General features: G+C 43.2%; 5 protein-coding genes and 1 long non-coding RNA gene across 11 annotated transcripts in view; 3 read left to right on the top strand and 3 right to left on the bottom strand.

Annotated features, from left to right (window-relative positions):
* Positions 1-1,521, top strand: part of LOC139543735 (A disintegrin and metalloproteinase with thrombospondin motifs 6-like) — an 89,527-nt gene extending 88,006 nt beyond the window's left edge. For all 3 annotated transcript variants that reach the window (XM_071350101.1, XM_071350100.1, XM_071350099.1), the window contains exon 25: positions 1-1,521. This exon is cut by the window's left edge and continues 1,573 nt beyond it. The gene's annotated coding sequence lies outside the window, so the exon portion shown is untranslated.
* Positions 1,522-23,553: 22,032 nt separating this feature from the next.
* LOC139543690 (spliceosome-associated protein CWC27 homolog) lies at positions 23,554-72,552 on the bottom strand. The gene is made up of 14 exons (XM_071350007.1): positions 72,279-72,552; positions 72,034-72,130; positions 71,696-71,808; positions 71,356-71,499; positions 71,160-71,258; positions 70,926-71,029; positions 70,740-70,809; positions 70,547-70,626; positions 70,394-70,430; positions 70,066-70,241; positions 54,674-54,780; positions 36,637-36,746; positions 36,160-36,272; positions 23,554-24,282 (listed from the first exon to the last, which is right to left on the bottom strand). The coding sequence occupies exons 1-14, from the start codon at positions 72,318-72,320 to the stop codon at positions 24,120-24,122; spliced, it is 1,455 nt and encodes a 484-aa protein (XP_071206108.1). The 5' UTR covers positions 72,321-72,552; the 3' UTR covers positions 23,554-24,119.
* A 199-nt stretch (positions 72,553-72,751) lies between these two features.
* On the top strand, positions 72,752-81,129 carry srek1ip1 (SREK1-interacting protein 1). The gene is made up of 5 exons (XM_071350008.1): positions 72,752-73,112; positions 74,609-74,656; positions 74,850-75,008; positions 80,219-80,291; positions 80,383-81,129. The coding sequence occupies exons 1-5, from the start codon at positions 73,100-73,102 to the stop codon at positions 80,555-80,557; spliced, it is 468 nt and encodes a 155-aa protein (XP_071206109.1). The 5' UTR covers positions 72,752-73,099; the 3' UTR covers positions 80,558-81,129.
* A 5,781-nt stretch (positions 81,130-86,910) lies between these two features.
* LOC139543688 (E3 ubiquitin-protein ligase TRIM23-like) lies at positions 86,911-104,154 on the bottom strand. 4 transcript variants are annotated; one of them, XM_071350003.1, is made up of 12 exons: positions 104,015-104,154; positions 102,558-102,622; positions 98,619-98,781; positions 94,637-94,758; positions 94,166-94,444; positions 92,032-92,214; positions 91,543-91,779; positions 90,854-90,988; positions 90,620-90,749; positions 90,400-90,510; positions 89,122-89,246; positions 86,911-89,025 (listed from the first exon to the last, which is right to left on the bottom strand). In XM_071350003.1, exons 1-12 carry the CDS (start codon positions 104,106-104,108, stop codon positions 88,846-88,848), a joined length of 1,824 nt encoding a protein of 607 aa, XP_071206104.1. In that variant the 5' UTR covers positions 104,109-104,154; the 3' UTR covers positions 86,911-88,845. The 4 variants fall into 4 exon arrangements, with proteins under 4 accessions (XP_071206104.1, XP_071206105.1, XP_071206106.1 ...); XM_071350004.1 differs by having other exon boundaries at positions 91,543-91,758; positions 104,015-104,150; XM_071350005.1 differs by having other exon boundaries at positions 102,558-102,617; positions 104,015-104,144.
* On the top strand, positions 103,719-107,930 carry LOC139543689 (uncharacterized). Its single transcript, XR_011668748.1, has 2 exons — positions 103,719-103,997; positions 106,787-107,930. It is a non-coding gene; the product is annotated as an uncharacterized lncRNA (long non-coding RNA).
* Positions 107,931-121,091: 13,161 nt separating this feature from the next.
* On the bottom strand, positions 121,092-137,264 carry LOC139543687 (LIM/homeobox protein Lhx5). The gene is made up of 5 exons (XM_071350002.1): positions 136,151-137,264; positions 133,627-133,850; positions 131,657-131,934; positions 123,260-123,425; positions 121,092-121,486 (listed from the first exon to the last, which is right to left on the bottom strand). Exons 1-5 carry the CDS (start codon positions 136,321-136,323, stop codon positions 121,140-121,142), a joined length of 1,188 nt encoding a protein of 395 aa, XP_071206103.1. The 5' UTR covers positions 136,324-137,264; the 3' UTR covers positions 121,092-121,139.
* Positions 137,265-140,719: the final 3,455 nt, after the last annotated feature.

Genomic DNA, 140,719 nt, shown 5'->3' with positions numbered 1-140,719 from the left:
CTTCAAAGAGAGTACAAAAAGCAAATAACAGAATATTATGCAACACAGTGGTGCTTTTTATTATTCTTTTTTTTTTATTCCGGTGGAATACTGTTTGTTTCCGTTGCCGCCTCCTCGTTTCCTCTTCCTCTTCAAGTGGGAGGCCTTTCCTGGCTTCACCCTGTCCTCCCCCAGGCTCTTCTCCCTGGCTCTTCTCCCTGGCTCTTCTCCCTGGCTCTTCTCCCTGGCTCTTCTCCCAGGCTCTTCCCCCAGGCTCTTCTCCCTGGCTCTTCTCCCAGGCTCTTCTCCCAGGCTCTTCTCCCAGGCTCTTCCCCCAGGCTCTTCTCCCAGGCTCTTCTCCCTGGCTCTTCTCCCTGGCCTCTACCTGGCCTCTACCCGGCCCGTGGTGCTATAGAAACGGGTGCATTCACTCTATAGGCTGGATCTGTTCTGAGCAATATGAACACTAAGACAGTATCTATGTTTGTTAATGCTGGCAATGTTGTTGTTTGTTTCAAATGATCTCTTCTTACCTCACACTGGGAACTTTCATTGATGGTGTAGTATCGTGTAGTAACCTCGCACACCCAAACACAACACCGCCACCCCTCACCCCTGATCCCTGACCCCTATACATGGAATTCCAGCCAGTTGTATCCTATATTATTCCTAGTGGTGTCAAACATTCTTCCAATATAAACCTTACCCAAGTGACATTGCTGCTGGCGTTGGTTCGGGGTTTGTGAAAAGGGACCACCACCTGTGTGTGGAACTGACCCACAGTTCCAGACAGCCTCAGACCCATATGGAGCCATGCTGCGGAGGATAAACCAGTAGGACTTAACGGAACCCCCATACCATTGGGGAAGACAATTTAGGAGTCATAAACGGACCACGTGGGGACTGCTACAATCATGCTGCTGCTACTTTCTGGTAGCCACCTCCAGTGTCACTAAGGACGTTAGGACCGTGATCTTTGGCGATGAAACGTTGAACCAGGACGTTTGGACATTAGTGGACGATGAAAACGAAAGCATTGGACCTGTATTGAACTCAACATGCTGGGGCTTCTTCCAGAGCTGTTTCTATGTCAAATCCTGAGGCTTGAAGTAGCAGTTTATTGGCATTGAGACACGGAGCCTACAGACAGACAGAGAGACAGACTGACTGACAGAGGCACTCTAGAAGATGCTCAATCCAACTGGTACTCGTAGCTGTGAACTTGGACGTTATGAATGTCACATTGCTTTACCACGTACCTTCAAGGGCAAGAGAGACATGAAAAAGAACAAGCATTATTTGATTAGTTGCGTATATTTTATATTCAGTATTAATGTTGGTACACTGTTACTAATATTTTTTTTTACATTGTAAATGAAATGCTAATTTATTGCCATGTGTCACTTGTCATACATTTGCTTCACTGCATGCGAACATAACATTAGTCTTGTGAGAAATAAATGCAGTGAAATAGGGCCCCTTTCACCAAACTGATTTAACGTAGATTCATTACGACAATAAAAAGAGCAGCTTCTGAAGAGACTCTGCGTTAGATGGCTTCTGTTTTTCCCTGAAGTGTGTGAACAAACCGCTTGTGTCTGTGTTTCAAGATCTGAGATCTTCTAAGGACGCTCCACGACTCTTCCGACGCTCTAAAAGATCGTGTGGACAGATTTTCATTCTGAAGGTGCTTAAGTGGACTGAGTTTGACATTTTTTGTTCTGGCCCAGTAGTAACACCCCTGATTCAAGCAGTATGTTATTTCATCTCCGGCTGTTAAAAGCTTTGGCCACCATATGCAATTTGATACTGGTCAGTCCATTCACCAAGTACTGGGAACCTGAGGCTCTAACACCTGATAGCAGGACACCAGAATACTGAATCCCCGGTTAATAGCGACTAACAAGTGCATCTATTCACTGCAGTATAGGCTACAGCATGCAGAGCTAAGCTACCCAATCCTAGACACCCTTACTTCATAGTGATACATGTGTGATTTCCATACAGGTCACCTTTGGTTACTATGGAACTGTCGGGGTGGAACTCCAGTCTGTATGATCTGGCTACTAGTACCTTCATCCCCACTGGGACCTGCTGAGGCTTTCTCTAGGACTCCTTGGTAATGAAGTCTAAATAAACCCCATCTACCCCGCTTGGCTCATTAACACCTGTTTCTCATGATAATCCACAGCCTCCTGCTACACAGACAGAAAGAAAGACGGGCTGTTATGTCTAGCGTGCGTGTCCCAGTTTAAAATACCTATGTGCGTGTCTGGCTAGGCTTCTGTCCTGCTGGCCAACTGCAGGGGTCTGTGATTACATTACCCTTGAGGAGGAGAGAAAGAGGAAAGAAAGGGAAACGAGGAAGAGGAACAGAGGAGAGAGAGAGGGATGAGGAGGACGAGAGACGATTCTCAGAAAGAGGAAAAAGGTGAGACGGTTCAGGCTGAGGGATTCAACAGCTGCTCTCCCAACTGACACGTGATGCACGCCAGCGACCCCGGTTCGGCTGTTTACATGCCTGGGTTGTCAGCAGCCACAACAGAGAGGAGAGCCGAGGTCCACAGACAGAAACAATGACATTCCTCATATCACCATATCACTACAAACACCATATACGGCTTCTACGAAGCTGAAATACGATTGTATGTACAGTACAGTCCTGGTGGTGCAATATGTTAGAGGGTTAGGGCCAAGCCCAGCTCCATATTGGGTTTGTTTACTAAAGGACTGTGCTTGTATGAAAGGGATCCACTGTTGAATTTTTTTTGTGATTTTCCAGAAGCAGTAAACTGCATAGAATGCGTCATCAGGGGAACAGACATTCTCTACATAGATCCATGACAAGATTGACTTGTTGGTGATCCTTAAAACGTTATGTCCCATTGGGCACTCACTGGTTGAGTCGACGTCGTTTCCACGTCATTTCAATTAAATTACGTTGAACCAATGTGGAATAGAAGTTGAATTGACGTCTGTGTCCGGTGGGGGTGCTGCCCCAGCATAGTATCGTTTAACTGATTATCCAGCGGCACGTGGGTGATGTAACATAAATCAACAATGACCGTTTTCATTCGTCTGCAGGACAAGATAGCACCTGGTTCGTCTCTCACACACACCTCACCAATTGCCTATCTCACTCCTGCCTAGTTCCTCTCCTGGACTCAGTAGCCTGTGCACAGCGGTAGTCTTACCTGATACAACAGAAACACTTGAAACAAAAGCATATTTTATGACTCTCAAAGACTCCTTCACAAACCCTGTATAATGCCTACGTAAATGCTTCAGAACGCTCTCTCTCTCTCTCTCTCTCTCTCTCTCTCTCTCTCTCTCTCTCTCTCTCTCTCTCTCTCTCTCTCTCTCTCTCTCTCTCTCTCTCTCTCTCTCTCTCTCTCTCTCTCTCTCTCTCTCTCTCTCTCTCTCTCTCTCTCTCTCTCTCTCTCTCTCTCTCTCTCTCTCTCTCTCTCTCTCTCTCTCTCTCTCTCTCTCTCTCTCTCTCTCTCTCTCTCTCTCTCTACGCCTGTTGTCAAGGCTATACTATTAGTCCCTGTGACATATTCCATGTGTGTGAGAATGAACGTGCTGAAGTGGGTTCCCAGTACGTTAGCTGTCTGAGGTGACAGGGGTCTGTGGGAGATCTGTAGCGGCTGCTGACGAAGAGGTGCTCCGTAGACTCCATCCTCATCCACGCTCTACTCTGTACATGGACACACAGTTACAGACAGTGAGAAAAGCCATTCCCCTCATTAGCAAAAACACTCTCGGGGCATTTAGACACACACACGCACTCACACACCCGTCCTCACACACATTGCTAGCACGCCTACAAGTGCATCTCCATCAAAGCCTCCAAGAAGGTATTTGTGACTTTTAAGCTGCCTCTCCTGGCAGTGTTTGGATCAAGACCAGTGGCTGGTTCTAATCCTCCTCACCTCTGGACCTGGGAAACACAAATCCTAGTGCCAGACCCTTCCCTGACAGAAACACAGATCCTAGCCTGGCAGGGAGCCAAAGCCCCTGTGACATGTCGTGGAGATGCCGTGGCGATGCCCCGGGACAGATAACAGGTTAGCGACAGGCAGCCTTCCGCCAGCCAAAAGGCCAGGGCTGCTGTCTGCCTGAGGACAAGGTGATTACGGCAAAGAACAGGGGCCTGGATTCCGAAGCCGGATCTAGACAGCCGTCGTCGTCGCTGCTGGGCGTTAGTGGTTTTCTTCTCTACTAGAGATGGTGTGAGGATTAACAAGACGACCAACGGCAGCTCTTCTCAGAGAAGAGAGAATAGCAAGAACCCCACCGCCTTCCCCCTGTCTGGCTGCAATCAAAGCCACAGTTGAAGTCAGACGTTTGCATACACCTTAGCCAAATACATTTAAACTCAGTTTTTCACAATTCCTGACATTTAATCCTTGTAGAAATTCCCAGTTTTAGGTCATTAGGATCACCACTTTATTTTAAGAATGTGAAATGTCAGAATGATATTAGAGAGAATTATTTATTTCAGGACATTCCCAGTGGGTCAGAGGGTTTACATACACTCAATTAGTATTTGGTAGCATTGCCTTTCAATTGTTTAACTTGGGTCAAACGTTTCGGGTAGCCTTCCACAAGCTTCCCACAATAAGTTGGGTGAATTTTGGCCCATTCCTTCTGACAGTGCTGGTGTAACTGAGTCAGGTTTGTAGGCCTCCTTGCTCGCACAAGCTTTTTCAGTTCTGCCCACAAATTTTCTATAGGATTGAAGTCAGGGCTTTGTGATGGCCACTCCAATACCTTGTCTTCATTGTCCTTAAGCCATTTTGCCACAACTTTGGAAGTATGCTTGGGGTCATTGTCCATTTGGAAGACCCATTTGTGACACCAAAGTACGTTCATCTCTTGGAGACAGAACACGTCTCCTTCCTGAGCGGTATGATGGCTGCGTGGTCCCATGGTGTTTAAACTTGCGTACTATTGTTTGTACAGATGAACGTGGTACCTTCAGGCTTTTGGAAATTGCTTCCAAGGATGAACTAGACTTGTGGAGGTCTACAATATTTTTTTCTGAGGTCTTGGCTGATTCCTTTTGATTTTCCCATGATGTCAAGCAAAGAGGCACTGAGTTTGAAGGTAGGCCTTGAAATACATCCACAGGTACACCTCCAATTGAGTCAAATTATGTCAATTAGCCTATCAGAAGCTTCTAAAGCCATGACATAATTTTCTGGAATTTTCCAAGCTGTTTAAAGGCACAGTCAACTTAGTGTATGTAAACTTCTGACCCACTGGAATTGTGATACAGTGAATTATAAGTGAAATAATCTGTCTGTAAACAATTGTTGGAAAAATGACTTGTGTCATGCACAAAGTAGATGTCCTAACCGACTTGCCAAAACTATAGTTTGTTAACAAGAAATTTGTGGAGTGGTTGAAAAACGAGTTTTAATGACTCCAACCTAAGTGTATGTAAACTTCCGACTTTAACTGTAGCTGTGATACTCCTGGTGTCGCCGATGAGAGTCTGAAGTGCTTTGGACATGATTCTATTTAAGCTAAACAGCTCCAAAAGGTGTTGGAGACCGGAGACAGTTTGTGCGTGTGTCTGAGTGTGTCTGAGTGAGTTTATTAAGTCCGGCAGGAATGTATCTGGTTCGGGTAGGTAATCTGCTGTTGCCCAAGCCTGGCCTGGTCTCTCCTGGGGTTAGCTAGACTGAGTTATTGTACAGAACAGCAAAGGATGGGATGTGGGGCTGTTGGGGGGAACATCTGTCCACCTCGTCCCTCTCACCCCACACGCAAGGACAGTCCTGTAAGTTATATTCTATATTCTCAGCCATGAAGTGTATTGCAGGCAATGTCAAGTTTCAAGTTTTAATGTCAGATGCACAAGTACCCCAACAACACAGCAGTCAATAACAATCTAATACTAAAAATAACAGATGGTAGAACAAAACAATAAAAAAATAAGAAGAACACGAGAAAGTAAGTAAGCATACTACACTGAGTGGACAAAACATTAGGAACATCTGCTCTTTCCATCACAGACTGACTGACCAGGTGAATCCAGGTGAAAGTTATGATCCCTTATTGATGTCACCTGTTAAATCCACTTCAATCAGTGTAGATGAAGGGGAGAAGAAGGATTTTTCAGCCTTGAGACAATTGAGACATGGATTGTCTCAATTGTCTTATGTTCCTATTGTTTTGTACACTCAGTGTATACCTGTTAGGGTCAACACCTGTGGGTGAATCTAAAAGCACAGCAATAACAAAGGATGGAAAACATCTGATAAGTGCTTTCTCACTCTATTATATAATGATACTACAGTGATGCGGAATACTGCTGAACAGAAACATCTTTGTGTGTCTCCGCTGTAGAACAGAAAGTGAATCCGCACACTGGTATAATGTTCCCAAAGTGTTTAATAGGACAACGTTTCGACCCCAAACTGAGTTTTCGTCTCTCAGTGATTGCCCTATTTCCTCTGCCCTAGCTGTCCGTACAGCAGTTCACCTTCAGAGGCTTCCAGATCCATCGTGTCCCCCTGTCCTGTCGCCATGCAGAGGCAGCCAGGTAAGTAGATTAGGCCCACAGCGATTCGATAGCCAATCACTTAGCCCCATGGAGTTGTGCCAAGAGAGAGTGTTTGAGCAGCCCCGGGGGAAGATGAGGTGTGTGTGTGTGTGTGTGTGTGTGTGTGTGTGTGTGTGTGTGTGTGTGTGTGTGTGTGTGTGTGTGTGTGTGTGTGTGTGTGTGTGTGTGTGTGTGTGTGTGTGTGTGTGTGTGTGTGTGTGTGTGTGTGTGTGTGTGTGTGTGTGTGTGTGTGTGTGTGTGTGTGTGTGTGTGTGTGTGTGTGTGTGTGTGTGTGTGTGTGTGTGTGTGTGTGTGTGTGTGTGTGTGTATATATATATATGCGTGCGTGTGTGCTAAAGCCAGCAGTAAGGACTCCGAGTTCCCACAGTAGTAAAGGGACGTTTTTTTCCTGGCCAAGTGGCCATCACATCTTTATCCCCATCAGAGATGAGTTATACAGGCAGTCCTCCTCCTCTACACAGCTAATGACAGACAGCACCCTAATGGGGATGAATGATGATGATGGGGCTTCGTGTACTGTACGGTAGGGTGTACGGCTCTCCCTGCGTTAGTGCTCTTGATTGCAGTTCTGCTTCACTGTTATGCTGCACTTGATCTGTGTCTAGTCCAAGCTGCAGCTTAGTGAAGAATGTAGTATTTTCTTCCATCCTGGGAGTCTCAAATGGTTTTGATGAGACTGCATAGATAAAACAAAATGACATCATAGAATAAGCACTGCAGTGACACCATACATAGGCAGTGAGTCCTATGCAAGTTTTCGTACTTTGGAGGCTCCTTTTAGTACTTCCATCTCCTTTATCGGTGTCCTTTGAATGAGGCTGATGCTATTGGCTAATAAAAGAGCCAAATATAGCCTCCATATATGACTCTGGCTAATACTGTCACTTAGACAAAGTGAATGAGGCCATATAATTGTAATCAACTGATTAAGTGATTCAAACATAGCACTGGAGGAGTAACACTACATTTTATGGGGTACATGTGGACTGTTACCCTCGGTACTGTGTGTTAGTGATAACACCTGTCCTCCAGGTCTCTGGTTAATTCTGTTTCATTGTAATTATGATATATACATTCTGTTTGGGAGTGTGGATTTATTAGTGTCACGGATCCCTCCGGAACTTTCATTACGCACACCTGTCCCCTATTCCCACTGATTAGAATTGTATATTTGCCCTTTGGTTTCCATGGTCTTGTCGATTATTGTTACTATGTCCGTTGGTTCGTGTGAGTACCTGTGCTTTGTGTTTTGGATTTCGTGCCATTGTGGATTGCGCAGATGATTATGGGTCTCGTCCCGTGTGTTCATCATTGTGCGCATGTGTTATTTATTCAAGGTACTCCTCGCTCTTTTGTTTGGGTTTCAACCCTGTGTTTTGTTAAGTGTTTGATTGGTCTTCGTCCCTGTGCCTTTACATGGCACGCCATAATTTGGCCTTAATAAAAACCAATTTAACGCATTCCTGCGCCTGTCTCCTGATTCTTCATACCGACGTGACAGAATAATCGACCATTAAGGGAGACAGCGGGAATGGCCCGTCCGACGACGCTGCGACTGGTCCGTCCGGCGCAACTTCGGCAGCTGCAACTGGGACGTTCGACGTTGCCACAACAGGTCCGTCCGACGACGCAACTTCAGCAGCTACAGCTGGCCCGTCAGACGCCACCACAACCGGTCCACAAACTTCGGCAGCGGCAACTGGCCCGTCCGACGACGACGCAACTTCGGCAGCTGCATCGGGTCCTGATCGACCCGCACTACGTTCCTGTGATCATCCTCAAGGCCGGTGTGGTTGCGCTTTCATTACGCACACCTGTCCCCTATTCCCACTGATTAGTACTTGTATCAGTGTGCCCTTTGGATTCCATTGGGCTGTCCATTATTGTTACTATGTCTGTTCGTGCGTGTGAGTACATGTGCTGTGTGTTTTGGCTTCCGTGCCATTGTGGATTGCACAGATGATTACAGGTCTCGTCCCGTGTGTTAATCATTGTGCGCGTGTTATTTATTCGAGGTACTCCTCTCTCTTTTGTTTTGGGTTTTTACCCTGTGTGTTGTTACGTGTTTGTTTGGTCTTCGTCCCCGTGCCTTTACACGTTACGCCGTAATTTGGGCATAATTTAAAAAAATATTACGCATTCCTGCACCTGTCTCCCGAATCATTTATGCCGACATGACATTTTCATGTATTTTAGAGTGGTCAAATCCATGAAGTAATTTGCATGAAGTGTTGCTGGGAAAACCAGTTCTATGGAAGAATATTAGGCCAAGTGAAGATGAAAAAAATGGCAAAGGGTTATGGTACTTGGATTGTTTAATTTTTTGCATGATAGTACTTTAAAAAAAGTGGGAACATTTTGAGAACAAACTCAAAATGTAATTTTGAGAATAAAGTCAAGTGGCAGTTATATTTCAAGATTAAAGTAGGAGATTTGGTTAACTGCATGTCTCCCTGGCTCCCTGTTGCTGTGCCACCACCGATGAAAAATGCCTGCAGTCAGATGACCTGGTGAAACGATACTTTAGAATTGTCTAACAAGGAAATCCTTTCTATTTTAGCACATAATAACCATATTAGTATAAGTAGGCCTATTAGGACCTGGAAGAGGTTGTGCCACATATTCTTTTCAGGAGGGACCATACTAGTCTTGGATGAGGTATTTCATCCAAGTTCATGTGGTTACATACACACTGTAGGTAGACAGCTGGGTTGTGTGTGTGTGGGGGGGGGGGGGGGGTCTAATACACTTGTTCAAACAGGCGTCACACAAACACACAAACACGGTATCCCCAAAGCGATAACCATTCTAACGGCCATGGTGCGTTGCCAGACTGTGAAGAGACATGGAGTTGCTACAATGTTATCCTCAATCTCCTGTGTATGTCAACACCATGCGTAGTATATTTTAGATAGTTACAGCTAGACCAGCAGCCTATATGTCGAAACGAAAGGTTAACTTAGACAGTTATGCATCATGGCATGGTGTTTTATGTAGACTACGCTTCCGATGAAGTAGCCTCATAGGAGACAATGACCCTGTTTTGGGTAAATCTATGCATCCTCACTATGCATCCTCACTTTTACGCTGTTGGCTTTGCACTGCTGCTTTGACTGTCGAGGCTGTCGGGTTGCCAATAGAGGGACGGAGTCTGTGTAGGGGCAGCTCTCGTTCACGTGCAGCTTGACAGGAGAGACTCCAGTGGTGGAGTGGTGAGCAGCTCTGTAGTGCAGCAGAGTTTGCGACAAGGACTCAGTGTAGGAGCCACCTTGAGGTGAGCTCCAGGTCCATTTTTCAGGGTTTGATTGAACCTCTCTACCCCCACTGCTTGATCCCCTTGCATTGGATGTAAGAGCTGAAGTCGGCTGAGACCAGCTGAGAGCCATTGTTCGTGGTCAGAGTTGCAGGCAGTCCCCAGCGAGAAAAAAGCATATCCAGGGAGTTTATGATGGCCCCTGATATGACAGAACCAATGGGTGTGACCTCTGGCCATTTTGAATGTAGGTCATACGCAACCACCAAGAAGCGTTTGTGATGTGGCACATTGTAGAGTTCACTGCAGATGTCCAGTTGGATATGTTCCCATGGACGGGAGGGCCAGGCCAGTGGCTGCAGTGGTGGCGGAGGTCTTTCCACTGACAAGGCATGGAGCACAGTCACGTACTAGCCTCTCTGCTTCTGCTTCCCAATGCCAAGGTTGCCCTCATGAGCCATGGCCAACACTCGTCCGCTGAGGCTGCTTGGTATGACAGTGCAGTTTCCGCGAGCCTGACATGTTTCATTCCAGCATGACAGCTCATGTTCCAAACCTGACATACGGTTGGAGTTCCGACGGGAGCTGTGCCGGTCAGCGATTGGCGATGTATTCCCGCAAGGTCGTGAAGATGGGGTCGTTGGCTGATTCTTGGGTCAGATCTTGAGCGACACTGTGTCTGGGAGAGGTGAGTGTGGGAGCTGGATGAGGTCCTCCTCAGAGTCAACCTGAGTACAGGTGGAGTCTGGGGGAACTGAGCGCGAAAGGAGGTTGGCTACCACATTGTCCCTGCCCAGCGTCAACTGCACTCTTAAAGTTATACTGCTGGAGGCCGTCTGACCAGCGGTACAGGCGGAGGGGCTTGTGACCCGACTCGGAGGTAGATATCAAGGCTGTGAGGGCCTGGTGGTCGGTGCGTAGAGGTAAATGTGCCACCGCTCGCAGGCCCAGACGCATGTTAGTGCCTCCCTCTCTCCAACTGAGTACTTCTGTTCAGTGGGGTTCAAAGCGCAAGATGCAACACCGTCCTGAAGCTGAGAGAGGACCGCTCCCACTGCTGTGGCTGACGTGTCATAGGTGACCAGGTGAGTTTAAAGTGGGCCAGGACAGGTGAAGTGGTCAGCAGTTATTTGAGAGAGTGGACAGCCTGTGCACAGTCGGGTGTCCAGACCCAGTACACCTCCTTCAACAGCTGAAGCTTAGGGGAAGTGATGCCCAAGTACTGGGGCAGGAAGCGCATGTAATAACCCGTCATTCGCAGAAATGAGGCAAGTTGTGTAGCAGATGTCGGTTCTGGGACATGATGGATGGCTTCCACGCTTGACTGCAGCGGTGAGAGCCCTAGGGCTGACACGCGGAACCTGACAAAGTCAATCTCTGGCACTGAGAACAGGCACTTCTCAGTGTTGAGTGGAAGGTTGTATTGGCTGAGCGCTGCGAAGGCTGCTTGCAGATGTTCATCATGGACGGCAGTGTTGGGGCCATGGATGACGATGTCGTCCAAGTAGACAGCCACTCCAGAGACCCCGGCAAGGATGGTGGACATTATCTTCTGGAAACAGCTGGGGGCCGAACTGAGGTGTAGGGGGAACTCCCACTCTGGGCGTAGGAGAACTTGCGAAAGTCCAGCGTTGTGAAGACCGTCGACCCGTAGAAGTGAGTGGTCAGTTCCTCCATGGTCGGCAGCGGGTACCGATCAGGTATGATGGCCTTGTTGGCCGCTCTCAGATCCAGACCCGCAGCTCTCCAGACTTCTTTTTAGTGATGACCAAGTTGGACACCCATGAAAAGGCATCCACCGGCTCTATGAATCCATCCTCCAGCTGCTTCTGTAGATCCTTAGTGACCTCACGTAAAGTCAGTGGAATACGGCATAGAGGTTGAACGACTGGAGTCACCGTAAGGTCGAGGAGGGGATTATGTGTGAATGCTGTCAGGGCACCTACAACGTTGAAGAGGGTGGGCCATTGCTCTTGCCATGGGGAGGCGACGTGCAGGATTGTTGAGCCACTATTGTCCAACAGAGAGAACCCCAGGCTGGTGAACAGGTCTAGACCTAAGATATTAGTGCCCTGCCGTGTGATGTGGAAGGGGAACTGAGTGCGTGCCTTGTCGCCATACTGCACTGGTGAGTGTATAAAGCCAACGTCATCAATCACTGAGCACCCACATCCATACAGGCTAAGGCTGGGTGGCTGGAGGGGACGCTATAGGCTGTTGTAGCCCATTCTAAAATTTGGAGAGCAGCTTGACATGGGACACACACATAGCCCCCGGGCTCCAGGATCCCAAGATAATTTGTTCATGTAGCCTACTAGGCTATAGTCTTTAGGAGGATAGTTGTCATAAGGGGGAAACACTACTGTTAGTAAAGCACCATGGATAAGATTGTTATTAGTTGCCATTATACACACATTTTTTTGCAAGGTGTTTGCCTGGGCTACGCAGCATACCGTTGTAGCGAATTTGGCGGGCAGACTGACCAGCCTACGAAATGCTCTGAGACCAGGTTGCAGCGAAAGGGGACCCTAGTTTTCTTCACATTCAGTGACAGTGCCAAGAAGGTTTTCTGTTTGTGCTCATAACACACCATGGCAATTAGAAGAGTATATGCCTGTAGTCTGACATTGCCAAGGGGAAACTTGGTGTGTGTGTGTGCGCGTGCGAGTTATTAGATCATTAGATTGATAAGTGTGAGTGCGCAGTGACGCCTGTTTGAACGAATGTATTAGATCATTAGATTGATAAGTGTGAGTGCGCAGTGATGCCTGTTTGAACGAATGTATTAGATCATTAGATTGATAAGTGTGAGTGCGCAGTGATGCCTGTTTGAACGAATGTATTAGATCATTAGATTGATAAGTGTGAGTGCGCAGTGACGCCTGTTTGAAGGAACGTATTAGATCATTAGATTGATAAGCGTGAGTGTGCAGTGACGCCTGTTTGAAGGAACGTATTAGATCATTAGATTGATGTCCATTTGTTTTTTTCCCCCTACTTTTTACCGCCCACACACACACACCTGCAAACACACCTAACCAGCCCGTCTCGACCTATGCATGCAACCACGGTTCCTCTTTCTGAAAATAATCTGCGGCACAACCTATTCCAGGTCCCAATACTTATAATAACATGGTTATTATGTGTTAAAAGAGCAAGGATTTCCTTCTTACTAAAGCCAATTCTAAAGTTTAGTTTCATCAGGTCATTTAACTCAGGCATTTCAACGGTGGCGTGCGCCAGCAACGGGGAGCCAGGAAGACATGCACTTAACCAAATCCTCTACATTAATCTTGAGATATAACTAAGACTTTATTTTCAACAGTTTGACACTTATTCTCGAAATTAAATTGAGAATTTATTTCCGAAATATTGCCACTTTATTCTCGTAATATTTCCCGTTTTTTTAAAGTACTATCATGCAAAAAATGATAACCAAGTACCTGTTGCTGTTTATTTTATGTTTTCTCTTCACTAAGCCCTAATAGTCTTATGTACATTTCAGTCATGCTGTACAAAAAGGTAAATTCCTAAAATAATTCCTCAAAGATGTGTCTTCTGAGATGAAGTATCAGTGTCTCTCACCATCTCTGAGGTTGTATGACACTATCTCCTAACTATTCCAGGGGTGGATATGGGAATGGACCTGCTGCTATCATGTGGGTGTAAATAAGGAAATGAAATACACAGGAGCTGGAAGGCATTGTGCATTGGCAGGTACTTTCTCTACCTGGCAAACTCATCTTTGTTGATATTGTCTGCTCTTGTTGGACTCCTACTGATTGTTGCTTCCGTTAGATGTGGAGACAAAGACTGTGGCAGGATGTTTGGTGGTGTCTTGAAAGGACATTAGGTCTCGAGGTTCACAAATGTATTCATATCACAGCAGGACTACAGACATTGACACCATTTGGTACTATGCAAAATACCAATAAATATGCATAAGATTAAAAAAAAGAGAGAGATGGAGAGAGATGGAAAAAGAAAGAGGGAGAAGACAGAGAGCCTTTCTTTTGAAGTACCTACCTGAATGAACATGACCAAAATACCACTGCCACACACTTATGAAGGTGTGCGTTCAGTCACAGCCAATAGCACGTAGGCATCCACTCGCTTCCTGAACATCAATATCTTTTATAACCTGACTTGGTCCACCGCACAGGACAGCCCAGGTCTGCGAGGGTTACGTACCTTAGATTCTAATCTGGACGGGGACCAGTCACTGGGAGACTGTGAGAGAGATAGCGAGACCCTGGCCGGTGTGCATAGAAAGAACATAAATATCCTTTAGCAATGTTTGGACTGGACCATTTCAGCTGGCTCTTGTGAGAGTGAAAGGACTTCAGAGTGATAGGCCCATGACACAACACTAACATGGAATGAACATCTCCATTCCAGACCCCTGCTTTTCCTACTAAAAACAAAACGATTTGCATTTTAGAGAGAAAAATAAATAACAGCACACTGCTGTAGCAATGTTTGGACCTGAAAGGTCAAAGACACCTGGCTGGCTAAGTGGAGAGTGATAGGCCCTCATAGCGATGCGCCGATGACACAACACTAACGTATGGACATCTCCATTTCAGACATTTCCTGCATTCATGGAAATCCCAAACGATTAGCATTTTAGAGAGAAGAGCCATCTTGTTGGGTCACAAGGTGGTGATGTCCTGCTAAGGGAAAGGTGAAGATGGGAGTGTAGCCTACAGTACCAGCATCTATATTTGTTCCAATGAAAGGGTCTGTTCCAGCATCAATAAACAGGACAGTCACTGATACAGTAGAGGAGAAAGTTGAGAAACACAATACTGTATTTAGAGATGCTTGATTATTAGCGTGGTTGGTGGTCTGAAAGGTTAAAGAGAAGGCCAATGTCATAAAAAAATAAAAATCATGACGGGGACAGACGGTTTTACAGGTGAACGGTTTTCTCTGAGTCCTGAGGCAGTAGTCATGGGTGGAGAGAGATCTTCATTCAGACCGTCAGTCAGTAAGGCATTACAGGTCTACTGGCACCACCACCCACACAGTACAAACACACCAAGTCCACAATCTCATTCAATCAAATGTTCAATGCAGTATTTAGGCCTATGTTACACAATGTCCTCAACAGGGATTGTTGTTGTTAAAGGTCACAATAGTGTGAACCGATGCAATGATACAATTAATTTATCAACTGTTCAGCCGTTGTAAGGAGCCCAGAACAAGAAGGAGTCATCCTTTTCAATGAGCAGGATTCCTTTGTGGGTTCCCGACTTGGCCTTTTCCATTGGGGACCAGAGTCATACTCAGATTCCAACAGCCAGGTCTCATTTCTACAGACTTCCTTCAGAGTTCAACACCATCCTCACAATACAGCACCAATATAGTCATTTCAAATATAAATTCCCCTTTCCAAGAATCGTCTCCTGGATTTATGGAATAAATTCATGCAGTACCTTAAATGGAAATATTTTTAACGTCTCCAATGGGTGGGTTAGATAACAACCGTTCAGTGTGTAATTTAATGCAAAATGCTCATTCAGTCTGAGGTAGAATATTTCTGAGGTTTCCTTTTTAGAGTTTAACCTTGGTCTTGGTTGTAGTCTTGGGCTTAATTTATTGTTTTGACTGGTTCCTTTCTATGCTTTAAGATTTCAGGGAAATAGTCTTCATTCCTGATCAGTCTCGTCCAATACCTCTGGTTGTGGGGGTTTTCGTGTGCAGGCAGCCTGGCCTCTCTTGGATCCAGTGTCTGGAAAGGCCTTGCAGGGGGAATGAAGCTCTGTGTTTTTTGTTAATGCTCCAGTACCCCCCTTTCGAATGAGGAACGTATGCTATATCACATTCCCCAGGTTGGCATCTCTCCTGACATATGCCCCTCCAGTGGCACTTCTTTAACAAGGTGTCTGAGTCTCGGGTCAAATGACACCCTCTGAGCCCTATCCCCCTCATAGTGCATGTAGTCAAATAAGCCTTATAGGGGCAATCTGAAGTTGATACAATACATTCTTGGACTTAACAAATTAATTATACAGTATTTACCCATTGATTCTTGACGAATATAGCATACAAATGCCTCATGCGCTTAGTTCAACTGTCGTACCCCATCAGAACCCCAAATAGAAGATTGTTTTACTCCCAATGTTTGTAAACATTGTACATGTAAACAAACACTATAGCTTCAAAACATGCTTAAAAATGATGTTGATATCTTGGATGGTCAGTCCTTGGATGGTCAGTGGTTATATTTCTCCAGGCTCATCCCTCAGGTTTTAACCAGAAAAGAGGCAGTGGGACTGCTTTGTTATTGTTTCAACTACGGATTGCCCCTTTAAGGGCTCTGCTCAAAAGTAGTGCATTTACAATAGGGGATGTGGTCCAAATGATGTGCACGACAAGAAATAGTGGGCTCTGGTCAATAGTAGTGCCCTATAAAAATAATAGGCGGTCGTTTTTGCCCTATAAGATGAGGAAGGACAAGCAGCACAGGAGCAACAAACCCCAGGTCTCAGTAGCCCAGTCAGGCGTGTGGAAGAAGCCAGTGACTGCTTTCTAATACTTCATCATCCAGAGAGTTTTACCAGCGGCACACGCTCCCTTGGCTCCACTGTAATGCAAGAACTCAACTCTGCTATATAGAGACTTTGATTGTGTTTGTCTTTAGTAAAGAAAGTTCATACTATTTTCACATACGACCGCCAAGCACTTCTGGACATCAGATCGACAGTTACTAATCTCGATTTCGACTTCAAATACGACTTCAACTCCGACTTAGCTGTTCCACTGTTCATACCGGACCCTATTCCTTGTTCCGTGGGCTACCAAAACGCTGCAAGCGTAGACATGGGAGATGAGGTGGAGTCCTGGTGAAATTGAGGCGAAGAGAAAAACGAACGGCACTCCCCTCCGTTCTATTGGCAAATGTCCAGTCACTTGAGAACAAGACGGATGAGATTCGTTCAACATTCTCCTATCAGAGAGACTTGAAAAGCTGCCATATTATATGTCTTACTGAAACGTGGTTGGACGATGGCGCTGTGCACGTAGTACTCTGGTGGATTCTCCATGCAGCGGCAGGATCGGACGGTGGCTTCGGGGAAGTCGAAAGGAGGTGGAGTGTGTTTTTAAATAAATAACAACTGGTGTGCTGCTTCAAGTGAAGGACATCTCGAGCTTTTGCTCACCTGATATAGAGTAAGCTGCAGACCCTTTAATCTACCAAGAGAGTTCTCATCCGTAAATATCACCACTGTCTACATCCCTCCACAAGCCGACACCACTCTGGCACTCAACAAAGTTTATGGACCCATAAACAAACAAGAAACCGCTCACCCAGAGGCAGCGTTTCTGGTAGGCGGAGATCTTAACGCGGGGAGACTTAAAACCGTTCCACCTCACTTCTACCAACACGCCTCTGCGCCACTAGGGGCGCTAAAACTCTACACCACTTTAATTCTACCCACAGAAATCCATACATGGCCCTCCCTTCGTCCTCCCTTCGGCAAATCTGACCATGACTTCATTGCCTTGCTTCCTGTTTACAAACAAAAGCTCAAAAAGGAAGTACAAATGATGCACTCAATACAGAAGTGGTCGGATGACGCAGACACGAAGCTACAAGACTGTTTTGCTAGTACAGCCTGGGATCTTTTTTTTTCTGGGATTCCTCCGATAGCATTGAGGGGTTTACAGTCACGGGTTTCATCAAAAAACGTGCATACACGATGTAGTCCCCACAGTGACTATAAGAACGTATCCAAACCAAAAACCATGGATTACAGGCAATGTCGCACTGGGCTAAAGGCTAGAGCAACCACTTACAAGGAATGGGACATGGACGCATACAAGAAAGCCCGCTACGACCTCTGACAAGAAATCAAACATGAAAAAGGACAATATAGGACCAAAGGTGGAATCCTATTACACCGGCGATCGTCGTATGTGGCAGGGTTTGCAGACGATAACCCATTACAATGGGAAACCCAGCCATGAGTCTCAATTGCATTTCACACTGCCCACTCCCACCTGGACAAGAGGGGAAGTAACTATGTGAGAATGTTCTTCATAGACTACAGCTCAGCGTTCAACACCATAGTCCCCTCCAAGCTCATCACCAAGCTAGGGACACTGGGACTGAACCCCTCCCCTCTGCAACTGGATCCTGGACTTCCTGACAGGACGGCCCCAAGTGGTGAGGGTAGGCAACTACACCTCCTTCACGCTAACATTCAACATGGGGGACCCTCAGGGGTGTGTGCTTAGTCCTCTCCTGTACTCCCTGTTCACCCACGACTGTGTGGCCACGCACGACTCCAACACCATTATCAAGTTTGCTGACTACACAACGGTGGTAAGCCAGATCACCGATGACGATGAATTAGTCTACAGAGACTTAGCAGTGTTGTGCCAGGACAACAACCTCTCCCTCAACATCAGTAAGACCAAGGAGCTGATCGTGGACTACAGGAGAAAGAGGGGAGAGAACGCCATCCACATCAACGGGGCTGTTGTGGAGCGGGTCGAGAGCTTCAAGTTCCTTGGCGCCCACATCTCTAAGGACTTAACATGGTCCACACACACCCGCACAGTTGTGAAGATGGCACATCACAGCCTCTTCCCCCTGAGGAGGCTGAAAAGATTTGGCACGGGCCCTCGGATCCTCAAAAAGTTCTACAGCTGCACCATCGAGAGCATCTTGACTGGCTGCATCACCGCTTAGTATGGTAAATGCACCACCAAAATGCCCCGCCGACACTATATATACAAAAGTATGTGGACACACCTTGAAATGAGTGGATTCAGCTAATTCAGCTACACCCGTTGCGACTGCAAACCTGGCCTAATCGCGCAACATCATTGCCCGACCTCACTAATGCTCTTGTGGCTGAATGGAAGCAAGTCCCCGCAGCAATGTTCTAACATCTAGTGGAAAGACTTTCCAGAAACGTGTAGGCTGTTATAGTAGCAAAGGGGGGACCAACTCCATATTAATGCCCATGATTTTGGAATGAGATGTTCGACGAGCATACTCCACATACTTTTGGCCATGTAGTGTATCTACCTCAAATACCTCGTACCTCTGCACATTGATCTGGTACTGGTACTCCCTCTATATACTGTAGCTCCATTCTTGTGTATTTTATTTTATTTTATTTCTTGTGTTACTATTTTATTTTTAAACTCTGCATTGTCGGGAAGGGCTGGTAAGCAAGCATTTCACGGTAAAGTCTACACCCGTTGCATTCAGCGGATGTGACAAATCAAAGGTGATTTGAAGAATCACATCTGCATTACAGAGAGGAGAAGACGAAGGAGGGGAAGAGAGGAAAAACCTGCTGCTGAAAAATAAATCTCAGAAAGTGGCAGTGAAATATCATATGTGACACGAGGACATTTATACAGGTTAACCCTATTAACGAACAGGGGCCCTGTCTACCTCTGTTTGACTTTAACTACCCCCTCATTTTTTTTCACCATGAGGCCATTAGAATACGAAGACTCAGATGAGTAGATAGACTGTCAGCAACACAGCTCAGGTAGTAAGGAACAGGGCACTGTGACAGAGAGGGTCACAGAGACCTAGAAAGACAGACAGAGGTAGTAAAAGCACAGTACACATGGCTCAGATTCAGCTAATGCACTCACAGTTTAATTCAGGCTATTGAAATAATAGTGCTGGATGTTGCACCAAGGTCATACTGCTTTATAATAGGCTACAGAGACCTACAGTGGCATTTCCCCTCAGATCTCGCTCTCTCCTCTTTGAGCTCACTCTCTCCAACTCATGAATAACCCTAATATCAACACAAACGGGCTCCCTTCTTATGGACATGCTCTGGTGACCCTGTTCCGATGCCCTATAGCAGGGTTTCCCAAACTCCGTACTGCCCCCCCCCGGGTGCACCTCTTGGTTTTTGCCCTAGCACTACACAGCTGATTCAAAGAGCCAACTAATCATCAAGGTTTGATGATTTGAATCAGCTGTGTAGTGCTAGGGCAAAAAACTAAACGTGCACACAGGGGGAGCCCCAGGACCGAGTTTTGGAAACCCTGCTATAGGGCAGAAGAGAAGGACACAGTCGCAAAGGGGCGATTAGGTTAGGTGCACTATCCATCCCTTCTAATTCCGCAGTGACACAGGCACACACACAGCTCCTGCCCCATACAGCCACGTTGCTCCCTCTCACACAGGGGACTTGACCAGGCTGTGAGGACTCATGGCTAGGGGTTAGAGGTCAGACACGTGGCCCACTCCACATCCTGGTCCTCCCATGTTGCTCCACACCTTCCCGGCCATACAGGGGTAAGAGCACACGAGGAGGAAGGCTGTATTTCATATCATGTCAAATGGGTGGGGGTGAGGGTAGATCAGAAGCAAGGTCAAACTAAAATACCTTTACAAAGTCACTGGAAAGGGTGTGTGTGTATTGGGAGGAGGAGGGGGTCACAGGTCACTGGAATGCTAAATGTGCAGTAAAACCCATGGAGCAGGAGTGTGTGTGTTACAAGTTATTTACATTATATGCAGTAGGAAATGGGCAGGAAAACTCATCTGAAGGGTTGAGGGAAGCAGCATCAAAGCCCTGTAGAGCCCAAGGTAAACTGTAATGTTATCCGACCCCCCCCCCCAAAAAAAGGATATAGTAAAAGTAGCCATCCTCCCCAGCCAACCTGATGTAGCTCAGACACACACAAACACACACATACTGTGTTTTTAGGTGAGCAGAAGGATTCGTCTGCTATTTGTAACCTCCGTCAGGCCGTCCACAAGGGCAGAGAAGATAGTGGTGGCGGTGGTGGAGCATGATAACGTTATTACCTCAAATCTCATCCCCAGCAGTCACGTGACAGATGGATGGACGTTCAGACAGACAGCAGCAACCATGAGCGCTATTTCCTGCCCAGAGCTAGCCACGGCAAGGTCATGACAGGGAATGTCAAGTATTTTGCTGGTGTTGCTGGACTGGAGAGAGGAGTGGCATTGTCTTGTCCTTTGTACCCTCTCCAACCGCCACTAGGATGTCTCCATGCTAAGGCTAAAGGGTTTAATCATAGTCCAAAACCGGTACACGTATGCACAGCAATGTTCTAGAATATAGGACGGTTGGATTTCATACTTTCGAATACTCAGTGCAACTCAAGCAATCTCTTCAACTGTCGACCCATTCAAATGAATAGAGGACGCGTACCGGAGCCGCGTTGGTTGGGAATTGTGGTGAGGTGTGCGTTCGGGCTTTGCGTACCCTGCGGATGGCGGTCTCAGAGCCAGTATCTATTGTGTGTCACAATGGGACGGCAGACAATCGCGTCTCATCGTCTGGGGACTAAGATTTACGCTTAAGCTGTTTTTGTATTCTCAGCTGATAATTCGGTCAAGCTAATACAGTAGCTAGCTCCTTATATTTAACTTCTTGACTGTATCATGTCTATTTGTTTTTTTGTTCTGCACAATATTGCGAGAGCTTTTGTAAACAGAAATTATTTCTAGCCAAGAGACAATATTGATATCAGCCACGCACAAGCCAAAGTTGACTGGCAAAACTACCCATTTATGTTGTAAGGAATCGGTTGTGACAAGTGGTGAAAAAGTACCCAATTGTCATACTTAAGTAAATGTAAAGATACCTTCATAGAAAATGACTCATGTAAAAGTGAGTCACCCAGTAAAATACAACTTCAGTGAAAGTCTAAAAGTATTTGGTTTTTAATATACTGAAGTATCAAAAGTAAATGCAATTGCTAAAATATACTTAAGTCTCAAAAGTAAAAGTATAAATCAGTTCAAATTCTTTATATTAGGCAAACCAGATGTCACAATTATATATATATGTTTTAATTTACAGATAGCCAGGGGCATGCTACAACACTCAGACATAATTTACAAACTAAGCATTTGTGTTTTCGTGAGTCCACCAGATAAGAGGCAGTAGGGATGACCATGACCAGGGATGTTCTCTTGATTAGTGTGTGAATTGGACAATTTTCCTGTCCCGCTAAGCATTCAAAACGTAACGAGTACTTTTAGGTGTCAAGGAAAACGTATGGAGTAAAAAGTACATAATTTTCTTTAGGAATGTAGTGAAGTAAAGGTAGTCAAAAATATAAATAGTAAAGTACAGAAACCCCCAAAAACTACTTATGTAGTTTTAAAGTATTTTTACTTAAGTACTTTACACCACTGGTTGTGACCCACCATTGGCCAGCCACTGGCATGGCTCCAGTAGGTAGTCTAACTGAAGCATGGTGCCTCTCACCTGTTTTACATTAGCAGCAGCTCAGACTCGGGCCAGGCCGTGGCTCGGCGACCAGGCTCATAGTGGAACATTAACTCTCCTTCCTGTTCCATATGAGAAGTTAAGCATGAACCCAGAAGAGCAGTAAAAGGCGGCTTGCCGGCCAAACTCTGCTCCTGGTCACACACATGGCAAATCTACATCATTTACCCTAACAAAACCACTACATTAAAGCAGATAGGCTAGTCTAGTCTCAAATGCCACCCTAATCGTTGTGTAGTGCACTACTTTTGACCAGAACCACCCTATTGCAGTCCCCATATAGTACGCTATGACATATGACCAGAACCACCCTATTTTACCAGAGCCTATGACTCTCAGTTGATGGAGTATGAAAGGAACGATACATAAAAAGAGAGGCAAGGAGGTTCGATTGTCACTAGTTCGATTTCACCACAGCTATGTGTTCCTTGCGTCAATCTGGTGAAATGACTGTGAAATGGCTGGGTGAAGGCAGATCATATCCTGCCTGACTGTTTTAACTGACAGGGCTGGAACAGAGAGGAGAGGAAGCCCTACAGACTGACTCAATGTGCATCCCAAATTTCACCCTATACAGTGCACTACTTTTTACCAGAACCATATTGGCCCTGGTCACAAGTAATGCACTATATGAGGAAAAGGATGCCATTTGGAATACAACTATGGTGCTTAAATAAAGACAGAGTCAGGGACTTAATCGAGCTTTAATACCAGTTTTCACAACTTCTGCTGGAGAGCTGTTTTTATGATTCCAGTCATGTGAAGTCACACTGGCTGGCTCTGTCTACTCAGCTGCTGTTATATCAGATATGAGGAAAAGTTGGCTTTGGGCACAGATACAGGATCAGCTTACCCTCTCCAGATACTGATGTTAACTATAGGGGAACAACGCTAAACTGACCGTAGATCAATGTAAAGGGGAAACTACTGCAGCAGCTACTGTGTTCCATTGTCTCTCCTCCCTTTCTGCTTACTGCTCATTCCTCACCATAGTCAAGGTTTTCACAACACATTCTGGGTGGATCTCTCTCAGTAGTTTAAAGTAACTTCCTCTCATAATCTTCTTTCCTTAATCTCAAAAGCATACGGTGGCGTGCTGGTTTCCTCTCCATCTCAGTAGTTGCCCTTCTTGCATGAACAGTCACACTTGTCTTTGCTTACCAGTGCTGACTTTGCTGATAGCTGCTTTACTAAAGGACCTTTCTGTTGCTTACTATAACTTTGATGTGTGGTTGACTCACCTAGCTACCTTAAGATGAATGCGCTAACTGTAAATCGCTCTGGATTAGAACATCTGCTAAATGAGTCAAATGTCAAATGTAAATAGTCGAAGTTGGGTTCCTCTCCCCGTCTCCACGGACAGTAAACAATTGGACATCCCAGTGTGTATCCTCCATGTTGCGCTCACCTGCCCAAGCCAATGGTTGACGAGTTCTTAATAGGGCAAACGCAGAGAGGAATACAAACACAGCTGCACACATCAAAAGGAATTTATGTCTTATGACAAAGGTAATTTATTATCAGTACATGTTCACAACATTGGTCATCAGACATGTTGACATCAATGACTTGGACCATCATCCATCACCCTACTTTACCTGGATACCTGGGCATTTCTCAACATTTCACAACCCTTTTTCACCTTTACTTTCCAATACTCCCGCAATCACAACATACAGTACTGTATGACAGAAAATTAAGCTATTCTTGGGATATGTGGGTTCACGGTGCAGTTCAAAATGATACTATGTCTTGATGACGGATAGTTTTAGATTAGCTATAGCTGTCAGGTCATGTGCGTTTCCCTTTTATGAGGGATAACCCTGATGGGCTGAAGTCACATTAGCCCTGTGTTAGCCGTTCCCTTAGTTCAGATGTGAATGGATTCCAACAGCTTCTCAGAAATAGCTTTGTTTTGGTTGTTCGTGGCATTCCAAGGTTCAAAGTTCACTCAGGAGAGGCAGTTGTTTTTGAAGTGGTAGGTTAGAGAGGAAGAGAGGAGAGGCCTGGTCAGTCACATGGCTGGGGTTAATCTCCATGCCTAATCCCTGACCCCTCACCTCTTGGACTTCTTCTCCTTCATGATCTTCTTGCTCTCCTCTCTCCGCCGTTTGTTGACGGGGTTTCGTGGATCGGAGATCTCAAACGTGTCTTCGTCCTGCATGTTGGCATCCTTGACTTTCCTGGTTTGCTCGTCAAACTGGAGAACATGGGCCATCCTAAAATCAGAGAAAGCGGAGGTTCAAAGAACAGCAAATACAGCACTGTGATGTCAACTCAGTAAATCACATCTAGTGATATGGAACTCTCCATCTGTTCCTCTCCATCAATTCAAATGAAATCACATTCCCTTTGAAGCCGGTGTTCTGTCAGAACAGGCATTTATGGTATCAAGATGCCATGGTGGTGAGTGATGGCATTGTATTGATGGTAAAGGAACAGGCTACAACACAGCAACACGTGCCCTTATCACATTAGTGTAAGAATAAAAACATGGTACAAAATACAGGGTTGAAATGTTCCGTTCTCTTAGGGAGGAGCAGGAAGAGGATGGAGCGGAAGATGAGGAGGAGGTACGTGATGAGGAGGAATAGGAATAAGAGAAAGAAGATGACTGATATGCATGTGGAAGCATCCTTGGCTGTTCTTTTGTCCTTTGTGGACTTGCAGCAAGCAGCACCTCCGCAAAACAGAGAAAAAGGGAGAACGGCAGAATCTGAAGAGATTGTTCGGTTTGAAAAGGCAACTGTCTTCATGATTCAGCCTCTATCAACACTTTGACGAAAAACCCCTGACATGTTACCTAATAGGCCAAGCGTGTCAGTGTAACAGTTATCGATCAAACTCCCAGTATATAGATACAGTGAGAGCAGGAATTCCCGGGGAGACAGCAGAGTGGAGAGAGAGGACAAGAGGGGTGAGGCAGGTCACCGGTGTCCATCACGCAGACACATCTGCCCGGCGCAGAGGGATTTGCGCGACATGCATAACGCTCTGACAGTGTCTTGACACACCACACCTGTTTGGAGGGTTCTGATAAAGGCCATGCGTTACCAGGGGTCACGGAGCTGCAACCCCCGGGGAATTAAAAACAAGATAAAAGGGAAGATGCTATCACCAATTCACAGAAGCCGAGAGACGGAGACAAAGCCAAACCAGACGAAGAGCTTCAGGCCCAAATCTCTTTGACTGTTTGCGCTATTACAGTGATGTACTACTATTACAGGTAGTTAGTTAAAGCCCTATCTTGTCCGAATCTGCCATATCTATCATTTTTACTTGGCGGGAAGGTTATTATTCCAGCCTCAAAAACCTACCGTTTTTTTTTTTTTATTATTATTTTTTTTTTTACAAACTCCCAGGTCCTTTGATAATATTTATCTAGTGTAAATCGTCATCCCTGTGTTTTGAGGGATATTACAGAGTTTTACAGTGCTGCACCCAGTTTGGGCAAGAACATGAGAACAAATTGATGCAAAGAGCTATGTACAAAGTGCTACAAAGTGTTATGCAAACAAAGTCCTATGCACATAGCCTACAGATGAGTTCTGTTTTGTCATATATCAACGTTCCCAGTGACTATTTGCTATTTGTCTTTTTTAAAAGATTAAGTAAATGATAGTGCGCCAATGAATTGATAAATTGCATACAGTTCATGGTTCTTATTGATACTATTTATACTTTCTCCTAACTGAAAGCCAATATTAGGCTATTCCTAGACAAGTTTAAATTAAATTATTAGTCACTAGAAGCACAAGCATTTCGCTACACTCGCATTAACATCTGCTAACCATGTGTATGTGACTAATAAAATTTGATTTGATTTGATTTGATACACTACATGGTCAAAAGTATGTGGACAACTGCTTGTCAAACATCTCATTCCAAAATCAAGGGCATTAATATGGAGTTGGTCCCCCCTTTGCTGCTATAACAGCCTCCACTCTTCTGGGAAGGCTGTTCACTAGATGTTGGAACATTGCTGCAGGGACTTGCTTCCATTCAGCCACAAGAGCATTAGTGAGGTAGGGCACTGATGTTCGGCGATTAGGCCCCCTGTTCAATGGGGTTGAGGTCAGGGCTCTGTGCAGGCCAGTCAAGTTCTTCCACACCGATCTCAACAAAATATTTCTGTATGGACCTTGCTTTGTGCACAGGGGTATTGTCATGCTGAAACAGGAAAGGGCCTTCCCTAAACAGTTGCCACAAAGTTGGAAGCACAGAATCGTCTAGAATGCCATTGTATGCTGTAGCGTTATGATTTCCATTCACTGGAACTAAGGGGCTTAGCCTGAACCATGAAAAACAGCCCCAGACCATTACTCCTCCTCCTCCAAACTTTACAGTTGGAACTATGCATTGGGGCAGGTAGCGTTCTCCTGGCATCCGCCAAACCCAGATTTGTTTGTCGGACTGCCAGATGGTGAAGCGTGATTCATCACTCCAGAGAACACGTTTCCACTGCTCCAGAGTCCAATGGCGGCAAGCTTTACACCACTCCAGCCGACACTTGGTATTGCACATGATCTTAGGCTTGTGTGCGGCTGGTCGGCCATGGAAACCCATTTCATGAAGCTCCCGATGAACACTTCTTGTGCTGACAATGCTTCCAGTGGCAGTTTGGAACTCGGTAGTGAGTTTTGCAACCGAGGACAGATGAATTTTACGCGCTATGCGCTTCAGCACTCGGCGATCCCATTCTGTGAGCTTGTCTGGCCTACCACTTCACGGCTGAGCTGTTGTTGCTCCTAGACGTTGCCACCTCAAAATAACAGCACTTACAGTTGACTGGGGCAGCTCTAGCAGGGAAGAAATTTGACAAACTGACTTGTTGGAAAGGTGGCATCCTATGACGGTGCCAGGTTAAAAGTCACTGAGCTCTTCAGCAAGGCCATTCTACTGTCCATGTTTGTCTATGGCGATTGCATGGCTGTGTGCTCAATTTTATACACCTGTCAGCAACGGGTGTGGCTGAAATAGCCAAATCCACTAATTTGAAGGGGTGTCGACATACTTTTGTATATATAGTGTATTTCATAGCGGTTTAGATGGTACAATAAATCTCTACACGTTGCTTGTTTTGTCATATAAACTGACATTAGGCAAACTATTAGAAATTTAGCAACCAGGAAATGGCGGAGCGATTACTGCATATTTCAACCAGTTTAGCTGGCAGCCGTTTTGCACCGTTCATGCCTAGAACAGCCTCCAGTCTTCCATCATAACAGTATATAAAAAGAAGAAAAAAAAGATTTACGGGGGGCAATTTCATAAAAACGAATCCCGTCCGAATCAGACAATGGAAAAACAGACAAGCTGGAGTATTACTTACATAATGAACGTTCTATAGTAATAGAATATAAGCCAACCTATTGCCATACGAGTTCTGCTGTATGGTCCTAGGGACAGATCCCCTTTAATCAGCCACTAAGATCACATTGAAATGTGTGTCCTCCTTGTATGTGTGTGTTGGATGGCGTGTGTCTGAGTGTGCACTTGAGTCTGTATGCGAAGCTAAGTGTACAGTATGAGTGTCTTTTTGTCAGATGGCTTGTCTGTGTGTGTCTATGTGTGTGTGTCTGCCCATGTGTTTCGGTGAAGCATGTGTATATAGCGGTCCTTGGTAGCTCAGTTGGTAGAGCATAAAAACATCTGCTAAATGGCATATTATATATACACTGAGTGTACAAAACATTAAGAACACCTTCCTAATATTGAGTTGCAACCCCCCCTCCCTTTTGCCCTCAAGACAGCCTCAATTCCTCGGGGTATGAACTGTACAAGGTGTCGAAAGCGTTCCACAGGGATGTTGGCCCATGTTGACTCCAATGCTTTCCACAGTTGTGTCAAGTAGGCTGGATGTCCTTTGGGTGGCGGAGCATTCCTAATACACACGGGGAACCGTTGAGCGTTAAAAACCCAGCAGCGTTGCAGTGCTTGATGCAAACCGGTGTGCCGGGTACCTACTACCATACCCATTCAAAGGCACTTGATTATTTTGTCTTTCCCATTCACCCTCTGAATGGCACACCCACACAATCAACGTCTCAATTGTCTCAAGGCTTAAAAATCCTTCTTTGGCCTGTCTCCTCCCTTTCATCTACACAGATTGAAGTGGATTTAACAAGTGACATCATAGCGTTCACCTGGTCAGTCTATGTCATGGAAAGAGCAGGTGTTCATAATGTTTTATACACTCAGTGTATGTGTTTGTATGTGTAGGGCTGCACAATACGGGCAACATATCTAATTGCAATTTTTGTACCAAATACTGCAATTTTACTTGCGTATATAGATCAAAACACTTGGGAAAACTGTTGGAATCATAGAAATGGAATGATCATTCTAATTTCATGGTTGGAATACTGTGGACACTTGGAATGCAGTTTAGGTTGGCATGAAAACGAATGAAGAAAAATATGGGAGGAGATGGTTGTGACAGAGTAGGAACCAAAGTGTTGGTCAGTGTTTCCCAGGCGACCCTAATTAGATTTAAATATATATGTACGTTCAGACAAAGATGTTAGAACATTCTTCGCCTTGTCCTCTCTGATTAAGAAACAAGCTGTTGCACCACGGGTTCCGGCCTGTATTAGAGTAAAAGTTTGCTAGCAAGATTTGCCGTATCTCACTGGACTTAGCTGGCAAAAATGTGTTTCAGCTCCTAATGCTAATTGTTAGCTAGCTAGCTGGCTAGCTAAATCCAGTGAGATACGGACACATTTGTAGCTTGCTAAGACCAACTAAGTAGCGTGTTGCAGAGAGCAAGTTACACAAGCGAATAGTCAAATATAGAAATGTTGATTTATGTTAAGAAGCAAAGTGGAACGCTGCCTACTGCAGTTCTTGTTTGGAAAAATCTGTAGACTGCACGCTGTGGTTTGGTCAATGGAGGCAGAGTGAATTCCCGAGCACAAGGAGAGTGACATGGGGGCGAGGCTTGAAGTGCGTGGGATTGGGAAGCAGCCTTAAGAAAGAGGAAGGGAGAATCGTGCAGCCTTATGTGTTTGTCTGCCTTTTAGTCTGCCTGGGTACATAGGTAAAGCATGTGTGTGTGCTCTGCAGTCCCCCCTCCTGTGTTCATGTGAACTGGGCAGCAGTAGTGACAGCTCATCCAGGATGTCATGGTGGCTCTACTCTGGCAGACTGAGGAGTCCTGCAGTGCGAGGCGGACCGCTACCATAATTTGTCTAGCAGCCTCAGTGATGACAGGAACACAGCCTCATTGCCCAGACTACAGAACAGTGTGTGTGTATATGTATACACACAGTGCCTTCAGAAAGTATTCACACCCCTTGACTTTTTCCACATTTTGTTGTGTTACAGCCTGAATTTAAAACGGATTAAATTGAGATTGTGTCAATCTACACACAACACCCCATAGTGTCAAAGTGGAATGATGTTTTTCTAAATGTTTGCAAAATAATAAAAAATGAAAAGCTCAAATGTCTTGAGTCAATAAGTATTCAACACCTTTGTTATGGCAAGCCTAAATAAGTTCAGGAGTAAAAATGTGCTTAAGAAGTCACATAATAAATTGCATAGACACACTCTGTGTGCAAAAATAGTAACAAGATTTTTGAAAGACTACCCTATCTCTGTACCCCACACATACAAGTATCTGTAAGGTCCTTCAGTTGAGCAGTGAGTTTCAAACACAGATGCAACGCCAAAGACCATGGAGGTTTTCCAATGCCTCAAAAAAAAAAGCAGACATTAAATATCCCTTTGAGCATGGTGAAGTTATTAATTACACTTTGAATGGTGAATCAATACACCCAGTCACTACAAAGATACAGGTGTTTTTCCTAACTCAGTTGCCGGAGAGGAAGGAAACCACTCAGGGATTTCACCATGAAGCCAACGGTGACTTAAAAACAGTTACAGTTTAATGGCTGTTATAGGAAAAAACTGAGGATGGATCAACAACACTGTAGTTACTCCACAGTACTAACCTAAATGACAGAGTGAATAGAAGTGACAATAAAATACATATTTATTCCACTTTGTAACAACAAAATGTGGAAAAAGTCAAGTGGTGTGAATACTTTCTGAAGGCACTGTATATGTGTATGTGTGCCAGGCTCTGGGCTCCCACCATTCAGCGCTCCAGTCTGCTTATCAAACCCACTCTCTACCCAGAAGCCTCAGAACTCAGAAGCCTTTCCTCTATTTGTTTTTCTTTCGCTTTCTGAAAAGAGGGAGGAAAGAGGGAGGGGTGGGGGTGGGGCGACAGAGGCTCTATGGCTGGCTTCTTGGAGTGAGAGAGAGTGTGTGTGTGTGTGTGTGTGTGTGTGTGTGTGTGTGTGTGTGTGTGTGTGTGTGTGTGTGTGTGTGTGTGTTAGCAGAGCGATCTAGAAAGTATAACGTTTGTAGACCCAGACGGAATAGTTTACAGTCCCCTGGCCCAGACTTGACTTGGGGAGTCTGACCTGTAGTAACCCAATAGTTCCTGTACCAGAGCTCGCAGAGTGGCACAGACATCCTACGCTAGTGCGTGGCTGGCGGGTGTTGTTCTAGATTAGGTCTGCAGCCCAAATGACACCCTATTCCCTATATAGTGCACTACTTCTTACCAGAGCCCTGGGCACCATTTGGGACCCGGGGTGCCTTTTGGGACACAGCCTGGGACTGCTAGGCTACTGTGCCCCTGTCTTCCCTCCGCCTCCTCCTGTCTCATACCTAGCTGGCTGGCGGGGGCCAAACAGTGAGACTGAGCTGGGGGCCTGGCTGGCTGAGACTAATAGCAACTACAGGTTTTGTTATTCTAAATCTCTCACACAGACACTTTCCTCGAAGTTCAAACACATGGGATTCATTTCAGCCCTCTGACTCTCTCTCGCTCTCTATATATTGAGGTCTGAGAGAGAGACTCAGAGGTCTGTTGGTGAAAATCAGAATGGGAGAGGAAAACACGATGTAAAAGCTGATTTCCTGACTGTGGCTCTGTCTGCCACTGAGGGAAACGGCAGAGAGACCAGGCTCTGCAAACACACACACACTGCTGTCTTCATTGCCTTCAATAAACTGGTATATCTGAAGTATTGGCACGGCGTCAGGTGCCAATACACAGACACACGGCCGTGTTTTAACTCCCAGCAGGAGCCGCTCCACAGGGCAATGTGTTAGCTAGCTTGTTTCCTGTAGGCTGGAGCCCTCCCTCCCTCTCCCTCCGTGTCTCTGCGTCTCGCTCTCAGTGAGTCGTCAGTACTGCGGTGAGGCTCTCTGTTCTGGTCAGGACACAGCAGGACGTTGAAAACACATCAGCAGCAGAGAGGAGAAACGTCAAAACACAATCCATCTTGAGGAGGTAATCAAATTGAAAAATAGAACCGAAATAGACCATAAATGTGACCGGCCGGGGGAGAAAAAAATGGAATTCCATATGCATCTGATTTGTCTGACAGAAGGAGCGGTGCGAGCCAACAGACTACAGTACTGAACAGTGTCCTCCTAACTGTAGTGTACATCACATTCTATAGCTTCAGCCTGCACACACTAAAACCTTAGAGAAACATCCCTATACTTCCTAATGTGCTAGTTTCTTACACAGTGGCAACTCAATGTTGTCTTGTGTAAAACACAGATTAGGGACACAGACAAACCCTTCATTCCTGGTATAAGGCCTAGATGGTAGAGAAAGTGGCATCCACTATTACTGTAGAGCTGTGGGGTCGGGAACGGCCTTTACAACACACACATCTGTACTCATGAAGACACACACAGGTAGTCGCACGCGCACGCGCGCACACACACACACACACACACACACACACACACACACACACACACACACACACACACACACACACACACACACACACACACACACACACACACACACACACACACACACACACACACACACACACACACACACACACACAAACAATGAGCCAAGCCTACTAAGACAAAACAAAGTATGTCAAAGTAGAGAGAAATCAACATGCCCATGTTAGAGCAATCTTTTCACCTGGCTGGCAGTCTGTGTTTCTCTGAGAGTACAGAAACTAAAACCTAAGGCTGGCACCCAGGCCATAGCTACATCTACAGTGCGTTCGGGAAGTATTCAGACCCCTTGACTTTGTTCAATTGATTATACACATTTTTTCCCTCATCAATCTACACACAATACCCCATAATGACAAAGCGAAAATAGGTTCAGAAATGTTTGCAAATGTAGAAACAAAATAAAAAACAGAAATGCCTTATTTGCATAAGTATTCAGAGTCTTTGCTATGAGACTCAAAATTGAGATCAGGTGCATCCTGTTTCCATTGATCATCCTTGAGATGTTTCTACAACTCGATTGTAGTTCACCTGTGGTAAATTCCATTGATTGGACATGATTTGGAAAGGCACACACCTGTCTATCAAAGGAATTGTCAAAGAGCTCCGAGACAGGATTGTGACAAGGCACAGATATGGGGAAGGGTACCAAAACATTTCTGCAGCTCTGAAGGTCCCCAAGAACACAGTGGCCTCCATCATTCTAAATGAAAGAAGTTTGGAACCACCAAGACTGTTCCTAGAGCTGGTCGCCGGGCCAAACTGAACAATCGGGGGAGAAGGGCCTTGGTCTGGGGGGTGACCAAGAAACCGATGGTCAGTCTGACAGAGCTCTAGAGTTCCTCTGTGGAGATGGGAGAACCTTCCAGAAGGACAACCATTTCTGCAGCACTGCACCAATCAGGCCTTTATGGTAGAGTGGCCAGACAGAAGCCACTCCTGAGTAAAAGGCACATGACAGCCCGCTTGGAGTTCGCCAAAAGGCACCTAAAGTCTCTCAGACCAAGAGAAACAAGATTCTCTGGTTTAATGAAACCAAGATTGAACTCTTTGGCCTGAATGTCACGTCTGGAGGAAACCTGGCACCATCTCTATCTACAGTGAAGCATGGTTGTGGCAGCGGGACAAGTCTCTGAATCCTTGAGTGGCCCAGCCAGAGCCTGACATTGAACCCAATCGAACATCTTTGGAGAGACCTGAAAATAGCTGTACAGCAACGCTCCCCATCCAACCTGACAGAGCTTGAGAGGATCTGCAGAGAAGAATGGGAGAAACTCACCAAATACAGGTGAGCCAACCTTGTAGCGTCATACCCAAGAAGACTCAAGGTTGTAATCGCTGCCAAAGGTGCTTCAACATAGTACTGAGTAAAGGGTCTGAATACTTATGTAAATGTGATAGTTTTTATTTTATAGTGTGTACGTAGTGCGTACGTAGTGCGTAGAGCCCAGTACATCACTGGGGCTAAGCTTCCTGCCATCCAGGACCTCTACACCAGGCGGTGTCAGAGGAAGGCCCTAAAAATTGTCAAAGACCCCAGCCAAAAAGTCAAGGGGTCTGAATACTTTTCCGAATGCACTGTATATAATCTAGAGCCGTCAGAGTGTGTTGATCCACTGTATAAAGTTCAACAGTGTGTCAAGTCGTTAAGGAGCAGCTCCTCAGGCCTGTGTTATGACTGGCCATTAACAGACATAACATATCTGTTACAGGATAGGGGGGGGGGGGGGAGGCTGGCCCACTAGAACTGGTAACAACAGTAGGGCTCGTCCTGAATGGCACCCTATTCCATCAATGTCATGATGTTGAATCAACGTGGAAAACTGGTTGGATCTGCAAAAAGTCCTCGACGTAAGGGCATTTCCGTCTTTTCATCCCCAACTTTTAACCTAAATCCAATGACACGGTGACATTTTTTGTTGATTTCAAGTTGAATTCACGTTAGTTGACAACTCATCCAAATGTAAATCAAAACTAGATGTTGAACTGACTTCTGTGCCCAGTGGGACACTTTGCTTAGGACTTATTGCAAGTAAGGCTGTTCCCGACTTAAAAGAAATCTTGGTTGACCGAGAGTCATCCTGACAGACCATGTGTGTTTGAATAAAATCAACTACATATGCACTGAGCTTGTTTGATGCTTTAAGCACACAGTTTGATTAAATAATGGAGACACAAAAATGACTCAAGAAAGAGCCCGATGGTCACACTGTGTTAAAAATAGTAGCGAGACCTGCGTGCATATTATGTGTGACAAACAGGTGCTGTTAGATTACAGTATTATTTTTCTGCCTGTTGGGAACAGTGTAAACACGAATTAAATTGTAAGTAATACCAGTCTGTTCTAACGAAAAACCTTTGTAAAGCCTTTATTGCAGCATAACAGAATCAAAAAATAGCCGAATCTGTAAAATTGCTTTATCCAACATATTGCTGTTGTATATTAAACAAACAAAACAGGCAAAAGAAGGAAGATCTGTCATATTTATGTAGATATTTGTGACTAGTTTCAGGAAACTAGGCGTATGTCGCGGGTCACTACTTCACAGGAACACATTTGAACTAAAACTTTTTTCTTCTTCAAAATGTGTTTTTTTGGGCAGAAATGCCTTCTGGAACATGTGAACTTTCATGTGCCTTAATAACAAACTTGTATGCCATATGTAAATACGAATACAATTGTTAAATTATGAGCCTAGTTGGTTTAGCCACAGAAAAAGTAAGCAACCTTCCCGCTAGCTATGATTGGCTGAGATACTGAATGGCTGGACATGCCGAGACATGAGTTCGGATTGGTCTGCCATATAGCACTCTTCTGTCTATTTGAGCTGGTCAGTATATGTAGGTAATCCTGCTTTAAAAAAATATATATATATTGTGTAGTAGAACTGCATAAGTGTTGCTCTCCATTATCATGATTTGGGATTATGGTTCATTGTTTAGCTAGCTACATGTCTTAATCAAAAGACTCCACTATGCAAGTATTAATTTCAATAGAATGTCACTGCTAGCTACATTTTCAGATATTACACGTTTCTAATTTGGCAGAAAGTAATTTTCATTTCAAGTTAAAGTGTAAAGTGTACTGTTAGCTAGCCAGCTAACATTAGCTGGCTGGCTCGCTAGCTAACGTTACGTGTATGATCTTATTATTCGTATCTCAGAGCCATTTGCTTTGCTAGTTATAGCCTAATGTTAACTAGCTAACATTGAACCTGGTTGGTTAGCTACCTGCAGATTAATGCAGGGTAGTAACGTCATGAGTTAGAATTATGGTTCATTGTTTACCTAGCTAGCTATTATGGTTCATTGTTTACCTAGCTAGCTGTTTGCAAGTAACCATTTCAATAGAATGTCACTGCGACAACTGTTGATAGACGTAGCTAGTAAATTCGCTCTGGCTATCTACTCCGATTTCAGAGCACTCTCGTCTGAGAGCGCAGAATAACTGACGAAATTTACGAACTCTCAACACCTGTTAAATATGGCCGGTGTCAGTAAACATTGACAAAAAAAAACGTCAATTGTTGCAAGCTCTGGATAATATGAAAACAGCCTATCCAGCTCTGCTAGGGCGAGTAAAATCGTCAGTGAGTTGTTCTCTCATTTGTGTCTGGAAGTACACTAACGTTAGCCAGTTAGCTTGGGTGCTTGACTGATGTTGTTAGGACCGAACGCTCAGATGAACCCTTAAAGAGAGTTTGTATCGCAACTAAAGTTGCATAAATAACTCTAAATTATGCATATAGGAGGAACTGTTTCTTTGTTAAACGCTCAACAGAGAATAGTCGCTTGTGCGAACTTCCTCGTAAATCATTTGGGAAAAATATCATTTATTTATTCAGCTATGTTCAATTGTATTCTTCTTACCATAAAATAATATAAAAGAATGCCACAGGAATTATAAGCAAATATTGCCTGCTAAATTAACTAGTGTAGCCCACAGCCATATGGCATAGCCAGAGCAGGGTCTAACATAAGGACGACTCAGAATATGCTATTCTGTTCTTCTGAAATAGGGTACATTTTCTTCAAATCATGTTTCTTTAGACCTGCCTAAAATAAATAATGGTTTTATTGTGATGGTGTTGGCTATATTAAATGGATTTATTGAACTTTTTCAAATGTAAATGTTCCAAAGGTTCACATCATTGGCTTGTAGGCTGTGTGTGGAAGCCCGGAGATGCTAAATGTCTGGGATATTTTATGTTAATTAACGGTCAATTACCTTGAGACCGGCAGTCATTTGCATGACAATCACCGTCTGACAAAATATCATGACCGCCAGAACGCTAACCATAACGTACCATCCTTTGTCGTCGTCCTCTGCCAGCTCCTCTGGGGCCTCCTCAGGGGCCTCGGAGGTCTCAGTGATGGCTGAAGACAGCTTGGACTTGAATCGGTCCAGCAGCGCCATTGTCTACAAGACAATCAGCTTAACGGTCACTGGGAGATCTGGGTCACTAACAAAACAAAATCTTAAGATCTAACGCTCATCTAAGTCTTAGACTTTCACCTCAACCCCGTTGTATCAAGAAAAAAATGCACTGCTGGTCATTTATATGCGTTTGACTGAAAGACGTCATCATTAATGTCATCAACACTTATACTTACACTTATAATCCCAGAGCTCCAACTGACCTCAATGAGGACCAGTATGAAAATGTACGCACTAACTACTGAAAGTCGCTCTGGATAAGAGCGTCTGCTAAATAACTAAAATGTAATATGTGTAGAGAGTAAATGACAGCTGACACAGTTTGGAATAATGACTCCTCTGTTACCTGTGCTTCTCTGCTGGATCCCTTCTTCAGTTTCTGTTTCCTCATGTCTTCATATTTCTGCTTGCCCTCCAGGTACTCCGCCACCGCTTCGCTGCCTGGCTTCTTCTCTTCTATAGGGACACAGTAAGGTACTAGTTAGTTAACAGTCAGTTAATTGTTAGTTAATAGTCGGTTAGCAAACTTGGATATACTAAGGCATTGCCCCGCTGTCTGTCTGTCTTTTTGTCTTCTACAGGAAGTTAATACAGTTAGTTATTTAGCAGTTCATTTACAGTTGGCCTAGTTAATGTATCACATTAAGCAGTGACAATAGCAAAAAACACTATCAGACACAATGCAGAGGAAAAAACATCCAACATGTAAAAACCATCTGAAGCTCTGCGTCGTCATTAGTAAGAGATAGCTCAGAGAGAGGGACCCGTCATCGGGTCACAGTGACAAACACAAACTCAATTGATCTGATTTGAGGGAAAGATCCACTACTGCATGGCTAACAGATCCAGCAGGATGACTGATGGGCTCCGAGTTTAACAAGGAAACCCCTTTCTTCTGCCATGAGACCCCTCTCTTTCTGCTCTGCGTCAGAGCCAGCCACATCCAACATAGTGTAAATGTTCCCAATGAAAAAAAAAACGGGGAAAAAACGGCTGAATTCTTCAACTTCAGCCTTGAGACTGGATGGAGACTGCTCAGGGAAAGTATACCTCTGGGCAAGGAGGGTTTAAATGAGAAAACCAAGTGGCTCTACATTTTTGCCTCAAATAAGTGGATATACCTTGTATTATTCAAGCACAACAATACTTACAAAGGCACAGTAGTAGGTCTACTTAATACTTTAATTCGTTATCTGTACACTGAAATGAACCTTAGTAATTTGCCAAGTGAGGATACAGAATACAACATCAAAATACTGTAGAATGTAGTGCCCTTAATCCACCACCATATTTTACATTTACATCCTTATTTTGACACCAAACCCACCACTAGTGTGGTGACCAAAGAGCACTAATTTCATGTCATATGACCATATCACCGTTTCCAGTCCAAGTGCCAATGCCTTTTAGCAAACTCCAGGCATTTACATTTGCTGGATGACAGGAAAAGTGAGTTCTTTGGCCACGCACACCAGTGGTGGGTTTGGGGTTGAAATAAGCATGCATAAGCAGAAATGAACCCCATACATACTGTACAATATGGTGGTAGATCTTTAATGTCCTGAGGCCCTTGTTAAGGTCAACGGCATCATGAGCTTTAACCAGTAACAGCACATTTTAGCCCAAAACACGGTTGCCTTTGCCTGGAGGCTGAAACTTGGCCGCAAGTGGATCTTCTAGCAATAACCCCAAGCACATATCACAATTCCTAAAGAAATGGTTAATTGATCCCAAAATCACACCCTGATCTGTTTCACCTGTCTTTGTGCTTGGTCTCCACCCCCCTACAGGTGTCGCCCATCTTCCCCATTATCCCCTGTGTTTTTATACCTGTGTTCTCTGTTTGTCTGTTGCCAGTTCGCCTTATCTTGTCAGGTCTTACCAGCGTTCTTTCCCGCCTTCCTGTTTCTCTAGTTATTTCCTAGTTTTTCCCGGTTCTGACCTTTCTACCTGCCCTGACCCTGCCTGCCATCCTGTACCTGCCTGACTCTGACCTGATCACGAACCTCTGCCTGCCCTGTGTTTCTAATAAATCATCTGAGGACTGTACTATCCGCCTCCCATGTCTACATATGGGTCATCTCCTGAGTCGCGATAATCTCAGTCTGCGGACTTGAACACTATTGAAAACTTGTGGTTGGAATTGAAGAGGGCAGTCCATAAGCGTAGACAAAGGATATCAAGGATATGGAAAGATTATGAATGGAGGAATGGTCTAAGATCCCTCCCAATGTGTTCTCCAATCTCATGAAACATTTTTAAAAGGCTCAGTGCCGTTATCGTCGCAAGGTTAGGTATTGAAAATAGGGGTGTCAATAACCCCCCCTATTAAAAATACATCTATTTCTCTGAGCAATTGTATTAGTATAAAATATTATAATTTTCAATTTTTTTGAAGCATACAATATAGCTTAGTATTATTTATTTTATACAATCTTTTTTGCTCATCTTTATCAAGGGTGCCAATAATTTTGGACCTGACTGTAGATCATGGATCAAAGCGTTCCAACACTGTTTCCATACTAGGTCAAAATCCACATGCAGCCCTTGGGAGTGAAGGAGAATCTCCAAGCAATTCTATAAGCTAAAGTGGGCAATCTGCAGTTGAAACAATAAGCTGAGGGATGGGACTGAAGAAATGTAACCACTCTCAAATTCATATACAAAGCTATGGATGCAAGGACTGATCATCCATGATATCAAAATGATATTTTTAACAATGTTTTAAGGCTATATAGTATGCTTACATTTACTTTATTGACAACCATTGGAATAAAACAAAAACATGTGGGGTTCTGATGGGGTACGACAGTTAAACTAAGCTCATGAGGAATTTATTAGCAGTGATGTAAAGTACTTAAGTACTATCTTTAGCAGTGGTGTACTACTTAAGTCATTTTTGGGGGTATCTGTACTTTACTATTTATATATTTGACAACTTTTACTTTTATTTCACTACATTCCTAAAGAAAATGATCTACTTTTTCTCCATACATTTTCCCTGACACCCAATTCAAGCACTACTTCTCAATAGCACATCCCTGGTCATCACTCCTGCATCTGATCTGGCAGACTCACTAAACACAAATGCTTCATTGTAAATCAAATAAAAAAGACAATTGTGCCGGCTGGTTTGCGGAATATAAGGAATTTGAAATGATTTATACTTTTACCTTTGATACTTCAGTACATTTTAGCGATTACATTTTCCTTTTGATACTTAAGTATATTTAAAACCAAATACTTTTAGACTTTTACTCAAGTAGTATTTTACTGGGTCACTTTCCCTTTTCTGAGTCATTTTTTTTATATTGGTGTCATTAAATAAATATGACAATTGGGTACTATAAGTTAAATTCTTCAATATTCAAATGGTTACATATCATTAATTTGTTCTTCCAATGGTTCATGTCTTTGCTTTGACATATTTGACATATTTGTGGAAATGAACCGTTCCCGACATGAAATAATTTGAAAGCTTTGCTGACTTACGTGACTGACTGGGGAGGTGAAGTGCAAGGCAAGCATAAGCAGGGCTCTGCCAAAGGTGCTTCCACAAAGTATTGACTCAGGGGTGTGAATAATGAGATATTTCCGTTTCATTTCATTTTCAAGAAATTTGCAAAAATGTCTAAAAACAGGTTTTCACCTTGTCATGATTGGGTATTGTGTGTAGATGGGTGAGCAAATAAAAGCATCCCTACCTAGTTCATCTGCACACTTACTTCCACAACAGCCCTCTGATGTCACAGACTGAGATGGCAGGCAGGCAGCCTCAGTCACCTGGCTTCTGGAGTTATGGTAACTCTGACTCGTGGGTAATGTCCCCAGGCCCCGACAAGACGGGACACACAGAGGGGACAAAACAAACAACGTAACGCGTCACGGACATACCTCCTGCGTCTGGGCCTGTCATCTATTAAGAGCTGCCATAGTACTGTACGAACGCTGCTGGCTGGAACACTGGGCCATTGTCTGAGAGAGGCTGGTATGTTTGCGACTTGATCATCCAGAGGGGAGAAATGGTATTCAGCACGTATTACACAAGTATGAGGCCTATTTAGCGCATCTTGAAATCATGATACTGTAACTGTACTTCACCTTTCACTACTTGGTGTGTATTAGAGGTCGACCGATTAATCGGAATGGGCGATTAATTAGGGCCGATTTCAAGTTTTCATAACAATCGGAAATCGGTAATTTTGGACGCCGATTTTTTTACACCTTTATTTAACTAGGCAAGTCAGTTAAGAACACATTCTTATTTTCAATGACGGCCTAGGAACGGTGGGTTAACTGCCTTGTTCAGGGGCAGAACGACATATTTTTACCTTGTCAGCTCAGGGATTCAATCTTGCAACCTTACGGTTAACAAGTCCAACGCTCTAACCACCTGCCTCACGAGGAGCCCGCCTGTTACGCGAATGCAGTAAGAAGCCAAGGTAAGTTGCTAGCTAGCATTAAACTTATCTTATAAAAAAAATCAATCAATCAATCATAATCACTAGTTATAACTACACATGGTTGATGATATTACTAGTTTATCTAGCGTGTCCTGCGTTGCATATAATCGATGCGGTGCGCATTCGCGAAAAAGGACTGTCGTTGCTTCAATGTGTACCTAACCATAAACATCAATGCCTTTCTTAAAATCAATACACAGAAGTATATATTTTTAAACTTGCATATTTAGCTAAAAGAAATCCAGGTTAGCAGGCAATATTAACCAGGTGAAATTGTGTCACTTCTCTTGCGTTCATTGCACGCAGAGTCAGGGTATATGCAACAGTTTGAGCCGCCTGGCTCATTGCAAACTAATTTGCCAGAATTTTACGTAATTATGACATAACATTGAAGGTTGTGCAATGTAACAGCAATATTTAGACTTAGGGATGCCATCCGTTTTATAAAATACGTAACGGTTCCGTATTTCACTGAAAGAATAAACATTTGTTTTCGAAATGATAGTTTCCGGATTCGACCATATTAATGACCTAAGGCTCCTATTTCTGTGTTTTATTATGTTATAATTAAGTCTATGATTTGATAGAGCAGTCTGACTGAGCGATGGTAGGCACCAGCAGGCTCGTAAGCATTCATTCAAACATCACTTCCGTGCGTTTTGCCAGCAGCTCTTCGCAATGCTTCAAGCATTGCGCTGTTCAACTCCCGAGATTAGGCTGGTGTAACCGATGTGAAATGGCTAGCTAGTTAGCGGGGTGCGCGCTAATAGCATTTCAAACGTCACTCGCTCTGAGACTTGGAGTAGTTGTTCCCCTAGCTCTGCATGGGTAACGCTGCTTTGAGGGTGGCTGTTGTCAATGTGTTCCTGGTTCGAGCCCAGGTAGTGGCGAGGAGAGGGATGGAAGCTATACTGTTACACTGGCAATACTAAAGTCCCTATAAGAACATCCAATAGTCAAAGGTATATGAAATACCAATCGTATAGAGATAAATAGTCCTTTAATTCCTATAATAACTACAACCTAAAACTTCTTACCTGGGAATATCGAAAACTCATGTTAAAAGGAACCACCAGCTTTCATATGTTCTCATGTTCAGAGCAAGGAACTTAAACGTTAGCTTTCTTACATGGCACATATTGCACTTTCTTCTCCAACACTTTGTTTTTGCATTATTTAAACCAAATTGAACATGTTTCATTATTTATTTGAGGCTAAATTGATTTTATTGATGTATTATATTAAGTTCAAATAAGTGTTCATTCAGTATTGTTGTAATTGTCATTATTACAAATAAATAAAAACGTTTTTTTTTTTAAGTTTAAAAAATAATAATAAATCGGCCGATTAATCGGTATCAACTTTTTTGGTCCTCCAATAATCGGTATCGGCGTTGAAAAATCCTAATCGGTCGACCTCTAGTGTGTATGGCCAGTGGGATTTTAGCATGTAAATCTTGGTGGGGCAAAACAAACAACATGTGGGATGCATGCCAGCAAAGCCACAACACAACACTAAACAATAAATTAATTGCGCTATATAACGGTGACAAACAGTGGCCACAAACTGTTAGGGCCTACATAAAGCTGTCCCAACAGCAGTTCCAACACCTTACCACTGCTACACCTGCCCATCAGCGCAGTCTTGTCTGGCAGCGAAACGGTTAATTCAGCTTCATTTACTGCCTTTAAAAAGAACATAGCTGATATGGCTGATTTGCTTAAACAAATGTACATCTCAATTGTCAGTAGAAACCACAAACTATGGCATAAGAGGACGACAAGCGGATAAGAAGGCAATCCGTAATTTCGAATAAGACATTAATGAGAGAGCTAGGACGGACATAGTCCTAGGCCGAATAAGAGCTTTTGGAGTGACAGGTCCAAAATATTGCATATTATTAGTAGATTTGGATAGAAAACACTCTGAAGTTTCTAAAACTGTTTGAATCATGTCTGTGAGCATAACAGAACTTATGTAGCAGGCAAAACCCCGAGGACAAACCATTCAGAATTGTAATTTTTTTGAGGTCACTGTCTTTTCAATGAGTTTTCATTGGGACACCAGATTTCTAAGGGACTTGTTTGCAGTTCCTACCGCTTCCACTGGATGTCACCAGTCTTTGGAAATTGGTTGAGGTTATTCCTTTGTGTAATGAAGAAGTACAGCCATCGTAAAGGAGGGTCACTTGAAGTAAATTGTTTGAGAGAGGTACATTACCAAAAAAGTTGCGTCAGTTTGTTTTCTTTTTGTATTGAACACAGATCATCCCGTCTTCAAATTGATCGATTATTAACGTTTAAAAATACCTAACGTTGTATTACAAAGGTAGTTTGAAATGTTTTGGTAAAGTTTGCATGTAACCTTTGCTATATTTTTTTGTGACGTTGCGCAAGTTGGAAGCTGTGTTTTTCTGGATGAAACGCGCCAAATAAATTGACATTTTGATATATATCGACGGAATTAATCGAACAAAAGGACCATTTGTGATGTTTATGGGACATATTGGAGTGCCAACAAAAGAATTTCGTCAAAGTTAAGGCATGAATTATATTTTTATTTCTGCGTTTTGTGTCGTGCCTGCAGTGTTGAAATATGCTACTCTCTTTGTTTACTGTTGTGCTATCATCAGATAATAGCATCTTATGCTTTCGCCGAAAAGCCTTTTTGAAATCTGACATGTTGGCTGGATTCACAACGAGTGTAGCTTTAATTTGGTATCTTACATGTGTGATTTAATGAAAGTTAGATTTTTATATCATTTTATTTGAATATGGCGCTCTGTATTTTCCCTGGCTATTGGCCAGGTGGGACGATTGCGTCCCACCTACCCCAGAGAGGTTAAATTACCAACGGGACATTCAAAACTGTAATATCTTAAGCTTCATGGAGTCGTGGCTGAATGACGACACTATCAACATACAGCTGGCTGGTTATCCTTTCTGGCGCAGGTGTTCCACTAGCGACCCACCTCGACAACATCCTGTGAAATTGCAGAGCGCGAAATTCAAATTACAGAAATATAAATATTTAACGTTCATGAAATTACATGTCATACATCAAAATAAAGCTTAACTTCTTGTAAATCCAGCCTCTGTGTCAGATTTCAAAAAGGCTTTACAACGAAAGCACACCATGCGATTATCTGAGGACAGCGCCCCGCATACAAAAGCATGATTTCCCCCCCCCCCAACCAGGCAGGTGCGCCACAAAAGTCAGAAATAGCGATTTAATAAATGCCTTACCTTTGAAGATCTTCTTCTGTTGGCACTCCAAAAGGTCCCAGCTACATCACAAATGGTTATTTTGTTCGATAAAGTCCTTCTTTATATCCCCAAAAACTCAGTTTAGCTGGCGCAATTCATTCAATAATCCACCGGTTTCCCTCTTTCAAAATGCATACAAAATGAATCCCAAACGTTACCAATAAACTTCTCCAAACAAGTGAAACAGCGTTTATAATCAAATCTCAGGTACCCTAACACGTAAATAAACGATAAAATGTAAGACTGAGAATCGTTATTGTCTTTACCGAAGATAAACAACAAAGAACGCACTCTCATCAACGCGCATAAAAACACTACAGCCAAAATGAGAGCCACTTAGAAAAACTACAAATTCTAGCAAATTTTTCCAAAAACAAGCCTGAAACCCTTTCTAAAGACTGTTGACATCTAGTGGAAGCCCTAGGAACTGCAATCTGGGAGGATTTTGCCTCATAGTAAACATGACAGCCATTGGAAACAGTGGTAGGCTGAACATTTTATGGGGGGGATGGTTTGTCCTCGAGGTTTCGCTGGCCATATCAGTTCTGTTATACTGACAGACATTATTTTAACAGTTTTAGAAACTTTAGAGTGTTTTCTATCCAAATCTACCAATTATATGCATATCCTAGCTTCTGGTCCTGAGTAACAGGCAGTTTACTTTGGGCACGCTTTTCATCCGGACGTCAAAATACTGCCCCCTAGCCCAAAGAGGTTATACGCTGTATCGGCAGGATAGAATAGCGGCGTCTGGTAAGACAAGGGGCGGCTGACTATGTATTTTTGTAAATAACAGCTGGTGCACGATATCAAAGGAAGTCTCGAGCTATCGCTCGCCTGAGGTAGTGCAGCTCATGATAAGCTGTTTACATACCACCACAGTCAGAGGCTGGCACTAAGACAGCATTGAATGAGCTGTATTTCGCCATAAGAAAACAAGAAAACTCACCCAGAGGCGGCGCCCCTAGTAGCCGGGGACTTTAATGCAGGGAAACTTAAATCCGTTTTACCAAATTTCTATCAGCATGTTAAATGTGCAACCAAAGGAGAAGATGTAAAAATAATAATAAACTCCGGAGCACCTTTACTCTCCACACACACAGACGCATACAAAGCTCTCCCTCGCCCTCCATTTGGCAAATCTGACCATAATTCTATCCTCCTGATTCCTGCTTACAAGCTAAAAAATTAAAGCAGGAAGCACCAGTGACTAGATCAATACAAAAGTGGTCAGAGGAAGCAGATGCTAAGTTACAGGACTGTTTTGCTAAAACAGACTGGAATACGTTCCGGGATTCCGCCGATGGCATTGAGGAGTACACCACATCAGTCATTGGCTTCATCAATAAGTGCATTGATGACGTCGTCCCCACAGTGACCGTACGCACGTATCCCAACCAGAAGCCATGGATTACAGGCAATATCCGCACTGAGCTAAAAGGCTAGAGCTGCCGCTTTCAAGGAGCGGGACTCTAACTCGGAAGATTATAAGAAATCCCGCTATGCCCTCTGACGAACCATCAAACAGGCAAACCGTCAATACAGGACTAAGATCGAATCGTACAACACCGGCTCTGATGTTCGCCGGATGTGGCAGGGCTTGCAAACCATTACAGACTACAAAGGGAAGCACAGCAGAGATCTGCCCAGTGACACGAGCCTACCAGTCGAGCTAAACTACTTCTATGCTCGCTTCGAGGCAAATAACACTGAAACATCAGAAGAAGACTCAAAAAATTGTCAAAGACTCCAGCCACCCTAGTCATAGACTGCTCTCTCTTCTACCGCACGGCAAGTGTTACCGGAGTGCCAAGTCTAGGTCCAAGAGGATTCTAAACAGCTTCTACCCCTAAGCCATAAGACTCCTGAACACCTAATCAAATGGCTACCCAGACTATTTGCATTGCTCCCCCTCTTTTACACTGCTGCTACTCTCTGTTGTTATCATCTATGCATAGTCACTTTAATAACTCTACCCACATGTACATATTACCTCAACTAACCGGTGCCCCTGCACATTGACCTGTACTGGTACCCCCTGTATATAGTCTCGCTTTTTTAACTCTTTACTTCTTATTCTTATCCGTATAACATTTCACTGTAAGGTCCACACCTGTTGTATTCGGCGCATGTGACGAATAAAATTTTATTTTATTTGACATGTCATTGCATACTTAGTTGGGTGTTGCTAAGGCAGTTCAGATATTTACCATGCTTGTAACGAGTCATACATTTTAATGTGAGTCATGCTACTGCTAGTCAGTTCAGCCAAGATGTTAGTTAGTAATGCTAGTCTGGTGTAGCTCACACATATTATTCTGTTCATATTGTCTGTATTAGTAGAGGCTGGTGGGAGGAGCTATAGGAGGATGGGCTCATTGTAATGGCTGGAATGGAATCAATGGAATGGTACCAAACCCATCAAACACATTTGACTACGTTCCATTGATTACACTGAGCCCTTCCTCCTATAGCTCCTCCCACCAGCCTCCTCTGGTCTGTATATGCTCATAGTCATGTTTATGGACATGTAGCCCTTTTTAGCCTGTAGCTTTCCTTGTGGCCAGTTACTATTCCATCTAGGTCGTGGTCTTGTGCACATGCGCAGATCCCAGTTAAAATTGCAATCACATTTCAGTTGCTAGTCCAGCTACTTTCTTTCTCATTACATTGTTGCTTATCAGCAGTCATTCTCTGTTGTGTACATTCATTCGACCTGTATGCTGAATTGTGTCTAGTCCTATAATTGTGGTATTACTTTCTGGTCATTCTAGTGTTTATAGCAATGCACAGGCATTAAGTTATCACTGTATCCTACCTGGTATAAGCTATTCCCTAGCACTCATACAACATTATGCAGTATGTGCATTATGTCTAGCTGACTAAACTCAACTCCACGGTGAAGGAAGTTTGATGAACTCCACCAAAGGAGTTGAGCAGAGGACAGGCTTTGTGGAATTCATCTCCGACTACATTGATTCGCCCAAGGTCACCTCCATTATATCTTGCCTATACTGCTATTCCGGAGATGCCCTGTATCTGTCATTTCTTTCGATTCCTGCGTAGAACCACTTTTATACACTCTCACTACTCTGTAAGAAGTCAGTACTCAACCTGGTGTGGTAAACCAATATCTGCAATAAACCTGTTCTGAAGACTTCTGACTTGTTCTTGCCGGACAGCCCTGTGGCGGCTGAATCCTGTCCACTGGTACCTATAGTTCTCTACTAGCCTTTAGTATTATTCTGTAATAATGTTGTCTGTTTAGAGTGAAAAGGCTTTTTTTATGCTGTCAGTTCACTTTATAAACCTAATTGAGTAACAAAAAGCTTAAGCCCCACAGGGTATTTGGGGTTGGATGGCTATCATTATAAGTCCAGAAAACCATGCAATTACTCATTTCACAAGGTATTTAGGCCACAAATACTCCAAATTTGTAGCAATCATCGGAATCCCCTAGCAAAGACTGGGGCCACACTCTCTCACTCTCCACAGTCCAGGCCTCTTCCCCAGAGTCAACATGGAAGTCTGCTCTGCTGCTCGAGGTGCAAATCTTTCCCTTTGATTTACGATAGCAAGAAGTGATCCCTTTCCATCTTTCCCGTTCACCCCTTGCGCTCTGCCCCCTCGCAGCAGCCCGGGACTTGCAGGATGCTGAATAATGATTCCCTTGGGCACTAACACAAGGAACACACGTCGCCCTCTCCAGCTGTTGCCACTAACTACTATCTTTGAGTTTGATGGCCATTCTAACTACATTCTTCCCCCTAGCTATCACCTCGGCCAGAGAGAGCTACAAATCACAGGCCTGATGTGTTAACGGGGGGGGGGGTTGTTGTGAATGACAGACTCCTCTTCTTTAGGGGCGGAAGCTCCTCCATTTCTCTTTTCCTCTTTAACCAATCAACGCTTGTTCAAGACGAATCGCTTTCAAAGGCCTGGAGCAGTCAAAGCCATGTCAAAAGAAACCCTGTTTCTCATCGATCAGCACACTCATCAGAATTAGTTCAGAAAATGTGTGTTGTGAGGCCGCCTACTCCTCCCGCTTTCTATCCATCATAGTCATTGCCGTCACAACAATAAAATAATGCAGATTCCAGCTGTGAACTGAGTGATGTGGATCTGAGTTTCCTACATATTGCCGCCCAAAGAGGTCACAACTGGGAAACCCAACACCACCACTATATCGTCGTTGAACCTTAAATTTCCTTCCAAACAGAAATTTGGAAATGAAGGTTTCTCTCAGTTTCTTTTTGCTCAACGATTAGCTATGTCCTCTGACATAATTTGGCTTAATAACGTTGACAAATAAATGTGTAAATCTCCATTTGAATGTATTCTTCAAAAGGCCAAAAGAAATTACAACACAATCCTTGACTCAACAGCCAAATTGAATCCCATTCCTAAATATTAAAAATTCTCGAATGAAGCCACACGATTCATAAAATGTCGAACTGAACTGCCTTTGTCAGAAACGTGAACTGATATTTTGGAGAAAAAAAATAAACCTAACTGCAACATATAATCATAAGTCAATTGACGTTTCAAAGATCAGTCTTTGTTTCTTCCACATCAACAATTTGACTGACAAGGCGCCATTGAAATAAAACACGCTGTGCACACAGGCATAACCTGTATAAATAACTTGGAGTGGTAGAAAGAATGTTGCCACATCATTGAGGGTGGGTATAAAATGGACAGTGTTTTCAGCCTGTCTTTCTTATTTTTGGCTCTCAGAACCAACACTTATGCCAAGAAAGAGAAAACCAGACTAGAAGAACATGCTATAATTTATGTCTTGAAAATGGAAGCGATGTCTGTCGAAAATAATAACTCAAAAGGTAACTCAAATGTCTCTTTTAGCGCTCTACTGAGTGAGTTGAGGTGACAATTGGCTTTTTCCCCTGATTAAGTTGCCGCATGCCTAGTTAGTGGGTAGTGGATGCTGCTGTTGTTAGTGCATGGAGGAGGAATATGTTTGCTTCTGGGACTGAGCACAAAGATGTGTATAGCCTGTGTGGACATAGGAAGTCCAGGGGGATCAGATTCAAGGCCTGCTGCAAGAAACCAAATTATGAAATCAGTTCCCAGCAAACAGGGGACGTCCTGAGGACATCCGGCGACGTTCCCATTAGGTCCCTTAAGGGTTTCGGTGCGACGTTATCCCACTGACGTTCTGAGAACATTGCATGATGGTCCCATGGGGAACGTTCTCTTGTGGACCTTTGTCTAGTTCCCTGTAAGTAACCAGGACATCACTGAGGACCATGTCAGGAACTTTTTAGGACGTTCTCAAGACTTTCCTTTTACTAGTCCTTAGGGAACATTTTCTGGGGAACCTTTTCATAATTCCCGGTTTGTCCTTGGGACGTTTTTAGGACGTTGTGTCATGGTCCCCTGAAGGTCCCGCGAACGTTCTTGGGAATTTGTGTCATGGTCCCCTGATGGTTTTGTCTACTTCCCTGTTTGTCCCGGGGACGTGCCCAAGGATGCTTTTAGGACATTCTTGGTACGTTGTGTCATTGTCCCTGGAGGTTTTTGTCACATGATGATCCCAGGTGTCCCAAACCATTATAAGTAAAGTAATGAAATGGTATGGTGTTTTTAAGGTAAGTGATATGCTGTTCAGCTAAAACGATATTTAAAGATATTTAATCAATGACAATATGATTACATTTGACATAAACACTTAGTACGGTCTTTTCAATATGACCCCAACTTGGATTTGCTTCTTGATTTGGGGTATGCTGATCTTTCTGTTGTGCCACAAAGTCGGTATAATTTCCCAGTCTCCCGAGTGGCGCAGTGGTCTAAGGCACTGCATCGCAGTGCTAGCTGTGTCACTAGAGATCCTGGTTTGGGTCCAGGCTGTCGCAGCCGGCCGCGACCGGGAGAACCATGGGGCGGCGCACAATTGGCCCAGCGTCGTCCGGGTTAGAGGAGGGTTTGGCCGGCAGGGATGTTCCTGTCCCATCGCGCACATGGACTCCTGTGGCGGGCCGGGCGCAATGCAAGCTGACACGGTCGCCAAGTGTACAGTGTTTCCTCCAACACATTGGTGCGGCTGGCTTCCGGGTTAAGCGGGCGTTGTGTCAAGAAGCAGTGTGGCTTGGCTGGGTTGTGTTTGGGAGGACGCACGGCTCTCGACATTTGCCTTTCCCGAGTCCGTACGGGAGTCGCAGTGATGGGACAGGACTGCAACTACCAATTGGATACCACAAAATTGGGGAGAAAAATGGGTTAAAAATAAATAAAATATATAGATTCAAAAAAATTACAATAATTCAGCAGTCCCCTACACATTCATTAATTATAATCCATCACAGCACTTAATTACAATAGCAGTGCAGATGGCACTCTTGTTATCAGTTATTTACGACTATTCTCTCATTGATTTAATTTACTTATTTCAGCAATTTGAGGGTTTTCTGTATAGTTGTCTAATGTTGGTGGGGGGAAATATTATTCAGTTTTAATGTTTCTCCTGAATCACTATGATAAATATAATCGTTTTTCTTCAGTGCATTTTTAACAGAGCTGAGATTTACTTTGAAGTACAAAGTGTAGGAAAAGCCCTACAGGTGAAATCAGTCATTGATACAGACGTGGTGGCATAGCAGGAAGATCAGAATCCCGTGAACCAAGACGTGAGTTTAAATCCCATGTGAGAAAATGTTAAATAATAATTACTGTATGAATAAACATATACAATGTAATCATGAATGTCAAAGAGAGTCAAATATGTAAGTTGAAAACAGTATGTTAAAAGCACCTTTGGAGTGTTAGTTCCCGGGACCAACCGGGAACTAGACAAAACCTCCAGGGAACCATGACACAACGTCCCGACAACTTTTGTTGACAATTTCTTGATGTCCTAACGACTCATTATTGTTTGCAGGATTAGTGCCTGGGATCAGATCAGTAGCCTGTCAAAATAGCTTCCACTCATACTTAGAACAATACCTAATTTAGGACAATGCCATACATGGCAATAGGTTTTTAGATAATTTCAAATACTTTGTGTAAACATTAATTTAATATACAATATTTTCCATTATAAATGACAGCGATAAGTTAAAACCGATTAAAATGGGAATCTTACAGCTAGAAATAGGCAAGGCATTTCAGATCAGAAAAATTTACATTTTTATTATATTCTGACAATTACAAACTCAGTGATTAAACTTCAGGCTCTCGTCTGCTACTAACATTACCCTAACCGTCCCAGATAGATATGATGGAGCTCCCCTTTCTTGTTTTTTCCTGGTATTTCGTTGGAGATTGCCGAGTACATGGTGAACATGCCTCCTCCAAACGGTCCATGACCTGTCTTGGCCAAGTAGCAGAGGGTGTGCGTCCCAATGGCACCCTATTCCCTACATAGTGCACTACTTTTGGCCAGAGCCCTGTGGGCTCTGGCAAAAGTAGTGCACTGTATAGGATGCCATTTGGGACACAGATGGGGAGCACTCCGTCCAAGCACAACATGTGCACAAGCAGGATCAGAATTCCATCCTCTGCAATTTCATTCTCATAAAAAATAGGACAAAGAGGAATCTAGAGCACTTCAGTCTTCTTGTGTGTATTTATCAATAGTGTGTTTAGCAAGCTAAGAAAACAATCTAGATTTTACATTTTTTTTCTTTCGCAAACCGTTCGGTCACACTTTAATTAATCAAAAGTGCTTAGAAAACATTTTGGAGGGCAAACGGCTTTGCAAACACCAGTCTTCTGCTAACAGAAATTCAAAACGTCTATGGGTCTAATGGTCCTGTCCAAATGTCCTCTCTCTATTGAAAGCGTAAAAGAACAATACCCATTTTATTTGCCACATGAATGTGAGGAATGTTGAGTGTATTGAAGTGCACGTCCATGTACGTATGTTTTGGAAGTGATGTCTCTTTGTCTTAATAGCAGACCGGTGAGGTAATGATGATACAGAACCACAAAGTCAGCAAGTTTACCCACTAAATTCCCTTTCCCTAGAGACTACAGTCAAACCTACCACAGCTGCATCTGAGCTTCTTTGGAATAGACCGCTGCTCAGAGGTCAGGCTGTGGGGGGTCAGATTTTTGGCCCCATCGAGGCATTCAATGTGAGGACAGTGACGTACAACAGCCTCCCTATTCAAAGCTGTTTGAAGGTCAAAAGGTTTTCCTGAGCCCACACTAATCCTTAGAGAAAGTAGGGCAGAAACCTGCCTGACCAGGCAGCTTTAGAGAGAGTAGAATTTATTAATAAAACAAGACTTACTGACCTTTACTGGGTCACAGTGATTTAGTTTTTTTAGTAACAGCAAAGTTAAAGTGAAAACAAAATCTGTATCCGAAATGGCAACCTACGCCCTATATATAGTGCACTAGTTTTGATCAGACCAAATAGGGCTCTGGTGTTCAAAAGAGGTCAGTAAACCATATAGGGCCAGGGGTCGGAACCGGTTAAAAAAAAACGGAAAATAATAACTTTTCAAGGAACAGAACCAGAACAGGGAACGAAAGTGATCTATACCGTTCTAGAAAATAACCGTTATTTTTGAAAGCATGGGATCCGGTTAATGACATTATTTTATGCTCCGGGTATTTTTTCCAGTTCCACAACAACAAAAAAATGCAACAAAGCACCTATGCAAAGTCCTGCCTCTGTCAATCAGAAACTTCATCCAGTATCTGCCTGCCAGCTGAACATCTTTGCCTGTGTGTGTGCGTGTGTGTGTTTGTGTGTGTGTGTGTGTGTGTGTGTAGGCTACCTGCCCCTCCCCCTCTGAAGCGCAGCTGTAGCCTACTAATGTTACAAGTTTGATTCAGAATATAGGGAGAGATTTTTAAATTAGAGAAGAAAGGGTTAACTTTTTCAATGCTAGTTAGGGATACTATAGCTATCACATTTCACGTGTTATTGATTCTGGTGCCGCTGTGCACACACAAGCTTGTTAGCTAGCTTGCTCTGGTCCAACGTTAGCCGACTCTCAAGTTCAAAGACATTCAAAGTTCCATAGAAGCCGCTCCTCCGTAGGTATAGCTCTGTGGGCCTAATTCAGATAATGCATGGCATAACAAGATTCCCAGCACTTCAAGCCAAGCCTCCTCCTCCACCCTCTCAACACCTGCAAAATGTAAGTTGTATATCACGTCCTACACTTGTCTTTCCATCACGTATGTAAACAACTCACTGAGCTATAGCTTGCCTGCTCCATAGCAAGCCTCTATGGGGTGGGGTGGGGGGGTTCGAACCGGTTCAGAACCTTATTTTGCTGGTCGGAACAGTATATATATGGTTCGGTTCAGAACTAAACTATTGGAAATTCATTTAGGTTTCAACCTCTGTAGGGTGCAGCCAAAATGTGAAGCAGTAGCTGTTTCACCGCTTTAAACCCAAAGTCACCATCGATCCAGAATGATGAGAAGGAGATAAAAACCACCTCCTTTAGTATCTAACCCACCACACCACGCAACAGTGCATTCCTCTCCCTCAGCTGAGTCACAGGATTCAGTGTTTAAGCAGACATCTGGCCCCCTGCAGAGTCCACTGGCCCGTGACTTCTCTTCTACACATTCCATCCTACTGAATGAAGCCTCACGTCCAACACATTTATGTAATGAGAGGAATGTTCAAAGAGGCTGCTGCCCAGCCAGAGACACACATAAATGCCTCCTGGTTAACCCCGGTTACAGCATCCGGCTGGATAACCACATCTACACTGACCTACCTGTTGTGACTTACCTGAACTGAAGCTTTTGTGTCTCCCTGTGACCTGCCAAGTAGGCCTACATAGAAACGTTTCTAGCTGGGATCCAGTCTCAGTTGAGACCTAATAGTGGGTTCTGAGTTTAGTATCCACCATGTGGTAAGCACTGAGTAAGAGGCAGTGTTGGGAAAAAAAGACAAACAGTGTCTAGGAGATGATGAGAGCATCTCAACATCTCATGAACTTAAAAGCGCCTTGCGGTGACCCCCCTGTTCATTTGGCATTTATGCCACCACAAGACCACATGGACCATTGGTTTTGTTGCAAAACAACGTTTTGAGCTTCTCAGTCGTACTTAAATCTGAGCCAACGTGGTTTTCATGATTGTCCAAAAATATATGTTTCTTTATCGGCGGGTGTACCGACAAACACTCGGGAGACCGGCGGTATTATGGGAGGCTGCAGGACTGTGTGGTAACGAAGGAAAAAAAAAAACACTTAGTTGCCTTGTCACTTTAAGCAAAGCTGAAGACCAACCTACGGCAAGGGCTTTGGTTTTCAACCAACGGGGTAGGCAACTCAGTAATTTGTTGCTCAAGCAATTTACGCAATTCTTCGCACAAAAAAAGCAGAGCCTTGGGTAGAATAAACTAGACGTTGATGTCCGCCTTAATTGTCAGAGACAAGAGGACTGTCTGGCTACATACATAGCCATTAGAGGAGAATGTGGCCCAGAGAAGAAATACTGTACCTCATGGAGATTGTTGATATCCTCTGTGTTAGATCACAGAGAGAAAATTACTTTGGGTAACACTTCACATATAAAGAGTATAAAGGGTGAGTAAGTAAGTCGTTTTTTTTAACAGTCTATAAAGTTTGTATAAAATCCTTTCATAAACCATTTAACAAACCATTTATAAAGTGGTACCTACAAGGTATTTAAAACAGTAATTGATGTAGTGACATACCCTCGCCTTCTTCCTCCTTCTTTGGAGGATTGGCGATGTCTTCTCTCCTCTTTTTGATGGCCAGTAGGTCCTTCTTCAACTGGCGAGCCTCTTGACGAAGCTCGTCGCTGTAAAGGGAACAGAGGAGTTAACATTCAGGTAAACCACAGATCAAAATCAGGTATACCGCAGGTGACAGCATCAAAATGTACCGAAAAAACAAAAGTCATCTACAGATGGCTCTACAGCAAATCAGACTGACTGAAGAGAGCAAACACTACTGCGATCGGGGAACCCAGGTGCATTTGACTTTTCAGTGACGTGGTCAAAAGTTATAGCTTAAATTCTAATTTATTTATCCAGAACTTTCTACAGCAGTCCACTGTTCTGGGTCTTGACAAACAAACACCTATTGTTCCAAGTTACCTACTTCAAGCTTCTCACAATACAATTAGCATGTGGAGTGTGTGCGAGAGCACTGAGCCGTCGTAAAATGAACAGTAAAAAAAAGAAAACACACAATGATCATAGGCAGTGCTTCTATACAGTTTGAGGGTTGAAATATGTACACTAAAAACGAGCTCCAATAAATCGAGTGGCGCCTTATTATGAAGAGTGTTCACGCGGCCTTCCAGGCAGGCCAGGGTTCTGGCACCACTAGAAGGGATGTTGTGGTTGAGTGGGTACAACACAGCCCCATAAAACCCCTGCAGAGAAAAGTCCATCTCTCTCTGAGTAACAAGTTAGTGATCCCTACTGCGGCCGTGGACCAAATGAACTCGATGAAGTGCTTGAGACTGGGGAAACTGGCACCAAATTGCCTCCAATTTGTTCCCAGTTAAAAAGGCATGTCCTCGGTTGGTTTGTAAAAACTGTGGCTGGCTGGCTGTATTCATACCCTTCGCAAAATAATAATTTATTTGAGTCGCTTCCTTTATCATAACTTGCTTCCTACATGTATTTATATAGACTACAATTACAGTAATACAACACCAAGGGGTGTTACCTTCAGATGGACTCAAATATGTTTCAATTTCATGGGAGGCTATAAACCTGAAATGACACTTACCAATAATACAGTAGCCCAAAATACTCAGACCTCAGACAGAGAGGAACAGACTTCAAGACATAACCAGCGGTAAGTAGTGGATCTATAAATAAAGTACGCCTCAATTACTGTGCTGAGCCCGAATGCACATTCATACACTGCAAATGTTCAAGTGTGATTGTCCGGTCTTTCTGACCCTGAATGAGGCGACCTGGAACAGTGATAAAGTCAGGCCATTGAGGCCAAGGCATGTCCAGACCCAGGTCCGGACCCAGGTCCAGAAATCCTGGGTGTGAGCTGAGGTCTCTGCTGGCTGGCTGCCCAACGCCCAGCTAGGAGAGGGAGAGGAAAGGAGAGGCTAGAGAGGAAGTCTGCTCCCCGTGCCAACAATCCTCCTCATACTGTTCCCTTTAACATGACTGACTGAGACAGAGGCTGCTAAGTACAGACCAGTTATCTGATGTTGGGAGATAATAGTATTTATACAAAGCCTGACAGCTCTGTTTGGGTCCTTTTGCAGAGCACAGGTAACACGGGTAGGTAACACAGGTAAGCTTCAGCCTGGCTGGGCCCCAGCTCAGAAACACGTCCAGGAAGCATCTCTCCAAACAATGGCTGCCTTTGTTTCTCTGAACACCTTTTTTTACTCTCTCTCTCTCCTTCTCCCCACCTTCTATTCCTCATTCTGTACTTCCCCAGCTCTCCTTCACCCCTCCATTGCTCCTTAGAAGCTCTCGGGGGAGCAACAAACTAGCATCAAGCTTAGCGACGTCTGATATGTTGACCTTGTAAAATGTATTATTGTGGTCGACTAGATCCCGCTGTGTCTCTTCCATGTCGGGCTCCCTGCTGTCTCTAAGTAGGGGCTCAGGTATAGGAGGCCTATAAGGTACAGTATGCGTGAACCAGACACAGCTAGACATGGTGTTGGTTCGTTCAATGTTATTTCTCCTCTTTAGGGGCTTAGGTATGTGAGCCTCAGACACACAGCCAGCCAGACATGGCGCTGGTATGTTTTCCCTCTCTTGGGGCACAGGTATAGGAGGTATTTGAGGTCTGTGAGCCTCAGACACAGCTAGGCATGGGGTTGTTGGTATGTTTCCCCTCTCTATCCAGCAGAGACACTGTCAGAGCTGAGGTGGTAGACCGAAGACATCCTGGAACTCTGCCGGAGGCCTTTGTCGCCTGCCCAGTGTCCCGTCTCAGTCTCACATCCATCTCTCTGTGTCTCCCGGTGTCTCAGAGCTCGTCTTGGGGAGCAGGGCTGAGTGGACTACGACATGAGGAGTTAAGTAAGGTAAGGTCAAAGCTGAGGAGTTAGGTAAGGTAAAGTACTGTATGTAAACATGTGTAGCTAAGGCAGTGGGTAAGGTCAGATCACATTAGCTCAAGATGGAGGAGACGAACAAACAGTATAATGTTTGCTGACCATGTTAACCTTTCAAATTTGCTTTGTTTTGTACACCTTGATAGCCGTCAGCTTAACTGGGCAAAACAACTCTGGGCCTGCTAGCTGTTGATACGGTAACTACACAAGCTCAGATTTATCAGCACAGAGATCTATGGAGTTTGAAATGAAGACAGACCATAGGCTATATATTCTACTGGGAGGGAGGGGGACACACACTTCTGACTGAGTGATCATTTTCTGCTTGCCTTGACACGCTGCAATTTGCAAAACAAGAGATACATCTCCAAGGCAACTGCCAAACAATGGTGCCGCGGGCAGACCCCCGTGCCAATAAAGGAGAGGGGCCAGAGAGGACGGGAACGAGGAGGGAAGAGAGCCAGCCAGCAACACCTGTTCATTCACTCCTGGGGGCTCAGCACATTCCACACAAAGCCCTCCAACACTGCAACACACTGATACACTGACACTGGAGATTATATTGCTTCTGTCAGCAGCAAACAGGTAAACTAACTACTCTGCCCCCATCCGCCTGTCTGTAGGGATGACAGTATTGTAGGGCGTGTTCCCGCCAAAAAAATTTTTTTTGGACCAACAGTCGCCTGTTCTTTCAACCAATCGATTGGTCACAATTTTAAAATGTGTATTTAAAAAAATATATATAGACACATCCTATGTGTTTTAATCAAATCAACTTTTTATTTTATTTAACTGGGCAAGTCAGTTAAGAACAAATTCTTATTTACAATGGCGGCCTAAGAACAGTGGGTTAACTGCCTTGTTAAGGCAGTTATGCACTATATGCACTGAGGTTGTCTGATGCTTTAAGCACACTGTTCGATTAAATAATTAAGACACAAAATGACTAGAGGTAGTCCGACCGCAATTGATTTGATTGTGCCGGGCTCAGACTGTGTGATTATCACCCGTTGTCTCGCTCTCCTCCCTGCTGCAGTGACCACCACAGAACATCAGTGTTTATAGCGCTGTCCGTGTTGCTGGAAGATAATTACAGCCATTTCTGACTGAAAAGTTCTGTTACCGAAATCCCTCATTTGTTTAGGAAAAACATTCCCTATTCCCTCAACCATTGCTCTTTACGTGACACATGTATGCATCACATGCACGTGACCAATAGGGCCTGACCTATAGCATAATCACATCAATAAATTGGTTATAACAATGTTTATATTTTTTTTATTTAACTACGCAAGTCAGTTACGAACAAATTTTTATTTACAATGACGTCCTACCGGAGACTAGTGGGTTAACTGCCTTGTTCAGGGGCAGAATGACATATTTTTACCTTGTCAGCTCGGGGATTCGATCCAGCAACCTTTCAGTTACTGGCCCAATGCTTGCTCCTTACCACTAGGCTACCTGCTGCCCCAAAACAAACAAACAAACAAACTCTGAACACATGACAGCAAAATGGATGCAGCAGACGTGACAAATGAACTTGAAATGGGGGAATGTTTACTGGCTTCTCAGGAGGTAAAGGGAAAATAATGGAGATCAAGAAAAATAAGGTAAGGAGCAAGCCCTGCGTGCATATTGTGTGTGCCAAACAGGTGCTGTTTGATTTCAATATAATTTTTCTGACCGTTTGGAACAATGTAAACAAAATAAATCATAAGCTTACCAGAAAGTCTGTTGTAATGTTTTTTTTTGTAAAGCCTTATATATTTGTGAATGAAACATCCGAAATGGAGCGGTTTATTTAGCCTATTATTTACGCAAATTATTCAAGGTTTGCTTAGTTAATTTATTTTTTAAACTAAAATGCTGGATTGCATTTCAATGCCTGAATGTCTCCTACGGTGTGTGATGATGACATGAACAAATGAACGATTGATACAGTAGCCTATATAACTATTGAAATATACTGTAGGCTTAAGTAAGTCACAGTATTAAGACTAAACAGGATGTTCTCTTAGACCTACAGCTCGATGGTGGTTATATAAGGCTGCTACTCAAAGCCTACTAATGATAATGACATTTCTTATTATTATAACGATGATCATAACAATATGAAGGAGATCAAGAAAAAGGAGGGTTTTTATTATATATATATATATATATATATATATATATATATATATATGACATGACAATTTGGAACAGGCTAAATAACACTAATAAATTACAAATAATACCAGAGCGGCTGTGCTAACAAACAAAAGATTAAAGCCTTTATTACAGTATAGCAAAGATTAAAAACAGCTGAATTTGTGAAATTGTTTATCCGACATGTTGTGCTGTGGTTGCGTGAGGCTTGGTGCTCACGGAATCAGTAGGCTATTAAACAAACACTCAAACAGGCAACAGAAGCAGGATCTGTCTTAGTTCTGTAGATTTACATTGATGATTTATAAAGAAAGGCACATTTAACAGTTAGGCTGTTGATTATAGACCTAATTAAGTTGGGGTTTCCTCTCTCCTTACTTTTCTTAGACAATTAAGGCAAGGGCTGTTTTCTCCTCTCTTCATTCTGCCGCTGCCTCCGCCGCATTGTTCTCAACACCAATATGCTGGTTAACTTCGCTATTATGCACATTTCAACATGGTCTAGGAAAAGGCACCGATTCAATAGCGTACTGATGCGTTTCAGAATCGCGAACAGCGACCGCTATCCAACGCGGGAGAAAGCGCATTCATTATAAAATAATATCATTTTTATCAGTGCTGCACCATTGCTCTTACCTAATATAACCATTAGAGGTCGACCGATTAATCGGAATGGCCGATTTAATTAGGGCCGATTTCAAATTTTCATAACAATCGGTAATCTGCATTATTGGACGCCGATTATATTGCAATCCACCAGGAGACTGTGTGGCAGGCTGACCACCTGTTGCGCGAGTGCAGGCAGCAAGGAGCCAAGGTAAGTTGCTAGCTAGCATTAAACGTATCTTATAAAAAAAATAACATAATCACTAGTTAACTACACATGGTTGATGATATTACTAGTTTAACTAGCTTGTCCTGCGTTGCATGTAATCAATGAGGTGCCTGAAATTGTGTCACTTCTCTAGCGTTCAGAGTAAGCAGTCAGGGTATATTTTATATTTATGTATTATATTAAGTTAAAATAAAAGTGTTCATGGTGCGGCAGGTAGCCTAGTTGTTAGAGTGTCGGACTAGTATCCAAAAGGTTGCAAGATTGAATCCCCGAGCTGACAAGGTAAAAATCTGTCGTTCTGCCCCTGAACAAGGCAGTTAACCCACTGTTCCTAGGCCGTAATTGAAAATAAGAATTTGTTCTCATGTGACAGCCACCTGCATTGAGAGTCATAAGATAAAAGTGCCCAGAGGATACTCCAGTTACAAAGAGGCAATACTGACCCTGTCCCTAACACGGCTTCACGGAAGAAGGACACAGCTATGCACTGAATTCGCTGTCAGCCTCCTTAACGTTCCCCTGACTGAAACAAGGAAGGAACACCCGTAGCCAAAACCAACTGACAGTACCTAAGTCAAGAACGTATCGGTAAAAGAGGTCACCCGTACTTCTGTCCTTTGATTAATGAGTCACTTTGAGTTAAGATCGTTGGAGACTTCTTTTCTTCAAATTTGTGGTTAACACTCATGAATTTCAGTTTGTATTGACTGCTATGTGAGTGTAATAAAACTTGAAATTAATTCTATATTATTTTATGAGAAGTAGAAATAAATGTAAAACTTCTTAGCCTATACTATAGCCTCATAAACGCAACTGCCAAAATAAAGGAAACACTTGAGCGAACACAAAGTATATTGAAAGCAGGTGCTTCCACACAGCTAGAATAAGAGATCTCAGAGGTCTCAAAGGAGCATAGGGGGTTTAAAGGGTAAGGTAAAGGGGGACACCACTGAATGTGTCTTCCACATTTAACCAAACCCCTCTGACTTCATCGGCATCCACCTCATCGGCGCCCAGGGACTTAACTTGGGGTTAACTGCCTTGCTCAGGGGCAGAACAAAAGATTTTTTACCTTGTCAGCTCTGGGATTCGATCCAGCTACCTTTGGGTTACTGGCCCAATGCGCCTACCCGCCAGGCTAACTGGTGTGTGTGTTTACACAGGCAGTCCAATTCTGATCTTTTTATCACTAATGGTCTTTTGACCAATCAGATCAGCTCTGAAAAAGATTTGACGTGAAAAAGATCTGATGTGGGAAAAAAGGTCAGAAATGAGCTGCCTGTGTGTCTCCGTCACCAGATCTCAACCTAGTTTAACACCTATGGGGCGGTGCCTGAGACAGCGTTTTTTCACCACCATCAACAAACCACCAAATTATGGAATTTCTCGTGGAAGAATGGTGTCACATCCCTCCAATAGAGATCCAGACACTATGTCGGTGCTTGCTTTATTTTGGCGGTAACTTTTATCAGGGCCGTAGCTACATATGAGGACCCCCCCCAAAAAGTTAGAATAGTAGAATACACAAGGTGCAATTTAGAAACATGGTTGTGCATCAGCAGCTATTTGTCATTCACTGACAGTCACTCAATTAGCCCATGTCAGTTAAGATTTTTTTAGATTGTTAAATTAGACTAGCCAGCTATCTAAACTTGTAATCATGGCCGAATTACCGACCGGGCAGTCAACGCACGTGCCCAGGGGCTCTAACCTCCAAGGGGCCCCCATTGATTTTGTTTGTCACGCTCACTCAGATATCATATTAACATGCCCTAAGTCATGGCAGAATGTGTAGAATTGCAGTAAATCCATTTTTAAAATAGCAAAAATTACTCCCTAATCCATGACAAAATGTGTAGAAATGCAGGAACTTAGTTAAACTGCAACAACAACAAAAGTCATGCAAAGCAAACGTATTTGTTTACCTTTTGTTAAATTAGAGTCTAAGCCCTGTCTAAGCGTGGGGAGGGTTCTACGAAACTATATGGAATTGTTTTAAGAAGGTCATACCAAGGATAATTTTGCTCCTTGATTTTGAATTAACACCCCTTGAAGTATACCTTTTGTTAATGAAAAAATTATTTGATGAACATTTATTTTTGGCGTTACTGCTATTAGCCCATTCAAATGCATTGAATAACAGATTCACTTCATGGAACAACAGATAGTCCCCCCCCCAAATTCTTTTTTTTCAAAAAGAAGTTTGTTGTAAAGTGTCTGTCCTATATCTGACTGATTTTACATTTATTTAACCCCTTATTTTTGGCACGAAACAGTCTCCATACTGTAAACATTATACTTCCATTCATTTTTTCCCACTGGTACCGGGGGACCTTCAGAGGAGTCTTGTGAGGCCTAGAGATGTACGTGCACGTGAGTGTCTCACCTTTCCACAGAGGGGTCATATTAGTGTGTAGCCCAAACTGTTGGGACGCTAACAGACAGAAGTTGGCAGATCGGCTGTACAGACTTCAGACAAGTCCCAAGACGCTTGTGGGGGTCGAAGAGCAGAACGGAGAACACCATCGTCTTCGTGAGAATCTCATCTTTCCATAGAGTCATAATAGTGTGCAGGCCAAACCGTTCGGACGCTACAGACGATTTTGTGAGAAGACCGATTTTCGGGATGTCTCATGGTCTGACAAACACCGCTCTAGCTCTGTCACCTTCCACCGTAGATGCCGGAAGTGAGACATAGGCGGATGCGGTGGACTGACACGCATGCAAAGCAAAACAACATTTTTACGGGGATTTCTTTTATTATGCCAATTAGATTTCCACTGGGGCGCGGACTTCGACCTTAGGGGGTTAATAAAATACTTTTCCTGCTGACAGATCCCTCTGTACGTATTAAATGATCGTTTTTAAAATGACAGTGCTGAGTTAATGTGAAGCGGCTAATCGTATAGCTAACAGGCTATGTGTTTGTAGATGGACCGAGGTGGCTGAAGATACAGCAACCAACGTGATAACGCTACCAATGTGAGGCTCCCATCGGACCTCACTGAAACTCAGACCCTGGCTACGGTCCTGTTGCCTGCATATAGGTTATATATATAAAAGCGTATATAGCCGGAGTAAATACGCAAAATCAGATTTCAAGAAGTGGCAAGCTGTCACAAAAGGCCTCCAAAACAGACCTGCTAACAAATGAGAATGAGCCAGAGCAGAGCCGTACAGTTAAAAATAACAGAAACACCACAAGGTGAGCACTAGTTTCAACCAGCCCAAGGGGAGGTCTCCGTGGGTATTCATTTAGCCAGATGAAAAATAACACAGTAGTGAATACAGTGGCCTTCTGTTAGCAGGACCATCCCAGCCTCTCTCTCACACACTCTGTGTTAATGAGACCAGGCTTTGACGAGATGCCAGAGTGTGCCCTCTCTCTCTCTGACTCCCTCCCTCCTTCAGATCTATCAGCCGGGGGGGGGGGGTGGGGGAGTCAAGAGACATCCATCCATCCCCTCCACTCCACTCCACCTCCTTCAACCCTCCTTCCCAACCGGAGCACAATGCCAGCCATTCAGCAGCACCTCCCCACCTGCCAGCAGGGAAGGACTGGGACTGTCATCCCACAACACGAAGGAGAAGGAGGGGAAAGAGAGAGAGAGACAGAGAAGAGAGAGAGAGAGACGCATGTCTAGGACTAGCCTATCTACATTAAACGTCCTCCCTCTCCTCTTTTCTGAGCAGATTGAAGTAGGAACAGGTTTTCGTCATTCCTCTCTGCTGGGCCAGGCGGCTTTCGGCCTCTCAGGGGCTGCCAGCGATTGTCGCTCATTCGGACAATTCAAATAAGCGAAACCCAGGGTGCTGTGGATGATTTACTTTTCATAAAGAAAGCACACAAAGTGACTGGCTACGGCCCAGTCAGCCGCTCGCTCTCTCTCTTTAACCCCGCCAGCTCCCAAGAGGAACCCTCAGCTCAGACAGACAGAGAAAGGGAGGGATTCCAATCCCTCGGAGCAGCAGTCAAAACCAGGCCTCTGGTATACCATAGAGATTGGGATGACAGACAGTAGGATTACAACAATATCTAAACCTTTACATTTGAGTTATTCAGCAGACACGCTTGTTCGGCAGACACTCTTGTTCGGCAGACACTCTTGTTCGGCAGACACTCTTGTTCGGCAGACACTCTTATCCAGAGCGACTTACAGTTAGTGCATTAATCTTCAGATAGCTAGGTGGGACAACCACATATCATAGTAAGTACATAATATGTCTTAAAAAATAAAAAATCTTTGAAAAGTTAAGGCTTCAGACACCTCCTTAACACGGGCAGGGACTCTGCTGTCCTAGTGTCAGGGGAAAGCTCTATCCACCATTGGGGTCCCAGGACAGAGAAAAGCTTTGACTGGCCTGAGCGGGAGCTGACCCCCCAGTAGGGGTTGGCCGGCCAAGAGGTGGCAGAACGGAGTGCTCGGGTTGGGGAGTATGGTTTGAGCATAGCCTGAAGGTAGGGAGGGGCAGTTCCCCTTGCTGCTCCGTAGGCAAGCACCATATAGTGGATTCGAGCTTCGGCTTGGTTCAAAGCCAAGCAGGACGGTGAGGAGGAATCTGACCACAGCACCAGCAGCAGCACAGACAAGAATCTGCATGACTGTGCAGAGAAGGAGAGAAGCAATGTGTGTATCCCTCTCCTACCAAGTAGGCTAAATTCCCCACAGGTTCCTCATTCCATTCAGCCCATCAAACACATAAAGAGTCCTAAACACACAGATCTGTTTCCCGAGAGAGAGACAGACAGACAGATGGAGAAAGAAGGAAGAGAGAGACAGAGAGAGAAAGACAGAGAAAGCAAGAGAAGAGAGCGAGAGAAAGACAGAGAGTCAGAGAGAGTGCTCCGTGCTGGATAGACATGCAAGGTCGGGCCAGCAGAGATGTGTAGACCTGGCAGTTCCAAAACACACAGGACCTTGCTGCCAGGAACTGGATTATCTACAGCGGTTCTCCACTAGAGTCCAGTGCTTCCTGATTCCCATTACCTTTCTCTGAGAGACCCCTGGGTTACGACCAATCACAACAAACAGGTGTAGCCAATTAGCCACACCGTGTCACTTGTGTGTGTGTGCGTTTGGTGTCCAGGGTAAGGCCACTTGGGCTTAGATAATTGGTGTCTGTTGTCCCAGTTAATTGCGAGTTCCATTGTCTGCTGAAGGAACGTCTAGTGAAACAACAACGGTCTGGCCAACCCTCCTCCAGGAGAGGTACTGGGTCGTCGTGGTGACCAGGTCTTCAGTCACCTAGTCAGTCAGGAAAAGGCCACATCTCAATCTGTTAAAGATCAACAGTCATTACAGACTTTTCTTCACACACACTGAGACAGACCACCCCCTGGACTGGCTGACAGGCCTAGACCTTAAAAAGGCCCAAACAAAGATATTTCTCAGTTAAAACATGATTAAGATTGGAAAAAGACTGGTCATGGTTATTCTCTAGTAACAGAGTACATAGAAACAAGTTAAACGTTGGGCCTGACATGAGTCGTTTCTTCCTGATTCAGGGTTGAATTCAGGGCTAATCTCTCAAGAACGACCAGGTAGTGAGAAGAGGGGAAAGACGGGGAGAGATAGATAGAGATATACACTGAGTATACAAAAGATGAAGAGCATCTGCTCTTTCCATGACAGACTGAAAAGCTGAATCCAGGTGAAAGCTATGATTCCTTATAGATGTCACTTGTTAAATCCAATTCAATCAGTACAGATGAAGGGGAGGAGGCTTGTTAAAGAAGGATTTTTAAGCCTTCTTTAAAACATGGATTGTGTATATGTGCCATTCAGAGGGTGAATGGGCAAGACAAAAGATTTAAGTGCCTTTGAGTAGGTGCCAGGCGCACCGGTTTGTGTCAAGAACTGCAACAACGCTGCTGGGTTTTTCCCGCCCAACAGTTCCCTGTGTGTATCAAGAATGGTCCACCACACAAAGGACATCCAGCCAACTTGACACAACTGTGGGAAGCATTGGAGTCAACATGGGCCAGCATCCCTGTGGAACGCTTTCGATACCTTGTAGAGTCCATGCCCTGACGAAATGAGGCTATTCTGAGGACAAAATGGGGGGGTGCAACTCAATATTAGGAAGGTGTTCCTAATTTTTGGTAGACTCAGTGTAAATAGAGAGAGAGAGAAAGGCAGAGAGAGTGCACGCTTGAGAGAAAGAGAAGAGAAAGAAAGAGCGCAAGAGAGAGCCAGGGTCTTGTTGGCAGAGCCAGTCAACTAAGGCTGTGTCCCAGAGCCATATGGAAGCGTTTTGCTTCCCCAGTCATGCCCCGTCGGGTTTAACAAAAGTGGCGGCTAGTCGGCTACCACATGCACTGCTTTTGGGACTCACTTCAATATATATATATATATATTTTTTTTTTTTATGAACTCCCGCAAAGAGGCCCCAGGCACTTCATATAGAGACCGGATTTAATCAATAGGAATGGTGACGAGGTGTTGAGCTCAGATCTCTCTCTGGTGAATGCTGTGGAGGTGAGAGGGATTGATATATAGCTATATATAGCTGTATCATGGGGTTGATATACAATAATGGATAATGATGTGGTAAGTATATACCGGTGTTGTAAAAACTGTCCGCACCCAACCAAACAGTCTGAGTATTTCTAGAGATTTCCAGGTTTATTACCCTCTCCTTTAATGGACGGGACCAAATTACAGTTCCCTCTTCAATTCCCATCCTGTCATAGTAAATATACATTATGATTTTAGATCTCTCCTGAAAACACCTCAGACTGATTACGTCACTTGATGCTGAGGAAAATGGAATGTTGTCTGGTCGTTTGGCAACAACGGGAAACAATTGCCTGGCAATATGGTAAAGAAGTTTTGTGTAGATGTGAAAAATATTTTTCCGTGAGATTCCTAATTTTCGCGGTCGTCTCAAACTTGACTTTTAACGTCTCCACCTGAGGCCTGCTGGATAGCACCCACGACCATCCTTCAGTTTTATCCCCTGCAGTTGAGCATAAAAGAATTACTCAGCGGGCCAAACAATAAAAATACACTCTTGTGGTCTGAAACAATATCTCAGAGAGAAAGGAGGAAAGAAAGAGAGAGAGAGAGACAGAGAGGAGAGATTCTTCAACAATGCCCCCTTTGTCCCGGCCCAACACTGTACTCTACCTACCAGCCTTCTCTTTGACTCAGTGCCAACACAAACCACGGTGCTGGGGTACAGGCCTACAGCCAAACAATCTACGCTTGTGTTTAATATACTACAGTCTGTCTGCATCGGCCTACCTGTCAGTCACATGCACACACGCACGAGCGCACACACACACACACACACACACACACACACAGCTGACTGGCTGGGCCGGGGCCGAGTCCTTATCCCATTGGGTAATTGAGAGGTAACACAACACAATGCTAGATAACAGTTTATGATAAGGCTGGTTCTGTGTGGTAATCAGCAGTGGCATTGAGACAAACATGTCACATGCTTTTAAAAACACTATGTTTCCTACACCAGTAACTGATTTTGGACAACAACCTTGATGTTACAAAAACTGTCACAGCCGTTTTCTCTGCCCGGCTCGGTCTGTCTGTCTGACTCTCTTTCAGCCCTGTTTGCTTGCTCTCTCTCACAGTGTTGGCAGACTGATGTTTGCCTCTCCTACAGTGGAGTAAGGCATGTGGTGCGGGTGACAGCATTTCTCTTCCACCTAGCGGGACCTGGCTGCAGTGGACAGGCTGAGTTCATTGATGTGGGGCCAGTGGCCCGGGGCGAGTGTGTGTTAGCAGTGAGGGGGTTCTGCTTGGTTGAGAGGGTGTCACTAGTCCTCATCAACACCATAGCATGGTGATTCCTCATGAGACTAGAACAACAACAAAAAATACCATGATTTGGGGGATTTTCACAAAATGTAATTCATAGAATGGTCCTTTGGAGGAAGGAATGTTGACATATTTGGCATTTGTATCTTAAAGCCTAATTGAGAAAGAATGAATTGAAGTTTTGTGACATGTTGCCCTTACCCAGGCCTCCTTTAAACATTCCATGATGTCCAATTTGTAAGTCGCTCTGGATAAGAGCGTCTGCTAAATGACTTAAATGTAAATGTTCAATCTGTAGGTGCTACAAAGCAAACATTGGTGTCATATGAAGCTTTACTGTAATAGGAGTAGCATTTAGACTTCAATAACAATTTTCTTACATGCATTTATGAATATTGAAAAACAAATATGAATCGAAAACACCAAATCTTAGATTTGGGATTATTTTTATTTTATTTTTTATATACATTGTTGAACATAATATACTCCACGGGCATATCAACATTCCACAGTGGGATCTCTTCTACTTTTAGAGTTACGATCCAATATGTAAGCATTAACAACTGCGTGAATGTCAAAATGATCATCCTCTGCTGGTGATACAGGATGTGCTATGACACAAGTAAAAGGAGGGCTGGGATTGGTTACATTTCCTACTATGCCAATTTCTCTGTATAAAAATGGGCCACATCTTTAAAACTAGCAGAGATCCCTCACTGGAACTTCGATATGCCAATAGAGTCTTTTATGTTCAACAATATATTGCATTTTTTCTCTAAATCTCTAATGGCATGTCTAAATTGCTCATGGTATATGTTCAATATGCATGTGAATATTTCTCAATATGAATTAATACATGTAAGAAAATTGTTATTGAAATGAAAATGCTACGCATATTACAGAGCAAGAGGTAAAGCTTCATATGACACCAATGTTTGCTTTGTAGCACCTGCAGACAAAACATTATGGAATCGTAAAAGATGCACTTTGCAGAAATCACTATGCCATTTCCTGGTTGTAAAAATTCTAACAGTTCGCTTAATTTTATTTTTGTGACAAAACAAGCAAGTATAATGTAGATAATCATTGTACCATCTAAAAAGCTGTGAAATATCATTTCCATAACCAACAATATTGTACTTTCAGCTGGTGTTCAAAACCGTAGGTAAAAGACATAAAACTTAAACTTAAGAATGGGAAGCATAGAAATAGCACACATAAAACAGATTCACTGCTTCTTAGACCTGTTTTCAACGAGAATGGCAGATCTATAACACACATTTCTATGTTACATATTGCAGCTTTAAAAGGAGGCCTGAGTAATGCCAACATGTCACAAATATACCAGCTTCAATACATTTTTCCACAATTATGCTATAGATACAAATGTCAAATATATGTCAACAATCCTTCCTCCAAAGGACTCTTCTATGGATTACATTTCTTGAAAATGTAAAGAATCATGATATTTTTTGTTATATTTTCATGAGGAATCACCTAGGCATAAGTACCTCCGACCCTCTGATTCATTCATTCATTCATGGTCACCAAAAGTAATTGCCATAAAAATGTATTTTACAACAATCAGTGTTTAATCAGAGATGGCGTTTGCCATTGTAATTATCTTGTCACTTGTTAACACTGTACTTAGCTACAGTAGTGAGCGAGGAGTAAGGAGTCATTGTTGAGTTTTCAGTGTTGGTATGTAGCCTACGATATAGCCAGTCCATAGGATTAATGGCCATTACTTCAAAGCCGCTGAATCACACTGCTCTATCGCTACGACGAGGTCCTTTGGTATGTTCAGTCATACTGCATCATCACGGTTATCACAAGATAACTTTGAAAACCTATCAGAACAGATTGAACGAAAAGCTCTGTCTCTTTTATCACGGATTTCCTTGTGAACTGAACCAACCTGTCAACTAGCTGGACATTGAGTTGGGGCTTTTAAAGCAGTAGTATATCCAGTGCATAGACAGACTGAGCTCCCTTGTCCATGCAGTGCTACATCGCCTCCCCATGGCAGAGTCTAAAGAATTACAACTACTGTACCACTGATTTGACATCACTTTCTCTTGTACGCTACCGCCACCTGTTGGACACCAAGTCAGATTTCTAATCAGAGATGTTGTGGTAAAGACAAAAAGGGGCCTAAACTCAGAACACTGACGAACAATTAACGTAAACAACGCTATTAGATGAAACAACATTCCCCAAATAAAAAGGTGCAAAAGTGGCCGTATGGAATGTCATTTTAGTGTAATCTACCTGCGGTTGGCCCTCTTTCCTCTGTCCTCCTCGCTGGGCTCGGTACTCTTCTTCTCATCCTCCTTCATCTTCTTCAGCTTCTTAGAGATCCTCTCCCTCATTTCCTGCCTCTCGTCAGAGTCATACTCCTCTTCGTCACCATTCGCATCCCCCTCCGCAGCCTCATCATCCTCACCCTGAATACAAGAGAGAGATGAGAGAGAGAGGAGAGAAGGCATGAAGAACACTCAAGAGAAAAGGTGCTTCCCAACAAGTGGAACGGAGTGCATTATTAATGTGGTGCATGGTGTGTTGATTGAACAGACCACATGAAGGAATAAGAGCATACCTCTGCTGCTTCTCCAGCTCCACCTTTGGCTTTTTTCCTTCAAACACAAGACAAATAGATTCAGAAAAACATGAATAATATATTCATTCATTCTCCAAACAGGATAAGTTGAGGCAGCAGAGCATGGTGTCTCTACGGTATCTTAGTGTTTACTTGTTGACCGCTGGGACAGAGCTCAGCAGCGGATCATCCTTCAGCAGGTCATGACTGCTTTTGCTTTTCCCCTTCAGTGTCTGGATGAAAAGAAACAATGTGTGTAATGTATCTGATTGACACTGATGGCATAAAGATGGCGAGTTTGATTTGAAGCGCAGAATAACAATGAGACTGCTCATGTTCTAATTACCTGGCTGACTTGAGTTACCATTTCCTCTTCCTCCTCGGCTTCCTCTCCAAATGACAACAGACTGAAGTTCCTGACAAAATAAATAGGTCCAGAGTCCGACTGTTCATAAATACAGTACCACGCTTTCGAGTCAGCAACAGATTGAGGAGCAGAGAAAGTGTGTATAATAGTCAATTAAACACTTACTTTGTTGCTTTGGACTGAGATTTCTTTCCCTCTTTTTTGTCTTCATCCTTTTTGGATTTTCTTCTTTCACGTGGAATGATGTCATCAAAGGGAGAATGTAACACCTGCAGGGAGACATTAAAAAAAACTTTAAGTAACAGAGTGTACAGAATTGGAAAAACATGTAAAACAAATGAATGGTCAAAGTGATAAAATATTATTGTGTGATGTAAACCCATAACAAGACATACATACCTCAGTGGTTCGTATCTTGTGTGGATTTAAAGGTCTTTCCTCCTGATCACATTCCACTTCGGATAACCTGAGCATGTTGTACACTGTGTCACCTGTCACCTGCATTGGGGAAAGGAAGATGAACTTACAGGACAAATGCGGCATACTAAAAGCTTTCCAGACATAAAGATGCATTGATCTTCTTTTGGCGTTTTACCTTTCCAAAGATGGTGTGTTTGTTGTTGAGCTCATCTGCCCGACCCAGGGTGAAGAAGAACTGGCTGCCGTTGTCATGGGGCCCTGCGTTGGCCATGGCAACCAGACCACGTCTATTGAAACGCAGTCTGGAGTGGAACTCATCCTGGGAACGGGGGACAGAACCAACAGCAAAACAAGAATCAGCCCCACTGTCTCATTGTTAGTGGAAGTCTGAAACCATAGTAATGGGTGAGCTGACAAAGGTTTCATGTAGAAAAGTTGAGTTTATAACTAGCCTATACGTTTTCTGGGTGACCATGATGCGAGATAATAAGGTGATGGAGACAGTGAAAGTTAACCTTGAATGGGCGTCCATAGACGGACTCTCCCCCCGTCCCGGATCCTGTGGGATCTCCTCCTTGGACAATGAACTCTGGCACCACTCTATGGAATGGTGTTCCATCATAGTAGCCTGTGGAAGAGAACAGTACACATTTACAATAAGCTGGTGTGCAATGTGAAATGGTGAGTATACTAATCTCTTGAGGACAGACTAAACAAAATCGGACAGAATTCCGCAAGATTTTAGATCTGGGTTAACCAAGATTTTGAGTATACATTATAAGTACATCAGTATTGTTGAGTGACCTAACATTTTAACCTGCTAGTAGATATAAATCAGGCACTCAATCCTTACCTTCCATGCATAACTGGACAAAGTTTCTGGCGGCCTTGGGTGCCTCTTTGGACCACAGCTCAATATCGATGTCACCAGCTGAGGTCTTGATCAGAACCTGAGAAGGTAGAATATCATATCACTTTATACCAAGGCCACATGCCTGCTTGGCAGAACGTTAGCTAGCCAGCTTACTGTACTTCGTGCAGACTGTGATCTTCAGAGGAACTAATTACAGGACCCCTGACATGCAAGCTCGCGCTCACCTTTCCGTTTGTTGGAGGCTCTTGAATGTAAATGTTGCTCATTTTGTCGGTGACGTTAACGGACAACTCGACACCGAAAATCTGTTATCTATCTTTTCAGCAGTATAAAAAAATATATTTTCCCGAAAATGCAGCACTAAGTACTTCGCAAAGACTGCAAATTAGAGATTAATATCTATATGTGTCGCACGCACAGCTCACTGAACCGCCATGTTGTTAAACCATGAATGCGTTGTTTACCTCGAGGCAATGGGGTGTGAGCGGCATTTACCAAGTCGATGCGTGGAAGCAGTTTCCCTAATATTTGTTTGAAGGGTGATATGTCAAATATCAATGAACTTATTAAATATGTGTATGAAAATATGTCGTAAATATACATCTGTTAAAACATTGATGGATTATCATTTCCATATACACCCCTAAAATGTGTGGTTTGGTCCGTGTGTTACATTGCGATCAACCCTCTCCCCGCCCCCCTAAAACGTTATACAGAACAGTAGCTAGCTAGCTAGTGTTATTTTGACTTAGCTAGCTAGCTAAAGGGAGGCTGACGAATTTATATCGAGAGAACTTTAATTATGAAAGTTTTCTGAAAAAATAAGAGAGTCAGAAATATTAGTATGAGCGAATTATTTCTCAAGTAGTCAGTCAAATCAGCTCCAAATGTGTTTAATTATTATAATTATTTTTACCAAAGATGATACTTACCACTAACCATTTTATGTTTCCTACCGGACCTGTTTTGTAGAGGACCCACAGGGAAGTGGTTCGAAATTTATCAACGCAACAAGGTTGTTGTTTTTTTGCAATAAAGTGTGATAATGGCTGCACCAGGTATGTTTGATCTAACATAAGACTCCTCGGTATTAATATTTTAATGGAAATTGGAGGTAGCTAGCTATAACTATCTTATAGTTGCCTTTTTGGCAGAACTTATGGACTGCTAGTTAGCTAGCCTAGCAACTATGATCCGATTGGCTGGTATGATTGTGTTCATTGTTTTAAATAGCTAGCTAGTGTTATTTTGATAATATTCTGTGTATGGCATTTTAGTCTCTCCATTCGTCTGATAACAGCTGTGTTATGTTATCTCAATGTGAATCATATACACTGAACAAAAATATAAACGCAACATGTAAAGTGTTGGTCCCGTGTTCCATGAGCTGATATAAAATATCCCAGAAATGTTCTGTACGTACAAAAAGGTTATTTCTCTCAAATTGTGTGCACAAATTTGTTTACATCACTGTTAGTGAGCATTTCTCCTTTGCCAAGGTCATCCATCAATCTGACAGGTGTGGTATAATACATAAGCAGATTGAACAGTATGATCATTACATAGGTGCACCTTTGGGGATAATAAAAGGGCACTCTAAAATGTGCAGTTTTGTCACACAACGCCACAGATGTCTCAAGTTTAGAGGGAGCTCGCAGTTGGCATGCTGACTGCAGGAATGCCCACACTAAAGCTGTTGCCGGAGAATTGTTCATTTCTCTACCATAAGACACCGTTTTAGATACATTTGTAGTCTGTCCAACCAGCCTCACAACCGCAGACCCTGTAAATGGCATTGTGTGGGTGAGCGGTTTGCTAATGTCAACGTTGTGAACAGAGTGCTCCATGGTGAGGTTATGGTATGGGCAGGCATAAGCTATGGACAAACAACACAATTAGCATTTTATCGATGGCAATTTGAATGCACAGAGATACTTTGACGAGATCCTGAGGCCCATTGTCGTGTCATTCATCCGCCGCCATCACTTCATGTTTCAGCATGATAATACACGGCCCCACGTAGCATGGATCTGTACACAATTCCTGGAAGCAGTTCTACCATGGCCTGTGCATACTCAGACATGTCACCCATTGAGCATGTGTGGGATGCTCTGGATTGACGTGTACGACAGAGTGTTTCAGTTCCCGCCAATATCCAGAAACGTCGCACAGCCATTGAAAAGTGGGACAACATTCCACAGGCCACAATCAACACTATGCGAAGGAGATGTGTTGCGCTGCATGAGGACAATGGTGGTCAGACCAGATACTGACTGGTTTTCTGATCCATGCCCCTAGCCTTTTTTTAAGGTATCTATGACCAACAGTCATGTGAAATCCAAAGATAAGTGCCTAATACACTTTTTTCAATTGACTGATTTCCTTATATGAACTGTAACTCAGTAAAGTCTTATACATTTTTTGCATAATGCGTTTATATTTATGTTCAGTATAAGAAGGAATCAGAATATACAGGCCTACGTTTTTGCGAGACTTCAACAAAGCAATAAATTGTCCCATTTCACAATGATTTCATTTTTCACTTCATTTGCAGGTCCCAATAAGGACAACATCAGAGCTGGGTGCAAGAAATGTGGTTACCGTAAGTCATCTTTATTGCTTTTATTATGTCTCTAGTCTAACTCTACATATTCAAGCCTTGTGAATACAGTTCCAGAATGTTTGTTGTTGTCCCCTGACCCCTGAGTGTGCCATAATCATTCTGTGCTAGATACACTTTCATTCTAAAGTACTTTCCTTCTTCACTCACTTTTGTACTCTGGTCATTTTATCAGCGGGCCACCTGACGTTCGAGTGCCGTAACTTTGTGCGTGTGGACCCCCGGAAAGACATTGTCCTAGACGTAAGCAGTACAAGCAGCGAAGAGAGTACAGAGGACGAGCAGGAGGATCTGTCTAATGACAAGCTGGGTCGGGATGGAAAAGACTCAAAAGGTCAAAACTTTTTTTACATTTTGGAATCTCTGCTCAGCATGTTGTTAGAATGAACTGAATTCCAACTGGTTATTGGTACAGACATGAATGCCATTCTGGACATATGGAACAAATCTAATGAGACCAACTACAATCCACAAGCAACCAAGGCTCATCATGTACTCTCTGATTACTACCTCATTGATGCCTGGCGAGCTCATAACCCTAAAGCAAAAGAGTGCACTTTCTATTCAAACAGGCACAAAACATTCTCCCGAATTGATTTAGTACTATGACGTGCCTACGCTTTTATTTTCTTTATTCAAGAAAATAGAAATTTGACATATGAGCGTATCTAATCGTCATGCTTACTACTGCCAGATACAAATTCCAGATTCTCCTACAAGAGCCACAAGATGGCGCTTTAATATTTCCTAACTACAAAATCCAAATTTTCTGTGACCAATTTGAAACTGAACTGAATGAATTCGTAATTATTAACAAAAATTCAGTCGAGGATCCTCACATTTTATGGGACGCCATCAAAGGCGTTATTAAAAACAATACAACTGCGTTTATCTGAATTTGCCATCCATCGAGTTAGACTCAACCATTACATCCATGGTAATTAACCCAGTCATCTACTGGCTAAAAAGCTTTGCAGTAATGATCATTTACTGGATATTGCAACGATTGAATCTGAATCAGGTGAATTACTATCCGAAGCCAAATTAATCAACTAAAGAATCTCCCGTTTCTATAAAGAATTGTACACCTGATTTGTAAATCCACAGCAAGCCAGATTGATTCCCGTTTAAAGGATCTAAGAACTCATCTTCTCTCAGTTGAGGAAGCCGGGCTTGCTGGGAGCCCAAATCTCTTTCCATGAACTTAAAAGGGCATTAGATAACATCAATAAAGGCACATCACCTGGTTGGGATGGTATTCCTCCTGAGCTCTATTAAAAATGTTGGAACCAATTAGGTCCACTGTTGCTTGAAATGATTAACACAGTCGTTTACAAAGATTCATTTGTAAGGAATGTAAGAACAGCACTAATTTCCCTTTTATTTATATATATATATATATATATATATATATATATATAAAAAAGGTAAGACACCCAGTCTTCTCATTTGCTAAACATAGATATGAAACTTTTTTCCAAAATTCTCTCGTCCTGTCTTGCACCTTACCCAAATTGGTACATCCGGACCAAATATTATCCTAAGGTTAACATCTGTCGTCTATTACATATCTTACAAGCTTCATCATAGAACAGCCCAAAGAGCTTTGGTTTATCTCTCGATGCAGAAAAAGATTTTGATAGACTAGAATGGTCATATCTTTGTGACTTGGCTCGAATTTCATTAATATGACTAAAATACTAAATGACAATCCCTCAGCCATAGTAATAACAAGCAATACATGCTTTGTTCTATTCAGTATAACTAGAAGTTGCAGGCAACGTGATCCCATCTCACCTCTGCTATTTTTGTCTATGGAGCCCCTGGCCCAGGCAATTCGACAATCTAAAGAAATTACACCAATATCTCTAAATTCTACGGATCACGTCATCTCATTATGAGCCGACTTTATCTCGACAGTGTATTTCAAATCCCTCCCAAACACTTTGAAGAACATAAACAAATTCAGCTCCATCTCAAGTAAAATACATCTAACCAAATCTGCCTTACTGCCTCTCAAGACCCCGATGGAGGACGCCATCTCTACTTATGGAATCACTATCGTTTCCCATTTTAAATATTTGGTTTTAGATATATTTCCTTCCTTAGATAAAACCATTGCCAGAAACTTTAACAGAAAGCTCAAATCAATTCATTCCGACCTCGGTAGATGGACTAACATCCCGGTTTCTTTAACCCGCAGAATATCTCAAATCAAATTTGTATTTGTCACATGCGCCGAATACAACAGGTGTAGTAGACCTTACAGTGAAATGTTTACTTACAAGCCCTTATCCAACAATGCAGTTAAAAAATATTTACTAAATAAACTAAAGTAAAAAATTCTATGAAAAGTAACACGAAATAACGATGCTATATACAGGGGGTCAATGTGCGGGGGTACAGGTTAGTCGAGGTCATTTGTACATGTAGGTAAGGGTAAAGTGACTATGCATGGATAATAAACAGTGAGTAGCAGCAGTGTACAAAACAACGGGGGGGAGGGGTGTCAATGTAAATAGTCCGGGTGGCCATTTGATTAATGGTTCATCAGTTTTATGGCTTGGGTGTAACGAAAGTCGTCGGGAGAAGGAGAGGAGGACCAAAATACAGCGTGGTAAGTGTCCATGTTAAATTTATTAACTGAACACGGGAAAAATACAAAAATAACAAAGTGAATGACAACAAAAATCGAAACAGTCCTGAATGGTGAAACAAACACAAAAACAGGAAACAACTACCCACAAACACAGGTGGGAACAGGCTACCTAAGTATGATTCTCAATCAGAGACAACGATTGACAGCTGCCTCTGATTGGGAACCATACTAGGCCAAACACAGAAATACAACACATAGAACAAAACATAGAATATAGAACATAGAATGCCCACCCCAACTCACGCCCTGACCAAACCAAAATAAAGACATAAAAAAGGAACTAAGGTCAGAACGTGACATTGGGGGTAGAAGCTGTTAAGGAGCTTTTTGGTCCTAGACTTGGAGCGCCGGTACCGCTTGCCGTGTGGTAGCGGAGAGAACAGTCTATGACTTGGGTGGTGTACTGGACCGTACGCACTACCCTCTGTAGTGCCTTACGGTCAGATGCCGAGCAGTTGCCATACCGGACAGTGATGCAACCGGTCAGGATGCTCTCGATGGTACAGCTGTAGAACTTTTTGAGGATCTGGGGACACATGCCAAATCTTTTCAGTCTCCTGAGGGGGAAAAGGTGTTGTCGTGCCCTCTTCACGACTGGCTTGGTGTGTTTGGACCATGATAGTTTGTTGGTGACGTGGACAGCAAGGAACTTAACTCTCGACCCGCTCCACTACAGCCCCGTCGATGTGAATGGTGGCGTGTTCGGCCCTCCTTTCCTGTAGTCCACGATCAGCTCTTTTTGTCTTGCTCACGTTGAGGGAGAGGTTGTTGTCCTGGCACCACACTGCCAGGTCTCTGACCTCCTCCCTATAGGCTGTCTCATCGTTGTCGGTGATCAAGCCTACCACTGTTGTGTCGTCAGCAAAGTTAATGATGGTGTTGGAGTCGTGCTTGGCCACACAGTCGTGGGTGAACAGAGAGTACAGGAGGGGACTAAGCACGCACCCCTGAGGGGCCCCCGTGTTGAGGATCAGTGTTGTAGATGTGTTGTTGCTTACTCTTATTGTCAAAATGAATATATAACTCCAGAATTTCTGGAGTTCAGTGCTTCCCTTGTCTCCCACTACTGGCTATTGTGAAAAAATCCATAGTGCGGTTTCGAAATGTATATGGCAAGGTAAGTGATCCCGGATAAAATGATCAAACTTACAAAGAGGGAAAGACGTTGTAGGAATATCCGTACCAAACTTTAAATTGTATTTCCAGGCACTAGCATTTTATCCCATCCTAAATTGGTTTAGATGTGATTCTTCCAGCCCCTGGCTGAGTATGGAGAGAAATACAGTGTATCCTATTGCCCTGGAAGAGGTCCTCTTCACTGATAGACTATATCTACAAAGTATGTGGGCACCCCTTCAATTTAGTGGCTTCTGTATTTCAGCCACACCTGTTGCTGACAGGTGTATACTTTCAAGCACACAGCCATGCAATCTCCATAGACAAACATTGGCAGTAGAATGGCTCAGTTACTTTCATTGTGGCACTGTCCATAGAGCTGCCCTGGTTAACTGTAAGTGCTGTCATTGTGAAGTGGAAACGTCTAGGAGCAACAACGGCTCAGCTGCGAAGTGGTAGGCCACAAGCTCACAGAACGGGACTGCCGAGTGCTGAAGCGCGTACGCATACAAATCGTCTGTCCTTGGTTGCAACACTCACTACCGAGTTCCAAACTGCCTCTGGAAGCAACCTCGGCACAATATCTGTTTGTCGGGAGCTTCATGAAATGGGTTTCCATGGCCGAGCATTTGCGCACACAAGCCTAAGATCTCCATGCGCACTGCCAAGCGTCGGCGGGAGGGTGTAAAGCTCACCGCCATTGGACTCTGGAGTGATGAGTCACGCTTCACCATCTGGCAGTCCGACGTACAAATCTGGGTTTGGTGGATGCCAGGAGAACGCTACCTGCCTGAATGCATAGTGACAACTGTAAAGTTGACTCGAATGCTGCCCACAGTTGTGTCAAGTTGGCTGGATGTCCTTTGGGTGGAGGACCATTCTTGATACTAACGGGAAACTGTTGAGGATGAAAAACCCAGCAGTGTGTCAGTTCTTGACACAAACCGGTGCGCCTGGCACCTACTACACTTAAATCTTTTGTCTTGTCCATTCACCCTCTGGATGGCACACCCACACAATCCATGTTTCAATTGTCTCAAGGCTCAAAAATCAGTCTTGAACCTGTCTCCTTCCTTTCATCTAAAGTGATTTGAAGTGGATTTAACAATTGACATCAATAAGGGATCATAGCTTTCACCTGGATTCACCTGGTCAGTCTGTCATAGAAAGAGCAGGTGTTCTTAATGTTTTGTCTACTCAGTATATATGTACCTATTTTCATCTTTCTTTGCTTTTAGGCACATGGGGAAGGGATGGTATGGGAAGGATTTTTCTGTGGGGGTGGGAAGGGGTGGAAAACATGGTTTCTGGGTGGGGGAGCGGGGGAGCGGGGGATGGTTGGTTGGAGGGAGACATGTTGATTGGGGGAAGGGGGTAGAGGCAATAGTTTTTTCCCCCTTTTTCTCTTTACTTACTACATTTGTTACTTTTTGGCTCTGTGATGCGAGCTAACCATTTAAATGAGATGAGTTTGTATATTGTGCATTAGGCCCCCCCAAACTAGAAAATAAAAAAATGTATAAAGGTTTGGTCACAAAAAAAAAGGTCTACAGTACAACCGACAATAGTTATTTTATAACAGACTACTTAGCACTGCTCTGGTCACTGTTATAACAGGCTCTGCTGTGTTACTATGTTATAACAAAGTTATATGACCGAGTCCCTGCTTAGTTGTCTGTCAATCCTTGGCTTCCATCAACTGTGTTGCTCTCACTTTTATTCAAGTGTTTTGTCTGAATGGTTTTGTGTATTTGTCCTGATTGCTGTAGGTCCCCAGGAGGACACCAGGAAAGTTAAACACAAGAGGAGGAAAAGTAAAGACAGAAAGTCTGAAAGAAAGAGGTACGGTCACATGCTTTTCACTCCAGTATGTATGAGAAATAATTATGCGTAGTGTATGTTTAATAACTGTGGATGGCGCAATCTTCCGTAGGTCTTATTCATCGAGTGACGAAGAGGAGAGCAAGAAGAGAAAGAAACACAAAAGCCACAAGAAAAAAGGCAAAAAAGAAAAGAAAGAAAAGAAGGAACGTCACAAGAAGAAGCAGAAGAAGAAGGGTGAACCTTCCTCGTCTGACAGCTCCAGCGGGTCCTCTGACACTGATTGAGAAGATGGAACGTTTTGGGACAGATTTACTTAAGTGTTTGCTACTCGTCATTTTACGGAGGAATCGAGCTAAAGACATACGATTGTATTTAGATCCACTTTACCTTTAAGATATTATTCCTTTTTCTTCAACTTTGATTTGATTTTCTTTTATGTTTTATGTCCTGTGGAAAGTAATAGGTGCAGACACTGAGTATATCTGGCCCTTGTGTGTCACAGAATCAAGGACCATCTGTAAGGCTGGTCAATATAGCCTCTGCTACAAATGAAACAATGGACCCAGATTTACTGTCACTGGTTTGACTTTGGTGAATACTGAAAGGTTTGGATGGAATTTGTTTTTAAAGGTATTATATAGATTGATAGCGTCTAGATTTTACAATTTATTAGTGAACCATCTGAACTTTTTATTTTCATAGTGTTGATCTTTCAAGTTACCAGAATGGGATAGGTAGATGTAGTAAGCAAGTCATTTCTGTATTTTCCATTTTTAGGAAGGTATTAAGGTGGAAATGCTTCCAGATTTGATGTCATTCATTTAGTAGAAAACTGTAATAAAACAATCCTATTACATTTCTGTGTCTGAGCTCTTTGAAGTGAAAGTGATTATTATTTTCAATATATGATGGGAAAATACATTTTGCTGTTTGAGAAATGCATAGACATTGAGGAATTTACTTGTTTTCAATCTTCTGATATTCATGAAATAGCACGTGCTTTTGGAGGCAAGATGTGCAGAAGTGTATCTCTCTCCATCCTACACACAATACCTCTGGTGTTTTGCGGGTACTATTTAATAAAGCTGCCAGTTGAGGACTTGTGAGGCATTTGGCCTAGTTTTTTGAGTTGCTCCTCAAGAAATGCTAGCGGCCATGACAGAAGCCAAACGTGAGTTGGCTTGGGGGTGTGGTTTATGCGGTTGTTTCCTTGCCACCACCAAGACACACCCACCTGTCAGTCTTGCACGCAGCCGTTTCCCCCCCACTCAATCACAACAAACAAACCTCCTGCAGGTTGAGTTCAATAACTACAGGCAGATGAATAGTGAGATGCCGTCAGAAGATTTGAATAGATCAGTAGCCTACAGAGTAATATGACAATGCATGTTTTGTTAACTTTCAAATGTACAGTAGTAATGGGTCCATGTAGAATAAACAACCCTTTACATAATACCATAGAAGCGGTGGTCTGCTAATATAACAATGTGCACCTTTCATTCTCAGCCGATACAGATACTGTGCCTATCAGCATTTTGTCTGGTGGTAAACATGACAGAGTGGTCATACCTTCCTGTGTGGTGTTCGGTATACAACAGGAGTTCCGTGATCCTGGTGCAGAATACACAGGGTTTCCCCCTCCCCATATTGACTGACACCATTCAATTCAATTATACAAAAAGACGATACAATAAACGTTTAATGCCGAATGGCAGGTCTCTCTCCATTTAGCGACATCAGTATCAAGCCGTCTGTCAGTCTGGACTTCATCACATCATCTTGCAAGTCTCCATGTGCTGGCTCCATACATGTTTCTGTGAACGCAGTCACAGTTCTAATACCATTGGCAATTGGATTAGGTAATATCTGACACAAACAGGTACTTTGTTGAAGTTTGAATAAGTCAGACTAAACGTATATAATTATGTTCTCCCCATCGACGACCGTTGGTGAGCAAGCAAGAGGTGAGGCTGGAGGTAAGGTCTTTGCCAGAGCCCTATTGATGGGTATAGCAGCATAGATCAGCTCCTGGCCCCTCATCAAAGATACTAGTCGGTCACACACACATACACTCATAGAGCACTGATTACATTATCAATGGTGGTTATGAATAGCCTGGTGAAACCAACCTGATCGCCTTTCTATTTCACTTCAGATATCATCAAATGTGAAGTGAAAGATAATGGTGAACACAGCGATAAGCTTGTTCCACCAGGATAGGTTATACCCATGACGTTATTTGCATCTAAGAAGTGGAAATGAATCAACAAATAAGGTCAGTTTACATAAATTATGTTTCACAATTGGGTTATCAAGTGTGTCAAAGTAATGACGTGGGTTACCTTCTGTATTTGTAAAAATGATGAGCCTGTGAAAGCTGTTGTTGCTGACGGATGAAGGTTGCTGCCTGGATACTTGCCAACATGTGGATGACTGTTCCATTCATAGGAATGCTCACAGTGAGTATTGATGCGGATGAGGGCCCCTTTGCTCAATGTTAGGCTGCAGACCGAACATCTCTCGAACAACTGCAGCAGGCAATCTTATGAGATGGTGTTGACCGGAAGGGCCTTTGACAGGGTGATTTTCACATAACGCGCATTACCTGTTGTTGATGAAGCCGTCTGCGTCATCAGGGCAATAACTCGGGTCATTATCAGAGGCCTCATGATGGCGTGTCCATTTCATATGAGTCGAGGGAGACTGGCAACAACAGAGGAGGTGTCACAAGGGTACTTGTGTCGCATGACACTTTTATTCTGAGGTCTTGCCTGACAAGTTGTGAAAATAGCAAGTAACGAGTGAATGAAATGATTTTTGGAGGTGGCTAAACCATTGCAATCACATTGCTGGACATGTTATGATACCCACCTTTGCTCCTTCTGGTAGGTCCCGGCATCCGTTCATGACCAAGGGGATCAGTCTGGCACCCAACTGTATACTTTGTTAAACAGAAAAACAGGGTCAACGACTGTCATCTTTCAATTATAAACATAGTTTGAGAAATAACGTATGATCTTATTTGGAAGCTTATTATATGCTTTACAGATGTAAACTGACTGGCTCCAGATTGGATTAGATTGAGGCCGGTGACGCCGTTACTCGCCTCGCTCTCGCTAGGTAGTTGGTAGCTCGCTAGCTAGTTGGCAGCTCGCTAGCTAGTTGGTTGCTATGCTAGGGACAATGATGATCTCGCTACCGGTATACTCACCACCTATGGGGACCAATGAACTCCAACAACCTATTCTGCGTGATGGGGTCCTTCGGCAGGGCATACAAACCATAGTTGTTGGCTGTGCATCCTTCTAGAAGTATGCATTGCATGGTCAAACCGTATAGGGATTTTCAGTCTCAAAAGGCCGTGATCCTTTGAACGCAGTGGTTGGTGGCGATGAAACAACGGCGCCCCATTCAATGTAGGGAAGCGGAGGGGTGGATTTGCATGTGGAACTTGGCAAAAGGGGGCATGTTTTCAAATCAAATCAAACTTTATTTGTCACATGCGCCCAAATACAACATGTGTAGACTTTACCATGAAATGTAAATAATCCTGTGGCCATTTGGTTAGCAGTCTTATGGCTTTTGGGTAGAAGCTGTTAAGGAGCCTTTTGGTCCTAGACTTGGCGCTCCGGTAACGCTTGCCGTGCGGTAGCAGAGAGAACAGTCTATGACTTGGGTGACTGGAGTTTTTGAAAATTTTTTGGTCTTTCCTCTGGCACCGCCTAGTATATAGGTCCTGGATGGCAGGAAGCTTGGCCCCAGTGACGTACTGGGCTGTACGCACTACCCTCTGTAGTGCCTTACGGTCAGATGCCAAGCATTTACCATACCAGGTGGAGATGCAACCGGTCAGGATGCCCTCGATGGTGCAGCTGTATAACTATTTGAGGATCTGGGGACCCATGACAAATCTTTTCAGTCTCCCGAGGGGGAAAAGGTGTTGTTCTGCCCCCCTCACGACTGTCTTGGTGTGTTTGGACCATGATAGTTTGTTGGTGATGTGGACACCAAGGAACTTGAAACTCTCGACCCGCTCCACTACAGCCCCGTCAATGTTAATAATGGGGGCCTGTTCGGCTCACCTTTTCCTGTAGACCACGATCAGCTCCTTTGTCTTGCTGACATTGAGGGAGAGTTTGTTGTCCTGGCACCACACTGCCAGGTCTCTGACCTCCTCCCTATAGGCTGTCTCATCGTTGTTGTGATCAGGCCTACCACTGTTGTGTCGTCAGCAAACTTAATGATGGTGTTGGAGTCGTGTTTGGCCATGCAGTCGTGGGTGAACAGGGAGTACAGGAGGGGACTAAGCACTCACCCCCCGAGGGCCCCCAGTGTTGAGGATCAGCGTAGCAGACGTGTTGTTGCCCAACCTTACCACCTGGGGGTGGCCCGTCAGGAAGTCCAGTTGTAGAGGGAGGTGTTTAGTCCCAGTGTCCTTAGCTTAGTGATGAGCTTTGTGGGCACTATGGTGTTGAAATCTGAGCTGTACACAATGAACCGCATTCTCACATAGCTGTTCCTTTTGTCCAGGTGGGAAAGGGCAGTGTGGAGTGCGATTGAGATTGCGTCATCTGTGGATCTGTTGGGACGGTATGCGAATTGGAGTGGGTCTATGGTATCCGGGAGCCTTTCAAAGCAATTCATGGCTACCTACGTGAGTGCTTCGGGGCGGTAATCATTTAGGCAGGCTACCTCCTCTTCCTTGGGCACAGGGACTATTGTGGTCTGCTTGAAACATGTAGATATTACAGACTCGGTCAGGGAGAAGTTGAAAATGTCAGTGAAGACACTTGCCAGGTGGTCCGCGCATGCTTTGAGTACACGTCCTGGTATTCCATCTGGCCCCGTGGCTTTGTGAATGTTGTTTAAAGGTCTTGCTCACATCGGCTACCGAGAGTGTTATCACACAGTCGTCCAGAACAGCTAGTGCTCTCATGCATGTTTCAGTGTTGCTTGCCTCAAAGCGAGCATAAAAGGCATTTAGCTCGTCTGGTAGGCTCGCTCGCGTCACTGGGCAGCTCGCAGCTGGGTTTCCCTTTGTAGTCCGTAATAGTTTTCAAGTCCTGCCACAGCCGACAAGCGTCAGAGCTGGTGTAGTAGGATTTAATCTTAATCCTGTATTGACACTTGGAGTAATCCAAACCCAACCTTCATTTACTCGTTGGGCGTGCACTGAGGCTTCAAACTCCGTTTTAGATGAGACTGACTTTTTGACCAAAATTATCCTATTTACACTTTGTAGTCAATTTTGACTCATATCGATGCCACATAGGCCATTTTCAAAGGGTTTAGTTGATTTTTAGGGGCAGTCACTCTTTAACTGTTTTAACTTCAATGGGGTGACGTCAGAGTTGGACGGATAGAAGGGACCATGATACATGTTAGAAAAACACATGCACACACAACAATGGTGCTCAGTCTGCCTCTTCATACTCAAGTGTTTTAATTTCCAGGACAGATTTCATCATCACAGGCATGTGAAGTTCTGAAAAAAGTTTGTCAAACACTTCCGCAGTCATCTGGGTACGAATGATACATCTGTATGATGCATCTTAATGCAACCGCACACTGGCCTTTAGACTGACTGAAATATCATTCAGGGCTTGAATTCACTCCTTCGTGTTACAGGAGTGATGGAGTGTATTTCTGTCAGTGCTGATGGAGCTCTATTCCAGCTACCAGACATGGAGTTTGGTCAGAGGATGGCGGTAGAGAGGGAACTGGAGAAGGTGGACGGCATTAGGCTCACCAACATCATCTTTGACCTGACAGGTCACTTCGTCCTCTACGGAACCATGCTAGGCATCAAGGTCATCAATGTGGAGACCAACAGGTAGCATTTGAATGGTCAAAATGCGCTTCACAGTAATATCCTCTAAACACAGTGGTTGTTAGCCCTGGAGAGCTACAGTGAGCAGGCTTTTGTACCAGCCCTGCACTAAAAACCCTAAGTCAACTTATCAAGCTCTTGATGATAAATTGATTAGTTGAATCAGTTGTTTTTAAGGCTGGACTGAAACAAAATGTATTTGTCACCTGTGTGTGTTCAGGTGTGTGCATATCCTGGGGAAACTAGATAACAGCCGTGTGGTGAAGCTCAGCCTGTTCCAGTGGGTTCAGTTGAAGGAATGTACCTTATGTCTGTTTTTACCAATGTATATTTCTGCATTATGTACAAAGATGTTCAAATAAATCTAGACCTAAGTTAATGGCTCTCCCTACTCATCTTTCTCACCCTGGTTGGACAACAAGTGCAGTGTTTGGCAGGAGTGCCAAGGGAATGGAGATAGTTCAGAGGATCTCCAACATCAAAGTCAACCCTAAAACAGACAAACCTTAAGACATTAACATCACCATCAAGTAATCAGGTTTCCATCTCACCAGTCTGTGTGCTATTATTACATCCCCTTTTTCTTTTTTTTTTCTTTTTTTTAACAAAGTAAAGTCTTGGATTATTGAAGAACGCATCTTGCTGTCTCCCATTCCATGTGTCATCTTTTCTTGGATGTGTGAAATGAATAAACCAGGGTCTTATTTGGGACCATTCAGGGGAACATTACAGAACGTTCAGCTATAAGTATCTAACATGATTCTATATTCTATCTACAACTTCTCTGGATGGGTCAGACCATATCCAGACATTCATCAGTTTGTTTTTATTTAATAGCGTCGCATTATGAATCATTTACAAAAAACATCAAGTCCGAGTAACAAATGTGCACTGTGCTTCTAAACGTTTCAAAATCACATCAGAAATGGAAGATTTCGCAAATCAAGAGATCTGTTAAGAGTAGAGGGAAAGGCTTCTTCACATGTGCCTTTTTTTAAACATACAAGAAGTAGTAAACACTATAGCAATAAGGAAAGTTAATTCGAACCAAAGGATGGTTCTGCGATACAACAAGAGGCGTTGAAAGGGTGTTACTACAGGTGGGTAATGTAGTATGTTACTAAAAATTCAGACTGTGCTAAAACAGAAAATCTAATAAATGTTATTACAGAACTCAAAACCTGGAGTCCTATAGTCGACAGCAGATATTATTTTTCATTTGGTTTCAAATGAAGCCAGGGTCACATTCAGTAGGGCACAACATTATGGAACATGCAGATAAATATTGTGTGAAAATCATCCTCTCAATTAATGAAGGAATCATGTCAGCTCTAAACATTTATCTGCAACAAGTGCAACGTTGCACCGTCCTGAACACAACCCACATGCACCAATGCATTCTTCACAAAAAAACTCCACAAAACAGGAGGCAAAAATATCGCGCAGATGTTTCACCAGAGATACAACATCTCAGCAAAGTCTGTTTCAATCAACTCAAAATTGATCAAAACAGATGTCAGTAAACTGCATTATTTAATGTAACAGACACTTCTCAACCAAAGTGAATAATAGCTGAACCCAAACCTTAACCGCTTGTGTCATTTTCAGACCAGATGCTGCATTACATCAGTCAAGTGCATTGGTACCGAAGATGACACCACCCCCCAAATAAATACATTCTAGACCATAATAGGTTGCCATCAATTCCTGTTAAGACATGACATGAAGGCAGTGCCATAAAGCCAAATTCAGGATATTGTACCATTCGTTTCAATAAAACGTTTGTGTGTAAAGCCCTAGAGTAGAAAAGTCACGGGATGTACACACTTAGTCCTGTGACCAAACTAATTGACCTGTGTGTAAATGTCTTATAGGGTGTGAATACCTGCTTTAGTTTTAGAGAATACAGCAGCTCCTTAGGGAGACGTTAAATGCCAGACAGTTGTCAACGTGCTGTTCCAACTTATATTCATATTTTGCGCAAGACTGAACAGGTTATTGGTTAGACATTTGCTAATACAGTATAAGACTGATACTTTTCACTTTGTCAGGGCTTAAGTGACTTATCTACTCAATTATTTCACCTTTGTTTAGTATATCAAACTGCACACTGGTTAGCCAAAGGAAAAACATCTGCAACATGGAGTTTCGCCATGAAATGAACCACCTCATACGATCTTCATTGAGGCGATATGGAAATGTGTAGTCTAGTTAGTTAAGCTTGACGGAAACCCTATATCCTGGCCTGGTTAATTAGCATACCTTTTAGCCAAGACAGAGCAGAGCACAAAGCATTCAGACTAATGATGGCTTCACTGGCTATGGGTTAGATTATAAGCTTATCCACAGGTAAGGGGTGGGAACAGTGGGTGTGGTAGGTAGAACAGAGATGTAGGCTATGGGGTCCGGGATGTAGGGTATAGATGGGTATAAGATAGGACTAGGGCCTGAGTATGAGGGTGAAGGGTATGGGATTTTGAGGTAGGACTGAAGTGGAACTGGGTGCAGGTTATGGGATGATACTGTGGTAGGACTGGGTCCATTTGAAATAAGTTTGAGATATATATATATATATCTTAATCTCAAACAAATTGTTTCTCCTTTAAGTCAAGCATCAGGTAAGAAGTTTAGGTAGGTATTTGGTGAAACTGGTCTCTCGGGTATCAATGGTTTATGGGGTAGTTTTAGGGTAAGAGGATAATGGGTGAGACTGGGTAACAGAAGTCAGTCATCAGGGGAGGTTTAGGCCACGTCCAGTACGCCTGCAGCCACCAGCTGTCGGGACAGCCAGTCCAGGCCCTCGTGGAGCCCTGTGCCGCTGCGGGCGTCACAGCCTTGGATGTGCCAGCTCCTCCCACAGCACAGTTTGTGAAGGCTCAGAAGCTCCGTCATCTCCTCCACTGACACAGCCCCGGGGACATCCTGCAGGTGAGGATAGAGGAATCAATGACTTAAATCATCTTTGTGTGTGTGTGTGTGTATATACTTGTTTCTTGGACCAGGGGGCTGCGTGTGTACCTGTTTGTTGGCGAAGATGAGCAGCAGGGCGTCTCTCAGCTCTTTCTCAGTCAGCAGTTTCGCCAGCTCACTGTGGGCCTCCATCAGCCTGTCTCTGTGACAGCTGTCAATCACAAACACCACCGCTGGAGAGAGAAACTGAGAAAGTCAGGGCCCTATTCATTCATAACCTGTTTGCAGGTTTCCTGGATGAGTAAAAAACTAATTTACAGATTTTTTGTTGTTGTATAACATACTGTATTTTCAAATTCTCTCTCTTCAAAATCTTACATTTGTCATATTTATTGATACAGTAAGGGAAGCAGGTATTATGAAAGAAAGAGGATAGACAGATACACTATTTATACAAAAGTATGTGGAAACTTTCAAATGAGTGGATTCGGCTATTTCAGCCACACCAGTTGCTGACATGTGTATAAAATCGAGCACACGGCCATGCAATCTCCATAGGAAAACAATGGCAGTAGAATGGCCCGTACTGATAAGCTCAGTGACTTTCAACGTGGCACCGTCATAGGATGCCACCTTTCCAACAAGTCAGTCAACGTCAGACAAGAACTGTTCGTCGGTAGCTTCATGAAATGGGTTTCCATGGCCGAGCAGCCGCACACAAGCCTAAGATCACCATCCGCAATGCCAAGCTTGCCGCCATTGAAGTCTGGAGCAGTGGAAATGCGTTCTCTAGAGTGATCATTCACGCTTCACCATCTGGCAGTCCGACGGACGAATCTGATTTCGGCGGATGCCAGGAGAACGCCATCTGCCCCAATGCATAGTGCCAACTGTAAAGTTTGGAGGAGGAATAATGGTCTGGGGCTGTTTTTCATGGTTCAGGCTAAGCCCCTTAGTTCCAGTGAAGGGAAATCTTAATGCTACAGCATACAATGTCATTCTAGACGATTCTGTGCTTCCAACTTTCGTGCAACAGTTTGGGGAAGGCCCTTTCCTGTTTCAGCATGACAATGCCCCCATGCACAAAGCAAGGTCCATACATAAATGGTTTGTCGAGGTCGGTGTGGAAGAACTTGACTGGCCTGCACCTAAACCCCATCGAACACCTTTGGGATGAATTAGAACGCCGACTGCGAGCCAGGCCTAATCGCCCAACATCAGAGCCCGACCTCACTAAATGCTCTTGTGGCTGAATGGAAGCAAGTCCCCGCAGCAATGTTCCAACATCCAGAAGAGTGGAGGCTGTTATAGCAGCAAAGGGGGGGACCAACTCCATATTAATGCTCAACGAGCAGGTGTCCACATACTTTTGAGATTGTAGTGTACCTTGTGTGTTCAGGTAATAGTGCTTCCAGAGAGGTCGTAGCTTATGTTTCCCACCAACATCCCAGATGGTGAACTTGAGATTCTTATACTCTACTGTCTCCACATTAAAACCTAGAGATGACAAGAAGGAATGGCTAGTGTCAATACAATTCAGGTAAATGTAATGTAAAAATGTATAATTTGACACGTGCCTACATGACAAAGACTGTTGTGGGTTTACCTATGGTAGGGATGGGCTGCATAAACTCGTCCTGTTTCAGCTTGAAGAGGATGGTGGTTTTCCCTGCACTATCCAGTCCCAGGGTCACCACCCTGATCTCCATCTTTGGACCGATGTGGACCCGGTTGTCCTGGAACAGAGAAAACCATGTCGTCTAAATGAGGTAACTAATTATCTTTCAATGGAGAGTGTGCCAAGTCTTGAAATCCTACAGAGTAGAGCAGAGTGCTGTACCTTAGTGAATGTGACGGGGATACCAGCGTCTAGCTGGATGTGGTCGGCCAGCTCAGTGAACTGCTGCTGCTGTTTCTGCAGAGTCTCCAACAGTCTGTTGATCTCCTGCTTTGCCAGAACCACCCTGCAGTCATCCTACCGAGAGAGACGGGAAAGAGATCAGTCATGATTACTGGGATGTTTTGTGATACTTGTGGGCAAAAATGCTTGATCTTGCTGCGACAATTCAGACATTTTATATGGCAATATGCAATGATTTTGTCAAATTTTTCACAAATGCACTGACGAGGGAAAGTGGGTTGACATGTGGCTTGATTGAACCATATTATGCGGTAAATGGTTGAGTATGCGAGCCCTCTTTTTGTGCTGCGGGGATGAGTTAGTTTTGTCCAATAATATTGAGATGAATTAACTGTTTTATACTGAAATAGTGCAGTGATTAGCCAAATTTGCAAGCTCTCAGATAATATGCAGGGCAGGGCATTGTTGATTTTGAAAAAAACATTTGCTATCGTAGAATCCAGGAGGGACTGTCCAATTGAACACGCATACAGAAGACCCCAGGAAGAACATAGCGGTGCAAAGCTGCTTATTGAAAACGGCGGGCACCTTCCGGTGCAAGCAGAGATTGCGTTCCTACGGTGTGCTCTAGATGCTATCCCCATTGGTGGCCCCATTTTGACTCCTACCTGCTGCAGTGTTTTCTCACAGTGCAGGCAGGCAGTGGAGACCTGGGAAAGCAGGATGGCCATGTCCTCCTGCTGCTGCCGGAGCCAGATGAGTCTCTCTCTGACGTGGGCGTCCACTACGCTGAGCGCCATCTCCTCCTGTCTGCACAGCGTCTCGTGGAGGTCGGCGAAGTAGGCCCGTACGCAGGACCGGGCGCTCTCTGCCGTGCCTGGGACCTGGGGAACACCCACAGACGACTGAGTTTCCTCATTCTGTGTGAACACACACAGAATGAGGAAATATACACTAGGATAAACCATAAACTATTTTATGACTTTTTGGAAGGAAACAACGTTTCCGAGGACTTTTAAATGTAGCCATTGTTAATTGGTAAACACAGTAACAGCTTTACATTGATCATAGCTCAAATGCCTAGCTATCCTCTTTGACAACTAAAGTTCTTCTGTTGTATAGTATGCAAAAACTCATCCACTGCCAGCTGTTCTTACATGTTCAGTGTGTGCCATGCTGATGCCGTCCTCCACTGTCTGTTCTCCTCCCTCGATCTGCTGTACGATCCCAACCAGCTTCCTGGAATACTCCGACACCTCCTCTGTGAACGTCCGGATACAGTGGGCCATGTCCAGGATGGATGCACGGATCTGATTGGCTTCTGCCTCCAGAACCGCATGCTACAGGAAGGAAGCAATCAGCAAGGAGAAATTAATCAAATCATAGCAGTTGAACAGCCTCAACACCATAGTACCCGCCAAGCTCTTCACTAAGCTCAGGGCCCTGGGTCTGAATCCCTTCCTGTGCAACTGGGTCCTAGACTTCCTGACGGGCCGACCCCATCTGGTGAAGGTAGGCAACAACACCTGATCACCACGCTGATCCTCAACACGGGAGCCCCACAGGGGTAAGTGCTCAGCCCCCTCTTTTACTCCCTGTTCACCCATGGCTACGCACCAGTGTTTCCGTTAGCTGGTAAATGCCGGCGATAAATAAAACTGCCCGGAGAAGAAACGACACTACTCCGCTACAGAGTTGAGTCTCCCTCTCATCCTTGAGCTGTTTCTACAACTTGGAGTCCACCTGTGGTAAATTCAATTGATTGGACATGATTTAGAAAAGGCACACACCTGTCTATATAAGGTTCCACAGATGACAGTGCATGTAAGAGCAGAAACCAAGCAATGAGGTTGAAGGAATTGTCCGTAGAGTTCCGAGACACAATGGCCTTCATCATTCTTAAATGGAAGAAGTTTGGAACCACCAAGACTCTTCCTAGAGCTGGCCGTCCGGCCAAACTGAGCAATCGGGGGAGAAGGGCCTTGGTCAGGGAGGTGACAAAGAACCCGATGGTCACTCTGACAGCGCTCCAGAGTTCCTCTGTGGAGATGGAAGAACCTTCCAGAAGGACAACCATCTCTGCAGCAGTCTACCAATCAGGCCTTTATGGTAGAGTGGCCAGACGGAAGCCACTCCTCAGTAAAAGGCACATGACAGCCTGTTTGGAGTTTGCCAAAAGGCACCTAAAGGACTCTCAGACCATGAGAAACAAGATGATTCTCTGGTCTGATGAAACCAGGATTGAACTATTTGGCCAAAATGCCAAGCATCACATCTGGAGGAAACCTGACACCATCCCTACGGTGAAGAATGGTGGTGGCAGCATCATGCTGTTGGGATGTTGTTCAGCGGCAGGGACACTAGTCAGGATCGAGGGAAAGATGAACGGAGCAAAGTACAGAGAGATCCTTGATGAGAACCTGCTCCAGAACGCTCAGTACCACAGACTGGAGCGAAGGTTCACCTTCCAACAGGACAACGACCATAAGCACACAGCCAAGGCAACGCAGGAGTGGCTTCGGAACAAGTCTCTGAATGTCCTTCAGTGGCCCAGCCAGAGCCCGGACTTGAATCCGATCAAACAACTTGCCACCCCCATCTAACTAGCTGTGTGAGAGTACTTGATGTAGTTCACTGAGGGTTAGTGCTATCTGGGAACCTTGGTACATCCCTAGGCTAAACACTAACCTTAACCCATCCCGTAACCCTGAACCTTAACCATTTTAAAATGTCAACTTCAATGGCATAGGGATGTCCCAAGGATCCCGGATTGCAAGGACCGTTTACTGAGGCAACATGTAGGGTGAGTGCCAGCACCACATTTTGTGATTGATGTTTTTCCTTTCAAGTGACAACAAAATACCAATACATTCTAAATGTGTCCAATGCTGTGTTCCAGCTGGCTAGCATGAGGAAGCTCAGTCTTCAGAGTCTAGGCATTTTGTTTGCTGGAATCATTGCAGTTTATCCTCCCATTCGCTAGAGTAACACAGTTCTTCTATTAAAAAATATAGTCTTTCTGGTGCTCTTAAACTGTATGTGGTGCTTACATTAATGTTCTTTGTAGGGCTGTTTTTAGCACAATCAATACAGAAAAGGTTTTATTGGTTATCTGTGAATATTGCCACTAAAATCGGAATGTATCGGATCAAAAAATTCCATATCGGTCGGGTTCTAATAAAAACATATTGATGTCTCTAGTGGGTCTCGTTGCTAGGAATGTTGCTTGAGAGATTGACGTAAGTAGTCAATACTGATATTCTCCAAGCTGACTCATCCTCCTTCCAGTACCTTGTGTCCCTGGTGCTTGCCGTACTCTTTGCACACGCAGCACATGAGCGGCCCAGGCTGGCAGATCTCCTCCTGACAGACAAACTCGATAGCGTGGACCTGGTGCTGCGGGCACAGTGTCTTCTCGTGGGGCTTGTCTGCCAGGGGTACCCGCCGGTGCTTGGCCAGGGTGCGGGTGGAGTGGGTGAGCTGGGAGCAGTTGGCACACAGGTGGGTGGCACACACCGTGCAGTACATAGATGCCGTGTGGCTCTCGTCCTCGTCACAGCGGATTATACTCTGGAAGGAAAGGGAAGAACATAGGATAGTGTTACTTACTTAATGACAACACATGAAATGTATGTTTGGCTGGATGATGAAAAAACGAGGCAGATCAAAGCAAAGTCCCATATTGCATTCACCTATCCTCTGTGTTTTCAGATAATTGCAGACGAAAGATGGGAACCCAGGGCAGGGGTAACTACTGCCTACCTCTCCCATGCCTTTGAGGGACTCCTCTGCCATGCCCAACTGGTTGGACGCTCCATTCTGCAGCCTCTCCAGAAGTTCCAGCAGGGCAAAGTTCTTCTTCAGACCCCACACGCCAGAGTCCCCTGAGAGAGAGAGAGATGGATGTCACATCACCTTCACACAGACCAGAGTATGTGAGCCATTGGAAATCCCACTCATCGCTCTTGGAGCGGTCTTTGCGCACCGCTCTGTGGTTCAACGTCCATTTCCCTGCTCTGCAATTTTTTTTTTTGATCAGCGCTCACATAAAATAAAAAATGTAGCTCAAACTTAGACTCCCCTTTTTGTTTAACAATAGCCTATATAGAAATCAAAATGTGCTGCATGGGCTCATTAGTTGTCTTGCTATCAATTACACAGGCTGTGTGACCTATTTCTTTGTTGACTCATAACATCTCTGCGCATTAGTGGTGGGGGAGGCTAAATAAATACAACAGAATAGGCCTTATTAAAAGAACAGTGGTGAAATGAAAAATGCTGGACAGAGCTTGTGGCTGAGCAGAACCGGAGTGAAATTGGAGCAGGAGAGAAGGCCGAATCGATCCATTACAGCCAAATTACACACGCTCCACTTCGCTCACATCCTCCAACACAGGTATTCCCAAACTGGGGTACGCGCAACGCCGTCGGGGGTTAAAAATGTGATTCACTTTAAAAAATATATACAGTTGAAGTCGGAAGTTTACATACACCTTAGCCAAATACATTTAAACTCAGTTTTTCACAATTCCTGACATTTCATCCTAGTAAAAATTCCCTGTCTTAGGTCAGTTAGGATCACCACTTTATTTTAAGAATGTGAAATGTCAGAATAATAGTAGAGAGAATGATCTATTTAAGCTTTTACTTCTTTCATCACATTCCCAGTGGGTCAGAAGTTTACATACACTCAATTAGTATTTGGTAGCATTGCCTTTAAATTGTTTAACTTGGGTCAAACGTTTCCGGTAGCCTTCCACAAGCTTCACACAATAAGTTGGGTGAATGTTGGCCCATTCCTCCTGACAGAGCTGGTGTAACTGAGTCAGGTTTGTAGGCCTCCTTGCTCACACACACTTTTTCAGTTCTGCCCACAAATTTGTCTATAGGACTGAGGTCAGGGCTTTGTGATGGCCACTCCAATACCTTGACTTTGTTGTCCTTAAGCCATTTTGCCACAACTTTGGAAGGTCAATGTCCATTTGGAAGACCCATTTGCGACTAAGCTTTAACTTCCTGACTGATGTCTTGAGATGTTGCTTCAATATATCCACATAATTTCCCTGCCTCATGATGCCATCTATTTTGTGAAGTGCACCAGTCCCCTCCTGCAGCAAAGCACCCCCACAACATGATGCTGCCACCCCCATGCTTCCCGGTTGGGATGGTGCTCTCCGGCTTGCAAGCCTCCCCCTTTGTCCTCCAAACATAATGATGGTCATTACGGTCAAACAGTTCTATTTTTGTTTCATCAGAACAAAGGACATTTCTCCAAAAAGTACAATCTTTGTCCCCATGTGCAGTTGTAAACCGTAGTCTGGCTTTTTATGGCGGTTTTGGACAAGTGGCTTCTTCCTTGCTGAGCGGCCTTTCAGGTTATGTCGATATAGGACTCGTTTTACTGTGGGTATAGATACTTTTGTACCTGTTTCCTCCAGCATCTTTACAAGGTCCTTTGCTGCTGTTCTGGGATTGATTTGCACTTTTCACACCAAAGTAAGTTCATCTCTAGGAGACAGAACGCGTCTCCCTTCCTGAGCAGTATGACGACTGTGTGGTCCCATGGTGTTTATACTTGCATACTATTGTTTGTACAGATGAACGTGGTACCTTCAGGCGTTTGGAAATTGCTCCCAAGGATGAACCAGACTTGTGGAGGTCTACAATTGTTTTTCTGAGGTCTTGGCTGATTCCTTTTGATTTTCCCATGATGTCAAGCAAAGAGGCACTGAGTTTGAAGGTAGGCCTTGAAATACATCCACAGGTATACCTCCAATGATGTCAATTAGCCTATCAGAAGCTTCTAAAGCCATGGCATAATTTTCTGGAATTTAGTTAGTGTATGTAAACGCCTGACCCACTGGAATTGTGATACAGTGAATTATAAGTGAAATAATCTGTCTGTAAACAATTGTTGGAAAAATTACTTGTGTCATGCACAAAGTTGATGTCCTAACAGACTTGCCAAAACTATAGTTTGTTAACAAGACATCTGTGGAGTGGTTGAAAAACAAGTTTAAAGACTCCAACCTATATGTATGTAAACTTCCGACTTCAACTGTATGTGTGTATGTATGTATATATATTTTTTTTTTCTTCCCCCTTCACATTTTCAAACAGTCCATTTATATTTTCCAAAGGGGCTATACATTCGGGTGAGGTTTTTTCTCTCGCCTGAGTAGCCTCGTTTCACTGCCAAAAATAAAATTAAACAATCTAGTGTTCAGTGAAATAACAACAATGTCAAATACATGTAGCCTAGTCAAATAATTAACATCCAATCACATTAAACATAAATCTCTCACACGGGAATTCCACTAACGGTCCGTATGTAGCCAAATGTAGCTGCTGCTCATGGTGGTATCTGTACTGATGGCGCAAAAGCCATGACAGGGAGACATAGTGAAGTGGTAACTCGCGTGCAAGCAGTTTCTCCCGATGACACTTGGGTACACTGCAGCATCCACCGAGAGGCTCTTGCTGCCAAGGGAATGCCAGACAGCTTGAAAGACGTTTTGGACACGTCAGTGAAAATGGTTAACTTTGTTAAAGCAAGGCCCCTGAACTCTCGTGTATTTTCTGCACTATGCAATGATATTGGCAGCGACCACGTAACGCTTTTACAACATACAGAAGTGCGCTGGTTATCAATGGGCAAAGTATTGACAGATTTAAAAAAAATTGAGACAAGCTTAAAGTTCTTTACTGACCATAATTTTCACTTGTCTGACCGCTTGCATGATGACGAGTTTCTCACATGATTGGCCTATCTGGGTGATGTTTTTTCTCACCTGAATGATCTGAATCTAGGATTACAGGGACCCTGTAACTATATTCAATGTGGGGACAAAATTTAGGCTATGACTAAGAAGCTGTAGCTCTTCTGTGTGTTGTCCTTGTTAATGCTGACAGAGATCTTTACATCATTGTATGACTTTTTTGTGTGCAATTGAACTCAAGCTTACGGACAATGTCAAATGTGATATAGCGAAGCACCTGAGTGAGTTGGCTGCGCAATTACGCAGGTACTTTCCAGAAACGAAAAACACAAACAACTGGATTTGTTATCCCTTTCATGCCCTGCCTCCAATCCACTTACCGATATCTGAACAAGAGAGCCTCATCGAAATTGCAACAAGCGATTCTGTGAAAATGTAATTTAAAATCAGAAGCTACTGCCAGATTTCGGGATTGGGCTGCGCTCAGAGTATCCTGCCTTGGCAAATCGCTCTGTTAAGACACTGATGCCCTTTGCAACCACGTACCTATGTGAGAGTGGATTCTCTGCCCTCACTAGCATGAAAACTAAATACAGGCACAGACTGTGTGTGGAAAATGATTAAAGACAGACTCTCTCCAATACAACCCACCATTGCAGAGTTATGTGCATCCTTTCTAGCACACCCTTCTCATTAACCTGTGGTGAGTTATTCACAATTTTCAATGAACAAATAAGGTTTTATATGTAAGATGGCTAAATAAAGAGCAAAATTATTGATTATTATTATATTATTATTTTTGCCCTGGTCTTATAAGAGCTCTTTGTCACTTCCCACGAGCCGGGTTGTGACAAAAACTCACACTCATTCTTATGTTTAATAAATGTATCGTATAGTGTGTGTGTGGCAGGCTTACAATTGCAAAAAACAATATTTGAGAGTGCACTGACCCTGGTGCTAGAGGGGGTACGCAGCTGGAGGTTGAATGTTTGGCCTGTATAGAAACTAAACCCTACAGAACTCACCCAGTTCAGTGACCTGTCTGTCAAAGGGGCAGCGGACGGCTCTACCATGCAGGGGCAGCCGGGTCAGACAGTCATGGCAGACTGTGTGACCGCAGAGCAGCAGCCGGGGGACCTTGTCCCCTTGGAGAGAGAAGACATCCTCACACACCCCACACTCCAACACCTGGGAACCACAACAACAACACAAAGACAGGTTTAGTCAGACACCCACACACAGGTTGAGTAAACTTCGATGGATCACTTTTCATTGCATATCATCTCAAAATGTATTTATTTCTCCATGGACTGAGATTAGGAATATGCCTTAATTATAGAATAACTATCTTCAAAGTAATGACTCGGGACGTCGGGTTTGAAATGAAAGCTTCTTTTAGTAATACTACTTGTTCATGTTACATTTAACAACTTTAGATTCAACAAAAACAATAAAAGAAAGTTGCTAACGAAAGTCAGGATAATCACTTGTCACTTGTACATAACTGGTGCGTTCTCCCCTCTTCCTACTACCTGTTGTAAAGGCATTCTAGAACTTGCAGTCAATAGCGCAATCCAATACAACAGAACTATGTACAGTTGAAGTCGGAAGTTTACATACACTTAGGTTGAAGTCTTTAAAACTCGTTTTTCAACCACTCCACAAATTTCTTGTTAACAAACTATAGTTTTGGCAAGTCGGTTAGGACATCTACTTTGTGCTTTGCTTGATATCATGGGAAAATCAAAAGAAATCAGCCAAGACCTCAGAAAAAAAATGGTAGACCTCCACAAGTCTGGTTCATCCTTGGGAGAAATGTCCAAATGCCTGAAGGTACCACTTTCATCTGTACAAACAATAGTACGCAAGTATAAACACCATGGGACCACACAGCCGTCATACCGCTCAGGAAGGGAGACGCGTTCTGTCTCCTGGAGATGAACGTACTTTGGTGCGAAAAGTGCAAATCAATCCCAGAACAACAGCAAAGGGCCTTGTGAAGATTCAGGTGGAAACAGGTACAAAAGTATCTATATCCACAGTAAAACGAATCCTATATCGACAATAACCTGAAAGGCCGCTCAGCAAGGAAGACGCCACTGCTCCAAAACAACTATGAAAAAAAGCCAGACTACGGTTTGCAACTGCACATGGGGACAAAGATTGTACTTTTTGGAGAAATGTCCTCTGGTCTGATGAAACGAAAATATAACCTTTTGGCCATGATGACCATCGTTATGTTTGGAGGAAAAAGGGGGAGGCTTGCAAGCCGAAGAACACCATCCCAACCGTGAAGCATGGGGGTGGCAGCATCATGTTGTGGGGGTGCTTTGCTGCAGGATGGACTGGTGCACTTCACAAAATAGATGGCACCATGAGGCAGGAAAATTATGTGGATATATTGAAGCAACATTTCAAGACATCAGTCAGGAAGTTAAAGCTTAGTCGCAAATGGGTCTTCCAAATGGACAATGACCCCAAGCATACTTCCAAAGTTGTGGCAAAATGGCTTAAGGATAACAAAGTCAAGGTATTGGAGTGGCCATCACAAATGGCCATTTCACATTCTTAAAATAAAGTGGTGATCCTAACTGACCTAAAACAGGAAATTTACATTAGGATTAAATGTCAGGAATTGTGAAAAACTGAGTTTAAATGTATTTGGCTAAGGTGTATGTAAACTTCCGACTTCAACTGTATGTAGTTCTCTCAATCTCTAATACAGTTAAATATGTAAATAACTGTGAAGAAAATATCTTTAGATACAGCTCAATGACTTAATGGGTTACAGAGTTAATGTTTACAGTTAAAGGTTACAACATTAATGTCCACCTCCTGCCTCTATAATTGTCATGGCATGCTTTGTGTAAGAGCTATTGAAGATTGAAAGCAATAAAATAGAATAATAAAACCTATGTTTTTTAACCAGTGGATTTTTGACCATCTTCCACCGATTCAGAATGTCATTTTCATAGTCATGTTACAATTTGTGTGAGAGCCAATGATTTATACAGTACCAGTCAAAAGTTTGGACAGCTACTAATTCAAGGGGTTTTCTTTATAAATAGTAAAGATATCAAAACTATGAAATTACACATATGGAATCATGTAGTAACCAAAAAAAAGTGTTGAACAAATCAAAATATATTTTCTGTTTGAGATTCTTCAAAAGTAGCCACCCTTTGCCTTGATGACAGCTTTGCACACTCTTGGCATTCTCTCAACCAGCTTCATGAGGTAGTCACCTGGAATGCATTTCAATTAACAGGTGTGCTTTGTTAAAAGTATTTTTTTATTTTGAAAGAAACCACTACTAAAGGACACCAATATTAAGAAGAGACTTGCTTGGGCCAAGAAACACGAGCAATGGACATTAGACCGTTGGAAATCTTTCCTTTGGTTTGATGAGTCCAAATCTGAGATTTTTGGTTTCAACCGCTGTCTATGTGAGACACAGAGCAGGTGAATGGATGAAGCATGGAGGTGGTGGTGTGATGGTGTGGGGATGCTTTGCTGGTGACACTGTCAGTGATATATTTAGAATTCAAGGCACACTTAACCAGCATGGCTACCACAGCATTCTGTAGAAACACGCCATCCCATCTGGTTTGCGCTTAGTGAGACTTGTTTTTCAACAGGACAATGACCCAACACACAGCTCCAGGTTGTGTAAGGCCTATTTGACCAAGGAGGGTGGTGGAGTGCTGCATTAGATGATGCAGGGAGGTCGGCCTCCACAATCACCCAACCTCAATTGAGATAGTTTTGGATGAGTTGGACCGCAGAGTTAAGGAAAAGCAGCCAATAAGTGCTCAGCATATGTGGGAACTCTAAGACAGTTTGAAAAGCATTCCACATGAAACTGGCTGAGAGAATGCCAAGAGTGTGCAAAGCTGTCATTAAGGCAAAGGGTGGCTATTTTGAAGAATCAAAAATATTAAATATATTTTGATTTGTTTAACATTTCTTTGGTTACTACATTAATCCATATGTGTTATTTCATAGTTTTGATGTCTTCACTATTGTTCCACAATGTAGAAAATAGTAAAACATAAAGAAAAACCCTTGAATGAGTAGGTGTGTCCAAACTTTTGACTGGTACTGTATATACACTGGATGACTGATAAGGGGCACTGCCACCATTACTCCATCTTGGCACTTCCCCACCATTGTAAAAAATATTTTGGAAGCTCTAGAAATGCATTTACACATTCATGCTCCTACTGGGGAGTGCCAATATGGTAGACCAGTGGCTTCAAAGCCTTTCAAATGCCAAGACATAGCATCAGCAATCCAGGGTTTATAGACACTGAACAAAAATATAAAACGCAACATGTAAAGGGTTGGTCCCGTGCTGAAATAAAAGATCCCAGAAATGTCATACGCACAAAAAGCTTATTTCTCTGAAACTTTGTGCACAAATTTGTTAGTGAGCATTTCTCCTTTGCCAAGATAATCCATCCCCCTGTAAGGTGTGGCATATCAAGAAGCTGATTAAACAAATTGATCATTAGACAGGTGCACCTTGTGCTGGGGACAATAAAAGGCCATCTGTGGTGTTGTCTTGAACAACGCCACAGATGTCTCAAGTTTTTAGGGAGTGTGCAATTGGCATGATGACTGCAGGAATGTCCACCAGAGCTGTTGCCAGATAATTTAATGTTAATTTCTCTACCATAAGCCACCTCCAATGTCATTTTAGAGAATTTGGCAGTATGCCCAACCATCCTAACAACCGCAGACCACGTGTAACCACGCCAGCCCAGGATCTCCACATTCAGCTTCTTCACCTACAGGATGGTCTGCGACCAGCCACCCAGACAGATGAAACTGTGGGTTTGCACAACCAAAGAATTTCTGCACAAACTGTCTCGGAAGCTCATCTGCGTGCTCGTCATCCTCACCAGGCTATTGACCTGACTGCAGTACGGCGTTGTAACCGACTTCAGTGGGCATATGCTCACCTTCGATGGCCACTGGCATGCTGGAGAAGTGTGCTCTTCACGGATGAATCCTGGTTTCACCTGTACTGGGCAAATGGCAGACAGCGTGTATGGCGTCGTGTGGGCGAACAGTTTGCTGATGTCAACTTTGGGGGGTTATGGTATGGGCAGGCATAAGCTACAGACAACGAACACAAATGTATTTATCAATGGCAATTTGAATGCACAGATACCGTGACGAGATCCTGAGGCCCATTGTTGTGCCATTCATCAACCATCCCCTCATGTTTCAGCATGATAATGCATGGCCCATGTCGCAAGGATCTGTAAACAATTCCTGGAAGCTGAAAATGTCCCAGTTCTTCATGGCCTGCAGACTCACCAGACATGTCACCCATTGAGCATGTTTGGGATGCTCTGGATCGACGTGTATGACAGCGTATTCCAGTTCGCGCCAATATCCAGCAACTTTGCACAGCTATTGAAGAGGAGTGGGATAACGTTCCACAGGCCACAATCAGCCTGATCAACACTTATTTTTATTTATTTAACTAGGCAAGTCAGTTAAGAACTAATTCTTATTTACAATATCTATGCGAAGGAGATGTCTCAAGCTACATGAGACAAATGGTGGTCACACCAGATACTGACTGTTTTTCTGATCCACACCCCTACTTTCCAAAACATTTTTTTGCATCTGTAGTCCCGGTCATGTGAAATCAATAGATTAGGCGCTAATGAATTTGATTTCCTTATATGAAGTAACTCAGTAAAATCATAGAAATTGTTGCATGTTGCATTTATTTGTGTTCATTGTACATCAATGGTAATAGCTATTGAAGATTGAAATCTTATGAAATACACAAAAAGGTTTGGATTTTTCTCCATCCACCCGATTCAGAAAATACCATCTTCATAGTCATGGCAGGCTTGGTTTAATAGTTATTGAGGAGCGTGAACCGAATATCCAATATAAAACACATTTTACCTTCTTCTTCTTCTTGAACTGCACTGTTGGTTAAGGGCTTGTAAGTAAGCAATTAACGGTAAAGTCTACACTTGTTGTATTCGGCGCATGTGGCAAATAAAGTTTGTTTTTGGTTCGAGAACTGAATCAATTATGCAGTATCAAGCCAGTTACAGTTAATTTTAACATAAAGCTATGCTAATATATGCATCCAAGTGACAGGTGAAGGTAACGGATGCAATTGCATGGTTTACAAAAAGCTGTGGTCGGGGCTCTTAATTGCAGACAGAATCACCATCTGGGTTTTGTGGATTTCATGTCTACGCAGACACAAAAAACTGCAGGCCGATCGTTTGACACTGCAGTGACGCCCCGGCCGCAGAAGCATACGAAGCCAAGGCAGAATTGAGCGCCCTTGCTGGCCGTTTGAATAAACCGCCGGATTCGACCGGTATTATCGCCCACAAACATTGTTCATATTCTTCTTCAGACGTGTAAGTATTCAACCAACCTTCACCGTGTTGCCTGTGGCCCTTCTGCCGTGCCGAACACAGACGTCCATCGTTGCTGCTGTCCGGTTTGTTCACACCCATAGCAACCGCCATCCGAGGACTAAACCATTCCCAGGGTGTCAGTGTGAATCCGAAAATGTCTGTGTGGAATATCTGTAGACCGCCAACTGAATTTGAGAAGTTGTAATTATGAAATGTAACTTTGGTGTTTTGTATCGATAAGAAAAAACTAATAGGTTTGGTTATTTACATTTTAAAAATCAATAATGAAACTGGAGATTATCTATCACCCCTAATATGGATATGGAAGAGTCCGTCAGCTTTTTCCGTCAGTTCCACGGTTTGTGGACTTAGCGCCCTCTTGCGTTCTTTCTGCAACACTAAATTCACAGTTTAAGCCTGTACAACAATTTCATGCTGTTACTGTCTTTGCCTGTACTGTCGCAACCCAGTCTCTCATTAACTATGTACTATATGTACAAATAAGCACAATGGTAAGTATCTCATTAACTATGTACTATATGTACAAATAAGCACTATGTTTTTATGTACTAATAGCACAAACTCATGATGCATTGCAATCACAACCATAACATCAGATGCCACGCCACTTCTTAATATCTTTAAACTTGATGCGCCCTGAGTTTGCGTTATTAGTACAAATAAACATAACTGTTTATTTGGATGTAGCTAGCTATTGTATGGTGAGAACGCGAGGTAAGTAATTTTTAGGAAATGAGAAATAATCGCGAATTTTCTGTATTTCAGCCGCATAACGCTAAACTCTTATTTTATTTCAGTCAGTTATGTATATTGGTTTATCTTGTAGACAGGACATGATATTTATTTGCTCTGGACAACAGTATCTTGTATTTTATTTAATTTTAAGTTTAACTAGGCAAGTCAATTAAGAACAAATTCTAATTTACAATGACCGCCTACCAAAAGGCCTCCTGCGGGATGGGGTTAAAAAATAAAAAAACGTTTTAAAAAAATTTGTGGGGGGGGGCTTGCCTGTTTTGCATGTTATTTTTCCATTAATATGTGTCACATATCAGTTTGCAAACAATGAAGAAAAAAAAGACATATCATTGAGTTAATAAAGCCAAACATGGTCTCCTTTTTGTTTTCTTGAGTAAGGCAGCTCCAAAATGCAGGTGTTTCAACCTAGCTCTTTCTGTGGTGTTGGGGCAAGCCAGCAGAAAATACGGAGCATTGTGCAGTGATTGGCTCAGTGTTCTGTCACTCATGGGGACACTACGTCACTGCCAAGTCTAAAGGTAGAGCTTTAAAATTCTAGCCCCTTGGGTGCTGCCATAGAGTTACATTAGAAGTGCCCATCAAAGAAGGCTCAAGGTCATTGGCCACAGATAAAATGACGTCAAATCATGTTATGTCTACAGTAGCTTTGATTGGACTGATCATGTCAACCAACATCATACTTTCAAAATCTTAGCTAGCAGTCATCATCATGAATCAAGTCGATAATCTACTGGCAAATATGTTTTAATCCTTGTCATATGAAGAGAAATAATAAAGAGAAATTATAGATAAAACGTATCGGTGCACATCGGCCATTAGACAAACATTACACAACAAGTTGGAAATCGCAAATTCAACAACGAGTGGTTTGGAAGGAATCAGTGGCTAACTGCAAGCATTGCAAGTCAATCATTAGCATGTGATTAAGTGGAGTGGCTGTGTGGTCCCAAGTCTAAGATTAAGGGTCTCTTTTCCTAGTTCAAAATTATAAACATTCAACATTGTTTATGAGTCCAAACATGTCTTGTATGCTGCTATATAAATTATGTAATATGCAAGGGAGATATGTATACTGTAGCTAAGAAAGTAATACTAAATGCATGTTATGTAGTAGCCCATGTGCCGCACCCTAATAATTTTGTCTATATTCACCTCTTAATTTCACATACTGTTCTGACTTGGTGGTGCACATGTAGGCTCTAACCTGTTTTTGAGAAATGTAATCATTGAATATTGTAAGAGCTTTCATTGTCTGCTTATATGCCCCCTTTATTTATCCTATAGTTCTGACTTGGTGTACAGGGATAACACTGTAAGAACAGCCCATGATTTGAATTCTGTCGCTGTACATTTCAAAGGTGCTGAACAAATAATGATATTGACTACGTCCATCCTAGCTCGCTCATTAATATCTTAATCGAAATGATGGATTGCCTCTTATCCTCTTGTCGTCCCCTTGTGCCATAGTTTGTACATCTCACTTGTCAGTATAAACCACATTTGTTTAAGCAAGTCAGCCATATCAGCTATGTTTTTTAAAAAGGCAGTAAATTAACTGTTTTGCTGCCAGACAAGGCTCTGCTGATAGCCAGGTGTAGCAGTGTTATAGTGCAATTAATGTATTGTTTAGTGTTGTGGCTTTGCTGGTATGCATCCCACCTTTTTATTTTTATTTTGCCCCACCAAGATTTACATGCTGAAGTCGCCACTGTGTGTGTATATATATAGGACAAAACACACACCATGACAAGAGAGACACCACAACACTACATAGAGACCTAAGACAACAACACAGCATGGTAGCAACACCACATGACAACAATATGGCAGCATCACAAAACATGTTACAAACAGTATTGGGCACAGACAACAGCACAAAGGCAAGAAGTTAGAGACAGCAATACATCACGTGAAGCAGCCACAACTGTCAGTAAGAGTGTCCATGATTGAGTCTTTGAATGAAGAGATGGAGATAAAACTGTCCAGTTTAAGTGCTTTTTTTTTTGCAGCTAGTTCCAGTCGCTAGCTGCAGCGAACTGAAAAGAAGAGCGACCCAGGGATGTGCGCGCGCACAGGAGGATGTGGAGGATGTATGCTTTTTGGTTCCCGCCATGAGCCAGTGAACATTGGGCCTTTTTAGCTAGCTGCTCGCTGTTATTATGTAAAAACACAATATCAGTCGTGGAAGCACATGAAAATGTTTTTTTCTGTGAATTATTGAGCTATTCATTTCATGACTTCATTTCATGAGTGACGGACTGTGAAACTTAATCTCCCATGATTCCGTAGTACCGGAATTGACACAAACAGACAATCATAACATATGCTAGGGGGTACAACAAATGACAGATTATACAAAGGCCTTGTTTTAACATGTTTCTTATTGGAAGAATGCAGTATGGTCTTAATGTACTGCTCAAACTCCTTATAGAAAACATGGAGTGTTTTTTTGTTAGTGAATTTACATTTATGAATATTACATTTTCATTAGCATAATTAGATTTAAGAGGTAAAATGTTTTCCTTGTGCTTATCATAGTTAAGGAAACCAAGCAGCACATTCTCACATAATAGACAAAAGTCATCTAGAATATTAACAATTATAAAACTATAAATATCTTGCCACAATTTCTTTCCATGTAGACAATGCCAAAATAAATGTAAAACTGTTTCTGTTTGCTCAATGGAAAAACTACAGTTAATGTTATTGTATTTTTTGAGTTTCTTCAGATAATGATTTGCAGGGTACGGTAACTGACCGTGTTGTGTTTGTTCTTAGTATACCTCAGTGGTTCTGTTGATACCTCACACAACTTAAAATAAGCAATTACTCTGCATATAATACATAACATATAATAAACAGAAGAAACTATTTAGCATTTTAATTAGATCTTCGATGGTGTAGTTAGTTCATTTATTGCCTGTATGTGATCCATAGAAATATGAATCATATTTCTATGGGACACATACAGGCCATAAATAAACTAGCTACGCTGGTGTCTGCACATGTTAAACTGTAATTCTCTTTTTGCTGTTTGTATACCAATTGTGTACATGTGAATATTCAAGTACACTTCATAAATAGTAATATCAGCATTACTCACCTGTGATTAATGAATTAAAGCGTCTCAAAAACGTTTGAGTGTTAACTGTGGAGGCTTTGCTTTTTGCTTTTGCACAATATAACGCAGTCCCCACAGTAATGAAAATCAGTCATCCACAATGTACCCCAAGGGAGATGTCCAGAGTGAGATCTCCCTTGGGGGATTTCTTAACAGACTTATCAATGATAGGATCGTTACACTACTCCCTCGGTTCAGAAAACACAACCTGTGCTTCTCTATCACAAATCCCTCACGCCTTAATTAACAGGACATGCTTTTGACCACCATGCACTATCCTACTTCTGCACATCAGAGTAGCAAATGGTAGGAGGGGGTATTGACCAGAGGTAGGCTTGAAGCCAAGTCGCCCTACGGAAATCACGCTACAAACAACAACCCCAAGAGAGTAAGGGCCTCATCAAGGCTAGCATCGTTCAACTTGTCAGGCAGCATGACTACCTTGTTAGGACATTTCTAACTAGTACTAAATGCAGTTTTAGCTGTCTCACTGGTTTTCATTTCAATGTTGGATTAAATACAAAGTGGTGCTATAAAACATTCAAATCCTCAGACCGATTGTAACCTAAGCCTCTGTCTTGCAGGCATGAACTCTTAGGCTGCATGTATTGAATATAGATGAAGTGTTATATTACTCCGAAATTAAGAAAAAACACTGCGAATGTACATTAAAACCACATAGTTATGTACATGTAATTGAATGACATATCTAATATAATGACCTACAGTAGATCATCATTTTATGACATACAGTGCATTCGGAATGTATTCAAACCCCTTGACTTTTTCCACGTTACATTACAGACGTTTTCTAAAATTGATTCAATAGTTTTTTCCCCTCATCAATCTACACACAATATACCATAATGACAAATTTATGAAAATTAAAAATATCACATTTACATAAGTATTCAGACCCTTTACTCAAGTACTTTGTTGAAGCACAATTGGCAGCAATTACAGCTATGAGTCTTCTTGGGTATGATGCTACAAGCTTGGCACACCTGTATTTGGGGAGTTTCTACAGTTCTTCTCTGTAGATCCTCTCAAGCTCTGTCAGGTTGGATGGGTAGCGTCGCTGCACAGCTATTGTTAGGTCTCTCCAGAAATATTAGATCGGGTTCAAGTCCGGGGCTCTGGCTGGGGCACTCAAGGACATTCAGAGACTTGTCCCAAATCCACTCCTGCGTTGTCTTGGCTCTGTGCTTATGGTCATTATCCTGTTGAAAGGTGAACCTTCACCCCAGTCTGAAGTCCTGAGAGCTCTGGAGCAGGTTTTCATCAAGGATCTTTCTGTACTTTTCTCCGTTCATGTTTCCCTCGTGTTTCCCTCGATCCTGACTAGTCTCCCAGTCCCTGCCACTGAAAAACATCCCCACAGCATGATGCTGCCACCACCATGCTTCACTGTAGAGATGGTGCCAGGTTTCTTTCGGCCATGACGCTTGGCATTCAGGCCAAAGACTTCAATCTTGGTTTCATCAGACCAGAGAATCTTGTTTCTCATGGTCTGAGTCATTTAGGTGTCTTTTGGCAATCTCCAAGCGGGCTGAGGAGTGGCTTCCTTCTGGCCACTCTACCATAAAGGCCTGATTAGGAGTGCTGGAGAGATGGTTGTCCTTCTGGAAGGTTCTCCCATTTCCACTCTGGAGCTCTGTCAGAATGACCATCGGGTTCTTGGTCACCTCCCTGACCAAAGACCTTCTCCCCCGATTGCTCAGTTTGGCTGGGCGGCCAGCTTTAGGAAGAGTCTTGGTGGTTCCAAACTTCTTCAGTTTAAGAACGAGGCCACTGTGTTCTTGGGGACCTTCAATGCTGCAGAAATGTTTTGTATCCTTACCCAGATCTATGCCCCGACACAATCCTGTGTCGGAGCTCCACGGACAATTCCTTCGACCTCATGGCTTGGTTTTTGGTCTGACATGCACTGTCAACTGTGGGGCCTTATAGAGACTTATAGATCCAATGAATGGAATTTACCACAGGTGGACTCCAATCAAGTTGTAGAAACATCTCAACGATAATCAATGGAAACAGGATGCACCTGATCTCAATTTCGAGTCTCATAGCAATACTTATGTAAATAAGGTATTTCTGTTTTTTATTTTTAATATATTTGCAAAAATGTTGAAAAACCTGTTTTCGCTTTGTCATTATGGGATATTGTGTGTCGGTTGTTGAGGGGAAAAATGCATTTAATCCATTTTAAAATTAGGCGGTAACATATCAAAAATGTGAAAAAAGGGAATGGGTCTGAATTGTTTCCGAATGCAATGTATATCTGTCATAGTGGATTCTCGTTTCTACTCCCCAAAAACACAGTTATACTAATGCCTTTAGGTTACATTATATATAGAACACACAATTTGATTTAAAAGTTTCCATTACCTGTACCCATCCTCCTGCAGTAGCCATGCTCCTGCACCTATCCCCACAAGATACAGGTACAGAATGCGAAACAAATTCCATGCCAAACTTAAAAATAGCTTGGCTGTATAACATTTCCTTTCATGAATTCTGTCATTTAATTTCAATTTTTTTACCTCCACAAGACTACCTGATGCAGGACCTACAGGACCTACAATAGTGACTTGGGCAGAGAGGCAGGCCTTATTGGAATAAAAAGTAAATATGTGGTTTTTAAGGACTTTACTTCTATTCACATGTTTTTAAGGAAAGTAATGAATTACTTCCTAGTAATTACTCCTGACTCAGGGTGCTAAAACCTGTCCGTTCCTGTTCTGAACTGCTCCGGGTGTCTGAGACATTGGAGAGTTGGGCTGGAGGAACTTGTAAAGAGTGGCTACTGGCCAGCCACCGTGACTCACCAGACCATCTTCACAGTGGACCTCTTCAGGTCCTTTGAAGACATGAAGGTGTTGGCCCCAGGAAGCTGCCCTCAAGCCTTTGTGGGAATGCTTGATGGAAGAACAAAGCACTTTGGCAGGGTAAGTGTGTATATACTAATCACATGATCATTTCAATTAATTAGTGGTTAATATTTGTCCCTAATATAAAAATTGTACCCTACCCCTGTATGTTTAGCATGTTATTAGAGTAGAAAGATATGTGGCGACACATTCCAGAAGGCATTCCTCGAGTGGATGTATGGGCGGTTTGAAATAGACACGTTTTGTGGAAGCGATCTCCTCCATTGTCCTGCCTGCTCACATGTGTTGTGTTATGTGTTGATGTTTTGTTCAGGGTATAATTATACCTTCTTAAAGTGCATGCTGGTCTTCTTTTTGCTATGAAGTATATGTTTGTGATGTTATATTGCAGTTGGTCCCGTTTTTAGTAGAAGATGAACTGGCAATTAGAAGGTCATTCTCCATGAAGACAGTGATTCGTTTTTTTGTTGTTGCTTTATCCAAACCCCTCCGAGACACACAGACATACACAGAGAGGTTGGAGCTTCCTTTCTTCATCCCTCCTCTCCTTCTTCTCTGATAACACAATCCCCTGTCTTTCTGCCTGAGTGTACACTGTACTCTTAGTTTAATCCCTGTCCTGTCTTCTCCTATAGGATCATTGTGGGCCTGTTGTAGATGAACGTGGCTCCACTGGCTGTGTTCCAGAACCTGAAGGCCGTGTGTGCTGGCCAGAGGACAGCTGACACCTCCATGGGAGACTCCTCCACAGCCTCCTACCCCGACACCACCACCACAGCCTCCTCAGCCTCCACAGAACCCAGAGGTCTGTCAATGTCCAATATCAGGGGCTGAGGGAGCTAGAGAAGAGAGTTTGTGGTTTCCCTTTCCTCAACAATACTGCTTTCTCACTGGTAGTCCAGCCAGAGTATATAGGTTATTGTTTCCTCTACCATAACAGTACATGTCTCTCGGGTAGGGACAGACAGAGAAGAGGGTTAATGTTTTTACAGCCTCGGAAGCCTAGGCTTCTCACGATCTTCTAAAAAGAAATCTGGGGAAGTTCCTCTCAGGAAGACAATGAAAAAGGGCCGAGTATGGATTATATTGACACCATATGAAATATTTAGCATGGGTGGAGCTCCAAACAGAGGTTGTGTTTCAGAAAAATGTTCCAACTTGCAACAAGCCTGCATGCATAAGATGTATAGGCTACAAAAACGTTGTCTGATAGGGTAGGAAAAGGGAGAGACAGACAACTGAGGGGAATGTAATTTCTACTCAAAGCCAGTCAAATTCAAACGTTGAATGCCAGCGTCCTCATTGCAACGCAAAATCCCAACCTAAAGTTCTACTAGTTGATTCAACAAGACAAGATGCTGAGGAGTAATTCTGATTGGCTGGGCCTGGCTCCCCAGTGGGTGGGACTATGCCCTCCCAGGCCCACCCATGGCTCCGCCCCTGCCCAGTTAAGTGAAATCCATAGATTAGGGCCTAATGAATTTATTTCAATTGACTTATTTCTTTATATGAACTGTAACTCAGTAAAATCGTTGAAATTGTCGCATGTTGCGTTTATATTTTTGTCAATTATTAGTGGGTCTTCAGGTTGTGGAAGGCTTATATTTAGCTTAGGTATAATTTTATAAGCCCTGAATTCATTAGATTATTCCTGACTTTTTGAAATGCAGTGTATAGACCTTTTTAATTGCGCAACAAAGCTTATTTCAAGAAAACGGCAAAAAATCGAGATGTATATTGTGAATTACACCATAAAAAATGTAAATGTGAGTTTTAGGTCATATCGCCCAGCCCTAGTTGAGGGGAAGGGATTTACCCTGTAGGGGAACTGAATACTGTGTTCCATCTTCATTGCTGTCAGTCATGCTCTCATAAGTGTCTCATTGGTCCCTCATCTGCATGTTCTTATCCTGCCCCAAACACTGCCTTTTTGTCTTGCATGACAGCTACACACACACACACACACACACACACACACACACACACACACACACACACACACACACACACACACACACACACACACACACACACACACACACACACACACACACACACACACACACACACACACACACACACACACACACACACACTGCCTGCCATCCCTCTCACCCTTCTCTGTATGTGCAGTGTGTAGAAAAGCGGGCAGAGAGAAGAGCAGAGAGGGTTCCAGCCAGAGGGTGCCATTCCAGCCCAGCGCCACCAGGGGGCAGAAAGCAGCAGTTCCTTCTCACAGATCACCCCAACTACCACTAACTAGACCCATACAAGACTAAGGACTGAGGGGCCACCTGGCAAGTCTTAAGATGCTTCCTCAACTCGTCTTCTTTCCTTCATCTGCATTGATGGCTAATTCATCTCCTCTCCTACTCAGTTGAATAAAGGTGAATGAATATAAGAGTGAAAGTATGTACCTAGTCCGCCATGTGGCTTTCACCTCTACTATGCTTCCACATCAGTGCAAATGAGGAGAGGAGGTACCTTGTTTAAACCACAGTATTGAGATTCTGATTCCTATCCGTTTGACCACTAATGCTTACCTCTTGGTCACCAGTGCTGATTTTCGACCTGCCAAAAGGCTGGGAGAATTGCCTGTTAGAACTGGTCCAGAGTCAGTTGGGATATGTTAGAGTATAAAGGTTGAGTTTAGGTTTTGGGTCACCAGAAACTGATCCTAGAACAGTACCATGCGCTCGTACTTTAGACAGGGTATAAACCAGGGCTGTCATCTGCTAATATTAATGTATAATATTGATATGTATTTGATAGAATTATGTTCTCCAGGTACATAACCCAATTTAATACAGATAATTTTCAACTAACAGTATTGAAATAGTTGTTTTATACCATGAACACAGCAACAAGGAGTGGTCTGAAGTGCTCACCATCACAGCACTTGTGAAACCAGAAATGTTTGCACTCTCTTTTGGGACGTCCATAAAAGCTGTGTGTGTGTGTTGGTTGTTTATGTCCACCATGCTGAAATCCAACACAATACTGTGTCCTTTGTGTGTTTCCTATTCTTTTGGCTTGGAGAGAGTTACTAGAGTACAGCCAATTCGGTTTTCTCTCTTGTCAATCATGTTGAAATCCAACACAATATACACTATGAGTTCAAGACATTAGGAACACCTGCTCTTTCCGTGACATAGACTGACCAGGTGAATCCAGGTGAAAGCTATGATCCCTTATTGATGTCACCTGTTAAATCCACTTCAATCAGTGTAGATGAAGGGTTGGGAGAACAGTTAAAGAGTGATTTTTAAGTAACAATTAAGACATGGATTGTGTATGTGTGCCATTCAGAGGGTGAATGGGTAAGACAAGATGTGCCTTTGAGCGAAGTGCCTTTGAACGGGGAGGGGTAGTCGGTGCCAGGCGCACCGGTTTGAGTGTGGGATGAACTGCAACGCTGCAGGGTTTTTCCACATTCAACAGCTTCGCGCTGTGTATCAAGAATGGGCCACCACCCAAAGGACACCCAGCCAACTTGACACAACTGTGGGAAGCATTGGAGTCAACATGGGCCTGCATCCCTGTGGAACGCTTTCGACACCTTGTAGAGTCCCATCCCCCTGAAGAACTGAGGCTGTTCTGAGAGAAAAAGGCGGTGCAACTAAATATTAGGAAGATGTTCGAAATGTTTTGTACACTCAGTGTAGTCTGCTGTTTATTCTGCCTGATGCCAAAGAGGAAAAAAGTGAGTGAAGGAGCCTAGGCTGCAGTCTCTTGTTCCAAAATATTGTCACAGTAACACTTGAGAGCTCTACAAGCTGTTGCGGGTTATTTTCTCTGTCCGCCATATTGAAATCAACACAATATGGTGTGAACATAATACTGTTTCATTACAGTATGTGTGTTCCTAGGAGATCGTGAGTAAAGTACATTGGAGTGGTGGGCTTTGAGTGAGTTCATTCCTTGTCCTGTCTACAGTGATGCTTCAGCTGTGAAGAGACAGAGCAGAGCACCCTACAGTTTTTGTCACGTGCACAAGTACAGTGAAATGCCTTTCTTGCTTACTCTTTCCCAGCAATACAGTAATCAATATCACTAGTACTATAATTATAATTATATTCTTTAAGTCAAGTCTAACAAAAACAAACGAGAAGTAGAAATGAGAAGAACACGAGAAAGTAAGTAAGTAAGCTATATACAGGGTCAGTTCCAATACCATATATACAATGTGTAGGCTTACTGGAGGGATGGGGGTAGATCTGTACAGGGGTCAGGTGGCTAAGCATCAGGATATATGATAAACAGAGTAGCAGCAGCGTATATGGTATGTTTGTATAGTCAGTATGAGTGTGTGTGTGTGTGATAATGCAGATAGTTTGTGTAGCTATTTAGCGCTCTTATGGCTTGGGGACAGAAGCTGTTCAGGAGCTTGTAGGTGTCAGACTTGTAGCTCTGGTACAGTGCGGAAAGCAGAGGTCGCAGAGGTCGCAGTCAATGGCTTGGGTGGCTGGAGTCTTTTACAATTTTCCAGGCTTTCCTTTCACACCGCCTGATATAGAGGTCCTGGATGGCAAGGAGCTCGGCCCCAGTGATGTGCTGGACTGTCCGCACCACCCTCTGTAGCACCATGGGATCGAGGGCGGTGCAGTTGCCATACCAAGCAGTGATGCAGCCAGTCAAGATGCTCTCAATGGTGCAGCTGTAAAACTTTTTGATGATTTGAGGGCTCATGCCAAATCATTTCAACCTCCGGAGGGCCAAGAGGCGCTGTCGCGCGTGTGGACTATTTGAAGTCCTTGGTGATTTGGACACAGAGGAACTTGAAGCTATCTACTACCTGCTCCACTTCTGCCTCGTCGATGTCAATGGGGGACGTGCTCGCCCCCCTCCCCACCATTTCCTGTAGTCCACGATCAGCTCCATGGTCTTACTGACATTGAGTGAGAGGTTGTTGTCCTGGCACCATACTGCCAAGTCACTGACCTCCTCCCTGTAGGCTGGCTCATCGTCGCCGGTGATCAGGCCTACCCCCGTCGTGTCGTCAGCAAACTTGATGACGGTGTTGGAGTCGTGGTTGGCGACGCAGTCGCGGGTGAACAGGGAGTACAGGAGTGGACTAAGTACACACCTCTGTGAGGCCCCCGTGTTCAAGGTCAGCGTGGCGGAGGTGATGTTGCCTAACCTCACCACCTGGGATCGGCTCGTCAGGAAGTCCAGGATCCAGTTGCAGAGGGAGGAGTTCGGTCCCAGGGTCCCTAGCTCGGTGATGAGCTCAGAGGGGACAATGGTGTTGAACGACTGAGCTGGTTTTCCTCTTATCTAAATGGGTCAGGGCAGTATGGAGTGCAATTAAGATGGATCTGTTGGGGCGGTATGCAAATTGTAATGGGTCTAGGGTGTCTGAGGTGATGGAGTTGTGTGCCATAACCAGCCTTTCAATGGGGCAGTATGCAAACTGTTCATCGACTATTTGACTGTAAAAAGGACTTTGCCAGTTCGACATTGTCTGTTTCATGTGTCTGTTCAATGCCGCAGAACACAGCCTGTTATTGAGTTAAGACTGTAAGATACGTGGTGACCTTATGACCTTATTGTCCTTGACGGCTGGCGTGGTGTGACAATGGAAGCCAGTGTGTTACCTTCTCTCTCTCGGGGAGAGATTCAAGCATTTACTGATGTCTCTAAGTTGTTGTTTTTTCTGTGGCCTCCAGGGGGAACTGAAGGCACACTACAATCATGGGGCGTGCCACTGCCCAATCATCCAGCCCACTTACACCCAGGGATGGAATGTAAAGATTTTGGGCAGTGGCCAGCCGGGCTCATAGACCGCAATATCTACTAGCCCGGCTGGTATTCTGTGTCATGCGATTTTGTCAAAGCCAAACTTTAGCTAAACACATTTTCTACTAGCCCATTCTGAAAAGTACCAGCTGCGGTCCATCCCTGCTTACACCCCATCCCAAATGCACCGCTAGCTAGCCCCTATCCCCCTAAGCATATTATGTAGATCTAGGGAGTATTCAATGAGATAAAACGTTCAGAACATTGCAGATGCGGTAGCCAACACATTTGCCTATTTTACATGACAATCATTCCACACAATATATTTCTATCTGAACTTTCTGTACCTTTGTGACTTCATGATCAGTCTCCTGAAAGGGTTGGACAGGTCTCAGAACGATGGTGCTAGATACACCATCAGACTTTACACTGACCGTTACTTTGAATCTACATTTTGTTGTCTGTGTATGAGGAAGTAGTGTTGGTTTGTTTGTTTACACATATTTGTGTTTCAGTGAGACACATTTTTATTGTATGTGTGTGTGTGTGTGTGTGTGTGTGTGTGTGTGTGTGTGTGTGTGTGTGTGTGTATAAGTTGTGTGTGTAATTAATGATGTGTCTCTCTTCATAGGGTAATTGGATTTCCCCATTCCAGGCGGCAGAGATGAGAGAGGGGAGTAAGAGAAGGGTACATCCACCGGCGTGTGTGTATGATGATGGGAGAGAGGGGTTAGGGACAGGGAACCCCAGTGTAGCCGTGTTGATGGGGGCTGAAGAGGGGGAGGGGTGGGAGGGAAAGTTGGGTGGAGGAAGGGAACAAGCAGGTGATTTATAGCAGTTCCACCAGGCCACCTCCTCTGCTCTCTCCCAAAACAGCAGAGCAAGGAAATCCATTACAAATGAAGTACTGTGTTAATGGGCTTTGGTGTGTGTGTGTGTGTGTGTCTGTTCATGGTAAACAATTGATGTTTGGGTGAAAGAAAGGTGAAGGTTATTCGAGGTGTTTGTTTCTGTGCAGCAGGTCAGCCTCTACGCCCTGTGTGTGTGTGTGTGTGTGTGTGTGTGTGTGTGTGTGTGTGTGTGTGTGTGTGTGTGTGTGTGTGTGTGTGTGTGTGTGTGTGTGTGTGTGTGTGTGTGTGTATATACAGCACTGTTTGTGTTTGTGCTCCTATATAATCAGCTGCTTCCTATTAGCTCCTATGCACCCTCTATCCATCTCTTTTCTCTCCATCCCCCCTCTCTCCTCTCTAGTTCTCTCACACGACCCCACCCCCCTCTGCTCTCTCCCACACTCCCCCCTCAGCTCTCTCTCTCCCCCTCCCTTTCTGAGAGATGGAGTGATACAGGCCTGTGTTCTAGGCAGAGGAGGGGAGAGGCTCAGGGGAGAAAACAGAGGAGTGAAGGAGGAATAAATAAAGAGAACGGAGGGATGCTGGTAATGTACCAGCGGAGGGTGAGGACCACGTTCACTGCTGTGGCGTGTGTGTGTGTGTAGATCGCGGCTTGCTCCAGACTCCCACAGGGGGGAGTTGTGTGTGTGTGTATATGTGTGTGTATATGTGTGTGTGCGGAGCCTGTCTCCTCTCACATTACCCCTTACATTAAAACCAGTCAGGGGGAAAATTACTGCAGACCTGGGCCACCCTGTCCACCTGGGCCCATGGAGAGAGGGATGAAGCCGGAGGAAGGGATAAAGATGTGGAAGAGAGGAAGGAGGGGGAGGAGGATAAGATCGGAGCCCATTAAGAGTGGGATGGAATACCCTCTAGATGCTGACTTAGGCCAGGTTTGTGGTTTTCCCCCTAATAGATCAGGTGACGATTTGGGGAGGGTACACCGATCCTACTAGACCTGTACCTTTAGGAACAAATTGTACCCTGAGCAGGTGGAAGAGAATTCGGTTGATGATAAATCTGGTAAGACTCAGGCCCTGTCCACAAACTACCCCCTACCCCCTATGCAGTTGTGTGGATCCGAAAGGATTGGATAGGTGTTAGTAATAGGGCAAAGGTGGGGCTACTATTCTTTCAATGGGAATGGTAGAATCCATGGGCCAAACAGAATCAAATCCCCTCGGGTCAGTGAGTAATACTTGGGCGACTCCATTCCTTGTATCAAACAGAGGTTTGATAAAGCAAGAGAGAACATAGTGCAAGAGAAGATGTGTTTTATTATCAGTAGTATTTACATTGGCACAAAACCCCCCCAACCCAACGCTGTCACTCTCGCTCTCTCTCACAGAAACAAGACACTCCCTCCTTGTTTTTCGTCCCATACAAAGTCCAAAGGGAGAGGGCGACTAAAATATGACTTCAGTAACAGGATAGGAGTGATAGCTCGTAGGGAACAGATGGTATGCGTTACGTTGTTGGAAGTCCGTAACGGTGCGGTCTGTACCTCTGCAAAGCCAAGAGATAGCTGGATGGGTACAGAGCTGAATTCAGGAAATAATAACAGGCGAATACATCTGACTGTCATGCCTGAATGGAATGAACTGACCTTGACTGTGTTTCTCTGATTGTACCAAAGGCCATGTTGGAATAGCGTGGTATGACCGTGAAGTCTTTACAGCGGTAAAACTCCTACTCCTACAAGGGCATGTTCTTCAGTGAGAGACCTAGACAGAAACACAGTATTCAGGTAGATGCTGAAGTGGTAAACATCATGGCCCTGCATACAAACTTTTAGCATTTAATCTTTAAAACACAGGTTGTGAAAGGTATTCCTGAAATATAACGGCATTGTATTATTATCTATCCTCCTCATACTTAGCCTTGCATTGCCAACTAGGCTCACCTACTGTATAGAAACAGTTAGAAAATAACTTCATTTGTTGATATCTCTACTCTCTCTGTGTGTGTGTGTGTGTGTATGTGTATGTGTGTGTGTGTGTGTGTGTGTGTGTGTGTGTGTGTGTGTGTGTGTGTGTGTGTGTGTGTGTGTGTGTGTGTGTGTGTGTGTGTGTGTGTGTGTGGTATTTGCCCAGATAGTGTACTTGTCATTTTTGGCAAAGTTGTTGTCCTTCATTTTGGCTGCATGTGTGCCTGAAACCAAGTGCTAAGGATCTCTCTCTCTCTCTCTCTCTCTCTCTCTCTCTCTCTCTCTCTCGCTCTCGCTCTCGCTCTCGCTCTCGCTCTCTCTCTCTCTCTCTCTCTCTCTCTCTCTCTCTCACAAACACAAACACAAACACATACACACGGCTGGCGGAGACACTGTGTTCCTATCTGGCCACTAGGTGGCGATGGTTGCCAGGCTGCCAAGCAGACAGACACGGTAGCAAGTCACAGATGTTGTCTGGCCCCTCCTTTTGTTTTCTGCCTATTGAAGAAGGAGACCTCAGCTGCTGAAGGACATTCTCCATTATGGCATCAATGTTCTTTTAAAAATAATTTCCATTAAAACATGCTTCTTTTTTTTTTTAAAGGGACAGTAACAAAGGGAAGGCCAGGAAAAGTAGAGGAGGAGAGAGGGACTGACAAGGGGTGCCTGGATGGGAGTGAGGGATATAAAGGGGGCCTTGATTTAGAGAGGTTTGTGTGTGTATATGTATGAGTGGTTTGTGTATGTGTGTGTTCTGAATAACCATGTACGAGAACAGCAAGAGCATCTATCGAGAACACATCACTAGAACTGACGGTCAAAATGATGACGAATGTGTGGGTGAAAATGTGCCGTGTGTATTGGGTAGAATTCCAGAAGGAGTAATGTATATCACCATGAGGCTTTTAGATCTGCAGTACAGTGGCTCAGAGTCTACCGGAGGGTCACCATAAATGTTGTCAATGAGCATTTCTTTATCTAATAACAGAATGTTTCATGGCTGCCACAAATGAATCCCCTGACGATATCGGCTTTGCTCTATTTTAGTGGCAGTGAAGCTAAAAGCAAAGGAGGTTGTACATAGCAACAGTTAAAACACAGAAAATTGTATTTGTCTGTATTTGAGCATTGTATTGGAAGCAATATTACAATAGGAGAACGAGTCAAACATTACGCAGAAGAGGAACTGACCAGTTAGGCCTACAACATTGTGCCTTTTAAGAAACAGTAGAATGAAAAACCAAGACAGTTCTGAAACCAAAAAATAAAATACATCAAACGTCCCTTTTGGCTTGTATTCTTTCTGGATCTCTCTCTTCAATATCAAGTGTCCTTAGTCTCCAGCAATGGATACCTCCACTGCTTCTCGGAGTGAGAGGGGAAGATACGGGGGCGAGAGGAACCGCCTAAGCATGTTTTTTTTTCTTTTCAATCCCAGTTCATGGTTCCCAGAGGTGGGTGGGGGTGTATTTCTACTACAATCCAGGGCTGAATGGGGCGGCGAATAGTACCACAAAGTTCATATTTTTCCAGCAAAGCCGACCTTCCCGGATCCTCAGTCCTTCAGGATCAGAGTCGAGGGGGGGGGGGGGGGGGGGACATTCCATCAATTCAGCAAGCCAATTCAAAATCCCAATGAACAAATACATAAACGGCACTTTTCAATTCATAATAACTCATTCATAACGTCTTCAAATTCATCTCCTGAATTGACTGGGAAGTTCACACCCACCCACCCACCCACCCCACCCCCCAAACCCTGATCCCAGATCCAGACGCCCCCCCTCTAGTCTACCAGACGGTGGTCTCTCCCATCTCCTGTCCGGGGTGGGACATGGGGGCGCTGTAGCTAGAGTTACTAGCCAGGGAGAAGGGTGGGCTGGGCCCTCCTCCATACACCTCCCCAGGGACGGGCTGCAGGGAGCTGGGCAGGCCGGGCTCGGGGCTGGGGGTGTCTGCATGGGAGATCATGTCTGTGAACCTCTGGTCATCAGAGGGGTGGTGGGCTGACACAGAGCCCTCCATGGCACCTCCATGGATGTAGGGGGATTCTGCTGGAGACTGAGCCTGAGAGGAGGGAGGGCCGTGGGGGAAGAAGTCATAGTTTCCCCCTCCTCCGTAGTAGTCGCCCTGGTACTCTGTGGGGGGGTGGGGGGGAGATACGATTATTCAAATAGAAAACAAATCATCTAATTCATTGTGCAGCACACAGACAAAACAATCTATACAGCTACATTCAAAATCACTGAAATGGAATTTCACACACTTTTAAAAAACGGACCTGCATAAAGACTCAAGATTTTTAATAGAATTGCAGTATTGAGTAGCTTAAGTAACATTTCAAGGAGGGGAGGAGAATGGTTTAGTTCCCTGTTATAGCTGAAAAGTGAAAGAGCAAAACACAGCTAAATTTCTAACATTCACCCGGGAACTCCTTTTTTTGTCCCACATTTATACAATTTTGAGTCCTGACACTCATCCGTTAATTTGAATAGTTTTTCTTATTTTATTGTTCAAAGCGCCTAAACTTTTAAAAAGGAAATGAAAATCACACTTTCGAGTCTACATTTCAGTTATACGCCACACACTTTAGCTTTAAGTGTGAGCGGGTTCTTATTTCAGTACTACAGAGGGAAAGAGCAAAAATAACTAAGCAAACACAAATTCAATAATGTCTTGTTTAGTGTACGGTTTGATGTTAAACAACCATTCTTACTAATCCAACCCAAATCAACAATCTGGGAAGCACACACGTTGTTTCAAGATCAGCTAAATGTAGTCAGACAGACAATCAATATTTCATCATGCTTTGTTCCTAACTTGACAAAGAAACGTTTCCCCTCTACATAACTAAATCAGCAGTGCGCCAACCTTATGTTACAAATTGTGCTAATGAGGGGAAGGATAAATCCACTTTCAATGCAATGAAATCCAAAAAAAATTCAACAAAAAAAAAACAAAACAATAAACAAGCTAATTATTGAGTCGCACAAACAGAACCCTGCTAGCTACGACAGACCTTGAGAATCAACCTGCTCCTGGGGCGGCCGGGGGAAGGAACGGGGAGGGGCAGAGAGAGACACACATGTGTACGCATGCACACGCATAGACACACACACACACACACACACACACACACACACACACACACACACACACACACACACACACACACACACACACACACACACACACACACACACACACAGCCTCCTCTCTAAGCAGCAGCAGTGGTAGAGGAACAGAAGGATGGAAGGAGTAGTCCTGCTAATACAGTAGAGCAGGCTCCCCGGCTCCACCAAGGCACAAAAGGGTGTGAAGAGGCATGCTGAGAACGGAGGGAGCCAGAAGCAAGAGATTAAGGTTTTGTCCTCCTCTCCCCTCGTTCCCTCCCTCCCCGTTCTATCCTTCAAGGCTCCCTTTTATTACTGTGGATGGAGGCTGCTATGGTCCAGTGTATGACTGATTCCTCAGCAACATCTCTCTTCAGCTTTGTACTACTGGGGTAATCAACTGACAAATGCTTTTTGTTTTTAGAATTCTGTGGTTGTTCACTTCAGCCCATTCCGGAATGCTCTATGTCTTGATTTCAACATTTGACTTTTCTATATTTCAGAATCGTCTATGTTGTTCCAGTAGGCCACTTGACGAGCAGTCAACACCCTTGTCTCCCTGCAGTTTAGACAGAGCTGGGCAGCACAGAGGCGAGCAATGACCTGACGAAAACCATGTCACTAAAATCTTCACCAGAGATCACTTGTGAGCTTTAACAGTCAGCGGTGCGTAGCGACAGGTGACGGCGTTACTACGCATTGCACAGTCCTCAACCGAGTCCTCGTGCTATCTGACGTAAGGCAATTGACGGCGAGTGTATTTTACCACTATATAATCAAACAGTGAGTGTATCTTACCTGTGTAGTATCCATAGGCCCCAGGCCCCAGTATGTCTGGGTCCTCCAGTCGTCCTCCCAGGGGCCTCATCCTCCGGGGCCCTCTGAAGAAGGCGTGCCGCCGGGCCCCCAAAGCACTCAGCTGCTTCATCCTCCTCTCCTTAGACCGACGGTTCTGGAACCATACCTATAGAGAAAGAGATAGTGAGTTATCAGATCACATCACGTCTATAAGGACCTAGGACCCAGAGAAGCATCTAAGATTGTTATCAGATCAAAGTAAGTGAAACTATTTTAATGATGGACGAAAAAAAAATACATTTTTACACAAGCTTGTCAAGCACACAGAGTGTCGCAATCAAAGTCATATCTAATCTAACTTCATTTCTAGTCCATTACTTGTCTAGAATGGACAGTAACGATCACCAGATGTATTCCTTATCCATTTCACATTAAGCGTTACAACACAAAAAGAAAATGGAAAAACTACAAGGTAGTTAAAATGACAAGGCCCACTCCTAATCATCATCTAAATCAAATCACCATCAAATTAAATCCACCTTCATTTCAGACCTTAATTGTTTTTGTTCATTTCACAGACTTGGAGTGCTATTTAACTGGGCTTGTTATGCTCATATAGGAGTTTGAATTCTGTAGTGTAATGAGTATTGCTAGCTACAACAGATGAAATGAATTTTGGACAAGGGATCTGTGGGAAAAGTTTAGGGAGTGCAATACAATGTAATGTTAATCATTCACAGTGTGTTCTTAGCCCTTGGATGTGCCAAATGCATTTCACAGGGACTGTACAACATCAATGATACATTTTTTTCAACTCAATTCTTCTTGTACTCCTCAAAATGTTTCTTTTGAACATAATGCACTGTAATTTTAAGATTTAAAACTACAGAATCTTCTCTCTGCCCAAAGGCAAAATGTGTAGAGTTGCAGGAAATTGGCTAATAAAACTGCAAAATGTTCACTTTGATGACAAGAGGGAGGCCTTTAAAATGTTTCCCAGTGCACCGAACTTGATTAGTTCGGCCATGCACCACAGAAGTCATAGTAAAACTGCGTGTCAGCTTTTTGTATCGCACTGTAAAGTAGGAGTTGTGTTCTGATATTATGACCGGTCGGTCCCTGATGAATTTTCTATCTCAAAAGTAGTCCCCGATGCTCTGCCACAACATTAAAAAAAAAAATATATATATATTATTTTTGCTGTCTTGAGACCGGTATAGAAAAGAGCTCTTCTTAGGCACATCGCCTGTAGAAATAACTTAATAGAATTAAAAGGCTCTGCTTAGATATAAGGAATATGGATCATGTGGGGTGGAGGCAGTGGGGGTAAACTAACAAATGTGGATGGACACTGTCTCTACCTCAACGTCCAACCCAGACACATTCAAATAAGATATTCAGCCTCTCCACTTTGAGGACTATGGCTGAATGTGAGAGGCAGAGTGGAGGTTCACTTCCAACCAGGACTCAGGCGTTAGAGAGACACCATAGCCATCAACAAACACCCAGCCATGTCCAAGAAACAGAAATCACACTGGAGCTGTTTTGTAACCAGTGATATGGATGCCAGTATATGTTGAAATGGTCCAATAAAATCAAGGAATCAGTCAGCAACACAAAGGAACACGCACAGAGCAACACATTCATTTCTATAGGTCCCTATTTCCCATGTGCCTCAACAGGCCTCAGTACAACAACACAACTGAGACAGCAGAGACATTAAACACAGTCGTCACTCCTCCTTGGAGTCAAATAAACTGTCTTTGTACAGGAACAAAGGAGAAGAGGAAATATGTCAACATATGGAGGACTTACTTTGCATTCTAAAAACATAACACATTGCTCGTTGTCTCTGCATCGGCGCTGCATAATAATACATGTTAACACCAGCTAGGCTACACCAGAGGCACAATTCCCACTGTGTCGGAGATTAACAAAAAAACACAGAGAAAAACACCTAAAACCACTTAGGCATTCCTCTCCATGCTTTTCCTAGCAAAGACGACACCTGCCTATTGAGAACAATAGTCTAACTGTAGGGTACATTTTTATGGAAATGCTTTCGCTCCCCTTGAGAGAGCGTTGCTTAGGGATTACTACACACACACATACCAGGCCTGGGTTCAAATACTGTTTCAGGTATTTCAATACATTTCACAACAAGTATTTAGATTTTTTTAGGGGAAAAAAGTAGTTGAATATTGGAATGTATTTGAAAATACCATTTGGAAAGCATTAGCATGTAATTGCCAGTACTACAAATACATATCCTTGGAAGTATTTGAAAGACAGTATTTTCAACAACAAAAAAAGTAGTATTATTTGGGCGTATTTGAAAAAAGTTTTGAATGTACTTATTCGTTTAATTTGAATTACCAAACATATCATTTCACTTTTTAATTCCAAATATGCAGCCTAAGCTTTACATCGGTGCCTCATGAAAGATGACAAGATGCCATGTTACATTTAATAATAAAACATCAGGGTTTCAAAATGCTCGTCAGACATTGAGCAGCGATCTGGTCTGAAGATATGCCCTGCAATGCTGAAAAGCTGCTCCACAGCTGCGGAGGATGCTGGGACATGTATATAGGTACTCAGCAGCAACTATGTGCGGTGTTGGATATGTGTGACTGTGTTTCTTGCAGAATGTCAGAGGATCAGTAGTTGGTGGAAGATATGGGGTGATGAGGTACTCAAGGTTATTATAGTAAACTAAAACTGAAACTAAAACAAACATTTAAAAAACAAAAACTACACTGAAACTATTATCTTTGATTGCAAAACTAACTAAAATAAAAAACATCAAATTACGTTTAGTTTTAGTTTTTTAAATTCTAAACTTCGGGCTAAAAAAGGTAATGGGTTTTTCAAGCTTTTTTTCTAATGGGGTTTTCATGCTTCTGAAACTGGTGGGTTAATGCTGCCAGGAGATGCCGGTTTCAAATAGGACTAGCTTGTGCATCACTATCACTAGCTATCAATAGCTAACAGGGAAGAAATAAGAGGGCGAGCGTGGAGCGTGTGCGTGAACATTGGCGACAGCAAAAGGTAAAGCCCTGTATGGGATTGTCTTGAGTACATTGCTGGAAAGGACAAAAGTAAGTGTATTGTAGTGTCAGCAGCGTGTGTGGAACAGAGATACACGGAACAAAAATATAAATGCAACATGTAGCTGTTCCCATGTTTCATGAGCTGAAATAAATAAAAGGTCACAGAAATTTTCCATACACACAAAAAGCTTATTTCTCTCAAATGATGTGCACAAATTTGTTTACATCCCTGTTAGCAAGCATTTCTCCTTTGACAAGATAATCCATTCACCTGACAAGTGTGGCATATTAAGAATCTGATTAAACAGTATGATCATTACACAGGTGCACCTTGTGCTGGGGACAATAAAAGTCCACTCTAAAATGTACAGTTGGTGAGATCCATTCATCAACCGCCATCACCTCACGTTTCAGCATGATAATGGCCGGTCCCATGTCGCAAGGATCTATACACAATTCCTGGAAGCTGAACATGTCCCAGTTCTGGCCTGCATACTCACCAGACATGTCACCCATGGAGCATGTTTGGGATGCTCTGGATCGACGTGTACGAAACTATGTTCCAGTTCCCTCCAATGTCCAGCAACTTTGCACAGCCATGGAAGAGGAGTGGAACAACATTTCACAGGACACAATCAATTTTGTCACACCAGATACTGACTGGTTTTCTGATCCACACCCCTACTTTTTTTTAAGCTATCAGTGACCCACAGATGCATATTTGTATTCCCAGTCATGTGAAATCCATAGATTAGGCCCCAATGAAGTTATTTAAATTGACTGATTTCCTTATATGAACTGTAGCTCAGTAAAATCATTCAAATTGTTGCATTTATATTGTTGTGCAGTGTAAAAAGGAAAACCCAACCTCAAAGTTAAACTGAACAGCGGCCACAAAGAATCACACAAACCATTTCAGGATTAAGACAACGTGAGACAGCCACCAGCTCTTAGTAGCTGCACGCAAATTGCAACGGTAGGACAATCAACTTTAGCAGTTGGAATAAAAAAGAGCAGAAACATGGCAACCGAATTCAAAGGAGTAAAAAAAAGAAAGAAGCACTGGTTAGTTTATTGATCCAGTCTGGCACGTCCATGAGACTGTACGATGAGCCAGCCTTCAGAAAGTTCAACCAAACACTTGATCCCAAATTTAGAACTCCTGGCGCTGCTAGAGTAAACGTGTTGATTGCTTTGCAAATGGATACAGCAACCCAGAAAGTGAAGGAGATTCTGAAAGAGGCATAGAAAATAACCCTGTGTGTAGACGGATGGATAAAGAAAGGATTGCCGGCTTTTGCTTCTGTACATATCAACCTGCTTCTATCACCTGCTTCTATCACCCCTCCTCCAAGAAGGCACAGCATGCGTTGCTCAAGCTCCATTGGATTTAGCATCCACACACCAGAGAGGTAATTGACTGGACATTGGAAGCATGGGACATACCAGAGGAGAAGATCCTACTCGTCGTAACTGTCAATGGGGCGAACATAGTCAAGACTATCAAGTTATTACAGAACAGGCAAGTGAATACCCTTGACCAACAACAACCAGAGATGGCCATAGCTTTGAACGGTGCGGCAGAAATGTCTGAATCTGAGTCAGACAACCAATAATTATATTTTTTAATCTAAGTCACATTAAGATTGATTTATAACTTAAACATAACCAAACCTATGACCTGACCCCTCACTTTAGGTATTACTGCCCCCCAGTGGCAAGAAGTAACATTCCACAATAACGCAAACTATAGGCCTCATGACATAAATGGCTCCTAACCTCCCACACATAGGCTACTTTCTGTCTCTAACACGAAAACTAAAACTGAAACGAAATAGAAATGATTTGATAAAATTCGAACGAAATAAAAACGAGTAAATCAAGTCTGAAAACTAACTGAAGCTCAACTGGATGTCCATAGCATCAGAAAGGACATACTCATGCATGGATAGCTTGGTGACAGGCAGTGTGTCAAGCTTGTCTTCATACGCATTGAGAACTGATGTAATAATTTGATTCTGAGAGTTCCACCTTGTTGTTGACAGTAGCTGGTTGCAGCAAATGTTGACTTGCGGTTGTCAGTGGCGTAGAGGAGTTTCACAGGGGCCCCTTGCAGTTTTATAGCTAATCTCATGCTTTTTTTTAACATATTTTGCCTTGAGGCTTAAAGAATATTTATCTTATTAATATTAACAAAATATGAAATGTGTATTTTTATAGACAGAAGTGTCAGATATCACTACATTTAAATTAACAACAATATCCAGAATTTCCAGAATTTCAAATACTTTTTTGGAAATTTTGAAATACGGTATACTTTTGCTCCGAACAAGGGCATTTCCAGGCATAGAGCCGACATGGAAATTAATAATATTGAAAGTATTTAGAGAATTCAAAAAACAAAAAAACAAACATTTGGGGGGGTGATGTAACTGTCCACCATCTTGGTTCTATATACAGTGCCTTCGGAAAGTATTCAGACCCCTTGACTTTTTCCACATTTTGTTACGTTACAGCCTTATTCTAAAATTGATTAAATACAAACATTTCCTCAGATATCTACACACAATACCCCATAATGACAAAGCAAAAATATATAAGGTCCCACAGTTGGCAATGCATGTCAGAGCAAATACCAAGCCATAAGATCGAAGGAATTGTCCGTAGAGCCCCGAGACAGGATTGTGTCGAGGCACAGATCTGGGGAAGGGTACCAAATAATTTCTGCAGCATTGAAGGTCCCCAAGAACATAGTGGCCTCCATCATTCTTAAATGGAAGAAGTTTGGAACCACCAAGACTCTTCCTAGAGCTGGCCGCCCGGCCAAACTGAGTAATCGGGGGAGAAGGGCCTTGGTCAGGGAGGTGACCAAGGCCCTTGACACGGCTCTAGAGTTCCTCTGTGGAGATGGGAGAACCTTCCAGAAGGACAACCATCTCTGCAGCACTCCACCAATTAGGCCTTTATGGTAGAGTGACTCAGTAAAAGGGACATGACAGCCCGCTTGGAGTTTGCCAGTTGACACCTAAAGACTCTCAGACCATGAGAAACAAAATTCTCTGTTCTGAGGAAACCAAGATAGAACTCTTTGGCCTGAGGAGGAAACCTGGTACCAGGCAGGGACTGGGAGACTAGTCGAGGCAAAGATGAACGGAGCAAAGTACAGAGATATCCTTGATGAAAACCTGCTCCAGAGCTCTCAGGGCCTCAGACTGGGGCAAAGGTTCACCTTCCAACAGGACAGTGACCCTAAGCACACAGCCAAGACAACGCAGGAGTGGCTTCGGGACAAGTCTCTGAATGTGCTTGAGTGATCCAGCCAGAGCCCTGAAAATAGCTGTGCAGCGAATTGACAGAGCTTGAGAGGATCTGCAGAGAGGAATGAGAGAAACTCCCCAAATACAGGTGTGCCAAGCTTGTAGCGTCATACCCAAGAAGACTCAAGGCTGTAATCGCTGCCAAAGGTGCTTCAACAAAGTACTAAGTAAAGGGTCTGAATACTTATGTAAATGTAATATATATTTTTTTTATACATCTGCAAAAAAATCAAAACCTGTTTTTGCTTTGTCATTATGAGGTATTGTGTGTAGATTGATAAGGGGGGAGAAAACAATTGAATACATTTTAGAATAAAGTTGTAAACGTAACAAAGTATGGAAAAAGTCTAGGGGTCCGAATACTTTCCGAATGCACTGTACAGTATACCACAGTGCATTATGTTGTTGCTAATCAGAGATAAATGGGATCGATACAGTGTTGTGGAGACATGAAAGTGAGAAGATGCTACAAGGCCTGGTCTGAGAGGAGAGATTGTCTGGCAGTAAACGAGTGAGGACAGAGGAGCGAGGGGGGTGTACGGTATACAGCATGTAAATCTGTGAAATCAGTGGTAATTACTGTAAGCACACAAAAAGCCACATCTCAGCTGGCAGTGACGGTGCTAATCACCCTAACACAGTCTAAACCCAGACACCGAGAGTGTGTGTTTGTGTGTGTGCATGTGTGTGGTTATGACATAAAGGCTAGAGATCTGAGTGTGGTTGGTAGCAGTGAGGATATATTCCACTTCAAGAAGGTAAACAGTAATGTTATTACTCTCTCATTAGCAATGACTATGATCTCACATGTTGTCACAGGACCATCAGATCTCCCTAACAGGGTTTGAGGTCAATTCAGTTTTAATTTGTCAATTCAGGAAGTGAAAAATCCTGATACTTCCTTGACTGACCAGAACTGCTCATTTAAACCTCTAAATTGTCTTGGTTGGCATGTGCACCTGTTAACATACAACTGTTTACAGTATTTGTGTGCAGTGCTGTGGGCTTTTTTTGTAATGACACTATTGTTCAATTATTGGCTGTTAAAAGCATTAACAGTGCATTATATTTCTAAAATGTGAAGGCCTATGGCTACAGATATGCTACATATTTAAACATGCACATACTGTGCAGGCAATCCGGGTACTATACTTGCTTCAATAATAAATGAGAAATCAACAGCAAATACAATATGTCATATTAAGAAACGAATGTCTTCCATCTTTCATTCAAATTCATTCAAATCATAATTTATCTTTTGCTTTAATTAAAAAAACCAAACCTATCAAACAGGAGTCCAAATAGGCTACAATAGACTATAAATAGACTGGTCAAATTGCCAATTTAATGTCTGATTATTCAAAATCTTAAATTGATAAGAGATAAAGAAAACCACAACTCAATCTTAAGAAATAGTAACCTTAATGATATTAATTGATCAGTTGATAGTGCAGCAAACTATTACAAAAAATATCACAAACAAAAAATACATAATGTAGTTTCTAGACCCAATTCCATTTCCCGGGGAGGGAGGTCCATTAACTCTCGAGCTGATTTTATGGATTTATCAATCAGCATTTCACTTGAACGTGTCTTGTTATTTTTCTCATATTTATTTTTACCAAAGACGTTTTCCCTCCAAAGATAGGTCTACTTCATTCAAATAACCTTTGGCTTCCGAACTGTTATTAACCTACATTGTGTTGTGACATTCTTTTCACTCTCACTTTGTCAAGTACGTCTTTAATTAAATCTCGATCTATTCTAACTAATTCATCACGAATGTTGTCTACACCATGTAGCCTACCAAAACTCAGCAGTGCTCATCAAACAAGCAAAGAGAAAAACCACAGAACGTTATTTCTCAATTTGACCTGAAAACTCAACATTATCAACCCAGAGCTTCTAATCTATTCTATTTGATCGAGTTCTGTTCTATTTATAATAGGAATTCTAACTTGTCCAAATAAAAACCAGGCTCTGCATCAACCAGCAATGAATATGCTCAAGTTAGCCTGCTCTCCTACCTGTATAACCCGCATGTTGAGTCCCGTCTCCTGGGCCAACTGTTCCCGAATGTGTCGTGTGGGTTTCGGCGTGGCCACGAAGGCAGCCTTCAGCGTCTCCAGCTGCTTGGCTTTGATGGTGGTCCGCGGTCCTCGCCGCTTCGTGCCCGAATTCTGCTCCTCATTCTCGTTATTGTTCATGTCCTTATCTGAGGACATGGAATTGTCCGTCTCTTTTGTGTCGTCCTGTATCGGGTCCTGGAGGTCCGGCGATAAACTTCTGTCTGTGCATGATGACACTGGGGGACGGGAAAGAATGGAAAGGTTTCAATCGGAGGTGTCATGGGGCCTACTACTAGATTATTGCTGTAGCTTATCTAATCACAAATAAACTAGAATATGTGGAACAATGACGCCTCACAAAATACAAATATGGAAGCCCTTTTCACTTCCTTATATATATATAATATATATATATATACATATATAAAATAGCCTACACTTTGCCAATGTAACCAATATGAAACAGACTAAATACCTGGATTTACCAGTTTAAATCTTCACAAATAAAACAGGTGTAACCATCTCGACACTGCCCGCGTGTGACCTAAGCGATCGAGATAATGAAAGAGAAATTATGCATGTAATGTGAAACAAAAAAAGGGGGCTAGGCTGATCCCCAAGGACCCGCTGCGTCGCACGATAACAGCATGTCATTGTCCGAGGGGAGGGCTGTTTGAGCCATTCATCTGACAGGAATTTATAGCATTGATAAGACTGAGCTATGGTCAGATGCATTCAGCGAAGCGGAGATGCTTTGTTGGGGAACATCATCAAACGCTAGGCTACACATGCCCTATACACGGCCCATTGCGGCGGCGAGAATGTCAGTATGTTCACATTTGCAGCTACAGACACCCAACGAGGGGTCAAATTCAATGTCACGTCTTTCCAGGATACAAATGTTATTCCTCACCTTGTTGATCTAAAGACAAAATCGAATGGCAGTGATGGGAGCCTGAGAACCCCATAAACACAAGCTTTTCTGAAAGTTGTTGACATGCACATTTTAGTTCCAAACACCCCAAAGTGTAGGCCTAATATTTTAACAATATCAAGGCCATGTTGAATAACGACATTTTAGAGATATTTATTTATTAGGCGAGGAAGTAACTTGCAGCCGAATTATCCATAGGCTACACATGTTGTACCATGTAGGCCTACGGCACTGCAGCTAAAATGGGAAAGTAAGCTAGAATATAGAATAGAATCCCCAAATTCATATACATCTACAAGACTAGGCTACTTCAGATTGGACGCAGACGATACTCCAACGAATGCAGAGCCAGAGCTAACACGCAGACATGCATGTCCATGGTTTTGAATTACCTGACGGAGGCCTATTGTAGGACTTGATATAGGCCTAGGTTATGGCTCTGGATAAAACAATTTAAATGGCATAGTAACACAATATGATTTCGAATTCATGCATTTTAGTTCGGTAAATCATATGTGAATATGTGGTTTAGGCTTATCCTATTTTAGGAATCCAACAAATACAACCGTGTAGTAGTTTAAGGCGTTTCTCATCGTGCACAAATAGTCTTAATGCTCCACCATTCCCCCGTGTATGGGATGGGATCCCACGTTGAAACGATCAGTAAATAAATACACACAAATTAATCAGTTAACGTAGGTGGCCAAAACAGTCTTCCAAAAAACAACCCACTTTAAATGATGCTCGTTGCTTTCAAATACAAATGCAGACTATAATATACCACTTATATTTTTGAGGGGGGAAAAATAGGCTTAGGCTACTAAGAAAGAAAGGTCCATTATTTTCAGACAACCGTGTAGAATTTTTCCAAGAACAAGACCAACAGACCATTGATATTTTCGTATCCATGCACTAGACTAGCCTAACATTAGTAGACCGTCTAGAATGTCTACTGTAGACGCACTTTTGAAACCCTTAGCTATAATTAGGCTACCTGAATTCAAATTGACTTCCTTGATAGCCCCTGAGCTTAGGTAGTCTTCTTTGCACACAAACTTATTTTCGTCGATGACATAGAGCTCCTCGCCCGTGGACAGCTGCTTGTTGCACACCATGCACGTGAAGCAGTTGAGATGGAACACCTTGCTGCGCGCCTTGCGCACAAGATCGCTGGGAGAGATGCCTTGGAGGCAGCCCGCGCACTTCGTCCCAAACCTCCTGAAAATAAAGGGAGAGAGGAGAGGGGGGTTGATGTGAAATCCCCACGACACAGAAATACATACAAAAAAAATATGAATTTGAGATGGACATTTTACTGTTCTAACTTTTTTTTTTAAATAATGTATATGCCTATTAGACAACGAATTTTGCAACTGTGGGCAATGCAGAAGGTTTGGCGCGTAGCCTGATTTGAAGCGTTTGTTCCAAGAAAATTACGAAATCGCAATGACAAAACACTTACAACAATGACTAAATATATTCTATAGTAGTTATAATTTATTGTTTTTATTTTATACATTTGTTTCATTGTATTACATATTTGCCATGATTGAAGAAGGGGTAGGCTATTTCGAAATAATTTTCGTTAAAATCTAACAGACTACTCTTGATACATAATATAGCCTAAAATGTAGCACCTGCGCTAGACTGAGAAATACCATAATTCTTGTTTTTAACAATAAACCCACGCAGAACGTATTAGTGACAGTCATCACATTGAGACTACAGAGATATCCGAGGATTAAACGGACTAGGAACATTTTAGCGTGAAATCTCCTGTTAATCCACATTCACCCTCTTCACGTGCAAAAAAAAGCATAGTGGATATACTTGTATTATTTGGATAGACAGGCGAGTATATAACAGCCTAACTCAACGTCTCATCGTTTCCGGGGATAAGTCGACAAGGTAAATCAGTTGAAAATGAAGTGTTTCACTGGAAGAAAAAATGTGTGCTACATATAGTGATGGGGAATGGGAAACCTTATTATGTTTTTCTCCCACCATGCATTGTACTTTAGTGTTTCCCTCTCCGATGTGAAATAAATAGGCCTAATCCACCTCATCACGAGCCAGAAACCTCATCACGCGCCTCTCATGGTGATTTGGTAATCTCTCTCATCAACATGGCGTCGCCTCAGGACGAAACAAATACAGGAATTGAAAATATTTCAATTATAATACGATTATTGGAGGTAGTGTGTGTTTGAGGGTGTGTGTGGGGGGTGGGAGGACGGGGGCGAGCGGTCGAGGCAAGCCCCCTTTATTTTTTATCAGAATCCCTCTCTCTTTCTCTGTCTCTCTCTCCAGCCATTTGCAATAGTATCGCTCCACTGTACCCTTTCACATGCACGGCTCGGCGAGGACACAGCACTACTTACACAACAAATGGCCACATTAGGGTGATTACTGTTTCGCCTGGCTAATTGTTCGGCCATTTAAATCCACGGATGGAAGCCGGCTAATATGATGGTCAAGGCCGTTTGAGGCCAACATTGCCTTCACAAAAGCTTAAATACTGGGCCTCACATGTCATTAAACAATTTGTACAGGAGGGGGAAAAAAGCTGACACATAACTAATTGGTATGATGCTATGAGAGTGCGCGTACACAAACAAGGGCCTACACTTATCACTGAATTACCACTTTGAAGAACTGAGCGGCTGGTGTAGGCCTAATGGTTAAGTTTTAAAATCTATTGGACCAAACAATAGTGGAAACAGAGAGTACAGGTGAGAGGAAAATGCATATTATAAATAGATTTCAACTGCCTCCGTGTGCATGGAGAGAAGAGAATTAAGAGAAGTGAATATTCAAGCCGACATAATATTCAACCTCACCAATAATATTGATTTATAAATAAAAGTGATATTATTTGTCATAATAAATATTAGGAATAAAGGTTATGATTCATATTGTCAGAAAACACACTTTGTGTCTCTAAAAAACACCCTCTTCATGTAAAACTCAAGCGGACAAAGAGTGATAACGTGGACATCTCAGGCTATGATTAATTAGTTCTGTCAACATGCTAAATATATTTGTGATATTCAGAGCTCTAGAATGAACTTATAACTCTGAAATGATATACATTTATATAGGCCTAATAATTATATGATTTTTGTGGTTACAATATTATTTCTGCAAGGCTTGAAATTGAATAATTTGAAGTGACATTCTAAAACAATTCTAATAACTGATAGGCTATCTCGCCTATAGGTGAATTATAGGCCATCATGTGAAGTAGGCCTTGGCGAACCATATCCATTTCCACGAAACAATGTGTAGGCCTACAGAATAATATCATGATGGTTAATTCATTATGTGAGTGACGCTATAACGAGCGCTATTTTGATCATTGTGTGACATGCAATCAATTTCAGCATTTTAAGACACTTACTAACAAAAAACAGACAAACAAATCTTCAGAAGCAGCAGGGTTATAATTCTCCCTGGTGAGTTCACAGAGTTTTTGGCATACCTGCTTTTTCGCATAAATCCCCAATCTGACTCCTTACCTGAAAAAGTCAATTTTACAATAAAGCTTCCCATCACGCGAGAAGCACTTCTCGGTCAGGTTACAGTGGCACTCGCAGCATTGGACGCACTTGGCGTGCCAGGCTCGGTCCAACACGTTGAGCAGGAACCGGTCCAGGATGGGCCTGTCGCACCCCGCGCAGTGGACCATCATCCCACCCGTCTGGAGGATAACGAGGGCCGACCTTCCCACGCGGACTCCGGTGCTGGGTCTGGGGCCACGCGGCTCTCCGCGCAGCAACGTCTTGGCTCCGGGGTTGTGGACAAAGCAGGCGCGAATGTTCTGTCAGGTGGGTGGATGGGTGGGGAGAAGCCCCTTTCCACTACCGTTTAAAGGCAGGCTATAGGCGAACACTCCCCGAAGTTCCTCTACTGTACTCCTGGGTCTGGAAGCCCCTGTCCTGTTCTGTCCTAGCACTTGTCACAATCCAGAATCCAAAAGAAAAAATATGAATTTAAAAAGCACCTATAGTCCTCTTCTTCATTGACGGGCTGCGTAAAAATTGACACGTGGAAAGCCTGTTCGTCCCCGCTGTAGAGAATATGTTACATGGGCTGTAGCCTATTATTATTATTTTGTTGTTGTTGTCATTTTTTGTTTTTAGGTTCCACTTCTTCGCCTCCGCTCACCTCACGTCGACACTTTTCGCATCACTGTGCCCGGCTCTGCGGGCGCCAGGCGCATCCGTATTCAGATTGGGTGACGCTCTCCTTAATTCCCGTGCCTGGGTGGCCAATCAGGACTCAAGTTGTCATGGTTACCCCTTTAAATAATGGTCGGTAGCCTACCTTCAGGTTGACCCAAAACATAAACCATGCTTGCAGAAATAGGCTAATAAACTGTAACTTTGCGGAGAGGGACATGATATTTTGGCAAACATATCACTCACTGGTCACTTGTTTTGTTACTGCCCTGTTATAGAATGGACCTAAACGGTGTAAATAGGTCTACAATCTGCCATTTTCTATTTGTCAACTGTAGCTCAACGATCAAGCTCTTGGGGTGAATGGATTTTAGGGACTATCCCCACCCGACGCTTCAAGAAATGGAGCACCAGCCGACGAATTACATAGACTAAACTACCTGGGCCATATAAAAAAAAAAAACATGCATTTTGTCTAATATCACCAATCAACAAGATCTTTCTCTGTTACAATTGGGCCAATTAAGACATGTTATTTAGAGGAAATTCAAGTTTTGATTGGTTTAATTGAATCCCCACAAATTTAAAGCTAAATGAAGCTTCTATAGACACCAAGGCACAAAACAAAAACCTGCGGATCATCTTCCATTTTCTTTCTTCTTTTCACCTCTTCTTCGTCTTCGGTCTTTGACAAGATGACCTAATGGAGTTGATGCCTATTAGCCAACACCTTTCTAAAGCGGCCTACAAAGTGAGGGGGCCGTCTTTACATGACATGATACCCGCCTTAAATGACCCTGAATGGGATGCGATGGGAGTAGCTGAACAAGAGCTAATGCTACAAAACCCTCCCTGCATTATCATCTGTCTCTCCCTCTGTGTGTGTGTGGAGTGGAGGGGACGGGAGGGTAGGGGGACCTAGGCAGGCCCTTTCTCATGCAGAAAGCTATTTACAGGGAAATGCACAGGATTAAGATAGCGGGGCCTCATCAATAGGGAAAGCTGAGTCGCCCGCCGCTTTAACAGAGTAGCCACCAATCGAAGGGAATTTCAATATTTACCCAGATCATCATTTAGTTAGTTGCGGCATTGCAAACATCATGCAGACGCTAATGGTTGTTAGTGGAAATGTGAGGCTGGTTTAAAACTGCGTTTGAGCATTTGTAGTATAGGGCTATAATGAGTTGGTTAAGCAGGTGTTAATTTGGGCCCATTACGCATTCTCATTTAAGATAACGTTTTAATCAGAACAACAACAACCTCATCAACAACATGGATTGGCAACTTTATGCATTCATAATATTATCATTTCAATTGCACATTGTTGCTGTGGGCCAACATAAATAACTAAGAAACGTGTTGTTTATGATAAATGTGAAAATAGCCTGCTTTATGGCAAGAAACTGACAATATTTCAAGTTTTACTAAAATACACGACTGTCATATTTGTATGAGTTTGTTTGAGTTTTATAGGCCTATCAATATTATTATTATTTATCATTCTGTCTTACGAATGATGTATTAATATGTATTATGTATTGTTATTATTATATCCTACTCCTTACCATCTTTCACCATTACCACCACCGCCACCATCATCCTAATCAATGTTTTCAACCAAAAGCATACTTGCACGGATAAAACAAGGCCTGTAGCAATTAGCTAACCTTACATAGAGCAACAAAAAAACATGTGATAACCAGAGTGAGGTTGTAGCGCGTGCATGCATGCATCAATTTTGGAGCAGTAGGATTATCCATCCATATCCAACCGTAGATTGTAGAATGTGAAATGGTTGGTATTAAATGGTGACTCTACATGATAATAAAGCAGCAATTTATGTAGCCAGGGGAGGCCGTTCAGCTTGTTGGGAGAGAAAGGGGGAGAGCCCGGGCCACCAAGGGGACCCCCGCCGCTCTTGGCAGGCGAAAGTGGCAGCAAAGCTTGGACTCGTTCTCGGTCTTAATCCCAAAGCTATCGGGGCTTGCTATTTATTTTTCTCACCAAATCTTATTTTCTTGACTCTCCGTTTAAGAACTCCTAAACATTTCAGTTCGTATGTCGTTAGCACCAATGAACATAGACATATAGGCTACTCCCCGTCAACAACAAGTAAATAAGGCGCGAAAATAGACGACACGCGCACTTGGTGTGCCTACTAATTTACATATCTGAAACTGTTAAATTGCTCAAATTCAACCTGCCAACTGTTGATGGGTAGTCAACATGGGGTTGTAGCCTATAGTACTTGCCTGCCTCATATTTTTCTTTAGGCCTATGATAATACCCTATTATTAATACAACCAGGTAGCATTCACGTATACTATGATAAGGGTGTGCGTAGAGTCATATAGGCCTTTCCAAATAATGATACAAACGGTGCTTTTAGAGAATATTATCTATTTTGGGGACAAAGCGTTATCACCCTGTACGTGGGAAGAGAACATGTTGTGTAAAGAGACCTCTGGCTACAGCTTCTCGCCTCTTGTTTGAGTCCCATATTTCATTGTATAGGGAAACATTTCATTGGGTAGCTGTGTTCTCTCGTTTATCCCACCACCTTTACTGTTCTGCCTGTACCCAGCTTTCTGCTGCAAGCCAAACAGTCCAGCGCCGTGCCTAGCAGAGCCACACAGAGTGCGGGACGCACCTGCTACTAGGAACTACCGAAGAGAGCGGAAGTGATCAAGGTGCTGAAACTAGACAACTCGCTGCAGGGGCCGGGTTTTTATGTCTTCTTCGCTCTTGCTAGCCTAATTGAATATACAGATGTAGGATCTTAATTTGATCACTCTTTTGTCGCTGGGAATTTTGGTAAATTGTAGTGTATTCAAGGTTTAAAAAGGCTTCTAAAGTTTGTAGATTCCACTTTAAAATGTCAGACTTGATTTGCCCTAACGAAAAATATAAACCCCTACAAAAAATGTATATTGATTATAATACACATAATAATTCACATTTCCTGGAATATTTTCCTGTTGTAGCAAACTGGCTCAAATTAAAATCCTACATCTATATGTACATTAGAAAGCACCCATGCAACAGAGAAACAACACACATTGCAGACATTATACAGGAACAAGTCTGTTTATTAAGCCATAACGCCACTATTTGAAACCCTGTGGTCTTATGAATGGGGGTTGTGGTTCAAAGCCTACAAGCTAAATTAATGCGGCCCTGAACATACATGCCTTCCGATTTCTTGTTCAGCATAGTACTGTTCTAAAAACAGTAGGCTACGCGTTGATTCTGAATAGGCCTGTACAGTCACACTTTGTTTTCATCATCAATCAAAAACGCATTGGCTTGCACAAGATTCTTTTATGGCAATTTTCGGAATATCAACATGTGATTAGGTGTGGTAATGACTTGACAGAAGTAAACAACTTACAGGGGTTGCTCTGTCATTATGCTCTTCTAGTATGATTTTCCAGGTGTGGTATGATGATTCATGGGCTGTATATCTGTGCAACACCAACACATTCCTACAACGCTGTTGAGGCGTCATACTCTGAATCTGGTGAGGCGTCATGCACCAATATTTCTTAAAGAGGCGCTTATGGCCAAATGAAATGCAATAGGTTATCTTTACAAGATAAATTATGTGTAAAATAAACTGTATCTTTAAAAACAAAAGTATTCTATGTGAGAGAGGAACGATTTAACTGTCAGCTACTCACTGGACTACACAATGGGAACAAAACTCTAGAAACATTTTACATTTTGTCCCTAATACCAATGTATTTACATGACAGGTGGTATTACACAGTACAAAATACTGCACATACTGTACACAAGCGTGCAAATACACACACACACACACACACACACACACACACACACACACACACACACACACACACACACACACACACACACACACACACACACACACACACACACACA

Source organism: Salvelinus alpinus, chromosome 18 (genome assembly GCF_045679555.1).
Source record: "Salvelinus alpinus chromosome 18, SLU_Salpinus.1, whole genome shotgun sequence".
NCBI lineage: Eukaryota > Metazoa > Chordata > Actinopteri > Salmoniformes > Salmonidae > Salvelinus > Salvelinus alpinus.
Note: the sequence above shows the minus strand (reverse complement) of the source record. Positions and strands in the feature narration are given on the sequence as shown.

What these genes read in the sequence shown, in the direction of transcription:
- srek1ip1 (XM_071350008.1), top strand. An exon ending in GTGCAAGAAATGTGGTTACC is followed by an intron (nt 74,657 to 74,849) that starts GTAAGTCATCTT and finishes TCATTTTATCAG; the next exon opens with CGGGCCACCTGACGTTCGAG. An exon ending in GGATGGAAAAGACTCAAAAG is followed by an intron (nt 75,009 to 80,218) that starts GTCAAAACTTTT and finishes TGATTGCTGTAG; the next exon opens with GTCCCCAGGAGGACACCAGG.
- LOC139543687 (XM_071350002.1), bottom strand. Translation starts at nt 136,323, where the DNA reads ATGATGGTCCACTGCGCGGGGTGCGACAGGCCCATCCTGGACCGGTTC. An exon ending in GGAAGTCAATTTGAATTCAG is followed by an intron (nt 131,935 to 133,626) that starts GTAGCCTAATTA and finishes CCCGTCCCCCAG; the next exon opens with TGTCATCATGCACAGACAGA. An exon ending in TCAACATGCGGGTTATACAG is followed by an intron (nt 123,426 to 131,656) that starts GTAGGAGAGCAG and finishes CTTTCTCTATAG; the next exon opens with GTATGGTTCCAGAACCGTCG.
- LOC139543690 (XM_071350007.1), bottom strand. Translation starts at nt 72,320, where the DNA reads ATGAGCAACATTTACATTCAAGAGCCTCCAACAAACGGAAAG. An exon ending in TGGTAACTCAAGTCAGCCAG is followed by an intron (nt 70,627 to 70,739) that starts GTAATTAGAACA and finishes CTTTTCATCCAG; the next exon opens with ACACTGAAGGGGAAAAGCAA. An exon ending in GGAAAGAGGGCCAACCGCAG is followed by an intron (nt 54,781 to 70,065) that starts GTAGATTACACT and finishes TTCCCTTTACAG; the next exon opens with CGACGAGCTTCGTCAAGAGG.
- LOC139543688 (XM_071350003.1), bottom strand. Translation starts at nt 104,108, where the DNA reads ATGGCGGTTGCTATGGGTGTGAACAAACCGGACAGCAGCAACGATGGA. An exon ending in CAGACAGGTCACTGAACTGG is followed by an intron (nt 94,759 to 98,618) that starts GTGAGTTCTGTA and finishes TCTCTCTCTCAG; the next exon opens with GGGACTCTGGCGTGTGGGGT. An exon ending in GCAAGCACCAGGGACACAAG is followed by an intron (nt 92,215 to 94,165) that starts GTACTGGAAGGA and finishes TCCTTCCTGTAG; the next exon opens with CATGCGGTTCTGGAGGCAGA.